Genomic DNA, 144179 nt, shown 5'->3' with positions numbered 1-144179 from the left:
TGTGCTTTGCAACTGTGTGGCAGACATGAAAAATTCCATGTCAGTCAGGAGAAATATGAATAAATGCCTTGTCATCATTGAAAGAAAAGCTCGATGAACTAAAATTCTTTTATAAGCACCAGGTTCATGTATAAATCAAGCTGAATAAAAGATTTATCACATCTCTATCTGCATTATACACACATCTTTCAGCAGAGTTATATTTCTTTAAACATATTTGTCACAGTATTTCTGACATATGCAGGATTTTTGTATCAGTAATAATGTCTGAGTGGCAGTAGAATATCACCGAATATTTTCAAACCTGAGGATCTTTATTAGACATTGCCAGGAATAACTTGGTTTTCGAAGACATTGAAAACATACGAGTTACTTTAAGTAGCTGAGTGGGCTTAGCCATCCTCAGAATCAAGCTCTGTGTGAATATAGATGTGGCACCTAGGCAGGGACATGCTGGGCTTGGCTTCTGTTCAGTCCCTGTGATGGGAACTTGCACAGACTCTTCAGATTGAATATACATATGCATTTACTGAGGAGCTGAATGGCCCCAGCTCCTCCAATTACTGTCACAGTTCAATGACTGTCAAATACAATCTGCATTTTCTGTACGCAGGCGGCAAATTTTTTCAGAGCTGCCAAGATCTGGAGGAGTGTTGATACTCCAAAGCAGTAGAACCAGTGCTCTGAGCATAGGACTAGAAGCCTAAGTCATGAACCAGTAGCCAACTGCATATGGTCTGTACAGAAACTTGAGGTCTGCATTTCATGTTTGTTCACAAACTGCTTTATTTCAACGTGTGGGGGGAAAAAGGGTCCTCTCAAAACAAAAGCTATGTCAGCAGTTCAGTAGCAATTCCAATGGGCATCCTTCAAGAGGCACTGATGATCTCTTCTAATCTTTGAAGTGGACTGTCATGGAGCTGAGCACCGAGCAGACCTGTGGGCCTCTGTTACTCAAAGTATGAAAATGGGTCTGTGAACAATTTTAGCATCCTCAAGAGCTCTGGAAGTCTCCAAATCTGTGACTTCGGAATATTTTAAATTGCTAGAGCAGTAACAACCTTAATTTTTCAGACCAAACAGCTGCTAGATGTTGTGTTTATACGTTTTTTCAAACGATTCTATGGACCACTTACTACACCACTGCCTCACAGTGTGGTGCTGAGAGCAGACTGTAATTCTGTCACTATAGCATCTCAGCCAACAGGTATCTCCATGCTACATTTCTATCACTTCAACATAGATGCACTTGTTGAATTGAAGTGCTCAGTGAGAAGCAGAAAACAAAGAGGATCATTGTGTTATCCACAGAGATGATTGCTTCCTTTCAGAGAATGACAATCCGACCTCCACTTATCCCTTGGAAGAGCTATGCTGGAAGGCCATCAATCTGTTTCAATAGCAATTTAACACTGACTTTGCATAGGTATAAATAACTTAAGAAGCTGTGAAAGTGCAATGGTGAAGAGGGATTGGAGATTTTCGTCACAAAATTAAAGATTCTCGTATAAGCAGAATTTAATCCAAAACTTCCAGACCTGCTTAAGAGACTCAGTATTTTTCTGTGCAGTTTGAAATGCTATTGTTACTTATTTGCATTGCTCACACAGGTGAAGATAGTACCCTGTGATACTGAACATAAAACAACTCCTGCCCAACAAGTTTAAAAGGACCTAAATACAAAATAAGATCCTTTCACAGAGACTGAAATTCTACAGCCCAAAGTAGGCAGCCTTTCTACAACTCTTGGTCCTCCTCTTGACAGAGGATGCCTTACCACATCAACCTCCCCCTCTCTAAAGAATTACTGTACTGCCAGGTCAGTTGGGTATTACTGGCAGAGTTAAAGGCACTTCTTGCTTCCTGCAGAAAATCCATCAGTAGTGCCCTGCACACAGTCAGTTTTAGAACTGATGCACTACTTCACTAAATAGGGCCAGATCCACCCTTACTAAAAATAGGCAAGGCTCACCAAAGTCTAGCTCTAGACTGACTTCCCACACAGACAAACATGAACTTGGTCACAGGTATTTTCTCACTGTCTGCAAGTAGCAGTAAACAGTCACACCCAGTCACTGCAGCTAGTTACACTGTAATCAGAGGCACAGAAAAGTGAGGTCATGCAAAAGGTCAAAAGCTGAGGTAGGACAAGGGCTGCTGTTTTGCAAATCTTAGTCCAGTGCTATTATTTACCACGTTCCACAACTAAACAGGTGAAAATGATTGTTGGGGAAACCCACCTGCTCTGAGAAGACATCTGCCTGGAGAGATTTTTTTGGAGCTAGGATGGCAAAATCATGACAAATTGAAAGGCTGGTAGTACACTACTTACAGACCCTTGTGAGTCTATTTGATTATGTTCCTGCCCTCCTTAATTCAGACTCAAACCTCAACCTTTTCATCCCATGGAAGCGCATGGATCTGTTTTGAGGCTGGTCTCTTACACACTCCCATGAGTTGCACTAGATGACATAGGAACGGATATTTAAACTTCAGACTTCACAGCGCAGCTTTAGTTTTTAGCACTACAAGCCACCAGTCCAAGCAGGTTTCATTTCATTTTGGGAAACTAGCATCAACAGAATTGCCAGTTAAGTCAGTAACCCTGCAAAGCATGCCAGTGCATGCTAATTGCCTCTTGTTGGATCAAGGGCTAAATTCTACCTGTAGAAAGACCTACATATCACCAGCACAGTGGTTTATCTTTTTTTTTTTTCCTTAAGAGACCTGACATTTGATATTAATATAGAAAGAGACAAGTACTTCAATAGCTGTGCTCCCTCCTGGAATTCTTGCATGCAAAATTCCAGCTTTCTTTAAAAAAAGCCACTCACCCTCTTCCTAGCACTTAAAGATGCAGAAAGAAGCTTGAAAATGACAGATCTTAAGGCTTAAAAAATAGCGAAAAGAGCTGCTGTTTTCTTTGCTGCTGTTAAAAAAAAAGCCCCCCAAAGCCCCATCATCTGATGTCTTCGCTAATTATTTTCAAAAGGCCAGACTGCGTGACTTCAGAACACTGGCAGTGCAGGAATACTATCCCCAGAACAGGGGAAACAGGAACACACCAACTCTTCTGAGAAACTACTCTTTAAGCACTGGTTACATGTGATTTTTTTTTCCCCCCGAGTACTGATAAGGATATCCTGAAATGGGTAAGGCAAATACTAGCTCAGTGACCACACCAACTATAAGCATCTTCTGTTATGATGTACTTGGATGCATGAGTCACCCAAAGCAACAGACACACCTTTATTACTCTTCAGCAATTGCTATGCATGGAAAAGTCTGCTTTGGAGGCGATATTGTTATGCATTAAGATACTATTTAACACACATGATGCCTTGTGCAGAGACACCTGCCTATACAGTGATCTATACATTGCTTTATTCTGTAGGGTAATACATTCCTTCTGATCCAATTTGTTCTGTGTCTCTTCCCCATGCTCAAAGACGGGTGACTATGTACATTACAGCTTTTTGGATTCTGACTAAACGTCATTTCCTCTTCTGAAAATATATTCATTACAGTCAATGCATGCTAACCAAACTGAGAAGAAACATTTGATTTTTAAAGCAGCTGGATTTTTCCCTTTGCATTTCAGTTTTGAAAAACCCAACCCGATTTTTTTGTTGTCACATCAGCCTACTACCTACTGCTACAATCCAGAATGAGCACATCAAACGGCGGCATCAGTTGAGATAAAGGCAGGAAGAATCTCTGGGGAAGGAATGTGATGACATTTCAGTATTTTATCACTTAAATGTTGATAGCTTCCCTAATTAAGGGCAGAGTATTTACAAAATAATTTTAAGCCTATGATGCTTTCCAGTGAAGGTCTGCACCATTTTTTCATTCATCAATTAAACTATCACTGCATTTCACAGCTTTTCCTTATGGAAAAATATAAAAGCAAAAAGCAGTTAGATGATTTGTCCACGATCAGATAGTGTATCAGAGATGGGACTGGAGATTCAGAGCTCCTTTGAGTAATATATTACTTTATGCTACCAGCTTTCAGCAGGGGAACAAATCAAATTCTCCATGTGGGTGCTTTTTTATTTTTATTTTTTTAAGCACACAATGGCTATCATATGGGGAATGAACTACTTTGATTTCTTTTTCCCTCAAAAGCAGGTGTTCTGGGTCAAAAGTCTGTTCTGAGGAACGAAAATCTGTCCTGCTTGCCTTGCCACTTGCTAACAATACCTGAAACAGGGCAGGAAGGATGCCAGAGGGGCAGCAGTAAGGCCAGGCAGCCGTTAGCAATGGCTCCTTACATCACCAGCAGGCGTTTTCGTGCAGCAAACGTCCGTTTGTCCAACTTCCCTGTGGGGGCATGACAATCCTCACTTCGCCCCCCCCCTCCCAATACCTGTTTAAATCCTACCCCCCAAAACCACACGGCTTGTTAGGTCTCAGCAAAGGACCAACTGTCCCAACGCAGGCTGAGCTGGGGTTGGATTTGAACCTGGCGGACTCATTCCCTAAAGGTCGGTCCAACGGCTCCAGCGGTCGCGGGCGGCTCTCCACACACCGGCTTGGCGGGAGGCGCCCTCGGCAAGTCGCCCCCTTTTCCTTTTCCTTTGTTCGGCGCGTTTACACCTGGAATAGAATTAAACGTCAGACCTGGCTTTTGCATTTTACCTGGATAACGTTTGCGGACGCTAGAGGTCACTCCTGCCCCGCAAAAAGGCTCTTTCCAGGCAGCTCGAGTTGAGAAAGCGGAAAGCGGCCCCGGGAAGCACGCGCCGCGCCGGCGAGGCCACGCGGGCGGGCTGGCGGGCAGCGGCCATTTTGGGTCCCGGCCCGAGGGCCGTTAGAGGAGCTAGCGGCGGGTCGCAAGATGGCGGGGGAGCGCGGGCACGGCGCAGTCCGGCCGAGGGCGAGGTGAGGCACCTTTGGAAAGCGCCTTTCCTCTTCGCCTGGGGAAGCAGGTGTCAATGCGGCTGCAGCAGCAGAGGAAGGGCCCCGGCGTCCTCCTCACCTACAGGGCAGCAGGCAGGCGGCAGGGGAAGGGACCTCCCTTGTAACCGTCGGGAGGGTACACTCACGCTATTTTTTTTGATTCATTACGACTCTTCAGTTACAAAAATAATCCTCATAAATAACAGAAATGAGCTATTTTGAAAAGGATATGCCAAGGAACCACTAGTAACAGGAATGCTTGTTTTGTGAGCTTACAAAAAATGAAGTTAAAGCAGTTATGGAAAATGGCTTCCAAGTTCAAAGCCCAGCTGCTTTGGAAATTCTCAAAATTTCTATCTTGATTTCTGTTGTTGTGTAAAATAAAGTGGAAGATTCGGCACATTTGCACAACACACTGTGCATGAGAAGGATGCCTTTGCTGGTTGAGCTGGCTTGGATTGCCTGAGGGAAACCAGCCTTTCAGCCTACCTCAAAGCACATGGCACTTTTCCAACAGCTTCTAGAAAACTTGCCCACACCTCTTGTGCTAACCAGAGGGGAATCGCAGAGGCAGCAGTAGGTTCAGTTGTCTTCACTGTAGATCCAGTCACAAAGCAGCATGCCAGTTCATATTTCTGTGGTGTCTGCAGTCTACCCCGCCTCTGCTTGAAGCCTCTCCATCAGTGCCTGTAAATGGAGTTAAAATGATGGCATGGTGTGGCAATGGTCTTAGACAAGAAGAACACTTGCCATCTCAAGTCCATGCAATATATTACCAGGTGTCTGGGTTTTGGACCTCATGAGGCACAGGAGGAGAGTTCAGAATAACTTTGTCTCTGCTCTGTAGCTGTAATGCATTTCATTATGGGCCTGATCATCAGTGTGGTGGGAATCACATCTAAGTAGCAGTTCTCCACCACAAATCAGTTAAGTTTCTTTGGGCTGCTGATACCTTCTCAGTGCTGAGCTGCAGCACTCAACTCAGGGCTGAGCTGATGAGTTAAAGGTGTCACTGTTCCTCTGTACAAGGGCTACTGCTGGCCTGAGACAATTCAGTGTATTTCTTGTGACTATCAGCAGCTTCCTTGTATCCCCCCCCCCCCCCACCAGTGGGAGAACCAGCACCTCATTGTCAGCTACTGCCTTTTGCATATCTGACAGCCACTTGTTTAGCAATGGATTGTAAAATGAAAGGAGGGTTGGGAACTAGATGCAAAAAATTGATGCAAAAAATAAAGACGAATCCTTTAATATTTCTTCTCGTTCACCAGGGAACTCTTTGGCAGAGTAGTCTGTTCAAGTACTCTTCAGCTGTCACTACATCTTGTCTTAATGTGATTAAGGTAAGATATAATATGCTTAGCATATGAGAGTAAAGTCACTAAACCAAGTGTCTTGCAGGTGTAGGTCAGGTGCAGGTGTCTTGCAGTTAGAGGTCAGATTTGGATCTTGTACATACCAGAATAGATCTGGAGTACCTGCAGCAGAGGACTGCAGACTTAATAGGTACAAGTGACAACAGAATTTGGCTGGGTTAATTTTAATCCCCCATCAAGAGCTGCTGAGAATCAACCAGCAAATCATTAACTCCTTAGGGAGTACCTTATGCTTGCTCACATTTTTCTTCTTCTCTCACTAGTAAGCCAATTCATTGAGCAGTGCTCAAATGGGGCCAAGGAAGGGAGAACTGTATTTGTGGCTGAGGGCTGCAAGGAAAGCACTTTTGAGATCTACCAGTATAAGTATCAGGAAGATGATTTCTGTTCTTAAAGAAAACGTCAATGCAACTTCATTTCTAAACAGAAAACATCTTGTTCCAAGCTTTCCAACTATGATGGATATTTTAGCATTACTCAAATAACTGTAGGCAAAATATTTCCAGATCTTTGTCTTCCTCCAACAGGCCAAAATAAAGATAGCCAATTGCAAGAAACAACTGCCACAGAACTCCAAACATTTTTTCCAGTTCAGTGTCTTCACCTTCCTCTGAGTGACTCATGATAAAGATTTGAAAATGGGAACAAAAAAGTTAGAAGGGCAGAACTGACTGTAATCCTGTTGTCATAAACATAGTAAGGATTCTCAGGTGACACAAAAGGTAGCAAGAATTGCTACTTATGGTTCCTTGGTTCTGTGTATGAAATCTGAGTGTATTCTGGATCAGTAGTGCTACTACAAATAAAGAGGCAAGACAAAAGGATGAAGTATGGAGACTACTGAGCATGAAAAACAAACAATAGAATAACCGAACTAGTTAAAGTAAAATTGCTCCTTCTCTTGTACTTGTTCTTTCAGAATATTAGCTGTTGCCATTAACTCAATCCATCAAAATGACATGGTGCTTCACATCAGCTTAAGCATCAGTCCAATCAAACAGCAAGACAGGAGGAGCCCAAAACATGCCTGGGGCTCAGAGGTGCTCTAGAAATGCAAATGATAAAACAGGTGCAGAAGCTATGCATTTTAAGTGGAGTTTGTCTACAAAAAACAGCAGAAAGAATGATTTAATAACATGGCAGATGAGTAATGAAACCTGTGTAGAGCTGTTAGCTGATTTGGTGTAGGCAATCTGGTAAGTTACTTGTCTGATGAGCAGATACTTTTTTTTTTGATTGCATTCTAGGAGCATTTTAGTATGTGTATTAGCATGTAACAAAAAGCGGATCTAAGTTTCTGAAGCTAGAAAGCTGCTTGGGGGAGTAAATAACAGAAAGGCCAGAGCTAGTCTACTGCGAGTTTCCAAGACCCTGTAGATGCCTCTCCCTTATCTGACATCTGCTGTAATCTTGGTTATTTCCAAAGACCAGGAGCCACCATCTTAAGCTGTGGGATGTTATGACTTGTGGGGCAGGATTTGAAGGGTGTGAAAGGGATTTTCTGCAGACCCTTCAGCATTAATAGGCAGTTGCACATTTGCCTGGGATGACAGAACGAGAGTCAGTGCTCAAGGTGGCTTCTCCTGATCCTTGTTGCTGGCAGTTATTCACACAGCCTATTCACCCTCCCACACTGTGTTAAGACTTTGAGCAGAAACTGGGAACTAAACTACTGTGATACTTTAAAGGAAAAAACAGGCTTGGAAAATGGAGATATTCAAAATTAGGGTTACACCTGTAAAGCAATGCACAAAACTTATTACGGTGAAGATCACTGCCCCAGGGAGTTTGCATTGCTGGCTCTGATGTTCACTCCAATTTCCTTAAGCTGAACACTGATACTGACACCAAGGGACAGTTGTATCAGTCTGGAAGTATCATGCAAATTTCAGAAGCATTTTCACACCTACTTTTTTAAATCAAGAGTTTGTATTTGAGTCTACAACCCAATGCAGTAATTTTGTTCTACAACATTATATTTCAGAGGAAAAACCTGAGTTCTGTGAGAGGAAATATAATCCTAGCATTTGCCTTTCAGTTATTTGGTGCAAATAAAGAACAGTTCTGTATTATCCACAGCAGTGTCTTATTATTAAATTCATTGAGTGTGTGGATATATTTTAAATCTGCAGATACTTGCATAATTAGCATACTTGATAAATAATTACCAAGTTATGCAGTTAATTGTCCAATTAATTATGACAAAATCAATTTAGAAATCTGAGAAGCCTTACAAGTTGCAATGAGAACACTGAAGAGCAGATGAAAAGGAAAAGAAGGTAAATTCAATTAAAACCTCATCTTTCTAAATCCAACTTCTTCATTTTTAAGCCATTTTTAAGAGGGGTGGACAACTTTTATCCTACTGCTGTTAGACACCACTCCTCTGCCATTCAGAATTCTGGTAATATTGGCCCTGATCCTCTAAACCTTTGCATCGTAGCTTAACCTATTAGATAGAGAGTTAGGTTCACTGAACTCTCTGGGACCACTTTCAGTGAGGAAAGCTACAGAGGTGCCTGAAAGCTTTGCTGTTTAACAAAACATTATCAGGAAATAGCTTTTTGTGAATTGAAATCTTTCTGTTGTTTTTTTGCAGGCTCAGCATAGGGCTCATAGCAAATATAGCTAGACAAACAGCACATATCCCATGCTGTCTGGAACACTGTTTCCAACTTGAATGACCTGTTGACACAAAGCTGTTAGCAACAAACTTTAGACTGGGACTTCTACAGGAAGCTAAAGTCTGGGCTGAACTGGGTGTTTAGGATAGTGCACTCAACCTGCATTACGCTATCTGCTTTGGGGGAAACTGGAAAACTCATTCAAGGTTTGCTTTTTAAAGGGAGGGGGAATAAAGGTGTTAGAACAGAAGAGCTGGAGACTAGAGTGTAAATCAACCTTTCTGTGAAACAGCATTTCAGTCACTGAAGAGCAAGACAGAAGGAAGAGAGAAGGCTAAGCACAGTAGGAGGGAGACAGCATCTTAGAAGAGATTGAGAAGTTCTCATGTTCAGTTTTTGACCTCTTTAAAGCACAGCCTCTACTCTTCACATATTGCTTTGCAGTACTCCCATGCCTTATGAGCTCTGTCTTTGAACAGGAGCAGGTTTACTTTTCCAACAGCTTTTGAAGTGAAAAGGAGAAAATAACTGCAATTTTAATAATGAATGCTTTCAGATGTATATTTTAGTGAACAGTCTGTTCCTCCCTTCTTGCCTTGCTTTCTCAGGTAATTGGGTACACGTGTCCTATTGAATTACCTTTCATTCTTTACCATTGTCTTCTGATGAACTTTTTTGTCACTCATTTTCTTAGTAAACAATGTTTGCCAGTATGCAACTTATTTTACTGTTTTATTATGCAAATAATGAAAGTCCCCCCATTGTCTTTCCAATTTTCCTGGACAACAGATTATATGACATGCAATTATGGACTCTTTACAACCTTGGCATAGTATTTTTTTCGCTAGTCATTTAGTTCTCAGAAGTGCAGTTGTCTATTGGACATAGATATTGTATTGCCACTTCTTCTCTTCCCCTGCTCTCCTCTCTTCCATCTCCAGATCCCTGTAAATGCAGATAACACTGAGGATACATCTCTTGGGTATTTCAGGATGTCAGTATTATGAATACCCCGAGTAACAAATGAGGGGCCCCCCCCCCATGCCCCTGTGACTTTTTTCCAGAGGTTGACTATGGCTGAGAACAGATACAGCCAGCTATTATGGCTCAGCTGACCAGAGGTAACTGTTAAAAGTCTTAAGTCTTTGAATTAGTGAAATAAAAATGTTTCCTAGTGCTTTGGACAGCAAGAATAAGCTGCTTAAGAACTCTGTTTAGTGAGATTTTTGGGACAAAGCATTGTGGTCCTGTTTCAAAACATTTGTGTTGCTAGCCACAAATTACTGATGCTCTCCAAACAATCATTCAGTCATGGCTCATTCTTTCCTTGACATTTTCCTAGTCTGTTATTTCAAATATCTGCTTCAACATGGCTGTTATCACCCAATAACCACACACAATTTGTCTTATGGAGTTGCACTCCACAGTTGCATTACCCTTTTTCATCAAGGGAAGCAGGCAGAGTTGACATGTTTGGCATCAGGCAATATCCAGGGAAAAATGTTTGAGTGAAGTTCAAGGTCACCATAACAGAAATTCAACCTGTGTTTGGAAGGTAACTTTGTCTCAATCATTTTAAAGAATCTCTACATGAGTGTTAGCCAAGCAATGTTTATTATTGTTACTCACAGTGCAGGGTTATACTAAGAATGCTGAATATTTGATCTTTCTTAGAGTTTTTTGTTTCATTCAGCAAATACTGGAAAGTTCTAATTAAGATGGAGGAAGAAAGAAATCAATGAACATTGTGACATGTTCATCTCAGCTGCATCAAGCAAATGCTGTAAAAATCTGGAACAAGTGTAATTGCCAGCAGAAATGGTTCTGCATAGAGTAAAACCTGCTGCTCTGCCAGAATTGAAAATGCAGTAGTAACGCCTAAGTGTCCTATATATAAGCTAAATGCCAATACACCAGCCTACCCTGAAAACTGTCAGACCCCCTTTATGGTGCTATTGGTCTCAGTCCACTAACCTAGTACTAGGGAAACCACGATTTCTTGCTCCGGTCCCAAGTTCTTGTATGCTCTTAGGCAGATCACCTACAACCATATTTCTAAGGATATTTAGGCACAGTCAATCTCCAGTGATTTTACTGCATGCAGGTGCTTTAATAGCTCTTAAAATATGACCTTTGCCTTGTATGTTCTCCACTTACCCACATGTAAAAGAGCAGTGGAACAGTTCCTCATAGTAACATATGGATTGATATATTAAAGTTGCTGAGAAACTCTGGTAGTTTGGTGATGGAAAGGTACAAGTTCCTGATCAATCACTGATGGGGATTCTGCATGTACCTAAATTAATCCCTTCATATCGCTCTCCCTAAACTGAGGCTTCTGGGCCTAACTCATCAGGTCCAGCAAGGCTGGAAGGAATGTGAGGAGGAACATAGAGGATCCTTGAACCTCCTTCCCTCCCCCCCCCCCCCAGTCTCCTGGTGGCCAAATATAGGTGCACAGCTCTTTGACAGACCAGACAGACTCGCAGCACCTACACTACCAGCAGGTTCTGAGCTGAACTGAGCTTCACTGAACTCAGCAGCCCCTGGCTGAACAAAAGCCTACAGCTAGTCAGTTCCTTCAAAGGGTCATTGAAGACCTGCCTTTTGTCATGTGGCACATACACCATGCTGTATAATAGTTTGAGACTTGGGCAGGCTTTAAAAAGACTTTATTTTCATGCCTTTTCTCCAAGCCTGTTGAATTAATAGAAGTTTTTCCACATGGCTATGGCCCAGTAACTCCAGCCATAGAGCTCTTATATGCCACAAAAACTATTTGTCACTTTAGTTATAAAAAAAGTGGCACTTAGAGACATTAAGTCTCCTGTATTTAATGGGCTTGAAACTGGAGGATCAGTTCTTTGCCAGGTTCTTCCTTGCTGTACCACTTGATGGCACACTTGTATTGGCACACTACAGGCTGAAGTCAGGACAAAATGAACAAATCCCATCCAAAGTTGTTCCACTAAATTTGTTTTGCATCATGAATGTACCTGTTTAATTGATTACAGGAATATAACACTATAGTACTGAGTGGGAATAAACAGGGCATACAAAATAATTACACCAAGAAAGCCATGTATTTTGCAAATTTAATCCCAGATATTGTCTGGATAATTCATTACTTATTCATTCCTACAGTAAGTTTGATAACAAACCTGCCTTTGCCTTACTGAGCCTTTTCCAAGGGTGGTAAATTGTCCTTGCCCAGCATTTTCTTCTTTCTCTTCATCAAAAGGTTTATAGCAGGTTTGTTCAGTGCATGTGTTCCTGTATGGTTTTGTGTTTTCTTTTGTCCTTTTTATTCAAAAGCAGCAAAGCAATAAATCGCTGCTGAAACTAAACAAAGATACCTTCCATTTGACTAGACAAAAAGAATTTAGTTCATGTCCTCTGAGAACATAAAATTTTGATTCAACTTTATATCAAAGGAACATTCTCCAGTGGCTTATGTGAAGTTAATAAATGAGTATGAGATGTTATCACATATGCCACTTATCTCTAGGTAGTTATAAATACATTGGTGAATGCTGCAGATGGTTACAGGCCATGGATAGAAGCAACTTGCTGGTCTGCTGGATTTTATGGCTTCATGAAGAATGTATTAAAACATTTATTAGCCCTTTTTACAGGGAATCTTAATGGAAAACATAACTGACTAGGATCTGAAGTTTGAATGTTTCAGGGACTGGGGTGAAATCTTCAGAGGGTGACTATCTTAAGAGCGTCTTCCATTCTTGGGCTTGGATCAAAGATCTGAATGACAAACTCAAAAATCTGAAAATGTGTCTCAGCATAAATGATTGAGTGCTGAATGACCCTTGAATTTACGGAGGCCTTAACTCCACAAATATGTTTTAACTTCACCTGGTCCAAAATGCAGTTGCTAAAATAATTTTTCCTCCTTATCACTGTTTCTTCCCCTCCTTTGATACTCCATCTGCTCCCCAGAGGATTAAACATTTAGTGATTGCAGACTTTTTTGCCCTTGCTTTGTAGTTACCTTTGACTTTTTTCCTCCAACACTCCTTCCCCAGTCCTTCAAGTGTGTGGATAAAAGATGGGCTAGTAGTTGAACAGTGGAAAGCTCGTGCTCTTCATCCTGCCTGGAACAATGGAAGGGCAGAGTAGGAGCCCCAGAAATAAGTCTGTCATAGGCAGCAGCTGAGAGTTTTTGAAGAATATACTTTCCTGACTTCCTCCATTACCCAGTGAATTTCATTGGTAGGGATAATTGCAGCTTTAGGAAAAATAACTGCTAAACAATGATAGCAGCCTTCCTCAGTTACATTAAATGGAAATTTAGTCCTTGAGTACTCCTTCCAAAACTGAAGGAGCAAAATAAAGCAAGTGCTCTGGATGGTAGGGAGATAGTCTGGGACAGGAGAACCAGGTTGTAAGCTTTGCTCTGACCAAACTTCTCTCCACGCCCCATCTGAGAAGCTGTAGCTACTTCTGCCCTATATCTAATACTGGCATGATAGTAAAAGCAATGCATTCCAAGTTGGATCTACTGTTACAGAGGCCACCAACTGGTGAATTTAGGAAAGGGTCATTGTTCTCTCCATAGCCATCATCTCTTCTGGTTTCTCATCATCAGCTTGTACTTTCGCCATTATTCATCTTTCTCAGCCTCAGCCTCTTGATCTTTGAGGCCTATTCTGGTATTGTTAGCCTTCCCTCTCTCTCCCTCATTTATTTCTACTTTTGGCTTGTCCTGATACTCCTGTTCTTTATCAGCATTGTCTGCAAACACCTTGTAATTAAAAATGGGCTTTAGTCTTACGGAAGTTCAACTTTTTTGTCTTTTTACATTTCTGTGCAAGGGGAAACTGAAGTCATTTTCAGTAACAAAGGAAATGTCCTTACAGTGATTTTATGTAAGCCACAAAGTGAAAGGATGAAGTGAACAAGAAACTAGGAAGTCATTGTCATAATGCTCAGTGAATTCAGGAGATGATTCTCTTCAAATGATATGTAAGAGAGCATTTACATCAGCCTTCATAAAGGGAAGGGAACACTGCCCTAGTGAACATTATATGGGGTAAAGATGGAATAGGAAGGACAGGGTTTTTTTTGGAAGAGAGCAGCCTGTAAATTAATGTAGCCTTTTAACCTTTCTGCAGTGCCAAGAAGCACTAATCTAAATGAGTAGAAAGGCTTTTAGCCAAGCTTTACAGAATAACTCTTTAAAAAGTTTTGTCTCAAAGTGGTGTTTTCACCTTAGTGCCTATTAAACAAAGACAATGCAAAAATAAACAAACAGGATTAGATGAATTTAATGCCTTTTCCATTGCCACTGAAGTGTGATTTCCTACAGCTAAGAGCAGGCAACTTGTCTGTAGCATGTGCAGGGTAATGTGGGTTTGCATTCAGAATATGAGGTGTCTTGTACCAATGCAAATGCCTTGGGGGAAATCTGCATTAACAGTTGCGTGTTAGCTGGTAGGATAAGCAGCCCTATAGGGACTTTTGGAAAGTCTGCTCAACATACTGGAGGCCAGACTGGTTCAGGTGGGACTCCAAGGGACATGGACTCCAGCTGGTGCTAGTGAGAGGAGGCTAAGTTCTTCCCTCCACTTCCTTGCTGTTTGCAGGTTCTTGCCCTTGGGCACACAGAGGCTCTGCTCCCAGTGGACAGTCAGGAATTTATCCTACTAACATTTGCCAGGGGATAGTATTACTTCCTTATGCCTCCAACTGCATAATTATGTGCTTCCTTGGAAGGAATCTCTCTGCTGCTCAGGGCAAAGGGAAAATGGGGACATGACCATACTTTCTCAAACCTCAGGACAGGCGATCCTCATGTAATACATGAGAGTTCTTATGTGAAGCATCTGGGCACAGATATTTCTGTATCCAAATTGTTTGCAGTGCTTGGAAAAGCTATATGAACCTTTGGAAAACAGGTAGGCACAGCACATAGCTGTAATCTACAAAAACTGGGTGCATGCACATTTGCCCACCATTCAAGGCTCATCCCCTGAGCTGAATTTGTGCAGTGTCCCCATAAGGTAACCAAACTCCTGCAGCACATGCATCTACCTCAAGTTTCCTTTCTCATTTTTGTGATCGTTTCTTCTGCCAATTGCTCATTACTTTTGGTTTATTTTGGGCAGCACTTAACCCCAGCAATCTGTGACAGGCACTTTATCTGTATAACATGGTATCTCTGGACTTGTGGGAAGCAGAAGTAGTCATCTGTCTGGAAGTGGCTAAGACTTACTACAGGTCACCTTGCAGAGTCAAAGGCTGGACAAAGCAAACCTGTCAGCTTTACCTTGATAAGCCCATAAGTGTGAAAGACACACCACATGCAATTTCCTTTAGAGATCACCAGGAATCCATGAGAAGCATGAATGAGTCCAAGGAGTCAGGCATACAGAAAATTACTCAGACCAGAAACCCTTGCACAGTTTCAGTTGCTATTCTAGCCGGGCCAATAAGAATTAAAGGGGTTCTCAGAATTGCATTACAAGGTTCAGAGAAAATAATCCACTACAACACACATCAAGATAGCAAGGTAACGTTTTCAGATTGCCCTCCCTATATTTCTTCAAGTCAAAAGAAGAAAATTACTCTCACAGTAGGAAAGCAGTTTTAATTTCACCCAGAAGTGTTTTATGGTCATAACCAAGTGGAAGAGCACTCTTTGTGGTGCACTTAAGAGCAGCGTACTACATTCTGCTTTTCTGTCCCCGAAGCTGGCAACTTTTATCCACACATAAAAGCATCCTCTCCCTTTGTGCTGGAGGCAGAGTATGGACAGTTGGTAGAGTTAGAGGTTGTTTCTAGGAATCCCAGCTATCCTCATGATGAAGGATCAGGAAGTTAACAGGATCTCATTTTGAAGCTGAGTGAGCAATCTCTGGGCAGAGGAGTTATCATATGCCACACTACTATACAGGAAGATCAACATATAGGAGCTGACAAACTCAGCAGTGAAGAGGACTGGCTGTCAGCCAGACACCTACCAGCCCTTTTCCTCCCTCTGAGCTAGAGCCATGAATCATGATTTGCCATAAATACTTATACTGTGACACCAGTGCCAAACAGTAGCAGATATCTATCCCTGCATTTTGGTTTTCTCTTGTATGAGAAACCAAGATGTGAGACATTGTGTATTCATACAGCAGACTAAGTCATGTTTGTACCAGGCCTACAGTGGAACAGGTCATGAAAGAAAACAGCTTGGGGGGGGGAAAAACACAGCAGTCAGCAGGCTAAAGCAGCTGTGGTCCCCTACATGCACTCTGCATATCCCCCATTGCTAGCCATAGGGTCTTGTAACTCAGCACCCTTTTTGCACCTGATGCAAGACCATCTAGGAGATTTAGGCTTATATTCCTAAAGTTGGCTTTGATGTCACCTGGGCCTTGTGGAGACAGAGGGTGTTGGGAGATGCAGGGAAGCTATGAAGTTTCAAGACACCTATCTGTGGATGAGCTGACCTAGCTAAGAGAAGGGGCTACCTTTGGCCTGTACTAAAAGGTAGGTCAGGCCAGCCCTGAGCTCAGGCTTTTCAGTGAGGCAAGTATAGGTGCCACTGTGGGTTTTGACCAGTACCTAAAGCCTACAACATAAGCATGCCCAAACGTGCTCTTTTGAAGAACCCTAGCTGGCTTTATCCAGAGTATGAGTGCTTGGTTTCCAAGCAGCAGCTTTGTTTTAAGAACTAACTGCAGTTATTAGAAGGCAGGGAAAACAAGTTCATGCAGTTTGCATTCACTCCCTCACAAGAGGCTTCTGCACCTGGAAGCTGATAACAGCACAACACCTTTGTGCAAATTAAAGAACTCTTTTGCTTAAGAAAAAATAATGTCCTTTTGAAAACTGCAATTAGTTGAAATAGTGATGCAATATTCATATAAGGTCTTTCAGCTCAATGTTACTCCCAGACAAAATGTTTGTTGATCAATATAACACTAAAATAACATCACTAGAAGAGTTCAGCAGCATAGTTTCAAGAATGGAAGTCAGATAATGGTTACTTTTGCAGGGCAAGTAGAAACAAAGTCTGCTTGTATCAATCAGTATGAAAAATGTAATTTTATTCAGGGTGACAGAAATCAATTTTTCTCCTAGGTCTAAGATAACTAAGTATCACACAGTCAGCTTAATTAGTTTCTGATATTTGTACAACTTCACCTTTAAACTCTAGAAAAAGCACAATTCATGTGTTTGTTCTTTATAATTCTTTTCTGTTTTGCTTTAGTGCTTAGAAGAACTAGGCTTAGAGAGCTTCATAGTCATGATAAAGTCTTACTCAAATTCAGACTTTCTTTTTGAGGCCAGGAGATGGAATCAATGCTCCATCAGATCCCTAAGCCATCTCATTAGCATCACTGAAACAAGCTAAACAGAAGGAAAAATAAGAACCTCTGGTTTTGTAAGCCTTTTAGAAAACCTTTTCCCATCAGTTGCCTTCCCAGGAGGAGTGATCAGCATATAACACAAATGAGACTTTCATTCTATCAGCCTTTAGTCCTCCACAGAGTCTATGGCTAGCCTAGTGCTTTTCACCATCACTGGCTTTTCGTATAACCACTGCTTGGCCACCTTCTAGTCCAAGGACATTCAGATCCCCAGGTTTGGGCTAGGCATTCTCAGAAAACAGCCCAAGTCTCTCTGCCGCTAACAAGTTATTCAGAAATCCTAAACAGGGTCCTGTACCTTGGTGTCACCCTACTCAGTACCTGCCCCAGGCACATTTCCTGGACTCTTACACCACATGTGGCCCTTCCGGGGGCATTAAGCCACACACAGAACAGATCTCACACTCATGGTAGAGCAAACACCCCAAGGAGTGCTTGGCTCTCTAATCAGTCATTAGAGCACAGGGTACTCACTGTGCAGATGGGAGGCCAGCAGCAGGGGGAAGAAAGAGCAGGGCTGCTCCACAAGGGAAGACAAATCAGGAAACAAGGTCAGCCTCACCACGGGCAGCGCAGCAGCCTCACCAATGAGGACACAGTCCCAAGCAGGATAAGCAGAGCAGGGATGGTAGGTAGCAGCAACAAGTCCCAGTCTTGCAAGCAAGTCAAGCTCAGCATGGGACAGGGAATGAGTAAGGGCCCCAGGCCTGAGCTTATACAGAGCTCCTGGGCCATGGGTGGAGGGTGTGTGCCTGGAGGCCCCAGGGGGGCAGATCAGGGCAATTAGCACCTATTAGCACCCTCAGGCCAGGCCACCTGGCTCTCACCTCTCCTCAGGCTGTTTAAATCAAAGATTTTACCATTGGTCCTCCACATACCCTAAGAGGCTGTAGATATTTTGATTTCTGAAATTGTCTGGATTTCCTCTATTAAAGTAGTTTTGTCATAAATGTATTAGTCAGACTCCTGCACTCATCCCTCATCCCAGAAGAAGTTTGTAGTGGTTGATCTAAACTGGCTCTTTCACTTGGATTTGGGCCTCTCAGCCCAAGAGAAGGCTTATTTCTGAGACTCCTCCATGGTCCCCTTTTCAGTTCATCCTGAAATACTATGCTTCATTCTTTTCCTCATGCTTCCATCTGGCTGTACCAGTGTCTCTGAAGCCCATTTTAAGGCTCATAATTTCGCAAGGAGTGAAAGAATAAAGTTGGACCTGTGAATTATTTTGCAGGTCTTCAGACTGGCCATGGTTCTGCTGTGCCTGTAACCCAACCTGAATTGCACCAGGTCACACAGAAAGCACAGGATGAAGCACAGATTTGAACCCCATATGATTACTGTTGTGTTCTCCAGACCAAAATAAGCGCCCTTATAAATCCATGCTTACTGAGATTCACAACGTCCTGCAGCTATCCAGAGCTTTCTTGGAGATTAGCAGCTGGGGAGAGAAGGGATGGTTGCTTTAGCAGAACTGTGCAGTGCTGTAAGTGCAAAGTCATGATGTGATAAAATGAAAGATGGAAATCTACACGGCTGTGCAACGTGCAGTGATAAAGATGATTATAACCTCCAGGTCTCTTTAACTTACCAAGGGCAATGGGGTGAGAGCTTAGTTAATCAATCCAGAGGAATCCTTTCGTGCTATCTTTTCCATCAGCAAAAGAATGGAAGCACGAATGATGAAGATGATTTATACCCAGCAAACAAAGGCATAAGAAGCTCAAAGTGCAGTTGGCTCAACACAGCTTAATTAAAATAGGCATTACAGGAGACCATTGATAATGCCCTCTGAAATCTCTTCATGCACCCTGAGTTCTTGGCTGGACTCTGACTGCTAGGTAGAGCCTCCTTTGTGCTGCTTGAAGGGGCTGAATTCCAGTCACAAATGCTGTGTGGATTTTTCCTTGGTTGGAAGGGCACACATAGGTCTCGCACACTTCTCAGCTTGAGAAAAATGAGGCTATCTGAGGACAGGAGAGGTTCAGGTCAAGAGTTAACAACAGCCTTTTTGGAGCTCTGTGACTGTCACCTCATTTGGCCTCGATCAGGGCCAGCCTCTTGGCAGCTCAGAGCAGAATTGACCTTGGAGATTATTCATGGGACAAATATTAGCACCCATTTGAGTATTAAAGCATCTAATAATGATGTAGAAAAAAATATGCAGCCTATATGGAAGAAGGGTACAGACCATATCTTTTTGGGGCCTGCTGATTTTCATCCCCTCATGCTGTCTGTATTAGGATCTTCATATGTATGATGTAGCTTAGAGCAGCCCCAGAACAACTTTAAGTGATAACATCGCTGGTTTTGATCTTGAGAATCATGGCGCTGGAAACAGTTTTCTAATATTCTGCACTCAAGAAGTTGTCAGCATTCAGTCCTCTGTATTTGAAAGTAAAGAATAGGATTTCCTAAAGCAGTCATGGTTAATGCTGGTTATTTAAAGAGACATGGCAAGGAATTGTTTAATTAGCAAAGATTGTCTGATAGTAATTGTCCAATACTGGACATCTGATCCCCTGCCTGATCTTCGGTGAGCATGAAGGGCTGTTTGTTACCAGTGCTCGTTTCTGCATTGTTGAGAAGTCAATTTTTATTCTGTTAACCTGCACACGGGTAATTCTCAGATCCCCATCCTGTTCTGCCTCTGCGGGGCATATAGCCTGTTCAGAAGGATGCCCCGCAAAAGGTGTTCACTTTTAGTGTGGAAGGGCTACAAGTAGACTACAGTCCTCGTTCTAGAAACTGGCAAAGTCAAGTCACCGGCCCTTATGTTGCTGCTCTGCGAAAATGGGTAGGATGTAATTCACTTCATCACACACAGAAACTACTTGGCCATGTTGACATTTGCAGCCCTCTGGGATAGCCCCAGCTACTGACCTGTTTGCTAAACACTAGTTCAGCTGTGTCAGTTCTGTCGAAAACTATTTCCCGGCATTTGTGTTCTGAGCACACTATTTTGCAGAACCTCAGCTGTGGTTGTTTTCTTTCTTGGAGTAAATAACCTCCTCTGCTTAGGCCATTGAAAAACCTGTGTGTTAAATGTCTTTCATGTCTTTTATCTGCACCGTGTCCCAGTGTTCTCTGTTGTGAGAAATCTCTGCTGTTCATAGCATGCCCATTTGTCATGCTTCAGGTCCACAGACTGTTAGTGGGGTTGTTTCTGAGACGCTGCATGGCACAGAACGACCCTCCTCCTTTAACCTTTATTCTCACTGCAGTGAACACACTCATCTATGCAACCGCATTTACGCTTAGAAGCAAAACTCAGAAGCACTGTTTCCCGTTCAGCAGAGACAGCAACATCTGCCTTGGTCTGGGAGGGAAGCTGAATCCTCGGAGGCACAGAAGCCTGAAGCCATTTCCTTCTGTCAGTTATTCAACTGAAGTCACTGGGAACTACTGTGGACAGTATGTTTAGAGAGATACAGTGCAGTTCACCACAACATGACAGCAGTATGCAGTATGCAAAGTCCTTCAGTAGCAAGCAATATAAGTTACGCACAGGAATGCCTGCAATGTTTTTGAACTTACGCTGCAAGCAGTGTAGGTGAGGACCAGCTTTTTATTTGTACGGCAGTTGTAGCACTGACTTTCTGGCCCATCAGTGTTATCCGGAGTTTAGATTTGCAATGCAAAGGACAGCACTTCCTTCTCCTGGCTCTGTACTGTAGACATCTGCACGCTTCACAAGTGATCCCCACATGTCTCCAGCTGAGCAGGTCTGAATATATAGTATGTCACTGCATTTCAGAAGCAGCTAATCCCTTCCACTTAACTAGCACACACTCCAATGAGATTGTTTTGGCGCTTATGTTTTATTCAATTATGTGAACCAACCTGAGATTCAACAGAAGAGACAAATTCATGAGATCAAGGAAAAGCTACGTAACTGTAGGCAGAAATAAGTTAAGTTGTATTAAACTGTGTTTTTTCCAATGATTTTATTGAAAACATATATATGTATATACAGCATGAGAGCAAAAACTTGAAGGAGATAAAAAGCTGATGGTAGACCTGGATTAGACATTTGTTAGTAACCCATTTAGAAAAAGCCAGTGGTATTGTGGGCTGCATGTACAGAAGAAGTATCCTGGTGCAGTCGTTTCTTGAATGCTGTGCTGAGTCTGGACATTGTGTTATCAGTAGAGAGGTCAGAGCTGAAACAGAAAAATTGATGATCAGATCAGTGACTTGGAATGAGCAACTTGTACAGTATGAGAAAGATTAAAACTATTAAACATACTGGAAGAGAATTTCAACTTGTCCAAGTTAGCGTAGTTTTGCTGAAACCAGTGGACCCGCAGTGATTTACAGCAGCTGAGGATCTGAGCTGGCTAGTTTAGTTTTGGCAACTAACCAACCTAAAGGATAAGAATGGAGCTTAGCAGTCTGCAAATTACTGAAGGTTGTTAAATACCAAGGAGGAAGCGAAATGATTTAATGAAGCACACAAAGGTATAACTAGAAGTAGCTGGACTTAATTAAGGAAGGGAAGATTGTAAATGAATATCCAGAACGCTTCCTGCTGATGAAATATGACAGTCTGCAGAATCGCCTTTGCTTGAAACTTTTAAAACAAGGTGTGATGGAATACAAATGTCCTGCAGGTCAAGAGAGACTGTTTATGTCGTATGCATTTACATCTTCTATGGGACTGAGCTAGCTGAAGGCTTTGCAGTTTTGGGCTCGTCATATCTTATACATCCCAATAGACAAGCCAAATAATGCAAGTATACAAGCTTCTTACCAGATACATGTTATCATGTATGTCTCAGAGTCATAAACATGTGCCTAATGTATGTTTTTGCTCCTTTTAACACATATCTGCTCCTCTCAGATCTGAAAAAAACCCAGCTTGTATGGCATGCTTTGCAGAGGACGTGTTTTATGGTGAAATGGAGAAAAGTGATGACCTGTTTTATGATTACATGGAGAAAAGTGATGATAAATATGTGGAAGGATAGCCAGTACAGCCTTTCCCGAAGTTCTCTGGTCAAACTACCTTCCCCGGTTTGTCTCACAATTCTTCAAAAATGTCCACCCTGCAGTGAAGGCACATGCAAAGTGCCTGTGCAGTCCCTGGCTAAACAGAAACTGGAGCTCAGCTGGAGCATTTAGGTTATGCCCACAATGCAAAGAAGAGCTCAGATATTAGAGAGATGGAGATTATCCTGAATTTACTAAAAGGGCCAAATCTGAATTTATTTCACAGCTCATTAGGGAGCTGTGTATAATAAATTACCCAGCATGTTATGTTCAGCTAACCTGCCAGCTCCCCGGTTTGTTTTATGCTCTGGGTTGTGGAATGTGAATAAGCAAACAGTGCTTATTCGACCACTGTTTCAGTGTGTGAATGACACAGATGGTGACTTCCTAGAGCTTTTCTTCTTTCCATCGAACCTAAAGTGGGCTTCTTGCAAATCTAGAGGTGATTTTCTGTGGTCTACATCGCTGAAGGCTGTTCCAGTTGATAAGAAAGGACACATTAGCAGAAAGATTGAGCTACCTAATAAAGGCAGGAGGGTCTTTTTTTTCTTTCCTAATTGGTGCCTACAAGGCCCGTTCCTCTCTGCCAAGTAAATCCCACCATCCAGTGGACAGACTTTCCAACCAGGCTTGAGATGCCTTGAGACCTTGAGGACATGATGGGCACAGGCCCAGCCTAGTTGTTACTGGGGGGACGGGGGTAGCGTTTGGTTTGCTATCCCAGTTTGCTTTGTGGTCCCACCTCATCATCTCTAGAGTTGTGGCAAGGCACAGTGGCTGATGGGGAGGAGAGCTGGCAAAGCAGGATTCTGTGTGTTTCTCTTTTTTTAATTAATTCAGCTTTTCGAAGAGGGCTTTTTAATTTTTTTTTCTAGAATTTAAACCCTCTTGGCATTTTTTTTTTATTGTCACTTCATCTTTTTTTCCTTTTCTGTTTTACAGTTATGACCTAGAATAGGTCTCCACAGAGTGTGAAAATGTTTCATTAATTTCTTTGGTCCTTCCTAGAAAAAATAATTCATTACTGGAACAGTAAAATATATGTATATGTATAATAGTAATGTATTTATTCTTTCTAATGGCAAAATCGTTTGATGAAGAACAAGGAGCTTTTGTGAGATGTTTCGCTAAGAAATATTTCCATTTTCTGTCAGTGCCGTTCATTGATGGAATTGATTTTTGTCACCGGCTGATTGTTACAGGTCGTAATTCTGGCTGCAGGAGGCTGTGTGGGGGCAATTTCTGTTTCCTGCTCTCTGGTATGTTTGCATTAAATCTGGGCTGAACACAAAAACTGAACTAATTTTCTGTGCGGATTTCTCTGTTGATTTCATTAAATCAGCAACACCTATGGCTTTCGCGCTTAAGCACTTATTTTGTATCGACTACACCCCATGCAGTTTTCTCTGAAAGAAAAATCAGACAAATATTGTGCATTCTTACCTCATATCAAGTGCCCTGTGAAAGAAATAGATGTGTCCTTACCAAATCAGATTTCAAACAGATGTGGGTAGGTTAGTGCTCACATTAACTCAGATTCTTCCGTAAAGTAAGTGACAATGTAGCCTTTAGTTTACAGGCCACTGTGAAGGGATCAGTAATATTTATAGGCACGTGAAAACACTATGCAGCTGTTAAGGCCACATCTAATGGCCACACTTTTAAAACCGACCACTGCCATCCGTTGCCAAGACTGTCACAGATGTGGCAGCTGGGATTTTGTCCACTTGTGTGGTTGTGTGGCTGAGCAGCTGTAGCGCTGGGCTGGCGGCTGGGGACCGTGGGCGCCTTGCAGCAGGCAGTAGCTGTGGCAGACTGTGCTTTGCCTCAGTTTCACTAACTCTAGCTTGGGAAAATAATACTCACTCCTTTATATGTGTGTTGGTGACAAGTGCTCCGTTACAGCTAGGCGATAGGGCTAAGAAAAAAAAAAAATCACCTGTCTATTCCCCTATGCAATTGCTAACGCTAGTAAACCCCCCCACCACAAACTTCTGACTAATGTTTTCTGATGCTGACGTAAATAGGGAATGGAAACAGCATGTTCTGTGCAACAGAAGAGAGGAATTTCCATTTTCTGCAGATCACACAGTCTAGCTTAATTGCTTTCCTGTAATAATATAGTGTTGGATTTGTATGAATAATTTAGGGAAGTGAAATGATAAAGTTATCAACAAAAGACGGTTTACAGTGATTATTTAATGCATTTCATAGATATTTCAAAGACAAAAAGATATATCTGCAGGTGGAATGTGAAATACTATGTTGAGAATGCATACAAATGTATTAACCCTATTACTGGGATAGAGGGAAAATAAGAGTCACCTGAAGATAGTGAATAAAACATTTTCATATTCCATGAATGTATGCTATCTTGTTCTATTAAATAATGAACAAAAGATCTTTGAAGAATTCAGGGATAATCTCTTCTGCTATAGGTACACTTTTTTAATGAAAAGGAATGGGAAAACTTGAAGAAGGTACAGGATTCTTCTCTAGTGGGCTAGGGAATAAGCGTGGCACTATGAATACAGCAGCAATATATAAGGGGCCAGATTTTATGTGTGGGCTACACAGATCGATGAGTGCTGGGGATTTACATTAGTAAATATCCCCCTGCATGCAAACGCTCTTCTTTCTTTGCACCTTTCTTCCCCCCCGCTGAACCAGTCTTTTGCAAGCTGCGTGATATGGGAATGGTCACCTGAAGTAGCAGCAGGTTAAAAACAAAACACGAAATGTCGCAGCTTTGAACTTTCAGGCTGCGGTAGAATTTTGCACTGCCCCTCTGGCTGACACTAGTGCTAGAACTGAAGGAACGTGGGAGTCTCCTCCCTTCAGAGCAAAATCCAGTGGCTACTGAAGTCTCACCTCCTGAGGGTTTCAGCCGTGGTGACAAAATGTGGATGATGTGGTGAGGAGCAGCCCACATTTCCACAGATGCCCGGTTCCTGGGACAGAGCCAGCCTGGGTGCTTTGCCTCCTGCTCTGAGCATGGGGAAGGTGGGGGTACCTTCTTGTGACACGAAGCAGGATGGCAATAGCATGTGCTGCTTTTGCAAGCCAGCCACCAGGAAAACAGACAAAACACGGTGCTTTATCTGGAGAAGCATCTTCCTGCATGCTGAATCCCCACTTCCCTTCGAGGAAGATATCTCTTCCTCTCACAGTCCTGAAATAAGCACTTGCAGGGGGACGGGGGGGGCCTTGAGAACAACCTGCCCAAAGACCACAGCTTGCCAGCTGCCGTGGAGAGCGAAAGCTGTAAAGGTGTAGGCTTTGAATTTTAGGGACAAGTCTCAGGTCACTCTTGAGTTTGGATGACTGATTGCTTTATGCAAATCATTTATCCATGCAGTAAAGTCCTCCATACCGCTTATCCTAGAGAAGTGCAAGCAGCACTAGAGACCTGTCCCTAAAATGCCTTGAAGATTTCTCCTGTATTAAATCACCTTGTTTAATAAGTCTCCCTGTGTTCTTCCCTATTGAAAGACAAGTGAAAGAGGAATTTTCACTCTTCAGTGTCAGAGCAAAAAAAAGAAAGAGAGATAAAATCTTGATTTAATTGTCTTGTCTTTTTTCCCCCCATTCTGTTACCCTTTATACGATTCATTTACCCTTTCACTATTAAAATAACTATCTGATAGTGGCATTACTTGGTGAAGTGATATAGATATGCTAAGTGGAGTGTGACAGATGAATTCCATAATTTGAAAAGCTACTAGCTATGAGGTAGCAAGCACTGCCTTTTCTGTCTTTATTGACTATTAAAGCTTTGTTTTGCAGCGCATACTGTTCCAATGACATGATTTTCAATGCAAAAAGTCTGATTTTTTTTCTGAAACCAAATAGCTTCACCTCTGCGTTCAGGCGGGCTGTGTCATTTTGGGGTCATTTATACAGCCCAAAGAAAATATTTCATTTAGTTAATAAAATGGCTTTTCATCTGCTTCCTGGAATGTAATTTTTAGTATAGGTAAATTAAAAGCTTGCTTATTAATTGCAGTGCATACAAGTGCCATTGGCTTTCTTTCAGTATATTCATGCCAAAGCAAGTGGCCAGGACGTGGGCAAGGCAAAGGGACAGATCCTGAGTTTGTGTGAATCCATCTGGTCCAAGTGATCTGACCACAAATCCCTCTTAATTCCTTTCCTCGCTTGCTTTCTGCTCTAATTGCTTTGTGAAAAGACAAAATGATCATCCTTTCTGATAAGCAGACCAACGTTTCAGACTGAAACCGGAAACTTCAGTTTTCCTTCAGTGGAGGGTTTTTCACTTTAATGGACTAGGAGTGCTTACAAATTCAGTTAACTCACCTCATTTTGGCTCAGTTCAGTTCAGCAACAAACAGCTGAGGAGTAACTTCATTAAACATGTGCTGTGTGGCAGGGGAACATTGCTTTGCCAAAATCTATACTTATGTGGGGCATGTTATTTTCAAGAGTGGAAGTGCTAGGATTTCATTATGCATTTATTGCCATAGTAAAGATAATTGTATTTATTTCTCTCATACAGCATATCTCATGGACTTTAATAAACCTGAATTAAACATAGCCTAACCACTTATTATGCAAACAAAATGATAAATATTCATCTTAAAAGAAATCAGCTCTTCAAACAGGCGTTTATTTTATATATGTGTTTATTGTTAATTGAAGTATGTGCTGAAAATAGAAGAGCAGATTTTGATCTTGGTTACCCACTAAGGAATGACACTAAATGTGCTGGGGCTGATGGAGATTTATGTGGGCGTTGTCATGATAAAAAACTTGTCTGAAAGTGTTAACTTTGGAATGGTGGCCTTGACCTTTGCTCCATGGTGGCAGATGTGCTCATGCACTCCTCTGAAAACCGGGTAGTAATGATAAAATTATCTAGTGGAAATTTCCTTAACAGTATTTCCCTTGTCTTATGGCTGGCGGGAATCCTGTGCTACTGGAAGGTTTTTCTTGGAGCTGAAATCTAAGATGCAGGTTCTGATTACCTACAGCTCTTCTTTTCTGAGAGACTGCTAATCCCAAAATTTAGAGCATGCAATGACTAAAGCATATCAGAAAGCAGATTTTTTTTATCCCTTGTGAATTCTGGATGTTGGACATTTAGAGGGATATTCACAGAGCATAACTTCAGGCAACCAACTCCAGCTGTCAGAAACAGAGAGTTTCTTTCCCAGGCTGATACAGAGAAGATGTCTGACTTAGATGCTTTGATTTGCCTTCTATCCCTTGACTATATAGGAAGGGCACAAAAACCAGTCTTCTGTGCTGGATTGTGTGAATGGCCATATTTTATTCATTCCAAGACTAAAAAATCTGAATGAGCCATTTAAAAATGACTGAATTGAAATCTCTCAAAACCTCTTATCCTGTAAAACATTACTATCTTTTCTAGGTTTCAAAAGATTTCTTCTTTAAATGTTTCATTCATATACTTTTAATCAAGGATGTGAATGTGCTGTTGTTGTTCAGCCAGAAAAGTTGTTTTCTTCTGGCTGCTGTGGAGAGTTTCCTTTTGGTTTGTGCTGTCTCTGAGCTCAGCCTCCAGGTTAAATGCTGCTGAACCCCGAGTGCTTCAGTTTTTGGTGAGCTCCCTCTGGCCAAACACCCAGCCTAGACCAAAGCACTTGCTGTGATTTTCAAAATTCTGCCCACATGGTCTTTCCCATTTTTCATTTTGCGATGCTCAATCTCCCATTTTCCTCGGGGAGAAATACGTAATTTAATTTGGGGCATTTAGTACTCTTACTAATTACTTTCCATTTGTTTTGTCGTTTTAAGTCGACACAGATGCTTCACTGCCAGTTTTATATTGTCCTGTATTGTTGCTATCAGTTGTTGTGTTTCAGGATGTAAACTGTACTTCGGCTTCTTTGAGGCAAAGCTTACAACGCTATTGAAAATGAGACACATGCTGCTGCTGAAGGTTTTGCCTTCATGGGTGGCATTTCCCAACAGATAGCTGGAAATCTACAGATATTTTTAGGTAAGAAACTATCAGTATTGGTATGCACATCTCATAAAGTCTAAAGAGCATCAAGGATGAAATGATCAACTTTTGGCTCAGAACTTGCTTTTTAGCAATATATGGAACATTATTAAAACAAGCTTTAAGTATTTTGCTGGTGAAGATGTCTACTTATCAGCATTTCAGCAGTGCTAAGTTAAGGCACGGGCCTGAGGAACCCAGCCAGCCTCCCTCCCGACCCGAGAGGTTCACAGGTCTGTGCTCCATCCCACTGGCGATGAATCCAGCCCGCATGTCACCTGTGGCAGGGGACATGCTGTGCTTGTGCATAGGATTCCTGGTGCCTTTAGTATTCTTAAGAGAACCCATCATTTCATTTAGGCGTGTTTTAAAAAGGTGTGCTGAGTAATTATCATTTAATAACAGAAGTGATCATTTCACCTTGCCTCCTTGTAAGCCATGCAAAAGCAAGGTGGAAGAATTTTGCTGCTTTCCTATTCTGCCACAGATTCTTTCATCCTTGGGCAAATCTCACATTACCTTGCTGCTACAGCTAGCTGAAAACAGGATTTTTGTTCTGTCAAAAACTGTGAGAGAGATCTTTTTTTGGACCTCTTCAAAGTTTTGTTTTTATTCTGGCTCAAGACCCAGGTATTTCATTTTAAATGTGTCTTAGTCTGCCGAGGAAATGCTGTGAAAGGAAATCATCTGAAGTGTGGAGCTTGTATTTCCCTGTATTTAGTAGACCTACGTTGTGCTTGCAACAAATTCATACACCAGTGGACAATCTGCTTTGCTCTAAGTGCCATGAATTCAGAGAAAGGCTGTGGATTCAGAGATTCATTAGAAACCTAGCACTTTGCAATATGTCCCTTTCTATTACTAAACTGTATACACTAACAGTCCACTTTGCAGCTTGACACTCTTTAATAGCTAAACCTGCATACAAATAACAACTGCAGTGGACAGTGATTGAGTCTCTTCACTAGTTATTTTCCCTGTCTGTTGTTGCTGTTCTGCTTTTGCAATGCAAAATCAGCTTTTTGAGGACAGAATGAAACTCCCAATTCCTTTGTATTGACAGCAGCGATAGCAAGGCAGGTTCTTTATCTGTAAAGAGACTTGCAACCACAGCCCGCTCCCCATGGGGCTGACATAACACCAAGAGCTCTCACACAAAGACTGCTAAACCAGACGGACTCAAACGCAGAGTCTGTGGTGCTTGCAAGTGGTTTGCTCTCGGTGGAAAGTCACAGCAGAAAGTAGATCAGAGCAGGGCCTCCTGTACGGCACAGCGATGGCCACGGTTGTCTGCAGTGCAGAGGAAAGAGGGAGAGGGAGAGAGAGACCATGAATGCACAGGCTGTCTCCATCGTGCGTGCACAGCGAGAAAGCCTGGTCAATTCGTCCCTCCCAATCCGCACAACAGGACAGCGCACATGGATTATTTCTGGTACACCTATGGCAGTACATGGTTTGCCAAATGCCTGACAGCTTGAGGTGCTGGGCATACGGAAAAATAGCTGATGGTCAGGAAGGAAAAAGCCAAGCTGTATCTCATTGCTTTTCAGGCAACACAGGACCGATTATTTAATAAGTTTCATATACAGGATGTCTGGCAACCTGGCTGACGGGGGAGCTTTTCAAGTGCAGGACGTCAGCCACAGACACTTTAGTCTCGTGCCACAAAATGGCACAGATATTGACAGGTAGGGACAGGGTTCTTGGAGAGTTTCCTTCTTTGTAAAAATACCCTGCTTTCAAATTCCTGTATCTCATTAGATTGTGGAACTAGCATTGGTTGCATCAGGTCCCACTAGGCAGCTGAGGATTTCCCCTTTCCACTGGTAAATTACTCTGATTTCTAGCCCTGAGAGATTGCAAACATGATGCCAAGTCTTTGGTCCACCCTTGCATATATGCGGCACCTTCAGCCTTTTAGAGGACTTCCTACACTTGGGTACAGGGCTCGGAGGACATTGTTCCTACCCAGGGTTGTGCTGTATAGCATTTTTGAAGCTGCTTGTGGATCTGAGTTGCTTTGCGCAATGGCAAGTTCTGGTGAGACATGCTAGTATCTTACCTGTAGCCTGCCCGTGATGCTTCCCAGACTGTGAAATGCTGTGGCTTTCCTTGTCCTGTCTATCTGTAAGACCCTGAGCCCAGGAAGGCTACAGAAACTGCAGGCATGCTTTAGAGAGACAGTTGTCAGCCTAAAAGCAGCTTCAGCTATTTTTTTAAAAAGTGAAGATAATTCTGGCAGCTGGATGTAAACACACGGTAGCTGTCCTGAAATTATTTGCAAGCTGCTCGTGGTCATTCCTGTCTAGAAGCCCTGAACTGAAACTCAGACTCCAGAGGTGTTGAGTGACACGCTGTTGTCCTAATGTGTCAACCAACAAGTGCTGTCTTTTGGCAGCCTGAGCTTACATATTGGCTCCTGTCAAGGTTTTAAGAGTCTGCTATGGCAACCGTCTGTTTTAGCTTTGCTCGTCCTCAGAGCCAAACTACTTACTGCTGAGATGTCACATGCTAACTAATCTAAGCAGCAAGCCTCTCTCCGTTCTGCTTTGCCACTGGAAAAGGGAAATCTGTGCATTGCAAACTTTACACAAATTAGTCCGCTATTCCCTGCCAACTTTGCTGTACAGCAAAGGAGCACGTTTTTTAAGCTTTAAAAATGCTTCTGTGCAAGTGCTGGTTGCGATAAAATAAAGCACAAATAAATTGGGATGTGACAGCAACAGAGAACCAGGTGCAAAATGCTTTCTTCACTAAGAATACAAGTGTGGCAGAAGAAGCCACCAAAGCATTTCTGGAGCTAACAGTATCCCTTTCTCCACAGAGCCCAAATTTAAAACCCTACTCTCTTCACCTTGTTCCAGGCTTGTGTGTGGTGTAAGAAAGACCATTATATAGATTAAATGCAGATTTCTGTGTCTCTGCATTTCTTTCTGGTCATTAACAACGGAAGTGAGGGGAAGCCTGGAGCTCGCACAGGGTCCATCTTTGTGTGTGCGCCAGGATGCCCTGGTGCTGGAGGGGGCTTCACCTGCTTTGAGGCTGTGGGCAACTGGGGTCAGTTCTGCCTTCTCCTCAGCATCCAGACTTGGCAGGGCCAAAATCCCAAAAGCCAAGTGGCTCCTGGAGAGGTATCTGGAGGACAGCGTTGAGCTACCAGGGTACCCTGTACTTGTGTATGGGAGGCAGGCGCCCCAGCATGGGGTACTTATGTGGATCTTGTCCTCTGAAGTTGCATAGGGACTCAAGAGCCTGGTTATCTGGGTCTTCTCTGAGAGCGGAGACGTAACCAGGAGGCAGGTCTTTCTGTGCCTGGTTTCTGAATCCTCACCTGTTTAGGCATGAGAGAAAGGGCCAGGGCCCTCTGGCTAGCTTGAGAGCCAGCTCTCTGTTCAGCATGGTGTCTCTGCAGGCCTTGCAGACAGGCCCTCAGTGCAGTTGCTCCTTCTGCCAATATCCTCCAGCCCGGCTGCCTTTCCTGACAAAGGGTGGGTTTTATTTGGGGGTTTGTGGTGGCTCCAGGAGCTGTGAAGATGGCAGGCTGCATGAGGTGAGGCAGGGCTGCCGAATTGCGGCTAATGAGTTAGTGACCTTCTCACCTAACCCTGCAGCAAGCAGAACAGCCCCTCTGAGCACACCTTTCCGTGTTGGGCCAGGCCCTACCACAAAAATGCTCTGAGCTCAAGTGAACCTCTTGCTGCAACTGAGTTACAAAGAACAAGTGGCTTCCTCCTAGTGCCTTAAATATCAAACATCTCCTACACTGCTTTAAATGAGACTAAAGAAGCGAGACCCCAGCCTCTGATGCAGCCTCATTAGAAATAATGGTCAAAACATAAAACAGAAGGCACTAACCCTTGGCGACAACAAAATTGGGATAGGGTCACTCCTTCATGAGGGTTCACACTGAGAGTGGTGCAGTTCTGGGAGCAGATGAGTTAACCGGATTGGCAGAGGAGACCAAGCAAGAAGGAGAAACAGTGTTTCAATTTCATGAGCATGCCTGGCTTTGTTTTTTAATTTTGCTACATGGAAACATTTTTCCAAACATTTCAAGCTTGAAGAAAACTGCCACGGAATGACAGTTCTCATGAAATACATAAACCTTCTTTTGTTCGCATGTCACATTCCAAGGTTTCAGGAATTTTGCTGTTTCTCAAAATCATCCTGCTTTGAGAGAAAAGCATCACCAGAATATTTTTCAGTCAGAACAATAATGTAGAAGTAAAGGACTGATGATCATTTATGTTTTGGTTCAAAATTAATTTTCAGGCTGAGACTGAATATTAGAAAGGTCATACTAAATGGTAACTTTTCTGAAAACTTGTAAGTTTATGAAAGAAGAAGGTTATGCTGACAGATGTTTCAGAAACCTAATTAATGGAGCCCTGAAGTGAAAAAGACTGAGAACAATTTGGCTTCTTGTATGAGAAGAAATAACACGTAACATTTCAAAAGCAATAGAAGACCAATCACCCCAAGAACTTCGGGCAGAAAGGATACATTATAAAATAGCAGGTTTCTTTTTGTCATTGTCAGCTTTCTAACATATCTCGATAGAACTGTCTGAAGGGGCACAGTTATGTTTTGTGGCAATTATTGATGTCTCAGGATTTTTATACATTCTGCATTGGAAAACAAAACCTTTTGAATATTTTTATATGGAAATAACTCCTTTAGGATGCTTCAGGTGTTCTAGTCAAGGTTTTCTTCTCTCTCCCTGGTCAGAAATGATTACAGAGAGATTAGATTGTTCTGAACCTCAATATCTTCCCATCCAAATGAATGAATCTTTAGAAGTGCTTCAACGTCAACAAAAACTGCATATTTGAACAACATTTTGTTTTCTTGAAACTATTCCAAGTAACTCCAACTTTGTCTTGCACCTAATGGTTTTGCAGAAAGAAAGCTGCATTTAATCTCAGCAATAAGAGCAGGGATTTGCCAGTTCTGTATTGCTGCCGCTTGTGGAAAATGGCTTTGTTTTACTGCATTTCTTTTCATCATCCTTATTTAGGGGCTGATCAGCTTCCAATAATGTGGTTATTTGATCTTACCCTGTGAAATTACAATTCATTATCTAGTCAGGATGTGCTCCAGGAGCAGGGATTAAAAAAGATGGTGTCAGTAATATACTCTATTGAAATTATGCGAGGACATGAAGTAAGCTTACACTGCCGCAAAGTACTGGGTATCAGCACCTGTCCTTCATTAATCCACTCAGCCCTCTCTCTTTCCTCTGTGAAGTGGCACGATAACATAAAGCCATGCTAAAATGCAGGGAAACTTGCTGTCCATGCTCTCGGGACTCTGACAAATGCCCCTGGAGGAGAGGCTTCCACCCCGGTGCTGCCTTGTTGCTTGCTTTGCTGCTAGGCATGAGTACAGGTGCTGAGACTGGTGGGGTTTCATCACGCACACCACGGAGCTACAGAAGTGCAGGCAGCGGCTTTCCTTAAGCGAGCGGCTGCACATCAGAATGCCGGGAGCCCGCTGCGAGGCCCTGAGATTAAGCCAAACAGTTGGAAGCAAGTTTCTGTCTCGGAGTTAACCTTTGTTAACTGAGGTGCCATTTTTCTAGACAGATTGACAATGCAATAAGGTGACAAAGCACCATTGCTAAGGCCAATCTAAAGAAACGCTCGCTATTAAAAGGGCAAAGGCTTAGGGAGCTGCTAAAGGGAAAAAGGGAAGATTCTGCAGGTAAAGGTCAATGGAAGGATTTGGAATTTTCCTTGAAAGTCATTCTTGGACAAGTTTGGGTGACATTTCTTTGTCTCCTAATACTGCTTTCTAATCTTTGCCTTAAAGAAACAGTAAGGTGCAAAGCATGCTGTCTGCAGAAGGATTCAAACATGGACAGCCTTGGCCTCCCTGTCTCTGACTGTCTGCAAAATGCCAAGGCTGTGTTAAAAATCGTAGATGTCTTTATTTTTCAAAAGTGTGTAAGTTTTTGGACCTTTAGAGGTCCAGTTTTCAAACATTTCTCCTTATTTCCAAGGGCTACATGGTTACCTAAGTAAAAACATGTATAACTAAAAAAAAAAATCAGGCCATTCCACATAATCACATAATTCCAAATGCTGTGGATTTAAGGAAAAAGACAAGCATATGCCTTGAATAATGAGAGTTAGCAACATCAGGAAGAGCACAATTTGCACAGATTTATTTCATTTAAATACAAACTGAAAATTCTCTGCATAGCTCTAAATATACCACTTGTCTTCAAGAACATTAAGAGATTTAGCAGATCACCTACAAAGATTCCTTTCAGCCTTCTCATCACCAGGAGCCATCTCCTCAGGCTTCCTCTAAGCCCCAGTCCCACAGTTGTCTTTTGCAATACATCTTGACTGTCATCAGATTTAGGCTTTGTATATTGATGTGCTTATTTTGGAAGGGAGGTAGGTGTGTGTTTGTGTGTGTCAGAGGCTGGAGGTGGGGGTTTCACTTTGTACTTCTTGCAGATAGAATTACTGTGCCGGCCTGTTGGTTTTGCTTATTTCTCTCATGTCTCTTTGGGTATCAACAGGGGATAGAATAAGTACTGGCTTTGGATTTGATTTGTACTATGAATTTGCTTGTAATCAGCACCACCCACATCCCCAGGCTACTAGAGTGGGATTTTAAACAGCTGGCAAAACTCTGTTGGTGCGATAGTAGTAAAAACTTCTGATAGTATCAGTGTAAGCAAGATTAAGTCAGTGTAGAATGGCTGAGTTCTTATATGGGATTCTTAAAAAGAAACATAATCCTCTAAACTCTTGAACCTTCAGAGGATGCAGGTGTAGCTGCAGGATGAACATCAGTTTCCTAGGAAGCCCTGTAGGCAAGGATTGAGTGGGGGTACACCTGAGGGGGGGGGGTACAAGGAAAGTTTCTAGTTCAGAGCTTGCTTGTGCCAGTAAACTTCAAAGGCAGATACAACTGTTACAAAATACTGTGCTGATCTACCCGCATGTCCAGTCATGGATTTAGCAGACAGACAAGCCTGAGTTCTGCTCGAAACTCTTGACAAAATGAAAGCCGCGTGTTGCCAAGTTTACAATGCACCGTGCTCATTGGGAGTGTAATTGAATTACCCATCCGTGTTTGTAAGGCAGATCTGGAGGAGGGTTTGGTTCTGGCTGCCTCTAAGACAAAGAGCATTATTTGGGAGGTGGTTTTCCTCCTTCTGACTCTTTCCTCTTTAGCAGATAATAAAACGGGCTGCAAAACTCCAGTTCCTGAGGGCACGGCCGTGTTTGACTGCTCCATAATAGCCATGCATAAACAAACTTGGAAATCAGTCAGTCTCCACATGTACCGGATACGAAGATACAGGGAGCATTATGTCATGATCTTAAGCCTCTCTCAACCTGCTGTACCTCAGAGATACTGCCTCTGCTAAGGCAAAAAGACTTTCTAGGCAGTCTGATAGTCATGATTATGATCTTCATTAATGTTAGAGCAGAGTAATACTAGAGACCTCAGACAAGCCTCCAGTCTCATTGTGCTAGGTCATGAAACAAGAAACAAATCCTAAGCATTCATAATCGAAATGGATAAAGGGCGGACAGGGATACAGCAGTGAAATGACATACTCCAGAATATGCAGAAACTGGATTTCCTTAGACACTTGACTATTACCTGTCCTCACCAGCTTGCTTCAGCTGTAGGTGTTTTATGCACCGTGTGTGTGCATAAACACAACCAGTCACTAACCTATTCCACTACTAACCTATTCCTTTTAGCAATTATAAAATGTTCTCTGAAGCAGGGGGTGGGGGGAAATCATCGTGTTACCATGAATGATAAGCAAAGTTGGAGCATGTTTTATCTCAGCCCCAGAAAACTGTGTACCCAGGGAGTTTGTGAGAAGATCACTTCTTTTGCATGCCATATATTTCAGCAACATGCAACGTACAGGCATTTCAGGGGTATTTCTGAACCAGTGGCAAAGACATCTCTACTGCAGTCTGAGACAAAGGGACAAAATGTATTTTGTTCACAAAGTGTCCACGCACCCAGAAGATCTACAGTGAGTGGAGCCAGGCACAGCAGACAGGCCATAAGCAACTTCATCCTGGCCCAGGGTCGAGGTCCTTCCCCACCAGCAGAAGGTGGCAGGTCCAGCTGCAAGCTGCCGAGGAGGTGGGGCTCTGCCGAAGGAAAAAGACGGCTATCCTCCAGGGATGCGAGGTGGCACATTTTCCATTCTTGGGAAACAAAATGCATCTAGTGCAACTTCAAAGCTTGGATATGCCCCCTTCCCATATTTCCGGATGCAGGCAAGGAGAATCCATAGCCTTGTATCCATACAATTTATTATCTGACAGAACGATTATGGCACAGCTCCCTTCCTTGTGAAGTGCCTTCTTTGCCAACACCATGATTACTCTCTTTACTGATGAGAAGTGTTATTTCACCCAAGAGATGTAAGTGTCCGTATGGAGTCAGTTTTGGGGCATGTATAAGATACAGAAAATATCCTAGATACTTGCTGAGAGTTTTTCAGGAAGTGGCTAGGCCCCTTAGGTTGCTCGTACATGTTTGTTACTGCGCCCAGTCCGCAGGGGGGTTGGATCATTCCCAGCTTGACTTTGGCAATAGCTTCTGCACTCTGACCTCATGAAGAATACTCTGGATGTCCTCAGTGGCTATGCTGTGGGTTATCAGTTCAATCACACGTTTTCCATACTCCCTAGTATCAGCACTGGTGGGTTTACGTGTCCGAAAGCAGTAGTGGGGGGGGGGGTTCAGATTCACACCCTCCAGTATGGTAAACTTTCAGTCATTACGGCTGACTTTTGGACACTGATCTTTTTTCACCTTGTCCCTCCCATCCGCTTTGTTTTTTGAAAGCCGTGGTGCACAGGCCATAACTCATGACAGTGAGTAATCCCAGCATCGGGAGCAGCCAGTGCTACTCCACTGCGGAATGGGCACACCGCATTGCAATGCTTTTCATTCAAGAGAAAGTGCCAAGCGCAACATGACCTGCTGCACATTGCTAAAGACTGACGCTGGTTGCCTTCAGCCGTAATTTAATGTCTAGCCACATTGCAGCTATCCTGCAGTTGTACAAAATCATGCAGGAAAATCACAGGAGAGGGAATAAAAACTTAGGGAGAGGATCTTTCTGCTTCTCTTTCTATCCTCTGTTTACAATTTGTCACAACTTTTCTCATCAGCTGAGGACTTTCTTGCATATTTTCTCCTAAGGCAAATAGCATTAGGAAAGCCACAACAGTAATACCACAATTTGAAGGTGATTAAAAAACTTACTTCCCACAATTCTTTGTTTTTCAACAGCCTGTGACAGCGTATGGGTTTGTGTGTACATGCACTGGTCTGACATGTCTTGGGGCACCTTAGCCGCCCAAGGAACTGTGTTAACTTAAACGGAGGCATTTGGGAAAGCCCCACTTGATTGCTTAGCTGAGGCAGGCGATCCCTGCTGAGCGCTGGCTTGCCTGGAGCTGGCAGCGAGGGTGCGCTGGGTGGGTGCTGCGGTGGCAGAGAGCTGCAAGTGGAGCCGGGGCAGCCTTTGCGGAGGAGCACTGACAGGGAGCAACACGGCTGTGTATCATCACTTTTGCAGCGCCCTAGCACTGCTGAGGTCTAGTTCAGTCTTCAGCATTATTTAAAATAGCCATAGGGTTGTTTTGTGTTACAGGGTCAGTGCACTCTCTGTGCCTTTCTTTCCTATCTATTACTTACTCGTTGAAAGATTTAGTTTCAAAAGAAAAAATTTAAGTTAAGTGCCAAGTGGTTTTAATAGTGACACTCCAGAGCTTATTCGAAGTGGCATTTTTGTTCTTCTGTGGATAGAACATTTTGAGTTGATGCTGAGACTGTTTTTACAAATGTTTTTACAAATGAGTACATTACATCAGATTCTTAAATCCATCCTTAGACAGCTCAGTAAGAAGAAACTAAAAGCATAGCCACAGTGTGCTACCTGGCTCCGAACTCACTAATTCCAACATGGAAAAGGGTGTGTGTGGTATCATACTATGGGGACGTGTTGATTCAGGTCTCCTTTAGCACGGGGATCTCACCACTTGTTTGCAACACAGCTGAGCTCTTGCTCCCAGCCCCTCTTCCCCCCCAGCAAAATGAATGGCAGAATCTCCAAAAACGAGGCACTGAAGCGAGTGTAGGAGACCTTGGATATCTGCCTTTCTTCAGGCTGCATGCACCTGCATGTACCGAACCCCACATACGTGGGCCTCTGGAATCTGTGTCTTGGGGCTTTGCTCGGGTGCTCTTTGGCATCACAAAGCTGGTGGGAAAGGAATAATCCTGCTTCCACTGAACGTTCGGAGCGCGCGCGCGCGATAAAAACGCGATGTGTGAGGGGCTGCCGACAAGCATCCGGAGTGACAGAGCTGCCCCTGTGCTGCTGACTTAACAGCTGACATTCTGCAGACTGAAAGGAGCTGAGCAGTCCTCTGCAGAAGGAGCACAAAGCATGGCCAGAGATGAAAAGGTGCTTCAGTAACGCCTTCAGGCCCCAGCTGAGGTCTTGTGAAGCCTCTTTGTGCCCAGCTGCCTGCCAATGCACGGTGAGAGGCAGCCTCACGCAGAGAGGGCGCACGGAGCGGGAAGGGAAAAGCAGGAGAACAGGCAATTCCCTAAGACCGCACGGGAGGTCAGTGTCATAACCAGAAGCTGAGTTCAGATCCTCGTCAGCCCCTGCCCGTACCTGCCACTGTCACCCCATTTATCGTGGCACGCGCTGGGCAGCGTTTGTTTAAGGCTTTGTATTAGAAAGCTGCAAAAAGGCAAATACGGCTGTCCCTTTTGTTGGGAAGACATCGACAGCTCAGTAAAATGGAAATGATGGCCCTGCTGCATGGCTTGGGGCAGGCACCCCCTCCCTCCCTCCCTCCCTCCCTCCCTCCCTCCCTCCCGGAGAAAGCTCCTTTCAGAGGCAGGGCTTAACAAAACGTCTGCCCATCTGCAACCAGCTCGTGTCAGCCAAGCGCCAAGGGAGGAGAGGAGGTAGAGCCACAGTTTGAGAAGCGTTATGCCCATCTGCATGGCCCCTTGAAAATATTGCCCCCATATATGGCAGGAAATTCAGTGCGAGCTGAAGCTGTCAGAGATGATTTAATTCTTGCTGAGTGCTCTTTGACTCCTCTCAGAGTCCCAGAACGAAGCTGAGGTCGGGGACTCGGGGACTGTTGGCTACCAGCCCTGCCACAGCTCTGGGAAGCTGCTCGACCACCAGCCCACACCCATGTAACGCGATGGATAAATCTCACCACAGGACTGATCACTTGTGCCCACTGTGCTGGGACTCCCCTCCGCCAGACCAAGACAAGGTACAGACACCGCACGAAAGCAAAGCTGTGTCTTTTGTCCAGTAATTAATGTTTCACTTCGTGCACTTTTACATAGAAAGGGCTGAATTATTTTACATCAAACCAGAAAAAAAAAAATCAGTGGTGACATTTTAAGCAAGTACAGCACTTGTCACATTAATGGTAAAATCTCCACTGCTTTTTTGCATCTCCGTTTTAGACATTAGGTTATCAGTAGTAACTCTATCCCTGATTATTTTTGGTAGCGTAGCTCTCACCCATCTCATATGCAAGTAATCTGTTTGCCTTCAGTCAGTCCCCACTCACTGTGTATACAAATGGTGCTACAGTCCAGCCCTAGATCCATAACTTAATACTATGAAGACAGGGACAGTTGCCTTCAAGGAAGCTATGCTAGTTTATGTCAGCTGGGGATTTGGCTCTGTAGAGATTATTTTTTATCAAAATACTGAAACTGCTTATCATTAGCTTAGATTGAAAAAACAAGAATACATTTCTGTAAGCATTTTACTGGAATAGATTCTGATCTTCAACTGTTCACTCGTCAGTAATTACATTCTGACCATTTAAATGTATGCAGTAAATCAAAAGCTTGTTTTCAGAAGCAGCAGCTCAGATGTTATCATTTTAAATGATGTTTTAAATATATCCATTTGTAATAATTGCACCACCAAGGCCTTATACGCACAGAAATTAGTTATGATTATCAATACTTTTCTTCATTGCATTTGAATTAAAATCAATTTAGAAATATATTAATATATATTACTGCAGCTCACCAATTCATAGATTTTAAGGCTGAAAGGGGATGTTACAACAGTTTGTCTCATCTCTTGTATATAGCTTGTATATAATAGTTTATACAGTTTCCTTATAATAGTCTGTACCAAACAAGCATATCTTACACATAGAATTGGGACCTGACTGTATGTTCTGTGATCTTCACGTAGCTGTTTTTATTAAGCCCTTTACAGTCACCCTATAATTTGTCACTGTCCCTGTTTTGACCTGTTTGTACCAAAATTTCTGCAAATTTATTCTGCTTGTATATTGCTGCCTCCAGGCTAGTGGTTCCTTTTGCACCTTTCATCTAAACTCAGAGAGACAGGTATAATTCTTTGATCATCAAATAATCTTGTCTAAGTATAAAGAAGATATTTTTTCTTTAGATGCTGGCTTGTTTTGCATCACTAGCAAGGCACTAATGGATTTCAGTATAGCCAAAAGTCCATCCTTCGTTTATATTAGGTGACCAGTGTTATTATATCTGTGCATTCCCACAATCAGGGCTTTCCCTGTAAATAAATAAATAAAGGAGACCGTATCTCTTGGTAGTGCAAGTACTTTGTCACTGAAAATGCCCATTGCTGTTCCACTGAACTCAAACCTGCTCGCAGGTTCAAGCCTACTAACTCCCTGTTTCCTTCTCATACGTCTTTCCTGTATGTCTGTAAGCAGCGCACAGATTTCATTATGCGGGTTTAATCCTGCCAGGACTTAAGCACATATCCAACTCGAAGTAGCATGGATTATTCCATCGATGACGACTAGATGACTCATACACAGGAAGATGAGCATATGTGTGCATTTTGTCAGGAGAGGAGCTTTGCTTTGGAAATTGCTTTTCCTGGGGGGTCCCTGTCACTCTTGCGTTATTCTCAACTTTTGCAGAACCTTTTCATTTGGTTTCTCAGTTATTTCATAGGGCTTCTTGTCATGTGCAGCTAGACATGATATGATGACCACTAAATTTTATGCAAGTAATAGCAGAGTCAAAGATAAGAGACGTATTCTGTTCTCTCCTCTTGCCCCACACCTCCCAGAGGAGATAAAATAGAGCTATCATGTCACTTTTATCTTGTTGAAGTTTTTTTCACTTAATTAAAATTCCTTAGTGAACCTGTATGGTTTTTATGATACTGATCGTACTTTAACTGAGGTTTTTAACAAACAGGAATATATCCAGAACTTGCTCTGTACCACCACTGAAAACAGCTTCCTGCACATCTGGATGAAGAAATCCATGGTGCCGTTCTAACTCTGTAATCCCAGGTAGCCCAAGGAAATTTGGGTAGAATCTCAGGATTGAAAAGTGCTGGTAGTTTATATTATACGAATTATATGAAAAGTCATACAAGGAAAAATGAAGTGTAAACAAGACTTGGAGAAGCCCTTTCAGAGAACACATGTTATTTTAAAGAAATCCTTATTTTTACAATTAAGTCTGCTTTTGTTGCAGGCTTTCATTGTGAGAAGTTAATTCTGCAGAGAAAATAAAAAAAAAAAACAATAAAAAGATCCAAGCCCTATTGTAGGTAGGTTCTGTACCTTATGCATGACTTCAAGATTACTAATAGTTCTGTTGGCTTGCACAGTACTAAACTTTTTGAAGTACCAAACTTTTACTTCAGTTGAGTTTCCCTGGCAGAGCTGAGAGGAAACCTCTGCCTCCATTAAATAACAGAGCGTTCCTAGTACTAAATACAAGCGGGTACAAAATCCTCTCCGCATTTGTAAGCAACCTCTAAATTTTGCCGATGAACTCGTGGCATTTTGCTATTTTAACTGCTTCTGTCCTCCATGTACATCAGTAAATATTTTGAGAGTACATGATATCTGATGTCTTTTTATAGATATATATTTTAAATGTAAATTTATTAAACATATATGTGTGTGTGTATGGACACTTTTAAACATCTAGCTCAGTAGATAACAGTGGAATTCACAGCATTCATTCCTGATTCCTTCTGGGCTCTGGGATTTCAGGGTCTGACTTGTTACATTGGGGAATCTAGATAAAGGGAGCAAGTGCGATGTGTTGTTTCAAATGCTGGTATAAATAAAAAAGAAAAAAAAAAGGAAGCAGCAATTCAGCACATCACAATAGCAAGTTAAATATAGACAAGGATTACAGAGCCATTGTTTTCACTCCTGCTAAATAAGACAGTGCTCTTAAAATGGAACGCCACTTGACCTTTCATGTCTCATCGGTCTGTGATTGTATTTAACTGATGCAGGGAGGCAACATTTCCCCCTTGGACCTGTCTCTGGTTGATATGACGATCGCTCTCGCTGGGTCACACAATGCACAGAAGGCATAAACCCAGCGCTTCAGAGCACAAGAGGGACTTTGCGGCTCATGGAGGAGCTCTGTCCGTGTCCCACAACGAGACGCGCTCTTTTTTCAACTTCTCACAGCTCGTGCTCTCTGCTGGCCATCTCAGATCACCACCAGTTCTCAAACATTCAAAAGTTACTTACTTTGAAGTGGAAATCCTTGACATGCAAAGCAAGAAGCAGATCTGCATTGTGGACAAGGTGAGTGTGTGTTATTTCCAGCTTACTGGGGATGTGCCCAGTTCACAAGGTGCCATATTCTGTTTTCTCTCTGCTGTGACCTTGTTCCATACAGAAAATCCTTTCAGTCTTCCCTCTGGGAGATACTCAAAACTTCTCATGCTCCTTGGCTGCTTTTCCAGGATTTTTACAGAATAAAACTCGCAGTGATTTCTTTTAGACCTCCTGGCTGCTCTGTGGACTCAAAGTACATCCTTTGCCTGTCTCTTGAGGCTTATGAGATTACAGTGTTTATTTCAGAGCATGATACTTAACCATCTACTTGAGAATGGGTATTCAATTTTTTAATACATTTGCAAAGCTTAGCGTCTCTGCAATGCTGTAGATTCTTGTTAGTATCTAAACATATTTGGCTGAACCCTACTTATAAGAAATGGGCAGGAACCTAGCAACCTGTTTCTTTTTCTCTCTTTTCTTTTTTTTGTTAAACAAAGGGGCGAGTTTTTTTAAAGTGAACCAAAAAAACATAAACTACAGTCAAATTTTATGCAAGTAGAATGAGAGAACTGGGTAGGAAGGATTTACAACATAGTAAGCAACAGCTGAAAAAATGCTTCATAAATATTTTCCTCACGGGTTTTGTGATTCACTGTGCCTCAGCAGAAGGGCTGGCCTCTTGCATGCCATGCCATGCAAATGAGCATCCCATTTTTTTTAAACCACAGGAAACTTCTGTAGCATAGTAGAGTCTTGAGACTTACTGTTTTGCTTAAAAAAAAAAAAAAAAAAAAAATCCCTTACCCTCCCTGGCCACAGCTGGAACTGGTGAATCAATTTGCTTCAAATGTTTAGTCTAATGTCTTCGAAATCTGCAAGGTGGACTGCTACCAGATTTCTCATGCTCCTCCTCTTTTAAAGGGTGGTTTTGTAATCTCTGTGCCTAGTTAATGATAAATGTATTCATTTGTTCATTCTTCATACAGCAAAATAGTATATGAGATTTTTGAATCAGCCAAAGGGGAAACATCTACAAAATGATCAAGCAAATATGAGGACTTTTACTACCAGTTCTAATGACAGAATTTGTATTATTGAATTTACTGAGAATTATTTATACAATGATTAAAAAGGGTTATCTAAATATTATCTGAGCATTTCCTGCACCTTTCCCAAACCAGGGCCTCTGCCTCCGTAGCAGTGGCAGGAGAGTTACGAGTGGCGATTGTGAAGTGCTCTGTAGAACAGAGGTAAAACACACGCAGAAGAGCAATAGCAACCGCGCGCTGAGAGCATCCGCTCAGAAAACCGCGTTCAGTTGTACCTGGCCACAGCCAGCCCTTCTGGGCAGGGACCTTTCTTAAAGAATTTGCATTTTGAGGGTTCATTCATCTGGGTGGGTAAATCCCTTAATTTGGGCTAAAAATCCCTTCCTAAGGCAAGCCCAAAAGCATAGAAGCTGAGTTCCTTACGTCTGTGAACACTGGTTAATACTGGTGGATCTTATTTCAATTGGTTATTAGAGTAAGCAAGGGACCTTTTTACTGGCTATCGCATAACTTTCTGCTTAATTATATAAAACATTGATACAGACCCAACATGACACTTCTAATGCCTGTTTTCTGTTTGTATGATAATTATGATTAGCTTCATTTCTCAGGGTTGCATGCAATTATTTCTTGTCAGAATTCATAATAGGAGAGAAAAGGAAGCATGTATTTTAAAATGTATGTATGTATTTATTCTCTCATTGCATATTATTAGCAGTTCAGACTGTATGATTTAGCAAATGCATTTGTAATTGTTTCAGATTAATAAATCTGAAGGGAAGAACTATATTATAATGGCAGAGAGAAGACCCCTTCCTTTCTCTACCTAATGGAAACTCAGGAGGAGTGATTAGATGATTAACGCTACGTGGTTAAATACCAGTCGCTGCTTCCAGAGGGTTAGTTTCTGTGAGACTCTTACAGCTGCCTATGAATCCCATTCAAATTCATAGAAACTCATCCAACTGCTTTTGGTAACAGAAAGAAAAGCTGGTCTTGGGCTCAGTGCAGTGTCAGAGATTTAGAAGGGGTGCGTGCCGCTGACTCTGTGCTCTTGCGCAATCAATTGACATCAGTGGGCTTTCGATCAGGCGTGAATAACTGTGTGAATTAATTCCCCATCTGTAAACTGAGAATGGCATTTTCTCCTTTGGTTTTCTTACCCTTCTTAAACTTTGAGGAAGGACCAGTCACTTAATATAAGCGAGCTGAGTGGTTAGTATAGGGTCCTGATCATCTTTAATTTCTCAGGGCTTAATAAATATGGGATATTTCTATACAGTTAGTTCTTTCTTGAAGGTATCCTTGCAGGAGAGGGCAGGATATACTGACCAAGGCATCATCACTCCGACTTGGGAAAGGAAGGGCTAGGGGCAGTTTAGTGTTGCCAACTCCAAGTGCCACAAGACCCACAGCCATGAGACTGGCTTGAAGGCACAAAAGAAATACATATTTGCCTTCTGGTTTTTAAGATTGTGAGGTACATTCACATCACATTCCAGGCCTTTCCACAGTCAGGAAAGTGAGAAAAAAAATGAAAGAAAGTAGTAAAAGAGGAAAACCCCAGACATATTATCACACTGCCATCTCCTCCAGGAGCTGGGGCTTGAAGAAAAATACCTAGTCTTGCAAAACTTGAATTAAATTCACAGGAGTCAGCAACACTGGCAGTTCTTTTTGCACATGTGTACTTTGGACATAAAATTCTTTATAAAAGTAACATTATTTAATACTGTCAACCTGCTCTCTGGGGACTTTCTTTCTCTGCTATGGATATGATGTTATACAAGCGGTTCGTTGCACACGAGCTTTTCCAATGTCTTATTTATAGAATTTAAAAGAGAAATAAAAACAACATGAGGCATTTTTCCCCAGATTTGCTCATGACAGAGAAACTAACTTTGAGGTGAGATATCCCAGAGAAGTGCCATCACATTTTGGGGATGGGGAGAGAAGGGAGGAAACACAAATCTGGCTCAGAGCTTTTTTCCAGTTATTCTTCAAAATATCCCCAAGCAACTTCCATCAGGAGAGCAGACACTGGCTGTTTTTCGGCGGAAGGGGCTACCTTTGAGAGGTGGGGGAAAGGCTTCCAAAAAGTTAGGATGGGAAGCTAATTTAAACCTAGGCTGTGGCCCCATCTGTCAGTCCTTTAAAGCAGCGTATGAATGCACAGAGGAGATGCCCTGTGGACCACTCTCCCGTGAGCAAAGGCATCCGCACTCATACGTGGTGGCATATATAAACTGGCACTGCATTTTTTTAAGATACTCTGTAGTTGAAACAGGACTCATATAGGTTTCTTGCTAAAGGAGTAAAAGAAGTATTAAAAAGGAATGAATTTCTTCTTTGGCCAGTGCAAAACAGCAGGTGAGCCTAGATCATCACAAATCCCTTTTTTCTCACAATTTATTAATGTTTATGGATGAAATTCCCATCTGTACAGAGGAGAGTGCGTGTAATTAGTGTTGATGAAAATTCTTGTTCGAAAGAGGAGAACACGCAAAATTCATCAAGTCTTAAAAATGAAAAGAAATAATTCCTTTCTGTGTTTTTTGACAAATAATCCACATTTTTCATCATCAGTGAGAACTTATGAAAGATACATAGCTACTCAAAAACTGTTTTACTTGTACATAATTCCAAAAGCCCAATGTAGGTTAGTTTTAAAGTTATCGATGCGTAGTGATTTGATTTATAAATGCTGTTAAGGCAACTCATAACTGTTTCTGTTTCTGTTAAAACATTCATTATGTAATCTTTTTTTCTTCAAATTAACTTGCAGTAAAATGTATTTTCCCACAAATGTAGCGCAGTGTGATTAATTTTGCATGAGTCGCTTTTAAGGCAGAGAGTGTTGCACAATATATTTTAACAGAATACATCACCTTTGGGGAAAGCAGCAGAGAAAGCTTTTTTTTTCCCATCGGAAGTGTCAGAGCTCAGTGGTTTGCGTTTCGCCGCTTAGTAGCTAAGCTGTAAGCAGAGGTGCATACCCTGAGCTTCTCCACTGCGCAGTAGAAGTCCTTTCAGAAGAGCTGCTCCAGGCCTGCAGGGGAGAGCTTGCTGCGGGAGCTGGGCAGGAATGAGCCTCTTTTCCCAGTGCGCTGCACCGTTAGGGTTAGGGAAGCCTCTTCCCCACTCATCCTTAAAGGAGCCCTTCCAAGCAGCCAGTGCTCTCTCCCACCAAAATCTCCATTCCACTGCCTCAGGCACTTGCATACTTGAGTACTTTATACTTTTCAAAGGCAGAACTGCCACCTCTTGCTGTTTTGCCACAACTTGCTCCCCCCCCCCCCCCCCCAAACTTCCCTTCATTTACCATCTCCGGGTATCATGCGACTGCTTGAAATTCCCAATGTACGTGATTTAACTTTTTAGGTACACTTCAGTTCCTTATTCTGACCCCTAGACGCTCAGAAAACTGAAGGCAAATCAAAAGAACTGATTTATTTCTAGTTTTGTATCTTATGATTCATAAGTTCCCAAGCCAGATTCCAGACTTTGGAAAACCCAATTACTGATCGTTCCATGCTTGAGGTTAATAACAATGTCTGTAGTTGTTAGCAGACGTATGCTGCATGTTCGTGGGTGTGCACACGCCGTGCGGTGCCTACAGTGAATGCAACTGTGATGTGAACAGGGTGGTTTTTCTTAAAGGATCTCTGGGTAGGACCTGTCCTTTCGTTACGCATTTTTGTCTCAGCCAGCATAACACAAGTCCATGCATCTGTCCAGCTACTTATATATGCAACTCTTCTTGCTGTTAAATATTACACAGTGTATGTTCTTCCACACCTTCAGCCACAAAGATAAGTTAGGAATCATTCCGATTGCTCTGAAAGTGTTGCGTGTCCCTGTCTGAGGGAGTTCACAATCATTTTTGCTTTGTTCGTAAAGCACTGAAAACAATAATGTCCTAGTATCTGCACCCTATGGCTTAAAAATTGCAATGGAGTTACTCCAGATTACACTTGCATGACAACAAAACCCAGATCCATGCGGAAATCGCATCGGCAGCGTACAGAAGTCTGCCTGTCTCTCTCCTGTGGAGTGTAGCACTGTCTCTGAAAGCGAGCGGCCAAGAAGAGCACGCATCACCGGCTCTCTTTTGCATAGACATTTCTAGCAAATAAAAATAACTTCTCCCATCATGACTCGGAGGTTATGTTTTAAATACCACATTCATTTTAAGTGAGCAAATGCAATCATTAATGTAGGCAATGGAACTCTTTAAGGATATTCCCCACAGTACCAGGACTTTGCCATTTATATCAGACTCTCCTGATTTGCTTCATTTGTAACAGTTGAGACATGCTAGGGACTTATGGTAAGGAAGCCCTTTTCCAGGAAAGAGATACAGATTTTCATTTTCACAGGCATTTTTCATTGCCTTGTAACTCCAGCACTTACTTATAGCCAAGCAAAATGCCTGTGAAGCGCTGCCCCTATTGATGTCCTGGTATTTTATATATGCTTTGCACAGCTCAAGATGACAGGACAGGATAGAGGTTTTAGAGAGTGAGACCCCATTTTTAGCTATTTAACTGATGTATCTTTATCTAAACACAGAAACTGGGGACCAAATTTGAAGTTCTCACACAGTCCTGTGTGTTTTCCTCTAGGACTATGCCCTCTCCTGTCAAGTCTGCCTTGTATAGTTTTTTGGTTTTTTTCACCTTGCAATTTAAATATTTAATTTTACAAGACTGTTCCCACTTGTGGAGAATGAGCAGAACCTCTGTGCTTCCCACAGCTGCCTCATTCATGCGCAGGGTTTTTGAGATCATCATCTTTCTCGTTTAAGCAGTCTGTCATTAGAGACATCCTGCCTCCATTCAGTGCCAGAGATGCCGGCAGGAATTGAATAACCAGCTGTGTCAAAGGAGGAGGCTTCCTTGGGGAGACCACATGTTGGTACTACGTCCCACAGTATAGGGATTCCCAGAGCAATGTGGATTAGGGAATGCAGACACTAAACTGGCCAAATGCAGACTCATTGCTGTGTAAGAAATCCTCTTTATTCCACAGAATCACAGAATGGTTGAGGTTGGAAAGGACCTTTAGAGATCATCCAGTCCAAACCCTTTGCTCAAGTAGGGTCACCCTGAGCAGGTTACCCAGGACCGTGTCCAGACAGCTTTTCAATATCTCCAAGGATGGAAACTCCACAACCTCTCTGGGCAAGCTGTTCCCTTTGGAACAGATTCTTTCTTCCCTTTCTTCCCTTTAGAAGGAAGATTTTGCACTGACAGTGTCTTTTACTGTATGTTTTCACAGCATCCAGCACAACAGGGATCTGGTCCCTGCTGGGAGGCATTGCAAGAAAATATAGTACACTTACAAACATATTATAAAGTCTATGCATTTTCTTGCCTATAAGAATTGAATCTTATGCCTACTGCCAGTGCTGGGGGTGATGACAATAGTATTTTCTTCCTCAGTTATTAGTTACACTTGGCAAAATATCTTGTAGATAAACATATTCAAATTGTACTTAAGCAATGCATTACACTCATTTCTTCCTGCTCCAGTAGACACTCACCTCCTTTTTATGTCAATATAGCCACAGACGGTTTCCGATGAAAAGAGGCAACTGGAGATACTAATTTTTGCTTGCTCTTTGCTGTTACCGTACAGATTTGCAGATGAAATACCTGGAGAAACAGCCTTTGATCTGTCTAGAAGAGAGAGACTGGTCAGGGAAGAAGCTGGTAACTTCAGGGCATTTAGCATTCATGAAGGGATAATTTAAAGAATTACAGAAGCCACTACAGAAGAGTAATGCTTCAGCTGATGTTGATTTTCAAAGCTTGGAAGTGCCTTTGAATGACACATTTTATACATCCCTTATTTTGGACAGAAAATTCTTAGCTGGGGGTCAGGGAGAGACTGAAATGTAACAGACAGTGCCCCGAACGATGGCTCGATTCAAAGTTCAGTGGAAACAACAGAGGGAATTCCTGAGACATCAGGGATGCTCCAGCTCTTCATGAACATATTCTGGCCAACAGTAAGCTTGTGTAGGTCTGTTAAAACCAGCCGTGCTACAACAAGAATGAGTATTGCCAAAAGTATATCTGTTGAGACAGATTCCCAGTTAGTGTGGAAATGTTCTATTTCCCAACAAACTTACGACATTTTACCCTGGCTACACATTTGCCTTACTGCATCAAAGATAATTCACAGATAATTGCAAATTATGAATGTACTGGAGCAGTATAAGACCATAGGGAGCTGTAGGTGTTTTATTAGCCTAATAGTTAATCTGCACAACCCATGATGGAAATTTAGTTGTATAATGATATCTCATATGTGCATTATTGTAGCATTAAAATACTCCTGGCTGTGATTTATCGGTCCATTAGAATATGCTCCAGGTTCTTTCTGAAATCTTAGTCCTGTGATTCATCACAAAATACCTGAGCCATGTAGTAATGGATCTATGAATACATAACAGTATATACGAATGCTATAATTATATCTGTCTACACTTACACAATTTTTATTTTTTAAAACTCCTTAAAACACAAGCTTTGCATTTTAATATATACCGCTCTTGTGCTGCAACAAATTGTGACAGTTAGAGAATCTGTAGCAGAGAGGCAGTAAACGTCCCTTCGTAGCACTCAGTACTGTGAAAAGTATTTAGTTTTCTAGACTTCCCCATGATGTCTTATTATTCTCATGTATCACCTTCATTTCCCGTTCTTTTCTGTTTCCCAACTTCTCGCATCCCCTCAAGGACCACGGGGGGCTGCTTGTCTCTCCATCTTTCTCTGTCTGCTCTCCCCAACATAACTTTGGACCCTTTGGTCAAATTTAAATAAACCTAAAAGAGGAAAAGAAGCCTCTGAGATGACTTAGTTCCACCTGTCTCAGAAAAGCGGGTAGCTGAGTGTTTTCAGGGCAGCAAGGACAGGCAGGACGCGGCCTTCACCCATGCATTTGCCAGTAGCCAGGTGGCAGCCCAGTGTGCCCATTTTGCCTGGGCAGTCGGCAAGCACAGGGCAGCAAACCAGCCGCTTTCGTGCCCAGTGGAGCCATTGCAGGAGCCATGGCAGGGATATGGGGTGACGGCAGCTGCTACTCATAGAACCACGTGTTCTGCCACTGCTATGTTCTCCTGTAAATTTTCCTTTGAGTTGGTTGATCTCTTTCTTGTTTTTGTTTTCGTACAGTTCCCCAAATAGTTCAGGGCCTTCTTGCGCTAAGTGTTGGGCGACTTGCTCAGGTGCAGTGCTTGATTTAAATGTTAGCGGTCTGCACAGACATAAGAAGTGAGCAAGCATAAACCTCTAGAGCCATCTAAGAGAAGAGGGAAGTCAAATACAGAGAGATTTCGTAGCTAAGTTGTATACTTCATTTGTGCTGGGACTGGCAATTCAAATGGAAACAAAACCCTACAAATCACTTTTCCCCCGAGAAGAATTGGTCAAATGGAGATGTTTTTTTGAAAAGTCTGTTTCCCAAATTTTGTTTTCCTTGCAGATTACCGTGGAAACAAATGAGGTTTGAATTTTCCATGGAATAGAATTTGGGAGAGAAGGATTGCATTACAAAATAATTTTGGAATATTTCAATCTGCTATGACACAATAAATATTTCATTTCAACTGCAATTTGTATTACAATTTAATAGTACATTTATTTGAATATTATTTCATATCAGGTTATTTCCCATCGCTTGAAAGGGTGTTATATTCTTATATGCTATCATGATTGATGTGTCAGAAAATAATGCAAAAGTAATGAAAGTTGCATGGAGATGAGAAATAAAAGAAATGAAAATATCACTGTGGGACGAATTTTCAGCATATTCCCGAAACAGGATTTCAAAATGAAGCCTTTTCTATTTCTTTTTTTTTTTAATTTGAAGTCAATACTAATTTACACATCCAAAGTTTTGTGAGAACAATCCTATTTTCCGGGTAGAAAAAAGTGTTCTGACAAAACCTTTCCGAGTGCTTCTGCTATTGAGCTCTCAAGGTGAATACAGAAACCTTAGTCAATTGTCTTCAACCAAGGGTTAGAAGGCAGAGAGACTTGTCAGTTCTAGTCAGATTTGCTCAGAAATAAGTGAACATGTTGAACACTGCAAAGTGTTCAATTGTAAATTGGGATGGCCGGCAAGCCTGCTATCTGTTAAAGAGTGTAAATTCTCTTTACTTCCACTCTCTTCTTTAGCAGAGGGAGAAAAAGTTCTTTCCAGTGTCTGTCTCTGTTTTTCAGGAAATTCCTTGTAAAGGAAGAGGATTTTTCTTTGTATAAAACACCCAGCTAGCAGTACAGAAAATTCTAACACAAATTCAGAGACAAATTTGGACAGTGTAAATCAACATGCCCATGTGGAACCCAGTAAAAGTATGGTTATGTGTATTCATAGATAATTCCACCCTGTAGTCACTGTGAATGTCAGTCAGATTATCTCATATGCCAAAGTTCATGTGACCACATAATAATCTCTAGGAGATTGTTAAGTGATACTGCTCTCTGCTCACGTTGTTTGGAACGGACTTCAGCTAAAACCTAATTCTGAATCTCTCCCACTTCTGGAAAGACTAGTTGGAGATCAGAACTAGCTCTTCAGTATGCTGGTTTCACTGCAATCCACTGATTAAAATATTAAACTTCATATAAAACCGTCTTGTAGTTCTGACAATACTTGTCTATATGTAGCTACTTACATGTCATTTCCAAGGTGGGGTCATCTATTTATATCTGTTTGGACATGACCAGCGTACTGGTTCACCAGGCTTCAAGAGATCATTGTGGGACACACTGAGGGAGGCTTTCACAGCACCCATTTTTAATACTGTCTTTCAAAATTAACAGTAAGTAAAAATAATCAGATCCAGAAGCCAAGTTCACAATAAATGGCATCACTTAGAATGGGAGTTTTCCTGATTAACCTGCTGTGAATTGCTGCTGATTCCTAATACTGCAACATTTTTCCCTAAGCAAGGACAGGATGTAAAAGCAGTAGCGACGAAGGATTTGTTGAATGCTGAATTTGAAAATTACCTGGCTTTCCCATTATCTGGTTATCTATTTTGGGATCCGATCCTCAGCTACAATAACCTGATGTCATCCCTTTGAACAAATACACCTTGGCCAAAGACGTGGCTATCTGTGGTTAATGAACAGGTGGAGTGGCAGAATTTCTGAATTGCTGCAATCATGGAAAATGACTGCCTGTTGGAAAGTGGGTGATTCGGCAGTGCAGTAATAGTGACATTTCACAAAGAGAGAAAAAAACATTCAAAGGGACATGTTGAAAGAAAGACCACTTATTCGCAAAAATTCTATTATTCAAATTCTTATTGATATTCTTCTAACCTCTAACCCCTAAAATAATTCTTCAGTGCAAGAACTGTGTGATGCACTTACATACAGATCACCAGATTTATTATAATTCCTTCACTTATAAATGTGAAAGAGGTATGAAAGTGGGTAACTATCTGATTAGCTTGTACTCACAAAAGGCAGTATCCAATTCCCATAATATCTTCCTTCCGCTTAGGGCTCTTCCTTGAATCATAGCCTAAGTTACTGATAAGGTATTTAAAATCTTATATAGAAATGTGATGCTTTGTGCATTGCTGCACAGGGGAAGGATAGAACTGGAATTGATGACCCAGAAGGGCCTTGCATTCTTGAATTCCTAAAAAATGAAAAGTTGCCTTGAATGGAAAAGTAAAATTATTTTTGCTAGGAAAATACATTTGAAAAATAGAATTAGAGGTTTTTAAATCATCCTTTTCTGAATGAGAAGTGTAATGAATGCAATGCATACCTACAAAATCAGCATTTTTTGCTATTATTTTGTGAAGAAAAAGTATTGTTGAACTTTACATATGACGACAACTTACTAGAAACTTAACTGTATATAAAATGTGGTGTTAGACTACCAGTTAAGGAGCTGGAGGGAAAACTGGCTTGACCATCAGACATAGAAGATACGTGCCAAACAAGAGGTGCTTCTACAACACAATTCAGCTTGTTCTAGATAAACCAAGGATGGTCTTTTGCTCTCTTTTCCCTTTGCGTATCTGAAAAATGCTGAACTAGAGGCAAAGGAAGGTTAGAACACTTTCAGAAATAATTTAAAAGAATAAAAGAATAATAATTACAGTGGCGTGTTTCAGGGTGTTTTATTCAGTTAGCACAATGGGTGGTGAGAGCAGGTGCTGTTCCAGTCCTTACATTTCTTTAGCTTGTATTGATGCACAATGAAGAGAACAAAAGATAATTAATGGAGTACGAAGAGGACACTCTTAGTAGGAAGCTGATGTCTCAGCATCATCTTCAAGTTGATCAATATTAGAATCTATAACTCTACTGGTTGTTTTATGAGGTCTTTAAAAAAAAGGACACAGAATTATCAAGGTCATAAAAAAATTATTTCATTCTTTTGTGGCTATAATCTCGTTACTGTGCCTGGGAAAGGACGCTGTGAGTCCTCTGTGGCACAGCCCGCTCTGAAGAGGAATGTATTTGCGTTGTTTATGCACTTTTGGGTCTGCCTAGCTTTTTTTCAAGGGAGGCGAATGGCCATCCTCTAAGCCAGCTGGCCCGTAAGACACATGCCTTCCCACCCTCCTGGCGGGGAGATCCTGACAGGCACCTCTTAACTGATAAGCACCTAAGGGACATGAATGATTTTGGAGGTAAATGTCTTGCCTCAAGACCTAGAACGGAAGCTAAGACTAATTTTTTGAGAGCGAAAGTTAGATGACATGAATCCCATGGCAGGCATGGTAGCATTTGGAGGGGGAAGCACTGAAAGTGTCAGGTTGAAAAATCGGAGAGAGACGTAAAGGTAGAGTTGCTAAGCAGGGCTGAACTAGAAATTTTACACTGCTTGAAAGCAGCACTGTCCTGAAGTTAATGCATGCTTAACTGGTGCGGGAAGCGGAAAACCTGAGCTCTGTTTCGCGCTCATCCTGCCCTGTGAGCGTAGGCAGGTTACAAGCCTTGCAGTTTCCCCAGCTTATTCAGATGGGCAGCTCTCCAGAGCACCAGTTAGCCCTGACTGCTCCTTACCAGAACCTAGCACAGTAAGATACTGATCTCCCACCGGGATGCAGGCACTGTGGTGATACAGCTCACTGTATTTAGAAAGCCAGAGGATCCGCCTTCACATCAGAGAAAGCCAGTTCCTTGCCTCGAGATGGCAATGTCAGCTCTGAAATCCTGCCCCCACCTGCCCTGTGACAGGACATATCAGGTTTTGGTCTGCAGTCTTACGTGCTGTATGTTTGTTACCAGCTAAACAGCACTTGCATCCATCTCTGACAGATTCTGGGCTCTGGACCTTGCAGGTGTAAAATTATTACATATGAGAAAGCAATCTGAGGTATTTTTAGAGGTTTCTAAAATGTTAAAAAAAAAAAAAAAACTGTTTCCCCAGTTCAAGTCCACAGCAGCCGTACAACTTATAAAAATAAGGCATATGCAGAGTATGCGAGGACGTGATGTTCTGCTGGAAGCTGTGGAACGACTTAAGTGTAGTGAGTGCAGATGAAATGCTTTTCTTTTGTTTTTGCACTAACAGAGAAAGATAAGCCTGCTTCTTGTATTGTCCCCTGTGGCATGCAGCCATCAGGAATTCCAGGGGGAACATCCCTCTCCTGGCCCAGCACGGTTCCACATGGTTTGGGTACGGCTCGGACCTTACTGATGCCAGGGTGAAATCTGTCCTTGGTTTGAAGGATTCCAGCCCCTGATTTGGGTGCAGTTATTATTGCTTAACAGGTACATCAGAGAGGCAAGTCAGGCTTTAAGTAGAGATTCACTTAACAGCAGTTTCTGCAAATAAGGACTTTGGAGTGACCAGTAAATCCCTCTAAAACTAAGGAAACGAAAACGAGCAGGAAAAACCTGAACTTTATGTACCAACCATTCACTGGGCACCATTTAGCACAGGTATCATCATAAAGCTTTACATTATTGAAATCTGTATTGTGTTATCTGCCTGTTTATATTATTACTGGAAAAAAGTTGACTTACTCCTAGCACTAGACATATGTATTGCATATTTGTGTTGGGTGTCAACTTACATAAAAGCAAAACTCTTTTTTTTCTATATTGATTTGTAGCTTTTGAGTCAGCAAATTTATTTCCTTGCACCAGTATTTCTCCAGACTCGCAATCTTTTCAGGAAAACAACCTATCTTAAGGTGCTGACTGATCTCTATCAGCAGAATGGCCTACTGTTCCTCTCTATGCTTTATGTACGGTTACTATCACAATTCCCTTTTATATCACTAAGCACATTTTGAAGAAGTGGGGCTAAGGGCTGAAGATGATGCCAAGAAGAAAGGATCAGTAGGTCAATTTATGCGTGAGTGCATAAATTCTAGGTGATGCAATGAAACAGGGACTGGGGTTGCCCAGCAAAACTCATTAAGTCTTTAGTTTGAAGGTGAGAAGAGACAGAGCAGCTTTACAGAGCAGAAGGGTTAGGTTCCTATGTAACTGCCGAAGAAGCGAAGTGGAGAAACTCTGCCAGGTTTTGCTTAGACTGGGAAGATCATGTTCAGCTGGAGATGGGGGTGAACCCAGACTGACCAGTGACAAGTGCCCAGGCAGGGAAAATGGTGTGCCATGGCTGTTTCTCCACCTCTGCCAAAAGAAATCCTGCTGCTCTTCAAGGTTCTGTTACATCTCACCGCCACTTCATACTGGTATTAGCCTATGCCACACAGGTGCCTAATGTCTCCAGTGAAGGAAGTTTGCTGAATTGGCTCTTCTAGTGAGGTCTCTCGCTACAGCCAAAGCAGTTCCCCACAGTTAAGACTCAGTTCTTGCTCAGTCTCTGTGCTTAAATGAACAGATATGGACTATTAAATCAGCGCCATCTGCAAGGGTATGGTCTCATTAAGACTAGACCCTTGCCTCTGCCACCTAGATCTCAAACTTGACATGCTATTTCCATAAGTGTTCCGTTCACCTTCCTTATAAATTCAAGGTACTTTAAGTTTTTCACTCTAGCAAATTCTTACTGTGTTTCTCAGACACTTCGTACAAAGTATATTAAGAAATCAATATACATAATAAAATAGAGTCTAAAAGGCCTCAGGATTGCCATCCAACACCGCGACACCTGAATTGCTTCAGTGCATGTGAATGACAGCATGCAAAGGCAAGCTGATTTCAAGCAGAAAGGACAGACCCTGACCCCTTTCCTACTGGCCCTTTAGGAAAACCCCTTCATATCTCTAAGACCCAGGTCCTAGCATGCTTGAACCTGATTTTTAAGCTCACCCTTCAAGTTGTCCCATTGACTTGATCCTGGGGGCAGTCACTGCCTCTGCAGGGCCAGCAGGTTTCCCTCTCGCCTGTTGGGATTTTACCCTTCTATTGGCCAAGCAGGGCTGGCCCAGGTAGTATGTGAATCAAATGGGACCAGTCTTTAATAATAACATACCAACATGCAAACGCAATTGATATTTGCATCATCATTGCCTAAAGAACTTGGAGACAAACTGAATCATCTCTTCATTAAACAGAAGGAGGGGAAAAGGGATCCCAGAACGAAGAAGGAAGAAAAATTAATCTGCTTGCATTTTGTTCTCTTTTTCAGGTGCCTCCATCATATACCCTTCTTGATGTGAAACACAAATTTCACAAAGCATGTAAGTACTACAGCTAGCAGGCTGGAGGCATGGTTAGAGGCCTTTCAGCTTGGAAAAAGTGTCAAATTTATTTTTCATGAGCTCTTGCATGAAAGCTGAGACTGGCTTGACACCTCCAGTGCTAAATTAGACCAAGGTGCTACTGTAGCTATCACAGACTTGAGAGGCTGGAAGGAGAGGACTGCGTAATTTATCACTGCCAACCTATGAGCAGCAATGCTTTTCTATCCTCTGCTTTTAACATTACAGTGTCAATTCAACACCACAACTGTGTTTGCCCTCCCAGTGTTATATTAGATAAGCTTCAATAACACTATAGTGCTTCAAGATGCCTATAAATAGACTGTGTGGACCGTGTAGTTGGGAACTCAAGCACAGAGTGATTAAATGACTTATCTGAGATCATGCAGGCAATCTGGCAGGGTTCTCAGCTGACTCAGCACTGCCCAGTTCCCTAACAGTCAGGGCGACCTCGCTTGCTTTTAGCAGTGCTCTTTTCTCTTTCACATCCCGTGAGGAAGGGAGAAAATAGTGGGGGGAGAGATAATTTTCAGTAACCTTGAGTGTCACTCGCATTTGAGATATGCAGGTCTATGCAATGTTTGTTAACTTGAATTGGACTTCTTAGAAATGCAGGGGTACTTACTTGGGCAGAAGAAGATGCAACAAGAACTAAGGGCTGGAAATGAAGGCCAGACAAACTCAAATTAGGAATGAAGCAATTGTTTTCCAACAGGCAGGATGGTTGACTGTTGGAGTAAGCATCTGAAATGATGGGCTTTCATTATTTTTACAAAATAAGGTGTCTTCAAGTAAAGACTAGATGCCTTTTTGAAAGAAACGCTTTAGTCGGACACAAATATTCAGTTCAGAGCAGGGTAAGTGGATGAAATATTAGGCTTCTCCTCTGTCTTTAGAATTTTATAAAGCACTGAAGTTCAAGGCTGCTGTGATTGCACAAAGGTTCCATTGATGAAGCGAAAGGCTGTTGACACAACTGCTCCAAAACTACTTGTTTTCACTCCCTGTAAGGATTTGTAAAATGCAGAACAGGAAAAGTCTGAAAGCTCAGCAGCTGAATATGAAGAGTGCATAAGATTTAATATTTCAGTAAGAGTAATTCTTCCCCTCAGTTTGTGAAAATGCAGTGCATTTCTGCATAGACTCAAATCAATTGAAACTGGATTTATATTGATCCAGCTTAAATCAGTTGAAGATCACTGGCACAGAAATTTATGCCAATTTAACTATAATCAGGTTTTCAATGGATTTGGGTTAAAATGGTGCAAGCTTGTGTATAAGCCCATTTAATGGTACCTGTGTTCATATTTAGAGGTACCTTACTCCTCAGATATTCCCAGTGATGTAAGCAGAACTGAGTATGAGGAAAGACAATAAGCATACAAAAAAGCATGATCATAAATGGAAACTCTGACAATGTGGCCCTTTACAACACATGTAAGGGCCAGCATATTCCTTCAACGTTTTTTTCAGTCCTCTGTTTCTCAGTTCAATTCCCCCCGTGCTGCGGAGCACACCGTGTCAGTGTCCTGTGTCCTTTCTTCCCGTTCAGCTCATTGCTTTGACCTGTCTCTTCCAACTGTGCCTAGACGTTGTTGTCTCAACAAGGTTCCCCTCCCTCTTCCTTTTCCATTTGCAAAGAACAAACTTTTTCTTTTTGCATCGTTCGAAGGATGACAGCTTACAGAATACGGTTCTTTTAGGCAAGAGCTGAGAAGGGACTGAACTGATCTGAGGATGTCTTTGTTTTGCTTGCTATTTCCAACTAGCTCATGCATTCATTGCTGTCATTTCACGTGTGTCAGACTCACGTGTTCCTTATAATCTCTTGCTAAAATACATTCCTACACACACACAAGCTTACAGTCTACCTCCCATCATACATTTTCCTTTGATCACCCATGCAATTAAGCTTTCTGCTCAGCTGGTATCTTGTCAGTGAGTGAGAGGAAGCCCTGTGCAGCACTTTCACAAGCAGCATCTCTTATCACTGATCAGTTTTTGCTGCTGGATTTAAGAAAGGAGGAAAAAGACAGAATTATGAATTGTGGCAGAGACTGTTAAATCATTAAAATGAAAGAAATGGGATGCAAATGACACACAGCATGTTACTGCTCAGGAGTTTCTAAGTGCGGCAAACGTTAGGTTGGGTCTGTGCTTATATGACAGGCAGGATGTGGACTCAGAAGGCCAGGAAGAAATACTGAAATTTTCCTCAGGCCTCACTTGAGCAAAACCATCACTGACTGAAACAATCCTGGCAAAGCCTAACATGTGGTTTCTGTTGTACAGAGGTCAGTGGAGCAATCCCAGTTGTATTGCTGGAGATTCTGGGATCTCTGTATTTTTAGTGGAGAAGAATCATTGAAGATAAACTGCCATTCCCATGGGAATTCAAAGCTTTTCTCCAGATGGAAGAGCACTATTTTGGGTCAGCCTGTGGTCACTCTAGCCACTGACCCCGGCAGGGACCAGCAGCGCCAGGGTCAGCGCAGAACAGCAGCTTGCCCTTGCGGCCTTCCAGCCATCAGCTGCACAGACGCTTCCTGTAGCAGATGTTAGACCCAGGTCGCCATCCTTAATAGCAAACATCGCACCTGCCCACCATGAATCTGTCTAAATCCTTTTTAAACCTGTTTATAGTTTTGACCTCAGCAAAATCCTCTGGGAAGGAGTTCCACAATGTAACTATGTGTTGTGGACAAAAATACATCTTTTACACTCACATGTTACAAACCTCGACACTTGTGTTGCTTGATGCTTTCTGCCAAAAATGGGTGGCAGCCGAGTGCCTGCGTGTTACTGGTCTTCACCCTGTACCATCTAAGGCATGTTCAGAGAAGCTTCAGTCAAACTGGTGCTGTGCCCTAGGTGACTTTACTGCTGTTTTCTTCGTTCCCTTTGCTAGTTGGCAGAGATGAAACCAAGCCAATAAATTTACTTATGAGAAGGAAGCCTCTTGCTCCATTTCCTCAATTGCTTATAAGGAGTTAGGCACCTAAGGTTTTCTTTATCTGTAAGGATGATGATTTTAATTGAGAAAGAAGTACCATGTAGACTAAACTTTGCAAGCTCTTGTCCCTGGCAATAGCTCTTCACTTATTACTTCACTTAATAACTCTCAACTTATTTTTATCTTTGCAAAATGCATTGGGCTGGCGTGGGGGAATCTTGCAGATAGAAAAAGAAAAACTATAATAATGATGCTAGTTCAAGTACCACATAACTAAAAATACCTCTAGAACAGGTAATATGTGGAGCCAGTGATTAGTTCATTAAATATTTTCAAGGTTACTGCACAAAAGTTGCTGAAAAAGCTCTTGAAAGTGGAGGAAGAACAGAAAGATGTGGGAGGGGTACATGCTCTCAGCAATACTGTAACAAACTGATGGATACAACCTGCTCCTGCAGGAGGGAACTACAGCTACTTCAAGCTGCAAGAGTGGGCTTAGGGAGACCAGAAATTGCCCTCTACGCAGAAGGAGCAGGCAGAGAAGGAAGGCCAGGTGGGAGGAAGCCTGGTGATGGGTGGAAGGAAAAGGGGAAGCTGAAGGAGAAACTGAAAACATCAAGTCCAGAGAGTACTGGCCTACAGATGGGAATGGGGCTCAAGGATAAGGAACATGCAGAGCTGCCAGCTATCCAAATAAAACATAAATTCCTACTCCTTCAGCTCAAAAATTGCAGGCCTCTCCATCTGAGCTAACAAATGTTACACAGAGTATTTAAAATAAGCAATATCAAGGAAGGTAAATCATTAAGAAGGAGACTGTCAGTAAGTGGCACTCAAGAATAAACAGCATCATTTCTGGACACTATGAAACTTATGAGGTTTGCTGTACAGTCTTAAGACCTCTTCTTGCAAGCATTCATACAGAGACCATAAGATCAATGATCCCTAGAAGACAAGTGAAATATGTCCTGTTGCTTTCTACTAGAGAGAGGACAAGGAGAAAAACAATGCAATTCCTTCTTCATGTTGGGGACCAGTTTCTCTTTCAGCCTTCTCCTAACAGACTGCGGGGCAGCATGCATCTCTCTGGAAGTCATAGTGCAACAGGAGGCCCCTTAGATGTCATCACCCTCCAGACCACCTGGTCAGGGCATACCCAGTCTGTCTCCCTGCACAAAAGCCAGATCAGATGCTCCTTTGCAGTCCCTTCCAGTGTGACATTTCAGTGAGTCTACCAAAGTCTCCCATTGACTTCTAAGTGACTTGAATAAGGTCTTTATTGCCTAATACGAGGACATGCCATATCACCTCAGAGGACAGAGGACAACCAATTCCAGCTTCACAGGAGGCCTATGCACAGCCTCCCTCTTTTCCTTCCTGCAACTGCTGCCAGCTCTGTTCTCCCTCCAGTTGTTTCTCCATAGTGCTCAGCTCACAAGGCCTGACCAGATGAAAGGAGAGCAAAATTCTAAAACCAGCAGGTTCTTGTTTACCCCAAACCCTGAAGGATCGCTTCAGGACATGGAGCCATGGAAGCCAGGCTGGCTTGGTGAAGAGCAAGGAGAAAAATCTCTCATTGATTAGAAATCACAAGGCACGGCTTGTGAGAGGAGCTGAAAGCACATGAGGTATTAAAACTTGTCCTTTGGGGAGGGGGGGTCTTTAGTTTTTTCCTTTCCAAAATGTCTGCTAGGGATTTTCAAGCTTTATGGCTGCAACTTTCCTGTTTTTAATGACCTGAGAGTTCACATAATAGCATGACTCCAAGAGCAGGAGCTTAAGGAAAAACTCCACATTTTGCCAGTCCTGTGCTAAAATGCAAGAGCTGAACCCAGTGCTGCAGCTGGAAAGGACGACTGTTCTTACAGCATCACGTAATTCCCTTCTAGAGGCTGGCCATGATGTTAAACAGCAATGCTCAGAGATGAGAAAGGATGCTGTAGGGTTTAGTCATTAAGAGTAGCACCAACGAGAACAGCGACTGCTAAGCCAGTGCCTTGCCTACCGGCTCTGTATAATCAGCACTGGTTGATAACACAGTCCTGCTGAGAACCTGCAGTTCCTCTGATTTCTCCACACTGGCTATTACTGCTGGATTCTCAGGTTGAAGAAACTTAATGAAATCTGTCAATTTTGATGCCTGGAGAGACTCATGTGCCTGATGAATGCACCTGCTGGGGACTCTAAGAAGCTGAATTATGCTATTTATGGCTCTCCCAAGCTGGCTTCCTAGTACTGGCTTGTCAATCAACCAGGAGCCCTTCATGTATCTCACAAGATGAAGAGACCCAAATAAGCTATATCTAGGGCACAGAGGCTTGCAGAGGGATCTTTCTTCTGCTCCGTATTAGGAGATCAGGCTCTGAAAAAAGAGGTCCATGATCTGATCCTGCCATAAGTGGCCTTCAGCTGGATGCTCTCCATGGATAGATAGGCAGCCGCAAAACATACGGTTCTTAAATCTCAAACTCCTTCCTCCCTGTTTTTACCCTAAGTAGTTCATGCTAGCCCAGAGTCACAGCTGTAATCCATATGTGAATGAGTTTTCAAAGGGACAGGCAACATCCCCCCGTGCAGGCTGTCTGACCGCAGAGCGCACAGCCCCCGCGCTGCGTCCCCAGCACGGATTCGCAGAGCGCACTGGGTTGGCACTCACATCGGGCCATGGTTTGCAATAAATTTTCCACTCTCTGCATTCGTAACAACTCAACTGGAAATTAACAATGAAGGCGAATCGCTAGGGACGGGCAGTTACTGCAAATGGGCGCTAAGAAGTACCGTGATTTCATCTGGATAAATTGCTCATTCATCTGTGTTGGCTTTGTAAATGTAAATGACTAGATTAGGAGGAAATATGATGAAATTTATTTCATATCATATTTTTAAATTATTTTTCTTTTGTCTTAGCTGCACAACAGCTAGCAGTAGAAGACTAGTTTACGATGGATTTCAGTATCTCTCAAATGAGACAATTCCAAGCTCCTTTTCCCACATTATGCCTGTCGACACAATTCAGTTTACTAGGAGCTGCTTGAATTTCTTGTTATTGCCACAGTGAGGCTTGTATGTACTTAAACTCTTTACTTTTTGTTTTGCAAGGCTCAGCACAAAGTAAGCAACAGCTCCCACCACAAAAATCAGTCGCTGCCATCTTCCTCCCCAGCTCCCAATCTGAGATCTAATCCTTGAGTAAATTGCTTCCTGCCCCTGCAGAATGTGCCTGCCAGAACAGAGACCTGAATCCTTGCCTTGGCTTGCAGCTTTAGCCATGAAGCCAGACTGTCCCTTACGCTTCATTTTTGATCTACGCGAGAAGCAGTAGCAGGAGGATGACCTGTCCCCTTATTTCTGGCACATCTGAGCAAACCTCTCCATACAAAATACAAGAGTTTGTCTGCTAGTATAGATTTGTGTGATTTGAATTTATGGCTTATCTGCCAAAATAATTGAAGCACACCTATGAGAGCTTGGAATACGTTCACTTCTTTTGTAATAGCTAGCCAGGAAATGAGAATGGCTTTGCTGACCTAACATAGTTAAAAGAAAGCAGAAGCCAAACTGAGTTAGCATCACAATATTCATCTTCAAAGCAACTACAAATTTAGCTTATGCTTACTCCCCAATTTTTCAGTCTCTCCTTTATCATGAATTCCATGTTGGATTTACAGAAAACTAATTCTGGCCCATTTTGAAAAGGGAAAGGCCACTGCAGGGAGTGCCCTAGCTGCAGTCACAGTGGTGTAGCTGCTGGGTGGCCCTCCAGAAGGTGCCGTGTGCTTCACAGACACTTTGTTTTGCACCCTTAGCTCTGGTCAAAGCCTTCCATCCAAGCCCTGACCCATGTGTCTCTTGCTCATGTTGCTAAAACCCAGAACTTGCATTTCGGCATTTCTAGCTGGGGTGCTGAATTCTAACTTCTTGCTCCTGGCTGACAGGCTGGCAAGAAGAGCAAGCACCAGACTAGGCACCTTTGGTTCACTTTGACTGAGCACTTGAATTTCATTTGAAGGGTTGTGAAGGAAGAGATATTAAATCAGTCTGAGAATCATCTGATCAGATATCCCTGGAGTTTTGCTTTCAGAAATGTACATGTGGCTATAAGGAATATTTTCGGTGTGCATTGAGTTAAGAAATTATGGCTGAGGTCTAGCTTACCCAGCTTGTTTAGGTGCAGTACACTTAGTCACCTGTTACCTTAAGCAAGACTCTGAGGGTCAGATCTTTAAGGCTCTTTTCGTCTTCTAAAGATATCACTAAAGGTCTGAGGGCTGACTGGGATTTTTAAGTCTGATGATTCCCATTGAAGGGAATGTGATGTTTAGGATTTGGGTCTTTAAGGCTTAATTCAAAATGGGTGGGAGTCATGCTATTGACTTGGGTGAGTTTTGTGTCAAGCACTTTCCCAAAAGGGAGCTTCATTTTCCCATCTATAAAATAAGAATAATTTATCTACCTTTCACCCACCTTGGGCTCTTTTGTCTGTTTTGGCTGGAATCCTGTAAGAAACATTCAGAACTAAGACAGACTTAAATGTATGCCTAATGACCTATTGAACTGGAGGGAGGAAGGTATCTAAAACACAAAACATAGGCTATCCATTAAATGCTTGTAAAAATAAGCTGGCCTTCAGAAAAAACAGAGATGTTTCAACTGGCAATAGAAAAAGTGAAGATCAATTCAGAAACTTTAATGGAAATTCACATTATTTCTCTTTTTTGGCAGCTGCTGCGTCTGATGTTATTGCATTTCATTAGCAGGATTACAGATATCATTTCAGATGAGTAATATAATAAAAGAAAAGGCAGTGAATCTATTGAGACATAGCTTGAAGCAGAACTGGTCCTGTCTGCTCTCTGGGATATTGTTCCCAGCTGAGATTTACAGGGCTCTAACAATGCATCACAAATGACAGTCTATGTAAACAATTGGAGAACAAATGTGAGATGCTATTTAAATGCCTCATTAAGAAAAGGATATTTCGTAGCTAGATTCTTTGCTTTTCACGCTTTTGCAGTAGATTTAATTGACAGATCTCGATGAGAAACAACAAAATGTGTTTATCAGAATTGCTTATTATTACTCACAGTGGGTCTTATTGTAGTGCCTGGGGCTCATCTGAGAAAAGGACAGTGCAAGGCACTGTACAAGTAATTCAGGCCTGAGCGAATGTGCAGTCTCAGGCACAAAGAAGAGTTAAAGCCTACCAAACTGTTAAAAGAAAATGCCAAAGTCATTTTGATTATTAAGCAGCTCCTAGATCAATTTAAGCGCAGGTATTCCTAGATCGGTTTAAACTCAGATATTCCATTTTTGTCTGAATAACAGTCTATTGACTTCCAGCCTTACCCTGATGTTCACCAGTAGATTTATGTGGGCTAAATGTTTACTGAAGGAATTCAAGAAAATAAAAACCCCGGTGGGTGCTCATGGCTTGTGAAAAAAATTTCGTGTCTGTTAATGAGATGGATGCCTGTTGATTATAGCAAGGTCAAGATCACTTGAGGTCTTTAAAAGTGCTCTGCAGCTACCGCAAGTTTTTGATAGGAGTTCCTCTCGCTTTGGACACCAGAGTTGGGCAGATGGCTTTACAGAACGATCCAGCGGCTTCTCTTAGGGGGGGTTGTATGAACTGGGTCTGCATGAAATTCCCCAGCGACTTCTTGTGAAAGAGAGTCCAATAGGGGCTGGCATAACAGAAGAGGAAGCAAATCCCCCCTGCTAGAATGAGAGGAACTTAGCTCCTTCCTGGACATCTCCAGGAGTGTGTGAGAGAAAACTGCAAGGCCCCTGGTGTCACCTCTGCTACACAGGTCAGAGCAGAGGCAGCACTTTCGGCTGCTAAATTCAAACCTTCCCCAGCTTCAGCAGGGCTGAGAGAAGGTGCGAGATAACAAGGAGCTGCAGTTCAGGAGGTAGGGTCAGGTGAGCAGGCTGAGACAAGGGGAGACTGTCCTGACCTCTGTGTAAAGGGTGTCACTCTCTGATGGAGATTTTTCATGCATTTGTTTGCTCTCTCTCTTGTTCACAGCCTTTGTGTTTGTTTATTTTTTTGTCCTGTTTGGGGGTTGGGGGAAAGAAACCCTAAGAACAACCAAAATAAGAAGCCTTTGATATTTGCTACTATTTCAAGTTAATGAAACCAATGCATCAAGGACAGAAGTTGAACAAATTATTTACAATAAAAATAATGTAGTGGAGGGGAACTCTGCCTCTTTCTAAATTGTCCCCAAGTTGCAATGATCTTTAATTTTTTGCTGTTGGAAATGATTCTTCATTCAAATAGTTGATGCATGAGCTATTCTGGATCTGCAGCTCATTCACAAGCTGTGCTGATGTGAAATGTGGGCTGGCCTCGCTCAGGGTCTCTCATTGCTACTAACGGATGCAACGTGCCTATTTCTAATTGCTTTTTGCACATCTACCTCTGTGTCCCCATCTTGCATTTGCTTACATTTTACTTACATTTTTTTATTACATACTTACATTACATTTTACTTAAATTCCCCAGCGATACTGTGCCAATCAGCAGACTGTAACTAATTCCTATCCCTACCAATTAGTCTCAAGTGTTTGATGAAGGAGCCAAGCACCTTCATCCTTACCTCTTCTCTGGGGAAACAGAAGCACAGGCATCCCTGGATCACTCAGAAGACTCCGGGAAGAAAAGCCAGTCTCTGAGCCCAAGTCTACTGTTTCACCCACTACTTCCCCTTTCAAAATATTTTCATTTCTTCTTTAGGTGTTTAAAACAAGCAAACACAAACAGGTGAACTGATGGGGCTTCTGAAAGTGCTCAAAGCCTGACTGTGTCTAGCTGAGAATTACCAGGTGGGGAGTTCTCTGGAATATGTTCATCTTTAGGAGTGCAATCCAGTTGCTCCTGGAGATAACCCCAGTATCCATTAGATCAGAGCAGTGGTTGCTATATTCCCCTGTAGAAAGCTGACACCATGTCTTTTAGTTTGACCATTGACAAGGTCTGTCTTAATGTTCACTGAGATGATTGCAGGCACCTTTATTGAAGGAACATTTCTGATCCCTAAAAAAATGACATTGTTCTTGAGGCTTTAAAGATCTGCTGTAAACTTTCCATTATAAACCGAGTGCCTGTGTGAGTCCAAACACAACATACTGGCTAGCAGCCTTGATATGAGGTAAGTTCTGGACGTGGCAGAATATAGCAACGTTTTCTGTATCATCAGGACAAAATTTACTATGGACAGATAGATCTAGGCAGCAGAGGTTTTCAGAGGCCATTCAGCATTCGCTGTACCGGCTGAGAGGAAGCGCCCATCCCTCAAAAACCTGAGAGCCAGAGGCTGGGTAGGAACAGTTATATTGCCCAGTTACCTCCATAATCAAACGCCTCCCGGGCCGTGTCCGTACGACTGTGGAAATGCAGTTTGCTGAGCAAATTTAAGTACATTATGCTTCTTTCCACATGGCTGCCTTGTGGCTGATGTGCAGACAGCCTGCCCGGGCTAATCACCGGCTGCGAGCGGACTGGGGATGGCGGGTGCCGCGCTCTTCGTGGGTGCTAGCGGCAGCTTGCAGCGCGCACGGGGGGGCGAACCTGGCTTCAGCTGCGTTTACTGCTCCTGCTCACAGCGTCTCTGCGTGCTGGCGAGGCACCGCTAGAGCCTCGGTCCCCAGCGGGGCGCCTGCGGTACGCGCGGGGTGAACGGTTCGTCCTCTGTCACAGAGCTGGGGCAGGAAGAGCCGTCCGGCAACCGCGCTGCAGTGCCTCTGAGGCACTGATGCCTCCTCTCAGCCTCGCTGCGGCGGGGGCATGGGGGAATTCAGCTGGCCCAAATAAACTTTTCCCAACAGGACACAGCAAAACGACAGCGTTTCTGACTCGCGTGCTAGTGTCTGACCTGCCACCAAAGCTGGGCAGCTCTGGGCTGCCTTTTCCTTGCGGCTCAAGGAGAAGCTGCAGTTTAGCGCTCTTATTAGTGGGGAATAATTTTCAGTGTGGTGAACTAACAAGTGAATTTATCAGAATTTAATTTGCATTAAGGAAGAAATAACACCCGTTCAAATGCGCTCAGTTAATTGTTGACAGCACTGGTGTGGCCGTTTGATTAAAAAAAAAAAAAAGTGCTGCTATTAGTGGTTAGTGAGGGAATGCATCCTGATTAGATTAGAGGCTGCAGAGAGCGTTATCCCCTAGACAGTCAAATATTGAAAGAAAATTATACTTCATTAGCATATTTTATTAGCTAATTGACTAAGGAATGCTTTTAAGGAAATGTGGCTAGAGCCCGGGAAAAAAAGGGGGGGAGGGGGTAGAAAAGTGCTCTGTTCCTCAACAAGTTCAGGTATTCATCGCAGACAGTTGTTTTCGGTGAAAATGCAATGAGGTGAATTTGTGCTAAGCTTGCTCCAAGGTGAGACCCTTGGCCAAGGAACAGCAGATTAATTGCTGCCAGGAATCAATATGGGGCTATCGTTTGCTGGATCGTGGGCAATAAAAGTAGAGTTCTGACACTCTGTTGAAGGAAAATAGCTGCAGGTATGGTATCTTATGTAGTGCTCTTTGCTATAGAGACGTGTTAGATGTGCTTTGAAACCCTTTCTGGATCAGGCCCTTGAAGGAGGAATACGCCTTGTAAAGGAGGTGCTGAGCTGCTCAGCTGTGCGGAGGGGATGGCAGCTCTGAGCATGAGCAAATGTCGGAGACACACAACTTTATGCATAAAAAACGGGTGCTTGCAGATTTTAAGCATCGAAAAATCAATGGGAGTGATCAGATGGACAGCTAACGGGAAGCGTGTGGCCAGGCACCTTGTTGGGTTGGGACTTACTTGCTTAGCAGCCTGTGGGAAACGCATGCATGTCTGTCTGCCCCTGGGCCAGATCTGGCCATAAGCTGTCCTTAAGCCTGCTTGTCTCAGCGAATGTCCGGAGGCATCAAATTAGCCTGCCCACGGCTTGCTCTCCCTGCGCAAGCAGCGTGTTTGTAGCTAGCTGCATTTATATGCAATAAAAACTAGAAGGAAGAAGTGAATGTTTATGACCAAAATGCTCCGTTTTCAAATTCCACATGTCATTAAGAAAGTGGTTATTTGTGTCCCCATAGCAACTAGAGGCCAAGGTGCCTCCGTAAATACACATAGCTAGATATCTGCCTTGGAAAGCTCACAAATGAAATGGATAAGAGGAAATAGAAGCTGAGAAAGAAAAGAGATTTATCTCTGGGTACAGAGCCATTTAAAACATTTACTTTAGTACCCTACTGAGATATTACTTAACAGGACACTCTGGATCTGCTCTTTCCACTGACTTCCCATATAAACATGGATGTAGTTCGAGATGCTGGTCTTTAAATATTCTGATAGAGCCAAAGGTCCTTCCACAATGAAAAATGCAGCCTCGCTCAAAGATTGCCGATCAGAAGGCGGATCCAGTGAATGCCTCCCCGGGACCAGCCCTGCACCCCAAAGCCGTAGCGGTGGCTGGAAGCAGTGCACAGGTGCCAGCCGGGCGCCGGGGAGCCCGCTGGGCTCACAGAGCTGCACTGCATCCGCAGCGGGGCCGGCTGCAACTGCTCTCTCCCAGCCCTGAAGGAAAGACCCAGAAAAGCCTTCTGAGTGGGACCAGATGAAGGGACGCTGGGATCTTTGTGCCGCGGTTTTCCGAGTGGGCTGGTCCTTCAGATGGCAGTACCCGGGGGCTGCCATTTATTACAGTGCAGGCAAGCACGGGAGTAACTTCAGATACTTTGGCTCTCGTGCCCCAGCTTAGCTTTACTGTGGTTTCTTGGGTGTGCTCTGCTTACTGCTGTCATGCTCAGGAAGCACTGAAGTGCAGTGTTAGCCCAGTAAATCCCACAGCATTTTTTTTTTCCCAAATGAAAGCAGTAGCTTCAAGTCATTTCAGCATGCTGCTCTCCTGCTGTCAGCTCAGCGAAGCAGGGATATGCAAACTCAGTCCAGCAAAGGATGCCACTGTCAGCATGGTGATATCTCTATCTGCTCCTGGTTTCTCAAAAGTGTTCCTGAGAACACATCTGCTAACACCAAGAAAAGCAACATTTATGACCGTTGCTGTTTAAGGTCACGGACACGGAATAACGGTATTTGTTCTGCATGTACTTGTCAAGGAAAGACCTTGGCAAGTTAGTTTTCAGATAATCTATGTGTCAAAGTAATGTCTGTCTCTCTATATATAATAAACCAGGAAACACCTTCCCTACACACACAATCAGGTGAATCTTTCTTAGCTACCTCTTTTTATTGCTGCATATCAAGTATCAAATCTGTAATCTGGTTTAAGGTGGCAGAATGTAGTTCAGCCAGGCTCAGTTCACATAAGCAAGTGCTGTTACATTTCCCAGCTAATGTGTAGCTTTTTGTGATCATATAAGGGATGTTGGTGCCACAATGTTACCCAGAATTTCCTATATTTCTGCAGATTTTAACAACATGCTGCTGATGATTAATTATAGTAATTTTGTTGTTCATATCATCCTATTAATATCACAGCAGGTATTGCTTGTAATTATTAAGCCTATTTGTTATTAGAGATGCATGAGTGGTGAAATACAATGAGAAGCAAACAATTTAACTGATAATAAAATTAGCTGTTCATGGAAAGTCAATCAGCTAATTATCTCCGAACACTGTCCGTCAGCTCCATTTTGCATTTCTTAGACTCCTCATTCCCTGGAGGAATAGTTTTTGCAGGGCCGCATCCTGAGGAACACACCTAATTTCCCCGCAGAAGAGGTCTTCGTTATGTTTTACCTTTGTTCTCATACCAGTTAGCTCAGCTTCATAAATACTTTGTAACAAATGGGCATTTGATCATATAATTTGCTACAAAACAGGCAGTGCCCTAAAGAACTTTCATAAAAGGATCTTTATGAAACACAATAAAAATTAGAGGGACCCCTTCAATTCCATAATTATTGGAAAATACCTAGTACTTAGATTTCTTATCTGTTAAATTTTCAAAACCTCCTGTGGTATTTAAGCTGTGGAGCATGCATTAAGGTCAATTTGAATCATGTGGATAAAAAGTACCCTTGGGAGCTTTTAAAACTGCATATGGGCTTTTAAAACTGTCCTTAGTTCCTGTGATTGTCAGCTGATTCACTTACTGAGATTTTAGTGTAAATGCAGAGAAATAACAAACTGTGTGAGCAACAGGACCAATAGTGCTTGGTTTTCTGTGCGTTTCAAGGGTGCAGGTCAGGGTGGATTTGCTGACGTCTCATCGGTAGCACATCATGCTACAGCTTTTCTCTCAGTGGATGCAGTAAGTGTTTTTTTTTTTTTTTTGCTCACTCTACTCACCTGCCTATGTTTACAAACCAGTAAGAACTTCATGTATTAGAGACCTCTCTCCCTCTGTCAAATTTGACCAACTCATCCTAAACTTAGAAGCAGAGGACCATGTAACGTATCTGTCAGCTGAAAACAAAGACTAAAGACTATATAACAGGATATGCTGGATGCAGATGACCATCTTTGCGTAGCAGTATTGGCAACTGGGCACAGAGCTGAGACTGTCATTTTAGAAGTGTTTGGATGTTTTTTTAATACCACTACCTCTCCTTTTCACACCCAGTATTATCAGGTGGTTTCGTTAGTTGGATATGGTCAAATTAAAGGCGGCTGTCGTTTTTTTATACATCCTTCTCTCTCTAACATGTCAGCTTGCTTATGTTATAATTTTTGTTCTAAATACTGGCAGGTACAACAAATAACTTGTCTAATCCAAAATGACATATTTCTCCTCATTTTTTTAAAATAGAATATTAAAAATAAACATTGCATCACTTTCCAAGAAAATATCATCTTGTGTTGAAAATTCATATGCTTTAAGGTTATAGCATTAAAATATTTTCACTATTTTTCTATAATGAATGGCCTTTTCTGTTTTGGACTGAAATATTTCACAAAGCTGTAACAATTTCCTGGCTGAGAAGATGCAATAAGGTAAAAGGCTTAAGACTCATCATGAATTGCTTGCACTTCCAGAATTAGGGGACCTTGTGCACGTAGGAGAATGAAGATGGTGACACTTAAAATGGAGGCATTTGTGAGTGCGCCTTTCAGCTGAGGGATGGGGAAAGCTCTCAGGTGCATATGTGCATGCAGTTGGGGTTGATGGATTTAAAGACATGGAAGCGAACATTCTGTATCCTCAAGTGACAGATAAGTCAAAAGGAAGGAAATAATCAAATAGGAGATGGAAAACCAGGAAGCCATTTTGATAGCTATTTAAACAGGCTGCTGAGAAAGAAACCAAAGCTGTTCTACACGAATGCTAGAAATCTAAGAAATATGATGGAGGAGCCACAACATCTGTCTCTAAATGAAGACACTGCTGTATTAGGCATTATCAGAAACTTGGCCACTGTTGAAGTGTGAAACGCGTATACAAAACCATGACCCTCTGCATAAGGGATCTAAACAACTCACAAGGGACTATCTAGAAAAATATGATCTACCGACCACCATGCAGAGCTCATGGCTGAGCTCTGATGCACTTTCATAATACTAGTAAATAAATAATAAGTATAGATACTTGCCTGAGGACCAGGGACGAACAGTGGTGCAGTACCTTGCCCAAGGTCACCTCAGATGAGCAGCGGCAAAGGCGCAGATTTCCATCTCTCTAAATCTTTGAGTACATTCGAAAATAACGGTGTACTGAGGCTAAAGCACTGAAAACGTGGGATGACGTGCCTAAACGCACGGCCTCTGGTTGCCCTTGTGAAGATTATGAGCCATACCTAAAAGCACACTGCCACAGGATCAGGTAAATTGGCTTTTATTGAAACATACTATCATATGGGGGGTGGGGGGGAAGATTCCAATTTAATGCAAGTACATTGCATTTTAGGCTCCCAAATAACTATTGATATCTGCTGTCCTGGAGCAAATCACATCTTCTGTGACAAGTCAGACAGCTGCTCTTTCTCTATTTTCTTTTTGTTATCTTTAATAGCCATGCATTGTTGTGGTGCCTTGAAAAAATATTTGTGACTTGATGGATGGGTCCCCTCCCCTCCTGCTATAAGCCCTGGTTCAGGGGTTCATCCAGGGCCTGGTCTTGCCTACAGAACTCACCCTGGCCCTGAGTGCTTTTGCAATGAGAGTGTGCTGGGTCCCACTTGGATACGTTAGTGGCAGCTAGGGTGGGGAGCAAGCTTTCGTGATGATCATGGAACAATTTAGGTTGGAAGCAACCTCTGGAGTTCGTGTGGTCCAGGCTCCTGCTCTGAGCAGGGCCAACTTTAAAGTTATACAAGATTATTCGGGGTCTTCTCCAGTTGAGTTATGACTGTCTCCAAGAATGATGATCCTACAGCTTCTCTAGGCAACCTGTTCTCATTGTGAAGAATTTTTTCCATTTGTTTAAGGTATGGGAATGCAGGTATCTTAAATACAGGAATACTAACAATTGTAACGCAGGTCTAGAGAAAACCATGGCTGTATTCAATCAATTTGACCCAGATTTGGAATTTAAAAGACAACGCAAATCTCTTTCAGGCAGTCTGCTGTCTTAAGGCCTGTCAAAGGAAATAAAGACAGATGCTATAGAAATGGCTGCGGGGCTGCGGGGGGTGAGGCTGTAGCTGCTTCTTCACTTCTCTCTGTCAGGCTTTGCTGTCCCCAAAGCTCAGTCAACACTGGGGGCTGTGTAAAGTCTCCCCAGTCTGCTCCCGTGCCAAGTCTGCCAGGTCAGCCCAAACAACCTCCAGCAGCAATTTGGGGGTGGGGTGGAGGGGTGGTTAAGCTAAGCTACATGTCTTTCCAATGCAAAGGACGGGTGCTTACCTTGTCCATCTTGCCAGCACAGCTGTAGGGGCGCAGCCCCCTGCGTAGGGGCACAACAAACAGCTGGACGAGTTAATGGCTTGAGCGGCCATGGCCATTTCTGCAGGGCTGCTCCGGCACCTGCGGTGACACGGAGAGCCCCAGGAGCAGCTAGGGAGCTGCCCCTCTTCGGACACACTGATGGGTCTCCATCCCCCATCAGGAAGGGACACCTAGCAGCAACTGCCAGCTGCTGTCCAGTATTTAGAAACAACCTTTACACTAGACCACATAAAAGGCTACTTCTAGGAAACATCCTTAAGTTGGTGGGTACCAGAGAAATCAGATGTACCCTCATGCAGTATTAGCTAGCCGAAGCCTCTGCTCTTTGTGTTGCTGTTGGTCTGTCTTGTGGGATTATTGACAGAGCATCCCCGATTAAGGACTAGTGTTAGCTGTGTGTCCCTAGTCAGGCTTTATATTCCTAAATGGGAGCTGTACCTTTGCAGCTTTCCTGACAGGCTGCCAGTTGACTGTTTGCAGTCTAAATTATTTTTCTATATATTTGTTAGGAAGTATTGGCCAGAGCAGCATTTGAAGAGGGAGTTCCAACCTCTTCAAGTATTTGGGTGCAAAGAGCTATTGGGACATATCCAGATATAGACACATTTTCTGGATGAATATTTTTTCACTAACCTTACAGAGAATCATTGCAGTGACCTCAGGGAAAATCCAAATCGGGGAAATTTGTTTGGGTGCAAGAAGGCGGGTGCATTCTCAGAATTCAAGCTGAAGTGATTCTGTACTGTAATTCACAGGGGAAAAAAAATGCTGTCCTTGGCAGCACTGCTTTTGTTCCTCCTTCCAATGGAAAACTGGGTTTTCCAGACAGGGAAAATGAGCACAAAAACAGTATTTTAATGATAAACATGAAAAGATTTGACCAATCAACCAAGAGCTGAAAATGAGAAGGCTTTTGTTTTATAGGAGGAGAAATGCATCCATCTTCTCTTCCCTGTAAATTTCACTGAAAAAGGAGGAGTTTGTTCTTGTTCCTTGATGGAAAAAAACAAACCCTTCGGCCCGGACTGTAGAAAAAGCATCTCGGGGCAGGGGGACTGACCACGTTTAACATGGAGTTTTCGCAAATACAGAAATAAACAGGGTCCTCTCTTTATGTATTCCCTAGTGGCAATTATCCCATGAAAGCTGGGCATTTGCACAGCACACTGCATTTTTCATGTGCTGATGGAGCAGTCGGCATTGAGATTGGCCCATTCAACACTCGAGAATGGGGAAAAGGGATTTCTGCTCCAACTGTACATACTGTGTGTTCCTCCTAGTTCTCTTGTGTTCGTCCTGTGTGGCTGAGGCCCACAGAAAGGATTTTTCACCTCACATTTGTAGCTATCAGCTAAGAAAAAAGATAAATTTAGATCCTCCACCATGAAATTAACTGTAATTCTTTATGAACTGAACAGGTCCCCAGTGGTACCCTTCCCGTGTTGGCCTGCAACTGGAACGCAGTAAGTATTCATGTGCACATCAAACAGCCACCTAACATATTACTAGCCTTGTGTTAAGGTTTCCTAATGATATTACTCTCTATGTATGTGTTATTGGGTGAACTATTAGCACTTTTTCATTAATTGATATCCATGATCAACTTACTAGCATCCCCATCAATAAAGGAATCTGATGATTTTCATATCCACTGCTTATAAAAATGTTTCAGCATACAGCATCTGATCAAATAACAAAGACAGGGCAGTTTTTTAATGTAAAACCAGTTGTGGAAAAACCCAAGCACTGCAGTGTCAGTTGTAATCCTTGTTCAGAAAGGCTCGTCAGAAGACACAAGTGGCTGCAGGCAACAGCCTCTTTTTTGTGCCAGTTCATCAGCTCTTGGCAGACATGGAAATGGGAGATGGAGCTACCAGGGACCCTGTGGCATTTGGTCTATGGACAAACAGCTTTGTAGAGCCCTAGAAAATGAGGACTCAGCACTTGGTGCAGTTTAGCACCCTCGCTGACGTAAGCAGCGAACAGACGTATATCAAAAGGGAGACACACTATGTGAAGTGGAAAAGAGAAAGAAGTGTTATGGCCATGGCAATACCCCATGCCAGTGGCTGTCAAGGTTTCCTAATACCCAGCTCCCTGCCCGTCTGCAAAAAGAGAACTAGACGCTGGTATTTTATGCTCTTCCTTGTACACTTTGGGTTCAACAGAACTGGAAGCAGGTGGCTCAGAATACTGCAGAAAGGGCTCTGCAACGCTCAGGCACACATGACCTGCCTAGGTCAGACAGCTGACTTCAAAATCTTGGGCTGTGAGCCTTTGCCCAGGAAAAGGTTGCCTTCATCACGGTGGTGCCACCTATCGTAAAATAGCCTGGGAATGAAAATGCTCAGGCAAAAACTAGCAGAAGATGCCAATGACGGAGACACTGCGTAACAACTGCTTTCCCATTAGTCTTGCACAACAGAAGCGCTCTATGAAATTGTCTGTGTCTTGCATGCCATGTCTCGAATGGTCTAGATTAACAGAGACAGCATCACAACCATTGCTGTGTGTTGCTGCCCAGAGTCATGGCATCCTAATGCTTTTGTTAAAGTGAGGAGAGAATAACTCTCGTGCAAATGCTCTAAGCCACAAACCTGGAGCATAAGAGGCAAGTTACCTAAATGAATCAGAGTGCAAGTTGTCTCTTTTACATTTAAGGCACAGCCACTAGAGTGCAATGCAAATTGAAAAAAATGCTTTAACTCCTTGACCATTAATTGTGCAGCCTACACTTTAGCTGAGTCACTGAAAGGATGTGTGTTGCTCATGCCACTTCCTTTTGCCTCTTTATCATTACAGATGGGCCCTATTTGAAGGATTCCATTAGCATTCAAAGCCTTGCAGTTTCTTCCATCATCACACTGTATTTTACAGACCTGGGGCAGCAGGTCAGTTGGACCACAGTAAGTACATCCTTGTAACAATCAACACAATACATCTTAATGTACAATATGTTTTAGGATCAAATTACTTTGACTTCCTCGGCCTGTCCTTCCCCATGTCAAATGGTGTAATTACTTTATCAGCAGTCAAAACAGAATTAAATTGATAGTGAGCCAAGTTATCAATGTGCTAACTCAGACATCCAATTAAAGATTAGAAGGTGGACATAACAATATTGCCTGAGGGAAAAAAATCAATTTTTAAAAACAATTTTAGCTTATCTTGGGTTTATATGCCTATGCAGGATCCGTAGCCAAACACATTCATTTACTGCATTGCTCTTCAGCTTTTAAAGTGGAAGGATATTAAAAAGAAAAAATGAATTTCTGGTAATCCTTTTACTAAAACAGGAAAATTATTAGATGGGAACGTCTGACTCCTTTCTTCACCCACAGACAGGGCCAAGGATGCCCAGCCAGGCTCAGGAGTCACAAAACTTTTTAATCTCTCTGTCAAACCTCTTTTGTCAAACAAAAACATCTGCTGTGAGCGGTAACACCTGTATCATGCTGTGGGTAGAATCATAGTCTGCTTTGCCTTTGGACTGCAGTTATTTCCTATAAGCACCTGTTGGAAGGTCGGGGTGGCAGGGGAGAGGCAACATGTTCCACATGAACCAGGCTGGGGGGAAGCCGAACCTTGAGGGCTCCTCTGTGCTGGATGCTATAGACTCAATTCTTTCACAGTCCAAAGACAAAAGACACTAGAAAAGCTTGAGAGGACAGTGAAGGAGTGGGATGTACAGCGAGCTTTCCTACAGCGCACATTGGTGTTAGAGCTCAGAGTAGCCTCGCTACTGGACTGACCTAGCATGTTTTTGTGCGCTGTGCTAGCCGGGATAACAAGCTACAATTGTAAGGGGCAACACAGCCCGCATATGTACATTAGGCAATGGGATTCCTGATTTCTGCAGTGAGAAACATGAGTAAGAACCACACAGCTTGGAAAGCCATAAAAGCCATGATATGATTATTCATAGCAATTAAAAGAAATGGTCAGTTGGTTACAATTCTTTTAATGAAGCAACTGAATAATTTTTAACTGTTGTCATGGCTGTGGGCCAAATTAATAGACTCTTAGAGCAGGCAGCTCACAGATCCCATCCTGTTCACCTGGGGTGACCACATGGCCCACTGACAGGCCGCTGAGTGCCAGCTCTTTAAGCAGTTTGCAGGTGATACACCGGTTCCTTTCAGCAGTGGGTGTACAACAGTTTCTGCCAACCTCCTCTGCAAACCTTGTATTTCCCAGCAGAGAGGGCAAAGCACTGAATAACTTTTCTCTAGTCCAGCCCTCCAAAATCTAGACAGCCCAAACCTACTCCAGACTTCCTGTATAGCCCAAGCACGGGGCTGGTGCACAAGAAAGGAGCATCTTATTGCCCTTTCCGGTATTGTGCTTCTAAGCAAGGAAGAAACCTCTGTGCTCAGAGGATAGGGACAGGGTGCTTTGTAGATCCTTACTTCCTCCATTGCTGAAGGGGTAATAGAGCAGGGTATGATCTGATCTTCACACTGTCCCAGCGGGGTAGCAGTCACTAAGGCTTAGTAAGCACTCCTACAAGTCTCTTAAAGAATGGACATGCTATTCTACAGCTCCTTATCAATTAACCAGTGCGTTTGAGGTGGATGTTACAGCTAGAAGCTGTCCTGACCTTGGGATATTACAGCTTCTGGACCAGCACTATAAGGCGACCTACCCACCTGTCCAGCTCCAGGTCACATGCATTTCTCACTCTCCACGTAGCCCCTAGCAGCACAAACTCTGGGGAGTTTTAGCCCTATGAATAAAAACACAACCTGTATCTAGCCTTCCCAGTTCTAACACAGGGCCTAAACCCCCAGGTGGCGTCAGGCAGTTTACTTCAGTAGAGTTAGGCCAGTTCGCATTGCGAGACCTACCTGTTTCAGCAGAGATCTGTCAGGTTACTAAGGCTGAGGTTTTGCTGCATGGGGCCATACTGATTAATGCTAGTCGGTGTCCTGTTTCCCCCCAACCCATCCCATGACCTCTCCAGCATTTTAACGTCATCCCCTGTAGACCTACAAATGGGGAATTTCCTCGCGGAGCAGAAAGCGTGAGTAATGCTGCCTCACGTTTGCTACAACTAAGTAATCTGCAAGATCCTTATTTATTCTTTCCTTTCGTGGTGGTTTATGTAGCCTGAGACAGTAACATAACTAAAGCTTAATATCCCATTATAAATAGTACAGTTATGACTAGGCATTGATACTGCAGGTGGTGGCATTTTTTTATGATTTAATCTGTGCAGAAAGTTGGCTTCATGAGTTTCTGAATATTCATCTTATCCCATTCTGTTCCATATCCTAAATTATCTCAGTTCTCAGTGAGAGAAATCTTTTTCTTAGCCACATCATTTAGTTTGAATACTCAGAGATTTTATAGCTAGTCTATAGCAATAGAGAAAAAGTGCATGGAAAATTGTATTTTAACAATAGCAATTAAAAATGTATTTTTACACAGGATGTACAGTTTTACTGCTATTTTTACTTTGCTTAGAGTTCCTGTTCAAACCCCCTTGCTGTTCTATAATATTTACGCACACAGTGAAAGACACTTCTGATTTAAAGGATTGACATTTAAATAAACAAGGCGCAGGATAAAAATATTCTTATCTCTTGTCAGCAAAATGATAGCTGAAGTATAAAGGGCCAGATTCAGAATGCCACATTCAGGTCTGTAGTCCAAAAATAGACACAGAAGCCCATGGAGATTTGTTGGTGCTCCAAAGGACGATGCAGTGAGCATGGATCTGGCTGGGGGAAAAGCTAAGCACAGAGGTGGATCCGAACTCCTAGCATCCTGGGGCTTTTCATCTGAGTTGGGATCTCACGTGAGATGCTCACTTGAGGAGCAAGAAGACTAAGTCTTCTCCTGGGGATTTATACTAAAGGCAGCTTATGGGGTTTTTTTTAAATGTAGGAGGAGAAGGTGGTACCCACCTCAGGGGGAGCAGTACCCTCTCCAGACATGTTGTAAAAGAAAAGATCAAAACTGTTGTCTGTTCCCAAAGCAACAGTTTGGGTCCCTAACTCTAGGAGCACATTTTGAGTTACGGAATCTCAGCTTCCCTTTTGGAGCATGCCCAGTCTCTGATTTACAGTCCTTGCCAGATGGTGACTGGTGACTCAAGAGTTTGTTGTCTCCTACTGTCTACTCTGCCTCTCCATTGGAAGTTGCTGCTTCAGAGGAAGGATATTTCCTTTGCAGCCTCTGCCTTTTTAAAACATGGTTGCACGGTGACCAAAATCTGTTTGGTGTGTTGTGGTGTGACAGGCCAGACATCTGCTGGGGCTCAGACTGCACCACAGCTCCAAAATCAGCTCACCAGGTTTTCACTAGTTCTAGAGGTTGGGTTGCTCCAAAGGAGGACAAAAAGGGGTGAAGAATTTGCAGGTGTCCTCTACTGGAGCTATTAGAAGTCAATCACTTTTGACAACAAGGCCTTTTCCTGGGATGACATAGGTGCAAGCCCAAATGCAGTTGGTTCTTACAGAAGAATTCAGGCCCACATGGCTCATCTCCAGAAGGTATTTTAGGGTGAAAAACAGTTTCTTCCCATCATGGCTTCTGTTAGATCCCTCTCTGTTCTGCCTTCTTTTTTATAAAACAAATATTAGCCGAAACACATAATTTAATTCTGTGCAAGCTTTATCAATTCCTTTACCCTACCTGGCAGGGGTTACTTTAGGTTTGCTGACTGATGCCGCAGAGATACTAATGGGAGCTGAATTTACAGATCTTTCTGTCTCCTGCAAAAATTGTACCCCCAGGGGGTTTGATATTCCCACTGCTGGATGATGAGTTTTTATTTAATCTCTGTCCAATTTTGGGTCTAAGCTTGTTTGACAGAGACCCCTTCTTATACACTGCAATGTAACATGCAACTTTTTGAAATGTGGTTGGCATTTTACTCCTAAGAATACACACTATGGCTGTTGTCAAAAGGAAAAAGAAAGCCATTCTTCCTGTTCAGATTCAGACTTCTGTCAAAGCTTTCCTCATCTGAGCAGTGATTGCACTTCCTGATTTATCAGCTTCTGTCGTCTAGTTGCCACCAGGGCAAGCTACCAGAAGGATCAAAATAGAACTGAGAAAATAGCATAAAAGTGTGAAAAATATATTTTACCCCCAAGTCTCTGAATTTCATAAGAAGGATTAACCCTGAAACACACTACTTTAGTAAATATTTTTTGTAACTGTAACTTAAAATTAGGGATTACTTAAATACTTTGACTTCTGGGAGCCTTAAAATACTGAGGCTGGCAGCAGAGCTGCTTCATTTGCTTAGATTATAGTTACTTTGGCTGTAAATTCTTTTTGCGTTCTTACACTCCCCACACACACATGCACACACACTCACTCTGTGACTGAGTCCACACAGCTCTGATACAAACAATAAATAATCACAGAGAAAACCTTTGATCTGAGCTACCACTTCAACAGACTTCTGCGAGTGTGTATCGGAGAGCTAGCTGAAAAATTGAACTGTTTTTAATAGGTTTGAAATTATATTTTACATCATTTTCCTGGAATAATCTCAATTTTTTCAATGATTTAAGACTTTGCTCAATTTAGAAATGTAGAGGCTACTACTTCTTTAAATCTTAGAAATCTGAAAATTCATGTTTTCACTAATTGGTCTGTTCCCTTCTGGTTGGCAAGCAATATTATCACCAAGTTAGAGACTGTGGAAAATGCACAAGAAGGCAAGAGATCCATATTTGAAACTTTGCTTTTTCTACTGCTTGTGATTCCGTAAAGCAGATATACACAGTGGGGAAACACGTGTTGTATTGAATAATTAGGTGTGCCTGGTCTCTTGGTGGGAGGAGAGTGCTTGGATCAAAGTGCCTCTCAGGAACAGCTTAGGACACTTTCCTTACTTTGGCAACGGGAGAAGAGATTTTGATAAAGGTTTATAACCTCCTGATGGGATGTAGTAAGAAGCACAGACAATATAATAAATAAACAAAGAACCTAAATAAATAAAATAATAAATAAAAGAAGAAAGACCGGATCTGAGGAATTTGGAGGAAGGGGAGGGCTGGGAGTCCCCTCAAACTCTGTGGTCAGTATGAAGAAGACAGATGTAAGAAAATTTGTTTAGTCATTGCTTAGGAAGGAATTTGAGGTCAAGGTAACAGAGATGGCTGAGGCTCTGTAGGATGCATCGGTGAGGAATGTCAGTAAATATGTTTTTCAGTGGATACATATCAGAGCTTGCATATTTTGTGGCCAATTCAAATACAGTTGTGGGACAGAATCTTCCAAACTGATAACACGTGATTATGGAAATGTAGTTACACAGAAAGCTTTGCAGCACTGCCAGAGAAAAAAGAACGTGTCATTTTGTGTAAATCTGTGGGCAGCTTAAGAATGACTACAACACAAAGTTCCAAAGAGAAGGAATTCCCCAAAAGTTTCTTCAACTCTAAACCACTTGGACTGATAGAGAATTTGATCCTAGAAGAAGATCTCCAGGTAAAAAAAAGTCACTATTTCCTCTACAGCCACTTTTCCGACTAGAATTATTTGTAACGCAAGGCACCTCTCCTTTCTACAGCTGACAGTTGGTACTTGGCAGAGATTTCTGCTTGAACACATAATATTACACACAATAAATGTTGCTCTACCTTGGTGCAGCTGGCCAAGTCCTCAGCTGATCGGAGTCAAATGCTGTGAACTTTCAAAACATTGTAACCTTTCACAAAGGCAAACTACACACACAAGATCAGTTTTATTTTTCTTTTAATTAAGTCTAATAGTTTCCAGCCTCCAAGGTTATCAGGAGAAAACAGCTTGCTTTTGCCTGATTTCTGGCCATGGTTTTATATTGTTTGAGCCCTTCCTTGGGCCACATACAGTTTTGGCTCTTTCTTACTGCCCAGTGGCAGCATGAAATCAACTGATAAGGGCAGAGGAGCCCTTTCTCTTGCTGAAGCTGCCCAACTGACTGATTGGGATTCCTCAGATGCTGCTTCTAATAAGGCCAAGAAGAGCGTTACAATTATTTCTCCTGGTCTCAGCAACAAATGCCACAAGCTCATGATGAACCATGCCAGCGTGACAATTCTTCAGGCGCCAAAGGGAGTTAGGGAACTACTTATAAAATTAATTCTAAGAAAGGTGAATGTTTAGTTGCTGTTGAGCACGGTATAGGCTGCAGAACCTATGCTTAAGTCTTTATATTGATACCTTTGAGGTTTTGCTGCTTCAGGCGCACAGACAAGATAGAGGGAATTCAATTAGCCTAAACAGAGCAAGCTGGGTTTTTTCAGTTAGATAAAGCCTTCTGCTGAAACCAGTCCTGCTACTAAAGGAACAAGAGGCCACTCTATGTACGGTGCGGATGAGAGCAGTCTCTGCCCTATCTGTATTCAGAGGAACTGCAGAGGTAGACAACTGGTCAAACTCTCCCCAAATTTGTGAGTAGTTTCAGTCCCTCTAACATGTCTGTGTTTGGCAAAATTATGATGTGTGGAGAAGTTTTGTCCAGCCATTCTGGGGGTAAGGAGAGCACAAAAGAGGTCAGTGAACCAGTGTTTGGGAGAGTGAGCTGCTTTGCCCACGCTGTCTGATGACCTTGATAAGTCACTGAATTTATATCTCAGTTTCCAGATCTGTGGCAAGAAAATAACAGTATTTTCCTCTTTTGCAAAGTGCTTTGAGGCTTCTAGATGAAAAGCACTGTGGAAGAGCTAGCTGGGGTTATTAGTGTTTAAAAGGTGTTTAAAAGTGCTGTTACATTTAGGTGTCTACATAGCAGATGATGGCTGCACATTTTAAAATGATACTCATTATAGGCCAGATTTCAAAATGCTGTCAAAGCCCTGTAAAGATTTGGCAGCAAATCTGAATTCACATCGGTGTTTGGTTACAAACAGAGCTTCAGTGCTTTGCTGAGAGTATATATATAGATAGATAGATACATATATATATATATGTGTATATATACACACACACACACACACAAATGTATATGCAAGTTATAAGAAAAGCATTTGTAATTATCAGTGGTTTTCCATTTTGAGCAAGGAATATGCAAAGCATGTGCTCTCAGGGAGGAATCTTGCCCAGAGGATGAGGTGGTCTGATGCCACACCAGTGGTTTCAGACAGCTCAGGCTTAGGAGAAGAGACAGGATGGAGCTGTGATTTCTCCTCCTTTTCCCCCCAGAGGAAGCATAGGACTGGCTCAGGGAGAAGCCGCATGTGTCGCTGTTCACCCCCCAGCTCCTGCAGCTGTCCTCCCTAAGGCAGCCCCAATTTGCCTATGAAATCCTACAGCGAATCCATCCCTACTGCTGGTATTTGCAAGCAATACTGAGATGCAGCCTTGAATATGCCTAAATACTCAGTCATCACCAAGTCTGTCCAGGCAATGGAAGTTTTAGATGTCCCTGCTTGCACTATTTTAAGTTTTGTAGAACAGATCTGGTAGATACTACATGAGAATTGGAACAAAAATCATTGAATATTCAAGTAGCCCTGAAGAATTTTCCTACCTGATACAAAACTACTATTAAGGATTTTTGCAGCAGATGAAAATACAAAAATTTTAAAAAGGTGAAGATTTAAAGGTGACGCTAAAATGGTGCAATTATCATCCCCAGCTAACTATAGGGTCTTTAATGAGGTACCAAAGCATATGAAGCAGAAATTGATCCACAAATTAATAATGTTTCTTAATGATCATTATCTCAAGAATACTTAGGGTTGGGATTGAAAAAGATGTCTAAGGGAGTTAGATGCTAAATTTAATGTGATTTGAGGATTTGAGGAATTCAGCTGTCTCAGTTTCCTGGGTTTCTCTGAAATTGTAGTTGCTCCCTGTATACTCGCATATAATAATGGTCTGTCTGTCTGTCTGACATGAGCAGATCCTCCTCCTTATGCAGTTCATGCTGTCTCTTCTGACCCTGACTCAGACCTGCAACTGGTGTCTTTGTCTCACATTTATCGAAGAAACTAGGCTCTGTTAGATAATTTATATCCTGCAGCTGTTTTTCCATCAAACAGCTACCCAGCACACGCTTAAGCTATTTTATGTCTTTGGCTGTGCCGAGAGCTGCAGGCAGCAGCCCAAAGCCGTTGTCCCAGCTGCAGGTATGCTCCCAGCGCACCCACCCCTTCCCGGCTTGAACCCAAACACCCCGTTGGCGCTAGAAAGGGAAGCATCGTGCCCAGCACTGATGCAGTGGGAAACTGCCCCTACATGGCGTGGAAAGAGCTGCAGGAAGGGATCAGCACGGAAAAGGTTGTATTCTGCAACTTGTCATCAATGCAATAATGTGAGACGATGCCAAAAGGCAACACGATACAAGCTAGGGTGCGTTGAGCAGTATTACAGAAAGGGCACATCATAAGCATTACAGAGAGGAATTAGCTGATGCCCTCGGACAAAGATTGCTAATCTGTGGGCTTTTAGTTTATAAAGGTTCTTGGGGACTTTTTTCAGGTTCCCTCCCCTATTTATAACTTCCTTTTGTGCTTTTCTGCCTTTTCCCAACCAGTACGCACAGTACTATTAATTCACGTTAGAATCTTCCCATTCCCTTCAGTGGTCCCGTTGGGATGGTGTCAGGCACTAATGCAGCTGCCCCTACCAGCTGGAAAATTCACCTCACGTTCCCTCTGCATTACAAACAACAAAGAACTTTAAAGAGCTTCTTTCGCCTCTTTTGCATTCAAATCTCCCTAAATGCACCCTCTGCCTGATGAGGGCTGGGATTATAATCCCTGTCCTGGTCGTTATTCAGTTCAGTGAGGTGCTATTGGCACAATAATCGGAGAAAAGCATAAAAAAAGAGGCCTCTGAAAACTCTGGGGAAGCTGGTCCAATCTAGTTCATGCAGGATGAAATGCCTTGCTGTCTTAAGAATTTTATATCCTGTACTGTTTTTTCATTTGTCTTTAGCTGAATGAGGGAAATAAACACGTTGGAGGCTCCTATATGAGCTTTCTTTCGAGATATTTCAGGTCGCTGTTTTGCTCGTTATTTAGCAGATGCATCCAGCTTAGGTGTTGCTGAATCCCAGGGTCCCCAGGGACCTGATAATGCAGATGCTCGGAGACGCTCCAGCTAAGCACCTTGTATAAGGAGCTCTCGGCTGCGAGAGGTTTGCCCCAACAGCAAAGCTCTCCCCAGGCTGCTTAGAGGTAGCTAGAGGGTATCATGCCAGACACTGGAGAGGGGGGACAGTAAGAGAACTGGACACTGCAAGATCTAAAACATGCAATTGAATGTACAGATGCGGGAGAAAAAGGGGCAATCTCCTAATTTGTTTCTCCAGGAAGTTAATGATACTTCTGTTGAGCTATGCGGATTTTAATGGAGATGTAATTCAATATTCTCCTCCAGGAAAAGATCTTTGTTTTTATTATGGCCCACCATATTTTGCTACACCAAATATATCAAAATAATCTAGGCAAGCCCACAAGATTGTAAAGAAGTAATTTGCATCTGAATATTGGATGTTTTTTGACATTTCTGCAGAACAGAAATGCTCAGTGTTTTCAATGATCACTTTTTTGGCTTTTATCAAAATTATATTTCTTTTTTTGCAGAAGCTACAAACAAGTTACAATGTCTTTATTTTCAGTTTTCTTGTTTAAAATTTCATTATTATTGTTTTTGAAAGAAATGTCAACAAAAGCTAGTATCTTAGTAATTTCCTCATATTTTTGAGCATCTGTAAAAATAAGAGGTTGACTGATCTTTAACACACAGCTAATACCTCTCCAAGCACAGCAATTTGGTCTGATTGTATTAGTCAACTATAGGATGTGTATGAAGATACTAGCTAGGTTTAATTGTGTATATTCATTGGGAATCAATAGTAAAAAAAAAGAAAGAAAAAAGAAAAGCTTGCCTTTGGTTGCCAGTGTTTAAAACTGATGATAATTTTGTATTAATTTAGGGCTACCTTCCCCTTCACCCACCTCAGCTCATGGGATTTGTAGCAATGTTGCTCTGCCTTTCTCCTTGGGACTCACTTGTCATTCCTGGTCAATTTAAAATTCCTGGTTCAGAAAAGAAGAGCAGATGTCGTGGTGTGGGAGAAGCAAGAGAGGGAGACACAGACTGAAGCTGACCCACAGTGTCCAAAAAAAAAACCACCACAAAAAATTGGACCTTATCTTCTAAAATTGAATGCTACCAACCTCTTAGCTATGTTCCAGCAACGTGATGCAGTCATGACAAAGGCAAACACAGGCTTGCCTGCCAGACAGTTCCTACTTTGCCTGCCAGACTCCGGCCCGGACGGCATTCCTCCGTGCGGGTGATTAATGCTTTGTGCTGGATGTGCCCGACGCCCAGCCCCAGCCCGCAGTGCCTTGAGCATGGTAGTGCTGTTCCCGCTGCATGCCATCAGCAGCTTCTCTAAATTGCTCTGCGTAGCCTAGGGGAGTCCCTGCGTCCCCTCCGTCCCGCCAGCGCACGGGTCCAGTTATCATGCGGCCTGTATTTTCGGCTGTCAGAGAGAGGCTGGATTTTCTACTCATCCCGTGCCTTTCCTTCTCCTTTCAGCAGCTGAAATTAGCCAAAGGGTGAGGAGGGAACACTTGGTACAGTGAAAAGTAGCCACAACTTGCTGCCAAGTCCTGCCAGTCTTTCCCTGGCAGCTTTGTAATACATTCATGCCAAGCAGAGGATAAAAGCTGGCAGTTACGGGTGTATTTTGTGGTGCAAGTCTTCGCTGAGAGAAAAAACTTCTTTGGAGAAAGCAGCTCACTCCAAGGTCTCACACTGACCTGCCCAGACCATACTGCCTGTGCTCGTGTTTCCTACACCAACATTTTCTGTGTTTAGTGTATTAGGTAAAGATCACAGCGACTGTCTCTTGCAGTGTGTTTGCAGCCCGCCTAACATGGTTGGCTCCCACGAATAGACCAAAAAACAATTACACCAAAAATCTAATAATCTTTCGGTCCTGATGTGCTCCACAACAAATGCGTCTTCTCAAACATTCCCTGATCAAATGTGTCCATACACACACACACACACACACACACACACACACACACACGCACAGGCGGCTGCTCTTGGGATCAGGCAGAATCTAAATGGAGCACGAAAGCCACAGTGTCATGTTGAGCAAAATAAAATTTTTACATTTTTCTTCTAAAGAGGACTCAAGTCTCCTACTTCTGGAGTCTGAGTTCTGCTATTACAGACTGAGATTTCTGAAGCCCCCTGCCTCAACACAGGGGAAAAAATGGTGCTGGAGGGCCCCAAGCAAGGAAACCTAATTGTAGACTGTTTCTGCAGGAAAACCTCTCGGTTGTTTCAAAGCTCTTCTGAAGAGAGTTTGGAGGAACACTGCATTGTGGGTCTAGGTGCCTGCCAAATCCTACTTTTGAGAAGGGTAGTCTAAATTAAATGTTACTCCTTAAACCGCAGATATTTATTCATTATGATTCTATAGCAGTGCAAACAGCCACCTTGAAGCTGAACAGTCCATTAGTTATGAATCTTTATCCCTTAAGCAACGTTATGCACTTGAGTTATGATTTGCCAGTTACTGTCCCTTGTAAACATGTTGGGCTACACCACTTTAATCCAAGATTTCATTCCAGTGGGGACAGATAATCAAATCCAGACCTCGTATCATTCTAACCACATTATACTTCCTCCAGCTGTTAAATTCTTTAAAGCGCTCATCGATAAAGATGGATAGCTTCCCGTGAGCTGTCTGTAGCTCAGCGGTCTGCCCTGACAAAAGGCGATACCCGGCTGTACAAAAGCAAAGCCAGAACGTCGAACTGAGGGCGACTCCTTGCGACCCTGGGACTGCCCCTTCTCTCCCGCTCCGAGGCCACTGGGGTGGCTGCGCCCGGGGCTTCTTCTGCTGACGCCTGCACGGGGCGGAGGCCCCCTCCGGCGCTGGGCCCACGTTCCAGTCGCCACACCAGGCGAGCGGGCCCGGTTCTGCCACTGCCCCCTGATTTCAAGCCACGATCCCTCCCTTCCAGCTGACCTCGGATGCTAGCAACCGGCATCCAAAGTTACGTTACGCTTGCTCCTCTCCTATGCAGTTGGCTTTGGATTGATACATCACTTGCTTAATTGCGAAAAACACTGGCATGAAGCAAGTTGCCTTCTGCTTTTGGGGCCTGCATTTTCAGTGCTATTAAGATTCAAATAGGCATCTGATGGCACAGCTGAAAGTATAAAGAGCAGATAACTGTCATTTTGAGCTTCTTCCACAAAACCTTCCTGACTGGGTTAACGTTCCACACAGAAACCTCTCCCTTTTTTGCTAGATGGATTTTACTCCCTTGCTAAAGAGACAGCAGGAAAAAAAAAAGTCTACATGTCATTTAAGTCCTCAAATGCAGCTAAAATGACATTTGAAGGATGAATAGGTGTTGTGGATAGGGTTATTCTTTTTCTCATGCCTTTATTGGTACAATTTCATAGCCTGATACAGCTATTTTCTTTTTCATTTCTAGTTTTTTCTAACAGAATACACCGGGCCTCTTCTAATATACCTGCTCTTTTACATTCGCCTCTCAACTATTTACGATCAAGTGGAAAGCACGAAGAACTTCCGCCACCCAGTGGTTCAGTAAGTGACACGCGTGAACTGTTTGGTGGAGGACAGGGAGCCAGGGGGCTCCTGAGAGGGATGATGCTGAGTGTCCAGCACAGAGGAGGGAGGTTACAGAGGGTATGAGCCAGCTTTCCCACCCCACCCAAACTGCTCTTCAGAGTCAGTGGGAGTTTTAGATTGTTCTTACAACATGTCGGTATTTCAGTAACACTCATTAACCTGATCAAAAATAGGATACCAGTTGCAACAGTCACTGCATCTGCTCGCAATGGGATGTAGTACTTGCCGCAGACAGAGTGCACTCTAGACATAAAAGCTGGACAGAAGGTGAAATACTAAACAGAGAGGGTAGTAAGCCAAAGTCATGCTTGACAGAGAGGAGAGGACAAAACTTCAGGTGTTCCACGTCCCGGTCTCTTCACAGTGCCTTCCAGCTCCAAAGGGCACGTGAAAAGATGGGTAGCATCAGCATTCAGAACAGAAGGTAACTACCTCCATGCCAGCTCTCACCTAGATAACAACAAGGAAGTATTTCAAGAGGTCTGTGTGTCATGAGTCAGGTCAAGAACAATTGATTAATGGAGAAACTTAAGCAACATAGGAATTCAGAACTGGTCATTTGCCTTTGGAAACTAAACTCTTCACAGGGTAATCGCCATGGCCACATGCAACATATTTGAGTTCTGAAGGAGTTTTAAGAAACAAAAATCTTCAGTGACAAACAAAAATAAGAGCTCATCCACTGTTACAGAAGAGTAGAGAGCACATGTTGTATGTACGTGTACACACACATACACACACACACAAATACAGAGAAGCTCATACATAAGTATACATCAGCTAGCCTTTCTTCTGTCCCTCACTCGAACAGTAATGCTAACAAGAATGAGGAAACACTTCAGGTATGACGCCATAGGAGCTGACCACAAGGAAACACATTCTGGTACTGGTTCATCTGCTAGAAGTCAAGAGTATGCGAAAAAGCAGTGAAGAGAGGACAACCAATTGATGTGACTTTTTAGGAAAAACCCCTGCCCATCCCAAGCCCATTTGAAGGACTCTTGGAGAAATAAAGCAGACCTGATTCATGGGAGGGGTAAAGAATGGCTACAGATGAGAAAGTAGCTAGCAGCTATGCCTGCTGACTGCCGGGGGGGTTCAAGGCACTGCTATCAGCAGCTGTGCCCCTCTGCAGGATGGTGGCTAGCGTGCCAGGCTGGGAACTTTCATATCTAAGGAACTGGCTTCTCTTCAGTCCAGTTTCCCCTGCTGTGGGGGCATTTGCATCTGGCAGAGGGGTGGGACATGATCAGAGAAAGCCCATCTGTCAGCTGTACGCGTCAGAGCATCAGAGCTGGAACGGCACACAGGGAACCAAGAGACTCCAGAACAGTACGGCTTCCCCATAGCACTCGGACCCGCTACATAGCAAAGAAACGCAGTAAGTAAGATTGCCGTTTATAGATGGAGGAACAGAGACTTGGAGAGAGAGTAAGGGAGTTAGTGGAGCTGGGAATGGGAACACAGAATTGCTGAATTCAAACCCAGAGCTACAAGATTCTTGCCTTCCTCCTCTTGCTCATACACTTAAAAGGAGAGAGCTTTTAGTACCACAGATGAGCCAGAAATACCTTTACCTTCTTTCAAGTGGGCAAGGAGCACACAGAAACCGTCCAGTGATCACTCTCAAAGGGTTCATTCGAGGTCCCCATCCTAAGCTGAGTTAAATTTAAAATTCCCGGCAAAGCTGAAAGTTTGCTCTGGCCTTTAGTTTAGTCATTAATTGTTTGAAATTTTCATAGCTCAAATCTCTCTGGTTTAATTATTTTGAAATTGTTTAATCTTTGACTCTGGCTACTATACAAGATGTGTAATAAAAGTATTTGAGATTTCACATGCTGAAAACCACTTTTCTTTTATGTCTTATAATTGGCATGCAGTGAGACAGGCTCTGGTGGTATGGTAAATGTAACCAAGATAAAATGCCACCAGGAATCACTCTTGACATTTGTTTTTGAAATTCAATCTTTATGAGCTGCAACTCATTCTCTGAAGCAAATCAGCAGCGCCTGTTATTGTTTCATAACCTTCCTCAAAAGAGAATCAGTATCATAATTTCTAGAACAATTACCACATTCCTTTGTAACTGGGTACAAAAAAGCCATCACAATGGATTAACTTCGCAACAAAATCTCATTTTGAGTCCACGAGGAAATGAAATACAAACTGCCTCCATGCAGCTACTTGAGTTGGCAAAGGACAAGGAAACCATTCAGAAGCTATTCAGAATGTTTGCAAATGTCAGACACATCCTACAGGAGCATTAAGGTAGCCTTAAAATGTGGGAGACGTCTTTTGGAAAAGCACGGCAGACGTCTGCTTGTGTACACAGCTGTCCCGTTTTAATGTCCTGTCAGGGCCATGTATCACATTCAGAGCTTGAGGAGCTCTTTGTAATTCAAGGCTGGTAAAAATAAGTTGCTTCCCTGTAAAATGGAAGCAACTTTGTATAACACTGAAAATGATTCCATTAATCTTTGGCTCCAGATGCTTCAATTAAGACAAAACCTTAAATCCTAAGATTTCAGTACAACTTTGCAGTTTTGGAATATTAGTCCTTATTCTTTTTGTGACAATAAACTGTGAAGAAATAAAAAGCAATCTTTCACTTACCTTCATTTCCCTTCTTGTTTTTTCCAGCTTGGCCTGCTTCTGCCATTGTTTACACTATACCAGACATCTTCTGGAGACGTTATTTGTTCACAAGTTTTCCGGAGGGCACACTCCTCTGAAAAATATGATAAAGGTAACAATATATTTATCATTTTATGTAAGGCAGAGAAGATACTCATATTAAAGCAGTCCTTTGAAGAAGATAGGAAAATTAAAAATAATCTACTTTCCAGCTCCAGCAATTATGATTAGTCAAAATATAACTATAGGAAGAGTCTCAGGGCCATGTCCCCAAGGACATGAATAAGAATCAATGTCCATTTTTGCTGCTGCATATCAATGTTCACTTTGACTCATCCACCCAGTGAACTGATTGTCATGTCCAGGATATTTTTCAGACTGACTGCTACTTTTTTTTTTTTTTTTTTTAATGAGATATGCTGCTGCAAAAACTAGAAATGATGACAGAAATCACACTCTACTTCCTTGGTGCAATAAAAATATGGAGTAAGAGACAGCTCTTGCATTAGGAAATTAAAACCAAATTACAAATAGAAAAAAATATGTTCTCATTCTATAGATGGAGGCCTCAGGGAGGAAGATACTGGGCTGCCTAAAGTCATCTGGCTCTTTAGTAGACCTTGAATTTCAACCATTTGTCATCATCTCATAGGCTCTCCTTCCTCTTACTTTACACCCTCAATCATTTTGTATCCCCTCCATCTCATTCAGTGTGAGGGAAAGATCCTCCCTTTTAAAGATTTGCAGAACATTTACAGTTTTAGTGAAGGAGATAAACATATGTCCATGGTAGGTGGCTTGGCTCCATTCCAGTCAGAAAGGAGCTAGTGAAATATGCACAGCTAAGGATGCTGTCTTATGATGCATGATGTTTGAAAATAAAGAGGAATATAAGCTAGAGCACCTACATGGCTTTGGAGCCAGAGTGCCACATCTGAAATGATTCACGCAGGGCGTTACAGACCCACCGTGACTGCTGTTCCCTAGTGTCTGTGGTAGACCTGCCACAGCAGCACTGTGTAAAAACACGAGAAAGAGGAAGCCTGACTTGCTGCCCTTGCACAGGGGACAGAGCTGCAGCCAGCCCCAGCGCACTGCTCTTCCTGAGACCGTACGGAGTGCAAGGAGGTCCTTAAGCTAGACATGTAGAAAGGCTTTATCCAGTAACCTGCGGTAGTTCCAGTTGGTCGGTTCGGTTGGTCATCTGGTGGGTTTCGTTTTTTTCTCGTAGAAGGGATGGGAGCAGTGACCCTTAAGCCAGATTATCTCCAGTCAGAGATATTCAGTCTCTGCTTGGGCTTTCCCTTATCTCTGTGGTTTCAGGAGGTGGAGGTTTCATTTGTGGATGAGGTGGTCCTGAATCCGTAGGTGCAGGTGCAGCATGTGACTCAACTGCATGAAGCTCACATGATTTTAATGGAAACTGTGTGCCTTTTCTGCCTATTCATTTTTGTTCTTTAACATCTCAGCTGGTTTACCGTACTGTTTGGCTAGCTCTGTCTTGGAAATGATGAGTTTAAGATATAATCACAGCTCAGCTGCTTGAACCAGCCCTTGATTTTTAATAGCTCAACTCAGAGAAATGTCCCCTTCAGTGGTAGAGTTCCCTCACTCCAGAGAAGAAAACAAATGCCAATTTCTGCAACAGACATCAAACTCATTCAGCACACTCTGAAAAACCTAAACTTACTTTCTTTTGTGCGTGTGGCCATAGAGCATTTTAAAAAATCTATATTATTGTTCCTTAACTCAAGAAGCCACTGCAAAGTTGATCAGTGATCATCTGGGTTTAACATGTTACTAGAATATATATATATAAATTTACAGTTCGTAGTTTCTTATGGCCCTTTCTAACAAAAGAAGTATCTTCTGTCCATTCCAGGGCTGTGCCTTTTACTGGGGATTCACTTCCTGGATTGCATACTACATCAACCATCCACGGTATACACCACCATGTATGTACACGTAGAGCACAAAATTGATTTTGGTTTTAAAAAGGTTTTGGTGTGCAACTTTAAGTTCTCCAAAATCAGTAGAGGTTTTGGCCTAGACTTCAAATCCTATGACTAATCTACCCAGAGATAAGGCTCTTAGAAGGAAGATTATGGCAAGGGTGGCGCTCCTGCTTTGTCACTAAACATATGTTCTTGTTCAGCAGTGGGTACTTGCTGTACAGTTTTACAAACAGGAGGCGTGAGCCATGCGGAGGAAACAGAAAGTGAATCAGTGTATTTTGCTCATCTTCACAATATGTTTGTTAAGAATACATGAGAGAACTAGAGCTAGCTCTGTTTTCTTGGAGAAGAAGAGAGATTTATTTGCTGAAGAAATGGCCTTTTTTTGTGAAACCAGTAAAAGTCAATCAGATATTGTTGAAAAAAATGAAAAAAAAAATTCCCTTCTTTTTTACTTCCAGATTTCATTCATCATTTTGTACCTTTTCATTATATTTTATTGCTATATTGTTATTGCTTTCTGATTTTTTCTTCTTGCCTGCTCTTTGAACTTTTATTTTATTTTATCATAATTGTCATAACTTTTGTTTCCTGCTACTTTTTTGGGGTGGCATTTTATCATTGCCTTTGTCTTCCTTTTCCTTTGCAACTGATACATATCTATGAGCTTTGGGGAATGTATGATTTGCTTTGTCAGTTTTAATTACACATCTTTGTATTCACAGTGAAATATCTCATTTTTTTCAATCCAAAAGTTCTCTCAAGTGGCATTTGCTTCCATTTCAAAATAATACAAAAATTCAGTTTAAAAATGATGTGATTCATTGAAAGACATTTGAATTTGGTGTGGCTTTGACAGTAGTGCTGCAAACAAGGTGGAAACCTGAGACAGAGCTCTTAGCGGTCCAGGCCATCAGATTAGTAGGTGCAGCTTCTTTACTCATTTATAGAGAAAAGTATTTGCTCAAGATGCAGTCTGAAGCCAGAAACCTTGTTCACTCCTCCAACTTTTTCAACAGAGAAAGCCTTCAGAAGAAATACTTCTAATTCCTTGCCACTGCTTTAAAATGACATTTGCAGGTAAATGGAGCAAAGCTCTCTGGCATAGTTAGATGGATCAGTAAAAGGCAGATGAGTTATTTTGGATGCAGGTGACCTCCACAGTCATACCCAGAGGTGATTATTTTGGGGACAGGTAAGGAGAGGCAAGCAGGTAATTGTGGAGTGGCAAATTAAACCAGGCTGACAGGGACCCATGACAAGCATCTGGTTAGCAGCTACATACTCGGCTGTTGACATGTGCTGGCCGTTCTTGGGGCGAAGTTTTAGTGTATGCCCTTGGCATCACAGAGGAGTCGTGCACCAGCCAGAGAAAAAGGGCTCTCGAAAGTAGAGGTTCGATGAGACTGGGTCAGTGAAGTGAGGTACGTGCGATTTGTGTCGCTCAGCCGTGAACAAGGCTTACAGGAGAACTGCAACCCTATGGAGATGCACATGATACAGCACTATGGGGACAACAGCAGAAAGGAGATGCAAGCAAAGGGCAGTTAAAAACTGCAAAGGTTAAATGCATCGCTTGCATGGTCAGACTGTGAAGCACACACTGGATATATAGAACAGCCTCACTGCTAAAAGCATAGTAATGGATAGGTTATGTCTTGGATTCTCTGCTCATGGAGGTAAAAGGGCCTATCCAAAACACACGGCTGAAGTGGAAATCACATGCAAAAGATGTAATTCCTGGCCTCGTTCTGGCACTGACCTTCACATATCCCTCTCCTTGCCTTTCCAAGCAATATAGCAACTGCGACTGCTTTGACAAAGCACTTGGAGTTGTGAGGCTGACAAATGTTAGCTAGGAAACGTTCGGTGAAAACTGCCTTGAGATGAGTGGTGAGGACACTGGCATTTCCTAGAGTGCTGCTACTATTTGCTTTGTCTTCATATTGTGTGATAATACTCACTCTTTCTGCAGAGCCTGTCAAGAAAGAACTATTTCTGCTCCTCAGCACCAGATTAATTTCACCCATAGCAAACCATGTGCACACTGTAAAATGCAATTTATAATTTCATTCTATTTTCTAGCATTTGGCCACAGACAAGTTTCTTTTGCTGCCCTTGCTTTTCTGGTATGTACAAAAATAAAGTGTTATTAATGATTGTGGAATAGGAACAACTCACGATTTAGCAAAATGCAGTAATGCTGCTATGCAGCTGTGTTTATATATGTCCACTCCTGCAGCCCTATGTCATTTGATTGGATGTAGTGATACATATAATCAATTAAGGTTTCTGGGCCGGAAAGTCTCCTAGTATTATTTGCCTATATACAGCTTAATGTAATGGTGGTACGTGTGCTGTGCCTGAGCACCATGAGAACATCTTCTGCATTATTGCTACTCATAATTGTGCAGAACATTAATATTTAGACAGATACAAACTTGCAATTTCTAAAACACTAAAGAATTATATCCTAATCAGACTTTTCAATAGCACTGTGTTCCTTAAATAACTTAATTTCTACCCTCAGCAGCTATTAAAAACAATAAAAGATCCCTGCCAAAATGGGTGAAGCCAAGGGAAAGCGCGGTTGAGGAAGGACAGCCAGCATTTGTTTGTCAGCCTCGTGTTTAACCCTGCCTTTATGTAGCTATGCTTACAGATACCACTTCTCCAGTGCTGGGATTAAACTTTTCACCAAATCAGGAGGAAGGGGCTCTGCACGGGACCACAGAGAGATGAGGGCACTGCTGGCATTTGCACAGCTTTCTCTAACGGGGGTCCCACGAGGGGCAGAAGTTCTGAATTACAGCATTTTGGTCTCGTCTGTGCGCAAAGCAATGCCACGGACAATCGGGATGGCTTTAAAAGGCTGATGCCCCTTGAGGGGGAATTTGTAAGAAATAGTTCACATGGATCATTTTGGAGAATGTTATTGTAAGGCATCGACATTCAGGCTATTCAGTACAAGTTAAAAGAAACTGTTTCCTAACAGAATTTAACACCTGTCAAGTAGATGGCAGGTCAACATAATCTTAGCTGGGAAGGGAGAGGAAAACATACAGGTTCACCCGCAGGTGACTGTGAGTGCAGAACCTGAGAATGCCGAACCTGATGTTTCAAAGAACGCAACTGTAAAGAGAGACAGAGGCTCAGTAAGAAATTATCCCATGCAAACGTATATTCTCTTCCATTCGGTATTGGTGTTGTACTTGGAAATGCTGAGTATTAACTCACCCAAACAGTCACGGGTAACTAAAATGATCAGCGCCTTTGAAAATCAAATACAGACCAATTTCCAGAAATATGAGAGGAAAAGAGGACAGTAACACATCTTGGCTCCTCCAGGCAAACGCTATTCAGAAAAGCACTCCAACAAGTCCTTAGCCATATTCAAATGCTTTCGTACATCAGGACCCTTTAAAGATCACAGTTTTGGCAGTGTTTGTCTCTGGGGTTGGCTGTGCAGTCCTCTGCTTTTCCTGCCTAAATAAGGTATAGCACAGACATGCAAAACACTCGCATGAAGAAGTCCAAGCGCTCGGTGAGGCTCGGCAGCCGAGAGCCGTCACCCCTCACTGCACACCAGGAGGCCGTGGCGGTGGCGGTGGCGGTGGCGGCGGCCTTCCAGAGCTCAGGGATTACTTGAAACCAGGGAAACCGGGTGCCTGAGTATTCACTGCTACCGGTAAAACTAGTCCTTGTCAGAGACCCTGCTTTGGAAAAGCCGTCCTTTTCAAATGACACATACTCGCTCTCCTCAGCGAACACCCCATGCTATAGCTTTTTATGGAAAAGCTGCCATCGAGCAAAAGAACGGGTCCTCGCGGGGTGTTTTCTGTGAGATGTGGCAATCCCCTTCCTATCTGCCTCGGCAGCTGCTCTGTGGTCTGAATTCTTACAGCTCTTTGGAGAACTTTATACCTATGGAAACGCAAACTCTTCCCATTCAGACCTTGTTCTGGCAGGTTCCCAGACACTGAATTTTAAACAGCAACACACAAAATATGATTTGAAGCTGTTTTTATAGGGTTCTAAAACATATGAATAAAATATTTGGAAGATGTCTTTTTTTCTCTTTTTAAGGCTTGTCTTCATCACATATCCCTGATTTAAGCATATACATCTGCACTTGCTGTAAACAACAGTAACGAGTAATTTGTCAGCAGACCCTTCTGAAAGATTCTCATATTCAGAGGAATTACTCGAAGCTTAGCAGGGACATTTTTCTCATAGGGTGCACATGGAATATAAGGAGGGGGAATGGTATGTAGACCTCAATATTGCAACAGCATAAATAGCGCCAGGCTTTGTCCCCCGGTTCCCCACAGCCCCACATTTCAGCTTGCTGAGACACTGACTACAGGGCGGGCTTACATTTAGCGGTACTTCTCCATTTAGAGCATCATCAGCCACATTTCTAAAGAGGAACATAAGAGCTAATTACACTTGCATGCAGCTGCAGACTCAAAGGTATGCCAAAAAAATATCCCTGCAGAAATGCCCTTTGCTTGTTTTACTTATAATTGATAACAGAATTAGTAGGTGCTAACTGCAGTGTGTAAACCTCTTTGGGCCACAGTAGCATGTGCATCGCACATTGGAATAGGTATAGTGTTTCATGAAAACGCTTTTAACTTTGAAGCCTTTTTCTTTAAAATCATACTGAAAAGAAATAATACTGTTCATAGCCCATAATAAAAAATATGTACATTAAAATTACTTCTAATGCTGTGGCTACAATTACAGCTTCTGGTATAATATTTTATAGTAGAATTTCCTCATCTGCTTATTTAATTTTTTACATCTGTTGTTTAGGATAGATGACAGCCAGTTAGCTGTAATTAAAAAAGAATAAAAGGACTGCAGGATTTGACCCGTGACTACATATTCATGCAGAATAACAGCTTTGCTAATAGAACTGATTTAAACTTGCCTAAAAAAAACAAAAAAAACCCCCCCAAACACCACGGAAATCTCACTGCCAAAAACGGAGAAAATCTTCAGCAATGCTTTCAACAATTTTCTTTCTGATAATGGCACACTTCAATACAAAATGAAGTTACATATTCCTTTCAATTAGTTTTATCTGAAGTTTGTTATGGTTGACTTTTTGAAAATTGGCTCTCAAGAATGACAATCATGTTTCCCCTTTTTTCGCTATTAATTTTATAATTTTACACTTTTAATTTCTCTGTTTTTTAGCACTTCCTTTTTTATTCTGATTTCTTAATCTTTCCAGCTTTGCAGAATTTTAGAATGATAAATTAAATAAGAAAACGTAACTTTTTAACACTGCCTTTTTTCAGTCTGAGGGGAGAAATCAAGTCTTCAAACCCAGGAATGAATAAAACTCAAGTCAGTCTGAGACTGAAATGTATACTGCATTTCGATCTTCATCATAAAAAAAGGTGAAAAATGAAAACCATAAAATTAGATTGTTATACTGGTAGGTTTTCTGTCTCAGGTATTGAAACTGGTTTTCTCACCAGTTCCCACCTCACGTATGGGGAACGCTTTGCTTTTGATTACAGTAGTTGTAATCAATAGTGAAAGCTATAGAAGCATCGCTAAACCGGTGCTCAACTTTTCACCTCCGTCTTTGTAGGCTCGAGTGAAGGCGAACCCGGACGCCGCCGCTCAGTCAGACTAAGCGGTAGTGGGGGGTATGCATGTAATGCACTTCCCACAGCGTCTTAGGCATATAACTGAACTATTTTTTTAATGTTTTGCAGATATGTGAAGCTGGAAATCACTTTATCAATGTAGCTTTAGCTCAGCAAAATCATTCAGGTTTGTCTTTTCTCAGTTTCCTCTTTGTCTGTTTAAGACTGAAGTGTGCTTAACCTATCCATCTTCTGCTGATGCGCAGTAATTTATATGTCTACATCCACAGAATAAAGAAAGATGAAATAGGTACTATGTCATCAGTAAGAAACATTAGAGACACTATTGTTGTTCCATACTTGCAGCAAATTTATCTTAATTACGAACAACTGCAATTTAAATATGTATTTAAGCATTGAAGTTCTCTAAAGCATATTGCTGATTGACAATAAAGGATTCAATTTTAAATAAGTTTCAAACCCTTTAAACTAATTTGCATAGTTTTGAGATACATATGTATCTCTCATGCCCAGTACACACACACATACGTACAAATACACAAACATAAACTCATGAATACCTCCACAGTAGGTAGGAAAATACTTCATCATGGTACCGTCACCTTCACAGAGAGAAGCCAGTTTCTATTCCAGGAAGCATTTCATGTGCTGTAGGTAGGCAGGTGCTTACCTTCTTAGTCACAACGGGTCTAATGCAGTTTAAAAGCAGCAAAAGCCAAATAAATTTATTAACGCGCTCAGTGTCTGTAAGTATTAAGCACAGTATTGTTGCCAGAACCCAAAAAGAAAGTGTTGCCTATGTTACCCTCCGTAGGAGCAATATCAGTGATAAAGTTGTGTTCCCCTCCTGCCATAATAAAACCATGGTTTTGTGGGTTTTCTGTTCTCTTTCGTAAAGGAAGTAAAGCCTGTTTTCCAAGTCCTACCTACAACCCTTTCACGTGGCTCTTCTTCCTGGTGTCCTGTCCCAACTACACGTATGAGGTGCGTAACTGTCTGGGGATCGCGTGCAGGGGGTAGGTCGCTGTGTTGCCGCTGCACATCGACCCATCTTTGCTGTTTCAGAGCCTTCTCACTCCACAAGCGCTTACAGGCTTCTCACTGATCCAAGCACTTGCCACCTGTCTCTTCACCCCATCCAGCACACTGCGCCGTCTCTTTCTAGCTAATTTTCCTCTTTCCCTTTTCCTGTGTGACTTCCCCCTCTGGTGGGAGCTCTGAACTACAATTAACATCGCTTTTTTTCTTTGCAACAGGTCGGGTCCTGGATTAGTTTCACAGTGATGACCCAAACGCTGCCAGGTAAGTTTGAAGCTGCATGAAGATAGACTCTTAAGTTGTTGTTTGTGGAAGTGAATTCTGTAAATCTCAAATTTGCCCCAAATTTACAACATATGAAACATTGCCATCAAATCCCGTGTGACTGTATGAAGCTTCAAAGTGCCACCTTCAGAAAGCTGCCGAGAGCACGAACCCTACTGCACCATTTCCAGCCAGCTTCTTTTGATCAAAAACTGCTCTCTGCTGTTTGTGAAATATTGTTGTTTCTTCAGTTTTCACAGTGCAAACAGCCTTTGAAATGTAATAAAAAACTGTATTTTCACTTATAATTGATCATTTCTGATATAGGGAACTTTCTTTTCATTGTAAACCTGGGAGAGTACTTCTGAAAGGGTGAGGAAAACAGATGTACCGAGTACTTGTGATGAGTAAAGACACAGGTTTCTGAGGGCATTTCCCCTGTTGCGTACATCAGGAATCCATAACAACCGGCTGCTTAGTAGTGTTTGCAAATCTTGCTTGAGATTTGCTTGCTTGCTACCTAACCTGCATCTTTAGGGACCTAAGTACCCCTGCAAATGTTGTCTATGGGACCACGCTGACCAAAACATTCACTTTTTAATTATTTCTCCATTAAAAATGGAAACCAATAAATACTACTTACAAAAAGTTGCCGCAAATGCTTTACAAGTGGGAGAAGACGGGAATTTCAAAACTGCACTCAACTGCATCATGCAAAAACTAAATTAAAACTTTCATTTGGGAGGGAGGGGGAAGAAGCATTAGGCCCTGGTATGGGAATGACCTGAAAGTTTGTTGTTGCAGGGCTGCATTCAGGGGGCAGAGGGCAACACCGGTACCCCCATTCTTGCTGTGATTGTCCCAAACCTACAGTTTGCCCGGATGCCAAGTTAATGTTTCTGATCCCCCAGCACATTTTAAGGAGGAAAGGGAAATGAACTTGCAGAAAGCACCCTCAGAGGCATTCTGCACTCGCTGCCACTTAGCCTGAAGGGAGAGCTACCTGAGACACCTCATCCTGAGGCCCGAAAACCACTGCAGGCGCCCGGGCAGCTAAAGTCCGGCTTTGTGAGACCTAGCTGCCAGGTACCTAAACCCATCACGGCACCTACTCTCTACGTGCTCCAGGGACCCGCTGTGCCTCTCTGCAGTAGGACATTATAGCACGGCTCCTTGCTATGGTTGGGTGCCAAAGGTAAGAATGAAGAAGCATTATAGACCAAAAGTAAACCAGAAAAATAGTTAAGAAAGCCCATGGAAAGGCCTGTGTTGAGACTGCATCACACCAAAGGGGGCCTTATGATTTACAGGGAACCCATAGGGGATATACAGTGGGTGCAGAAGATGTAAATAGCTTCTGCGTGAATTCTGCAGTGGCACCTGTGAGCCTCAGGATATGCTAACGCAGCCACAGCAAGGCTGAGAGCAAGGACAGCATTAGCCTGTCTCCATCTACAGAAGAGACGGTAGACCTTTTCCATAAATCCTCTTGTATCCACAGAAATGGACAGCCAAAGAAAACACATGTTCCTTTTTTTTTTCTTTTTTCTTACTAGTTGGCATTTTTGCTTTCCTGATGGTCATCCAGATGTCTCTCTGGGCCAGGAAGAAACACAAGCTGTATCTGAAGAGATTTTATCCAGCGGTGCGCAGAAAAGCGGCTATGATTCCTATCATCTTCTAAGCTCTTCACAAGAGTTGAAGCCTAAATGTATAGTTCAATAACTGACTCTGAACATAAATGAGCCATTTCATTCAGTAATCAAAGTCGGTCTGAGGAAGAGCTACTGCGTATCTTTTTCAGCAAATTAACAGATCAAAACGAAGAGCTTTTAATTAAGTGAAAAGAATGTGGCTCTTGAATTCTTGGTTCCTGCTAAAAGATATGATTTAATTAGATTTTGTGTAATGGAGCTAATTGGGAAGGGACAAGAAAATTGCTCATGCTGGATGTTAGAATAGATATTTAGCTGGTGTAAGTAGGCACAGATTCTGTTAAAATTAACAGAATACGGCTCACCTGCATGCATTCAGGTCTGGTGATTTTAAGGTTCAATGTTAGATGTTGACCAGATTCTCTGTCTTTTGCATCAGAAGATGTTTCACAGCCTTATTTTTATTAAGCTGCACAGAAACAGCACGTTCTGCTTCAGCTCCTCTAAAGCATCACATCAAAGAATGACTGGTGTGCTGTTAATACAGTTTAGTACAGCTTTACAAGGTTTTCCTTCCCCCCTCCTTTTTTTTTAATTGAATCTGATAGCAAATTGTTCAATACAAATTTGCTTAAAGTGATCACCGCAGAGAGGTTTATTTTCAAGTAGGCAGATCAGCCTCGTCGTCGCAGGAGAGGCCTGTGTGTGAGGTGCTTCCCATCTTGCCACTAATTTTCTGAGTGGCCTGGGGTACATCATTTACGTCCAAAATGAGCCCTCCATCCCCCATTCCCACACTGAACAGTTCTGGAGGCAGCAGGTGGCTTTCTGAAGCAAGCAGCGAGTTATGATCCTCTGGTTCAGTGCCCCACCGCGCCTGGGCATCATTCACCTTAGTCGTGCCACCCCTGGGCACAAGGTGACCTGAGCGGAGGTTGCTCTCAAAAGGGAAGGGGGTCCTGACAAAACCGCATGTCAGTCCCTGTCTGAACGGCCTCAGATGGACATTGCTGAACAGCTTTGGCTCCCCTTCGATTTGATCACTCAGTTCTCTCTGCTGTTTTGCTTTCCAGGGCATTATTTTTTAAGGTAGTCACTGGGCTTGTTATTCGAGCCCCTGAAAATTCTGTTTAGCTCCATTTGCAAATCAGTGGCACCTTTGTGCAGAAGCACAATTTTTAGCCATTTCAGTTACAGAGAGCAAAAGGACCCAAATTGCTTTAGCAAGTATTTATGCCTTAACTCCCCATATCTTAAGTCCAGTTTTCATGCTATTTCTGTTGCACGTCTTTCTTTCCTCTCCCTTAGGCCAGTGAAAAAGCTGGCCTGAAGAACTTCAGTCATTAGAGAAATACCAAAGTACAGAAGCAAAGCAGGGCAGGTCCTGCCTCCTAAAGGCACTGTTACCCTAGCGCCAGCTCAAGCACTCTGCCAAAGTTAATTTGCTCAATAAATGGGGTTCATATCCCTCTTCTAGTGCCTAATCTAGAGGTCCGCAACACTCATCCTATTAGCCACAGCAGCAGTGAGCTACGTTTGTTGATGGTGGCAGCTACTAGAAATGTGCAAGTGAAACAGTAGCCAAGACGCAAGGAATGCTTCACGATTTTTCCTGCCCAAACAGGCAGATAAAACGTGCCTGTAATGAACAAATTCGGAAAGACGCTGTTAGCAGCACCCAAGAACGGCCCTGCACCTTGGCCTTACTTTCAGGGCCATCGTCAGGAACCAGGCAGAGCTGTACAGCGTGACGGGGTTTAGCGAGTAACTCCTGTGTACTTGCAATAGCTACGTTTCATCTTGGTAATGTAAATAAATCACCTTCCATATTTTTTAACTTCTAACCTGTGAACACCTGGATTTTTTTTCTTTCTCTCAATGGAAAACCACTATAAGCATCCAGTTCCCCGACCCTGACTGTTAATAAAGATCTATTTTAGAAAAACAGCATTTTCTGTACTCTTTAGTCACCGATAGCTAATAACAATAACCTAATAACAATATTCATCTGTGCTACATAGATGAGTCATGAAAATCTTTTCTTTTTTTCCCCCCTTTTAATTTCAGGTGTATTACATGTCTCATTCCTAGCAACGTTCAAGTTTAAAATACTTCCTGTGGGAGGGGTAGCATATAAAAAGCTAAAATTACATATTTATCTGGTAATCTCTTGATTACAGTCGTTCGGCTTAAAGTCTGTTCAAGGCATATCTGTACAAGGCGCATTTCCAGAGTAATTCCAGTTGCCGGGAATGTGGGTCCTATTCAGCAATTTCCTTAGGCAGAATAAGTACTTTGGGAAATGTTTTCTTCCCTGCTTGTCGCTTGGTCATTCAGCACCTGGGGTGGGAGGGAGGGTTATGTAGCAAAGGACTGAAGTTTTAAAATCAGCATAAGAGCAAACACTGGGCAAGATCAAATGAAGATAGTTTACCGCAGTCTGTCCGTGGTAAATATGGCAGATGTTTTGGGTTTCACAGATATGGTCTTGAATAGCTGGAATTGCTCTGAAGCATGTTAAATGGCTTCATAAATAGCAGTAAATCCAACTTGCTGCACGTTCGCAAATCCCTCCGTATCACCCTGCCTCCTCTGATTTCCAGAGCAAGGGGTACGTGATGAGAACAGGTAACCTGTCTTCCTGGTAGCGGGGACAAGCTTGGCTTTAAAATGAGAAGTATATAAAAACCATCAGTCTTTGCTTTGTCCTAAGGACAGCCCTAAGCTTTTCTCAGCCCTCAGCAGAAGGCAGACGGGGCAGGGTCACACCGCTACTAGAGCTTCACCGTGTTTTGGGGTCAACGGGAAGGAGCCAACGCGTGGCATGGCCCAGCGTGTGCAGCTCGGCCCCCCACTGGCCACCCCAACGCGGAGCTGCCTCCCCAGCGCAGCTGAGGACCTCGCCATCGTGGCGGGTGTGGGCTGCCTTAGCCCTCCTGCCGGCCCAGCCCCTCACTCCGGAGCTGTGGGAACGCCGCTGCTCAGCTGAGAGCAGATCCCAAAATACCTGCTTCCCGGCCCGTCTGCTTGCATCCGGGAGCCTCCGTGCTGACCCTGCAGCTTGCAACCGCTTTTCTGCTGCGATCCTTCACATGGGTAAGTCTCATCTTTCCCAATGGCCAAGTCTGAGACTTGCAAATTCAGGGAGCCCGAAGTTAAACCTTTAAATTCCCATCTCTGCATTTCTGTGGCCTGCTCTTGCCACGAACTGCCCGGCCTTGGAAACAACGGGCAGCGCGCAGGCGCTCCGAGCGTTGCGACGGGGAACCGAACACTGCCAGATGCTGCCACGCGCAACCTTGCAGCCTATCTTTGGATCCCCAGTTTAAAAAAGCTCTTAAGAGACCCAGCCATGTGCTCGTCTTAGGAGACAGCTACGACATCTTCTCAGCTGACAGCACTGAAAAGATCTCGGCGAGTTCATCTTCCCACAGTGAAAGTGAGCTTGAAAGGACACTGAAAGCGGGAGAAGTAAATAAAGGCAGATGGCCATCCTTTTTTAAAGCTGCTATTATCATCAAAATATCTTGTACTTTCCATTGTTTTGTATAAAGAAAGTGACTCTAAATTGGCTTTTATCACACTAGGAACTGAGATAAAGCAGCCTGATATCAAAGTAGTCCTCTGAAAGAGAGCCTGCAGTGACAGCTAAATATAATAAAACAAAAATCATGGAATGTGAAGACTTCTAAAGCGCACTGTAAGAGGAAGAAAGCTACAGGAAAGCAAGAGACTATTCATCTATTTATAGTTTTAACAAGTCCTGCTGAACTAAAAATTAATTTGAACCATAAAGAGTTTTCCAGCAAGCTAATATTTTCCACCTGATGCTTTACTGGCTTCCCTTTCCTATATTTTCTTGGGCACAAGCTTTGTCTTCAAGCTATACTCCCTGTCATTAACATTCATGAAAGCTTTTAGAGGAGCGCGCTGTATGCCAGTTCCTGCGTTTCCACCGATAAACGTAAATGAAGTGTTTTGCTGTCACCGCGCACAAATGAATATCTACATGAGTAATATGTTATTATGAAAAGCCTGGTTTATCACAGGTGAGCGTATAAATGCTGCTGGATAGCTCCAATTAAAGGCGATTTTAACATCGCACGGTTTCAGCATCATACAAAAAGATTTATTTTCATGGGCTCTGCCTATGTAGCGTTCAGCCGTATGTGACTCAAAGCTACGACTAGTCTTTTTTTCAGGTAGCAGAACCAGGGTAGATGAGGCCCGGAGCGTGTCGGCCCCTCGGCAGTCACCCAGCACCCCTGGCCACCCTGAGTGGCCCCGGGAGCCCCGGCATTACAGGTAACAGCCTCTGCCGAGAGAGCGCTCCCGTAGCATCGCACACGCGCTCTGCTTTCATAACCTCTCACAAAAAAATCCGCCCTGGATTTCCTTGCCATGTAACGGTCAATCTAACTCCTTAACGTGTCCTAAAGTATGTGTGTTTGGGTCAAAAAAATCCCACAGTTATTAACACCTCTCCACAATACCTAGGCTTCTAACGCCTATCTGCTTTTATCTTATCTTCTAAAGCTTTTGAAGACTGCGGAACCGAGTGAGAGAAATTCATTTATAATTAAAAGAAATGTGATACGAGTATTCAATAACACTAATGAATTCCTTATTTAAAAAAGCAAACTTCACATCTTTTGTCAAAAAAAAATCTGATTGTTAGCCAGCTTCCTGCTGAACACAAAGTATTATCCCTGTGAAAAAGTAATATTGCCCTACCAGCGATTCCTTGTGACTTCCAAGTACCCCGGCACGCTCAGTAAGGACGGCTTTTGTTTTAAAATCACGGCTTTCACCATGGGGCGACTCCTCCTTTGGAATCAGTAGAGGAAAGGCTCCAGAGAAAACAGACCACATCACACCTTCTCTCTCTCTTATTCACACTGAAAAGTTGATGAATTTTCAGTTGACCGGTGAAACGCAATAGCACAAACTTACAAAACAAACAGGAATACTTAAAAAAAGCTTCCTCTCCTCAAGACTTCTTTTTTTTTTTAATAATGTGAAGCCATTTCCTAGGTTGAAGGGCATCCTTCCAGCAGAGAACATTGAGTGGAGAGCGGGAGGACCCGAATGTGGTCACAGTGTGCTTTTAGCAATTAGCAGCTATGTCTTTTCGCAAAGAAATTTCACTCTTTCTGACAACTGAGCTTGACAGAAATGGATTAAAGATGACACATCTCCAATATTGTATCTAATGAAAAACAAAGCACCCGTTCTTAAATCAACAGGGAGTTTTTGTCGCAGACGAGAACAGTGTCTTCTTCCACCCTCCTGTTTACATCGTATCGCTGCAGAATGTGCTTTGCATTTGGACTGGCCGTTCTAACTGTTATTTTGCTTATTTATCTGTTGGAGCTTGATTCAGTAGCCAGTGACGTAAAGGAAAAACCAGCTGTTGATTTCAAAACCCTCATGATGAAGAATCTACTTGTACCCGGGTATCAGTTCTGCCCTATTGCCCCACTCATACCTCATTATTTTTCTGCCATTTTTAGGTATTGCCATATGAAGCATTACGCCATATTTATAGGGGGGGGGGAAGGAGATGCGGTGACTTGCCAAATAGCACACCTGACTTCAGCCGCGCAGCACAGAGCTAAATCTTGAAGCAGTGGACCGCAATCCTCTGCGCTACCAGAGCCCTAACTTCACCGAGACTCTCCCGTCTGTTCCTGTCGCTCCTGGACTCTCCAGGGCCGAAGGGATTCACAGACCTCTCTGCAAAAATACAGCCCTACTTCGTCCACACGTGTGCAACAGTATCTTATTATCAAACCTTCCATCGGTAGCCACAGGCGCTTCAGCATATTCTCATACGCGTTTTTGCCATTGTGGAGGGCGCTAGCAGGTAAAAGAAAGCCGGGATATTGTGTCCATGTGGATAAAGGGCTGTAATAACCCGAGAGCTGTGGTCTCCCCAGAGACACAGCACTCAGCTGCCTTAGGTACCCGCTGCAGTGGAAGGTAGCGTGAGACACGGGAAAGATTTATTGACATCAAGGAATGTCAATGCCAGACCTTGATTAGTGATCTGAAATTAACTTTATAAGATATAGTGCCTTGAGAACAGTTAACTAATCGGGTAATCCATGTTGATCACATGCAAACATTTACTGGAAACTGTACCTCAAACATTCTTGCACATGGTTTGGAAATACCAATTTTTAGAATAATTTTTACTCACAGGCTATGAGCGCACTCAATCCCAAGGACTCACACAGAGTAATACAAGTTATACAGGGAATTATTCCTGGTGACTAAGTGAAAGCATGCTGTTTTATTATCTGCAGTTATTTGTCTTCAGTTTTTTCAGGGAAATTAAGTGCTCCTCCTACCAGAGAAGGGGTGGCCAAGTTTCCTGCCCTTATGAATTGCAATACCAAGCCATCAGGAGACACGAGACTCATATTTGGTGTCTCAGAGAGCACGAGCTTGGAAGAGGGAGGTCAGGAGCCAGGCACCAACGGGCGATAACAACAGTCCTCCATGGACTGCCCTGATCCAGCGGGCCTGGGGCCTCCCTTGACGGAGCGAAACCCGTTTCAGCCACTGCTTCTGCCTTCTTGTCATTCGCAGCAAACACTTAGAAAAATGACTATTTTTATCGCTTGGCAAACAGTTTATACAAGCGCACTAAATCTGGACCAGTGCAACAGGCAACGGGGGGCATTCCTGCCTACTGCAGCGCTGGAGTCTTGGGACTGCAGCTGCACATATCATCCAAAGGGAGTATCTAAGGAGGCCGAAGGAAATACCTTGTGTAATCACATTGCCGTGCTGCAATTATATGTGAATAAAGCATTATAAAACATGCTGAGAAGATCCCCACTTCTCAGCAGCCCCTAGAGCAGTCATTTTTTTTCAGATATCATTGAGCAAACAGAAATAAAATCAAATCCTTCAGCGCCCGCAGACGTACAGTTGACATACACAATCAATAGGCTGCTACAAAGAGAGGAACAGCAGGAGTTTTCCTATTGGAGATAAGGAGAGGGGGAACGAAAGGGAAGGAAAAGTGCTAGCACTTTTTTTTTTTTTTTTTTTTGCTCCTTTTGGCAGAGAAAATAAAATTGATTCATCGGTTACAGTGCAAGGAGATGAGCATCTCTAGCAGAGATTAAGGACACAAGCAAGGTCACGACACAAAAATTTCAAGCACCAGCAGACAGGACTGCTTAAACTGACTTCTGTTTTCACTGCAATTGCCGATAAAATGGTCACATTAAGAGACAGGCTGGAGGATGGTCAAAAGGTTAAATCAGGCAGGCTGGTAGGGAAAATGGACAGAATCATCCTTTTCCACACAGGGTTTCTGGAGAGAGGGTTTCTCCTGCTGCTGCCCTGACAGGCACAAAGATGGAAAACTCTGAGTGAGCCTGAACAGAAATGCCCCGTTCCTCTCTTCCTCTTCACAGGTGCATTTTCCCCTAAGCAGCGCTCAGTCCGTGCTCCATCACCCTCACCAGACCTTCTCATCTAGAGCTTTCCCCAGGACAACTTGTCGTTTCTCGGCACTTTGGTTACCTGCCCGTATTTCAGTGACGTGCTGATGGGAGATGAAAGCCGACAAAGGTTCGTGGCACCAAAGATCCGGCCTGGTATTTCTATTACCCATCTGGAGTTTCCAGTGAATTTCCTGGCAATGTTTTTTCTCCATTTCAATTTCCCGCTTCCCCCAAGGAGATGCTGTGTGCCTTTACGTTGTAGCAAAATCCTCCCCAGGCACAAGACGTGAAAGCCATCTGTTCTTTGAAAGTAATGTGTCTCAGCCAGGATTTTTTTCTTTTTGACTATTTTTTTCTAATTAATATAGCTAATTTATCAGCCTGCTTGCATTTCACACAGAACTGAAACGTTAGGCATTTCAGCACAACTTAGGAAACACATATTTCAATCCAGCCAAAATGGCTGGTTTTTTTCCTTCCAATTTTTGCTTTACAGAACATATTGAATATCTGTATAGTCACCAGGAACCAAAACGTACTGTTTCGCACCAGGAACCCCCCTGGCCAAAAGCCCTTTTCTGGGAGCCGGTTGCACACAGCGCTTCCTGCCCTCAAACCCAGCATCACTTCAGCGTTAATGACCGCCGAGGACGACGGCGAGCGCCAGCCTTCCCTTGCATTCGGCGAGAGACACAGATGGGCCGAGTGCTTCAAAGTAGAAAGCGTACTGCTTGCTTTCCTTTGCAGAGAAGCCCTCGGCCCGCTCCGTACACGGGAGCCTCTGGCACGGCTGGAACTGCCCCGGAACCAAACTCGATGCTTCCGACCCTGCAGGAGTCTCAAAAGCGGCAGAAAGAGGCAGCACGCCGCCAAAGCCACCTCCGAGCAAGGGTCAGCAGAGAGACCAAGGCCTCCCTTTGCCGGGCTCTTCGCAAGCCTTTTGCTCCACGGGAGCTACTACCCTTGAAGCCCTGCCCTGTCCCCTGCCCTCGTCCCGGGCATGGCGCGTTCCCGGAAAGCAGAGGGCTGCCCACAGCTGCAGATGGCTACTGTCACCTCCTCGGCCACCATAAATAAGAGAGATGGACGCCAGCAAACTAGCAGCCTGCTCTAGGACGCAGCGTTGCGATGCCTTGAAAAGAACAGCTGGCTGTCAGCAACATATTTACCAGGAATTTAAAAGACAACAGCAGCCGTATAATCCAGAGGATTTAATGACAGAGTGGAATGAATGCTGAATAAATGCTGCTTTTGATAAACTCGCAAACATTTGGGGGATGCAACAGCAATTTACATTCTTCTGGGAGAAATAAACAAATTAAGGATTTCACAGCCTCGTGGAGAACAGATTTTGTAAATGTGACTTTCAGTGTACTTTCAGTCTGGAGGAAACATGCTGTTTAACCTTTTCTCCCTTAGTACTAGAGGGAAACAAAACGTGCCATTTTAAACCTCCAAGAAGTTCCAGATTTTTGAGGTGCAGTTGACTTGTTATTCTCTCCTCCCCACATTAGCTTAGAAGAATCAGTTGCACGCACAAAATGTTTAGCAGAATGGAAATTCAAAGCTGGTCTATTGTGAAACCATAAAATGATCACACCGAAATTGTAATTTTGATGGTGTCAAAATGTTTGAGTAAAATATTTAATTTTTATAATGTTAAAATCTTCCCTTGCAACATGGTGAAATCGCTGCAAATTACAGTGCTGAGTATAATAGTTACATTTAAAAAGGACATTTATCATCCAAAGTAATACAAATAGACAAAACCATTGATGGGTGAAGTGAAACTGTTCCAAACAAAACACTCTCTGTCTGAAATCAGCTTTTGGATACCTTCCTGTAAAACATCCAGATGCCAACAAAAGAGCATTCCTTCCCCTCTCCCCCTCCCAAAAAAATCACTCCTGAAAGTGGCTTTGGCAGCTCCATGGATGTGGCGAATAACCAAACATATGGAGAGATAAGTAACACAACACATCAGACCCTGCTGCAATGACGGCGGGACCCTCAGGGATGACCAAGAGGTAGAAGATCCCGTTATTTACTGACAAAAATCTTTCCCCACCTCTTAGCACAAGAAAAACTTGCCGTTTTTTTTGTGGAAGTCCTTCCTGAAGCTCAGCTCCTTTCATTCTGCCTCAGCACCTGATGCAAGCCTTTGGCTGTAAACCTGCCACTGGATTTACATTGCTACCAGTTTCTCCGCTGATTCGTGTTCTTCTGTATCCATCCTGACTACTACCAGCACTGTTATTAATCTGCACTACGTGAATGTCTCCAGCCACTATCTGGAGCCAAGAAACGGGCACATACTTAACCCCGAGTAGACTGAGAGCCTCATACAAATCAATAGGCCACGGCTTCAGCAGACCTCAGGACCTGATGTTTAACACTGAAAACAGCATTAAAACTGTTCCACTGCCCACTGTATTCAGCTTTGCAATAAAGCCATTCTTTTTGCATTAGCAAACAGAAGCTCAGTAGATGAACATTGTGGCAACCTCATGGGGTTGCCTATTGCTTTTGCTTTCTGTCAGCTGCTGAAGGAAGCAACCATCCCTATCTCCCACCCCGTGCTCCACTGCCCCGGACAGTTCACAGGCTCCCCACCGTTTCCATGCTTGGACTCCTTGTTCCCGAGTAGTTGTTACTTCAACGTCTAAAGCAAAGAAGGCAGCCTTGTGCTGTACACAGATGTACCAAGGAAGACAACCCCTAGGCCCATCTGAGCGTGGTGAGAGGCAACAGACAAGTAGAGCAAGGTATGAGGGAGAGAAGTCCTGAGTTTTGTAGTACCATGTGGAAAGAAAATCCTTCTAGAGTTTCATTACCAAACTCACCTGAGATAAACTGGAAAAAACAGTAATTTCTTGAGGCGGAAGCAAACTTTGTACAGTTAAGTCCGTGCTACAGAAAGCAAAAGATAAGAATGACCTGTGCTTTTAATGTTTTCATCTTTTCATATCCATTCACAGTCAACCCAGTCTATTAGTACCATTGGTCTAACACGAGAAGTCAATTTGATCTAACTGTACTTGCTGGGGTTACAAACTGCCTGCATGTCATCCAGTTAGAAAAGCGACATTAGCTCAGGTGTTGTCCAGAATCTAGCTGCTCTGTTGGCTTTATAAGGTACCTGGGATTCTGCTTTAATTCAATGTTCTCTAATCATTTGGATTTAAATCAATTCAGGATTGTCAAAAGCGTATGGGATCAAATGAAAATACTACATTGAAAATGCAAGTAACCATTGAAGGTAGAGTTTTAACTGCTAAGACTATATCATTGAGGCAAAGTTGATGTCATTTACAGCGACATTAAAGCAAGTGTTATTAAGAGAAAATGAGGCATTTGTCAATAAGCATTTTTAGTGCTATTGAAAGTCTCAGAATTAACATACTTGCAATATTTTGACTAAAACAAGCTCATTCAAAGGCTCTTTCTAGCACATTAGCATCTCATTAGACTTTGAGGATGTTTCAGATCTTCCTTTCTTCACTAGCAAAGAGAGAAAGCAAATCCCAATAAGAATGATATCAAGCTGTGGCAGTATATATATTTGCTATTGCATATATACTTTGTAATAAAATGGTCAGAGTAGAAAGATCAGCTATTTTGCCAGAAAATATAAAGCAATTTCCATAATCCCAAAAGGAAATATGAGCCGAATTCTGCTATCCCCACCCACTACTGATGAATTTTTGTTGCATCCAGAAGGGATGAAAAAGCAAGAGCACGAGGACAAAGCAATCGATCACGTATGCCCTGGGACTGTAACTCGGTGGGTGTATCTGCATGGACAGAAGCAGACAGGCCGAGCGTACAATCCAAAGGGCCAAAGAAAACTATTCCGTGTCAGAAAACATACAACAAGAATAGTTGTTGCATAATATGTGCCCAAGCGAATATACCCTGCTTGAAATGCTTTCATCTGACCAACTCGGAGCACAGCAAGAGAGAAGCAGAGACAAACTATGTGGTCTTCTGTTCGGGGTCTTACGCTTACCTGCCCTGGTGTTAAGCGCTATACCACCTTCAGCACTTTATGCATTCATCCAGATACAAATCTCTCCTTGTACTAGGCTGAAGCGTGCAAACAGCAACAACAGTTTTCCTCCCAAAATGCTTCGCACTCACGCAAAGTTGTATTTACGGGTCCTAAATGGCCTGTGCCAACCAGAGAGGACTGACACCCTCGTTCAGTGAAGGCTGCCCATGATGAGATACAGAGACACCCTGAGAGTGCCCTTCCAGCCAGCTTACATACCAGGGGAGATAAAAGAAAAAGGTCTGAGGTAATAAGAACAGATGCTTTAAGTTAGAACAAACTGGGATATAAATGTAATTGTGCTGAAACGTGTGTTGAGCAGGCTCTACCCTGCCACCCCTTTCAGATGAGTAAGGTCTCTCTCTCTGGCTTATAACTCAATTATAATGTTAATCAAAGAACTAATTGAGCTTGGTCAGCTTGGTCTTTGGAGCTTTTTCTTCTGGATTAACTTTTATTAGAGCTAACACAGACGACACGAGGAAGGCTGTAAAGGGCAGAGAGATGATAAGCCCAGTATGTGAGAGGAATGATAGTTGCCTGACAGGTTTCTGAAGACAAAATTGGGTTCTGGGAGGGAATATGACAGAGCTCTGTACCTTTCAAAGCCCAATAAGCCACACGGCATTAGGAGTCTTTCTTCTGTTTTGCCATCTCTGCTGTTTATTTCTCTAACTGTGCTTCTAGCCTTTCCAGCCTGTTTGCAACCAGCCTGTGAGATCCAGATGTGACCATTCCCCAGGGGAATGCGACACTGTTGTATCTGTCTGTCCCTGAAACCAGAGACTCTACCTCTCCTCCCAGAACAAAGTGATCTGAAGGAGAAATCATAGCTATCCACAGGATATTAAATATGTGTGTATATAACAATATTTGCATGAAGCAAAAAATATGACAGAAAGGGCCCAGCAATAATAAAGGCTGTACAGGGGAAGGATGATTTATTAAAGATGCTGGCAAAGTGAACTTGCATTATTGGATATGGGCTTCAAAATTAAGGCATATGATTAAGCCATGTGGAAGAACAACAGTGAATTACAGTCCCTGACACTTTCCTGCTATTTTTCTCTGTGAGACTAATACGGAGAAAAAATTGTTCTATACTTCAGGGCAATTACAGTATTTTATCTTTTAAACTTGTTTTGAGAGGACACATTCTGCAAATGTCTTATCTCATACTGGGAAATGATGAGCAAGCTAAACAATTTCATGTCTCCTAAAATTTAAATATAAGGAGGCATTTTTTTTTCTCTTTCCCATGATGATCCTATGCTAGAATTACCTTCCTTTTGGCTATCTAAACGATATTCTCTTGATGTTAAGGAAAAAGAGCTCATGGGAACTCCCATCACATAGTGACAGAGGAAGAAGGAAGAAGCTATTTATTTTATTTAATGCACAATAGCCAAGATTAAATGGGAAAATATCAAAATTGAAGGTTCTCCCTGGCTGTACAAGTTTTGCTCATCCCTTTCATATAAGACAAGACCTGCTGGCCGGGAAAATACATGGCTAGCGTAAAGCTCAGCATCAGGTGTTTAGACACATGCGTTCGCTTCTGAAGGCTGATGCAGGGTGGGTCACTTCAGTGACGCTGATTCCTATTCCCAGGACAGAGGAGCATTAACTTTGGTGTGAGACCACCTGGGGAGACCTTGACTGAAGCTCAGGGGATGGCTCTTGCCAGCTCCGAGTGAGAAGATAAACCCAGCGGGGCACAGGCGCAGGATGGTCAGAGAAACGAAGTTTGTCTCTTGAGAGTGAACCAGGAGCGCTCGTCTTGTTTCGCTTCGCAAAATGGAGGCCGAGAGAGATCTGGCTGGGCTCTATAAATACATCGGGGGTAAGCATCAGGGAGCCATAAGAGCAATTTAAGCTAAAGAACAATGTTGGCATGAGAACAAATGAGCATTAATTGGCATGACTACATTTTGGCTGGAAAGCTGAGGGTGATTTCTGGCCATTAAAGGAGTGATTTCCTGGAATAGCCTTCCAGTGGGAGTAGCAAGAGCAAAAATAAACAAAAAAGCAACAAAAAGCAAACACCAAGGAGATTCAAGGTGGACGCTGATGCATGCCTGACTGGGATGTTGATGCATGGCCATCTGCAACAGCAGTAGACAGAATTTAAGTGGTCCTTTCCTGCCTTATTTTTTGCCCTGTTAGCTTTCACAGTGGAATTACAGTTTACAGAAACTGCTATGTTTTGCAGTCTGGTGCCTTCCTGACAATTTTAAAGAAATACAAACATGTCCTATGAGTGCAGGTGCTTTCCTGGTGACACAAAGCCTCCAGATTTGGGACCAGATCATGCTCCTGCACAGTATGAGAATATACCTACCACACAGGTAGTAACCTCCTACAACCCATACTATTCACATAAACAAAGTTAAATCTCTGCATAGCAAAAAATAGCCCCCTTAAGATCACGAACAGAAATAATGCAGCGGAAGGGACAGTCTTTTATTCTTTAATTAACTCCTACATTTCTTCAGCCGTATCGTACATCAAGCCTGGCCATAAAAGTGGCAATTTTATAGTGTGCAGAAACGAAGAAAATGATTCAGAGAGATTGAAGATCCATTTACAGCAAATGTATATGCCTTTCATACATAGCACAACAGATTCCAAACAGATACTTTACTGTCACCCTTAAATCTACTTAGATAACTTATTTACTGCAACTTCGGATGACATTGTCACAGCTGAATGGCTTTGTAAAGTCCAGAGGTGCAGCAAGTCACCACAGTGCGCTTAAAGGGATCTTTCCCTTAGATGCGAGATGCTGGTACATGGTGAATGGCCACTGAAATGGCTTGATGTCCATTATTTTGCCCACATAGCATTAGGATATAAAACGGGTGGATGAACATCAGAATAATCTGAGCACTTGAAGGCAAATCTAATTAGAATATGTAACTTCTCACCTAAACTTTTTACTCCAAAACTCAAAAGATGAGATTTAAATGCAACTTAAATGTGACCGGTTTAAAAAAAAAAAAGAGGGGATAAAATTTAAAATGAAGATAGGAGTAAGAATTTAAATGCTGTAATCTCCAAAGAGAACCAGCAATCAAAGTCTAATATCCTCATATTGTGCCAGATAATGAAACATTAAGCTGAAGATAATAAGATTTCTTTCCACTGGATAGTCTTCAGCACAGTTAAACCTATGAATGAAGTGTTTTATATAAGCAAAGGGTTATGTGTCAAGGATTCTGAGGGGTGAAAAAAATCCCAGCCCAAACTAGGTAGAACTCTTAGTTCACTCACTCTCTTTTAAATTTGAGCCATAGCTAAATGCCTTTTAAAAAAGACTGCTTCACCATTACACACGGATGGTGTCTCTGGATGCAGGAGACTTTTTTATCAGCTTCCCTAAGGAAATGAAGCTTAAGCAATTGTGCTGTATGTATGACCATATACATCTCCCCCTCTTGCCGTCCTCAATAAATTAAAAGATTAACTAATTTCAATCAGATTTGACAGAAAGGCAGAGATGTCAATGGCAGTAAATTCCTAAAAATTTTCACAGAACTGAGAAACATGGGAGAGAGAGATCTTAGCAGCCTCCAGCTCAAGGAACAGATGAGGACAAGTCACCCCATATCAGCCCCTGGAGAAGCCAACACTGGCACACGAAGTCATAGGAGACCAGGCTAAATTCATCGCATTGCTGGCGGAGCTGCCAGCCCCTTAACAGGCCAGTGAGGTGCAATAACGCTGGCCAAATAACTACTACGCGGGCTGCCTGCAGTACTCGATTTCCGTGGCTGTTCACCTCTGAGGGGTTTTCTCTTTAGAGCTGCAAGGGGGCAGATGTGTCCCCTGTGCTGGCTACAGAGCAGTAAGAGGAAACTAAGCTTTATACTGCAAAGAGAAGTGCACAAGTGAAATGAATATTTTCACCTTTCTTATTATTATTATTATTTTTTTAATAATTTGCAATTTCCACTTTAGCTAGGATCTCACAAAACCTGATGGGACTGAGACACCCCCATCTCGGTGAAGCACAGTGCCCTACCTCCTTGAACTTCACTTGGCAATCTAGACTTAATCGTCTCTGGGAGAAGTACAAAATGCAGCACAGGAACCACATTCGTGGCCCTTGTGGCTCAGCTCAAGCGCCCACGTGGCGAGTTTGTAGCTGGGAGCCCGACGGGAACGGGCCCTTACCGAAGGGCACGGAGGAGGGCAGGTGCAGCGCAGCCATCCATCCCTCTGGGTCGCCGCTCCTCCGCTGGCCCATTCTTGCTTTTACTCCTTACATACCATTTCTTTCCTTCACTTGCCTTTTTTCCATGATCCCTGCTGTGGGGAAGCTGTGGCGAGGCAGAGGCATGGTCATACGGGCAGCAAAGCCAGGGACGACGGGAGCCAGGTGGATTTTTTATTTACTTATTTATTTATTTTGAAGACGGCTGGAGAGGATACAGGTTAGGGAGGAAGGCATCACCGCAGTAACCCGCAAGATCAGACATGAAGCACCACAGCACTGAATGCCACATTAAAATGAAAGCATGGGACTGCCAACATACGCGCCATCATATCATGGACAAATAATAAGCTATTCACAGATTTCTGGGTGGATTAGCATAAAAAGTAGGGTTTCTTTTTTTTCTTTTCTTTTCTTTTCTTTTTTTTTTTTTACTTCTGCTAAACTTCTTGTTAAGTAGAATCTCACAGAAGTAATATTCCTTGCCACATTAGCAAAATTGCTGTGGAAAATGTGCACGGAGAACGGGAATTTAGACTGACAACAAATACCTTTCCAGCAAAGGCAAAGCCAGGTTCTCTCGGGAGCGTGTTTGGCCTTAGTAAAACAGCGAATTTGCTAGGGTTTTTTCTTTCCTTTTTAAAATAAACCACACTAACGCACAAAGAAGGTGGCAGATGGTTGCTTCCTCATCTGCACATGAAATATCTCTCAGTTAGAGAATTTGTCGCTTAATGGCTCAAAGTCCGTATTAATTATACATACTAACAGAGGGGCAGTACTGAAAAGCGCTGGATGCGGTTGTGAAGCTGAAGAGTCTTCAATGGGGAGTTTAATTCTTGTTCTTCATAAAGCAGGTGAAGAGCTCAGACAAAGAGATTTTGCCAGACAGCAGCTGAGAACACAACGTGTTGTGCTGCTTTTTCTGCTGCAAACTTCCAGGGAAAAAGCATTCCACAAAACTACCCGTGGATTTGCGGATTTGGGATATTTTTAAGCATAGGACAGAATTAGTGCCAGCTTTTGAGGTGACAACGTAATCTACCAAGAACCTTGTGAGACTTCAAAAATAAGCTATGGGTATTATTTAAATGCCATACAGGCCTCGTGCTGATCTTCTGCTGGGGTTAACCACTCACTAGCTGCCTACCAAACTCTGAGACCGCAAGGAAATGTATTTGCAATGCACACAATTAAGGAGTCAGTTTAATTACACACCCACACCCTTGTGAAGCTGCAAACCTGCAGTAGAGAAGGCAGCTATTTTATGATGCTGAAAAGAAGAAAAATACCATGGCAACTTTTCTGTGCTAGTTAATCACATTTACTGAAATTTTATTAGGTGCCTTTGAAGTAAAATGGCAGGAAATAATCTATATAAATAAAGTGCTTTTAAATACAAAGGCCTTGAATTTGAGTATAAAAAGGAAACCAAATCTCTAATTCAGTGGAACCAGTACGATTAAAAATAATTACATTTGTAAAGTGAACATTTGGAGGAAAAAAAATGATTAATGTGCTTAGTAATAACATCCATCTAATTTGTATAATGAGCATTTTCATTTAAGGCCATGTTTCCATTCAAGACATGAGGAGATTAAAAAGAAATAACTCAGAGTCGTTAGCATCATCTACCCATATTTACATCAACATGCGGATTCTGAGTACAACATGGCTTTATGGCTCTGTTTGCCACTCAGTCTTTACAAAAAACAAAAGCGACAACTTTTAATTAAATTTTTTAATTTATTAACTCACATACATGCCATGAAAAATTAATTGTGGCAAATCAAAAGAAATACTAGACATTTAAATACTGATTGCTCGCCATGTCAGCAAAAGCAGAGAAGTTAGTAATCTAGCTGGATATAAATTATTATTCATTAGAGTTCCATTAACTTTCTCTAATAACAACCTTGGAAAATAATATTTTGCCTTTCTGCGCGTGGTTATAACTTTAGATTGGCAGCTTGTTTTCACTCCGTGCCAGACTGTCCCTTCTTTCTTTTTCTAGGAAGGGCTTGGCCGTTATTTTCGCTATAAGCAATGGATGATACTGGATCACGAATGAAACACTATTGCTCCTTGAGTTAGACTCCTAAGAGGTGCCAAAACTAAAAGTCACTTAAACTGAAAAACAGAAACGTCGTTGCTTGGAACATGGCCCCAAAGCGCTGCAGTGCCCAAGACCTGCTCCTTCAGACACCTCCTGCTCCCCAGCATGGCTGGAGCATCTGCCCCTCTCCAGGGCTCCATCCCTGGGCCACTGCAAGGAGATGGACATGTCTTGGCCAGGGGCCAGGACAGCAACAGAGCCCTGGGGCAGGAGAGAGGCCACCAGCAGTGTAAGAGACCCTACAAGCCCCTTCGGTTGTTGGGAAAGACGTTGCCTGGCCCAGGGACTACAGAGGCTCTTGGAGCCTCCTCGCCTTCCTGCTGCCTCTGCAGACCCACCGCACGTGGCTCCTGAGCCTCAGAAATGCATCGCTGAGCTTTGCCCTGACAGCTCAGTCGGGCTCACAGCCACCACGTTGTCCCACTCTCCCTGCTGTGAGCAGGAGGAAGTTGCTGAAGAACTTCCCTAGGGAAGATGCCGCTTAAATGCATTCAAGTTTGCCCTTACGGGTTCTTAGCTAAGGGTTATGGGTTCCTAAGTTCTCAGGAACCGCTTCAGCAAATAATTGATAACATCCACTACACACAGGCTCCATGCGCAACCCCAAATGTACCCAAGGCTGGTGGGTAGGGAGGGAGGTTGATCCGGGGAACAAGCACAGGCGAGCTCAACCACGATCTTTAGTTTGGTGTTCCTGCCCATCCCCTGTACCTTAGCTCTTCTGACGGCTGTGAGTCTCTGCGCGATGCAGTTCAGCGCGTTTCCATTCAAACGCGAGGGAGGTTCCACTGGAAAACTGAATCTGCACTATATTACCTCTCTCCTGCAGTGGTCAGATTGATTATATTCCCCAAGCACTCCCTAAAGATTTTTGAGCAAAATATGTTTTCCATTTGCTAGTTAAGTGAATGGAGAAGAAAAGAAAACGGTTCAAATTCAATCCAGATTACTATAAGGCACCAAGAAAAAAAGAGAATTCTCTTCATTTTTCAAGGAGACTTGAACAGGAATTTAAAAAAAAGGAAAAGGTAAATCACTTTCTGTAAGTGTGTTATGTTCTGTTTTCTGAATGTTTAATGACACTTTCAGGCTTGCAAAATTATTAAACAAGACAAGGGCATTTGAATTTCTCCTGTGTCTCTAGCCTTCTCCGTACCAGAAAAATTTAAGTGGTTTTTATGTTCGCTCACTGAGCTGGTGATAACTAACTGTCTGCGCTCCCAGTGCTGAAAGACTGAGTGCTTACAGGAGAGTTGCAAAAACACAGTCTGCTGGTTTATGGGTTAGGTGCCCAAGGTCAAGGGGGCCAACCCCTTAGTCTGAGCGGCGCATCAACTGGAAATTAATGGGGCTGTTAAATGTTAAGCGGAGCTTTAGTCACGTTGCTGCGCTCAGTGCATGGGCACAGGGGTGAGATGCGACGGAGGGCAGAGCGGATGATCTAATGTGTCTTCCCGGCCTTAAAATTTATGAAAATGAATAAAGCCTGAACTTAAACTCTCATTTGGGTATAAAAGTGCCTTTTCCAGTTTGAATCAAGTTGGGTGGAAATATTGCTAAACTCTTCTGAAATTAGAAGGCCCAAATTCAGCTCTACAGCCATTTAACCATGCCTTAGTAAAACAGCCTCAGGGATTTCCTCGCTTAGGCAAACCCCTTTCAACAGCAGCTCTTGCAGCTAGGTGTCCCTCTACCAGAGATCCTTCTCAGGTGTACGAGACCTGGCTTAACCAGATGACACCAGTTTAACCAGTTCAGTGATCTGGCAGATGAGCTAGGGTGAGCTTGCTGCAGCCCTGAGAGCTGTCACAGCCTACTATCCCCTCTGGGGACATTGCCACCAGCATCCTGCTTCCTATGGGATGAGGACACGTGTCTGCTGATCCTTCCTCCAGGGAGGTAATCTCCAGCGAAGGCGGGAGGAGCAGCATCTCCAGCCACCCCATTCCCATGAGGCCCCGCGAGGCCGAGAGGGCCGATCCGCTGCTGCTGCCGGCAGAGCTGATGGTGCCGCTGCCCTCCCCATCCTGCCATCCTCCGCTCCTCCAGCATGAGAGCGTTGCCTCCAGCTCAGACCGTTTCACCGCTCCTTTTCACAGCACAACCCTGTGAGGTGCTCGCCCACCTCATCTGAGGGGCAACACTCTGCCACGGCTGCAGGGGGGGAATTGCTTCCACCAGCTCGGTTGCCCGAGAAAGGAAATCCTTTAAGCACACCCCAAGATACATAGGGGTGTTTATTGCTGCTGGACCCCTAAACTTGCTTCTTTTCCTTCCAAAGTTTCCCAAGGAGTGAGGAACCTCACCGCACATAGACCTGAGCTTCTGGAGCTGTTTTACCAGTATTGGTCCTTTTAAGAAGAAAAGGCCAGGCAGGATAGGAAACCAGACTGCCATTTCTACGGTAAAACAACGAAGAAGCTGTCACAACCATTATTCAGCTAATCAGGGATAACGTCAGTGACCTCATTCTGTCAGAAAATCTGTACGCCGGCGACCTCGTCCTTTATCAGGAGCAACGGGAGGCGCCAGCACGGCCACCAGTGCCGCGGAGATGAGGAAGCAGCCCCATCGCCCCGAGCGGCGATGCACGCCTGCAGCTTCTGCTGACGCCTCCCATTTCTCACATCTGGCATCTTTTGATGCCAATATTAATAATTTATTTGAATATCCCTGGAGGAGTTGACAAGCATACCTTGCTAACGCGAATTAAGTGATGATGGTGGGATACGGCGTTAATTTGGGGGGGCACCGGTGGCCCGGCTAGCTAGGAAAGGAGAGACAGCGCGCGTGGCCTCACTGCAGCTTGCCTGGCAAACCTGCACGCAAGGTAACCTAACCTCCCCGTCGTACAAGCTCCGCGGATAATTGGTAGTGCCTTAGAGCTTTATTATTCTAGTTCAGAGTCCCTGACCTGTGTTTCCAAAACGATTAATAGGTTTTTTTTTAAGCCATTTTAATAAATTTGTGAGGACCGTTGTAATTTTACAGACTTATGATCTGCATAAAGCCGGGCCGAAGATCAATATCGAATAATCTCTGCATCGACCCCATAATTCCTAAATGAGCCCTAGCAGCTGCTTTAGAGAGATGTCACGGAAAGAGATGGATCATTCACCCCAACTTGAGGTTAGTTGTTCCTTCACTGTTAAGCTTTCCCACATTATTTATAGACTGAGTTTGGCCAGCTTCATTTTCCAGCCAATTATTTTCATGATGCCTTTTTATCTAGAGATTTCTAGTATCAAAAATCCCTACTGCATTTTCCTAACTGTGAAGTCTTTCTGTGGTTCCTGTTGGTGAGAAGCTGAGTGGCAAAGCCGTGATGGGAAATCACTGAAGCCCAGAATTTGGGAAAATGAACCCCCAAATTGCTTTCTTATCTTTAGTGGACAGGAAAAGAACTGGAAGGCTGAGAAGCCAGAGGCATGTGCAAGGCAACCTTTTGCAGTTTTCAAATTGAATTCCTTAATGGCATTCTCATTAAAAGGTTTTTGCTGCCAAACGCTGTTTGCTTATGCCTTCAAACTGCCTGCATTAATGATGAGCAACTCCACTGCAAGGTATTTATGTGCTGTTGTCTCGACACTGCCACAGACAGCAGTTTTATTAAGGGTGAGAGAAAGACAGAGATAAAACTTTGGGAGCGAATTCACAGATTAGGCCTCTGCACTACTCTGCAAACAACCACGCAATATCCCGGGAGAAATACTCTCAGCGCACGGACTGCTAAAGCGCCCTGCGAGCCTATTATAACGATTTGATGCAGGTAGGTTTTTTGCAGGGGCGATATTCAAACTATGCAAGCATAGGCATGCCCTAAAGAGCAGGTTTCCAGACAGTGGATCATTCTTGCCGCTCTTCTCTGTACCTCTAATTCCCCAGTGTTCATGGATGCAGCATTCGTGTAACAGCTTCCCTAATTCTGCATGCAAAAATAACGCAAGTTCTTTCATCCTCTGATGACGCCCCACTTGGAAAGTGGGTGATGCCCGCTTTCCCATGTTAAAAGTCGCGCGTAGTTCAAATGAAGCCTTGTCACCACGCAATCCCACTTGTGCTGTACAACTTGATTGTCCCCATTGCTGTTTTTCACTCTACCAATTCTGTCATTTGCTAATTTTCCCAGCAAAGGCTGGACAGTTTCTTCCAGCCCACAGAAACAGATAATGTAGAGTAATTGATCCAAACGGATTCCTGGGGGACCCAGTAGGTATGTCACCAGTTTTTTGCTGACTCCCTCTTTAATAATGCTTTTGAGCAACTATTGATAAACACACTTGCAATTGGTTCGATAAGAGAGAGATGCGAGATGAATGAGATGAATGTCAGCATTTTGCAGAAACCTGCGGACATGCTGACACCATCGGTATCACCATGCTCAAGCTCACCATCAAGGACAGACTCGCTCTTCTTCCAAATGCTTGGAGTTCATTTCAGCCCAAGCTCCAAAGCACTCTCAAGCAGGAGAGCCCAGCACTGAGTTGGACATGGCCAAGTAAAGAGCAGCTCAGCCACTGTACTTTGAACTAAAACCATGCTCAAAACAGCAGTGTGAACAGCAGCGCAAGCTGTGGGACCTCATGCGCTTATGCCCCCTTGGACGCTTGCAGCCCCCCAGGCACGCAGCAATGCACCGCTCCGAGTGTGCTCCTGCCTCCCTGAGCTCTTGCCTCCCTCTAGCACAGCCAGGACCCAGGCATTTGGCTTTCTTTCTACTTCTGAGAGGCCGTATACACCACAAACACCCACAAAGCTCATCTACTGATTTTCCGAACTGGCACAAAAAAGCCTGCCGGGAAAGAGGATGAACTGGTGAGGCTGCTGTGCCCTTCCAGCCTGCTGTTCTGACAGTCACCTGTGAAATGAAAAATCCAGGTTCAATCTCATCCACCCCGACTGTTGCTGTAACTTATATGAAGCGTCGACTGAAGAAACTACACAAACCAAAGCAAGCACTGCTTAAAAGACCGTGTGCAACCAGGAAAAAGCAAAGTTACTATGAAAGCCGAAAGCAGAGTTACTTTCATGCGGATTATAAAACCCCATGCCACTGTGCAGTAACAACAGGTTGCCAATTATTCATATTTAAATACTAAGCAGGAACCGAGGATATGTATTTTAAAAGGCTAGAGGTAAAAAAGGAGCGGAGAATACACAGGCTGTGCGTGTTGCTGGCACAATTGGAGTAGTTCTTGAAATAGAAAATCTGTAAACTGAGGCAAGATTTCCAGAAGTTTTTATCAACACCATTAAGCTTTAATGCTTTTTCTACCACTTTATGTAAATATGATCCTAGAACAAGTGAAGCAGAACCGGTTAAAATAGGACTGAAGTGTGTTCACTTCAGCTACAGGCAGAAGACAGGCCTGGGGAAAGAGGAGAGGGAGCCGCAGCGCTGTTTGTAGCTACCGAAGAATGCCAGAAGGAAAGTCATGGAGAGTGAAAACGACTAGGGTAAATCTGGGAAAAAACAGAAAAGTTCAGAAGAAACGAGACAAATCTGGACACCAAAACAGCAGAGCTGTATCCACTGCATAGCAGGACTTAAAAGTTTCCAGTCGGTATTGCAGTAGCCAAACAACATGCTTTTCAAGAGGAAAGAGCTATCCCTGTTGGTGCTGCAGAGTCGTACAAGCACACTTGGAGCTTCGGCAAGTTTTGCAATCATCTGCTCTGCTGAGTACGCGCACGTTCCGAGTCGACGCAGCCCCTCTCCAAGGAAAAGCTAGGGCTAGATGGAGAGCTAGATGGGCACGCAGGCAAGAAACCTGGCTGGAGAGCGAGTACACATTTGTGCAATATATGTTTGCATGGGTAATGTTATTAATTTTTCTGCTATGCTTAAAACTGAGAAGTTGCATAGTGCATTTGGAATACCAGTTATGTTACCACCAGAAGCCATATGGAGCAAATTCTAAAGATATGAATTAAAAATGCACTTAATATTTCCATGTTGTAGAGCTAGATTTTACTTGCCATACAGATTCCCAAGGTGACTCATTGGAGAGAACTAATGAAACATTAATGCTTGCAAAAGATTTTAGGAGTGGTACTTTAGGAACTATTTGGCTTTGATAAAAGGTTTGACTGCCTGATAACCCTGGAGCCTCTAGTTATAGCACAATATTTATAAATGGAAGAGACATTTACAGCCTCATAAAAGCTTCTGTTTATGGTTATCAAATTGCAGCGTTGCACTGAAACATTAATATGTAGGTTAGCCTGTTTCTTGTAGCTTCGTTACGACACCAGACTAAGTAGCTGAACGGGCGTAATGAGCAAAAAACCCCAAACCTCAAATGACATGGATAACGCACGACAAGGAGAGAGGACGACAGCCCAGACGCTGTGGCCAAGCGGGTAGCCTGCTGATGGCTCCTGGGGCAGCCGGCTCAAGAGGACGGACGGGGCGATGCCAGCGCAACGTCTCCTGCCAACAAGCAGCTGCTTTACGTTGCGTGAAACCTTTGAGGCCCTAGGACACGGCACAGACCACAGAGCTGACTAAAACAGGTCAGGCTGGAGTACTGTGTGGCACCTGGGCAACCATCTACCTCCTGCTCGGTGGCCGTCCATCCGTTTGTCCCCCGTCACCAGCACCCCAGTTCAGACACGTGACACCGGCACCCTGCTCTGGTTCTGCTCTGACAAGCATGACTTCAGGGGCTGCCTACATCTACGAGAAACAGCATCTCTCTTCCGACTGGACAGGCTCACGTCTAGACCCACATATGGGGCAGGATTTGGAGCGGAAGCCGGGCAACAAGCTGTCCTTTATGTCTGTGAACATTTCCATCAATCAGACAAGTTCTGGCTCTGAATCCCGTGATCCTTGGAAATGCAGCAAACAGCAAGACAACACAAGGTGGATGGGGCTGTGAAAACTTTTGTTTCCCCTGTTCCACCTGATTAAGTAGCATATTTGACACAGCCCAGCAGCCTCTGATGCTCTGTACAAGTGCTGGTGAAGCAGAAATAGCGTGATACTTTATTTTCCTCTCTGATGGATGCATACCCATGGCAGTCTCTGAACAAATGTACTTCAATTTAAAGCATTATGAGTTCATAAAGAAATGCAGCACTGGCATTGAACGCTTTTATTGTCAAATCAGCTCAGAATATAACCTCTCTCCTTTGAGCAAAGTCTTGAGCAAACAGACCTCGCAATGTGATGTGAAGGTTAACGAGCGCAGCCACTGTCTGGCTAAGACTGGCTCCAGAAAAAAGCTCCACAGGCTGCTTCCTTCTTTGAGATCCCCAAAGTGGCTTGTGAAAGCCATAGTTCCTTGCCCTGGTTGTGGCCCAAGCTCCTGGTTTCAACTACATCATCCGTGATGCACCTGTGGCTATGCTGGTGGCAGGTTGCGCTGTACAGCTCTATTATACATACATAAATACACATATATATATATATGTGTGTGTGTGTGTGACATATACCTCACATATATTTTTGCACATTCTCTCTTTGGAAATACCAGCTCTTCAGGGAGTTCTATCCAGAGGCAAGGGTAAGGGCTGGAAATACTGGATGCCAGAAAGACGCACACTTTTAACCTTTAATGAATCTGTATAAATCCCTAAAATTTCAAACATTAAAAGAGACCTAAATGGACTATTCAGTTTTTCCACTAGAAATGAAATGTCTCTAACAACGTAGCAGGAATCATATTTTCTGCTGAAATATCTGTTGGATGCCAATTTCCTGGCCAGCACTACGAATTTCTAATGAATTCCAGCCAAACCAGTCTTCCTAAATCACGCATCTGTTTTGAAAAGCCTCCTTTTGGATTTTTCTACCCACTGAGAATGAAAATCTGGTGCTTCATCCTACAGTCATCTTTTTTGATACAACCTGTTAAGCAGAACATGAGTGAGACGCGATACAGATCCTCCAAGGCTTTTCAGCACATACACCCTGTGGCCCTTTCTGCAGCGAGCACGCAGGCTGTTGATGGCTTTCTGTCCCAAGTTCAGCACTTTGGGTTACAAGAAGCAAGTCCTACAGACAACTACACAGTCCAGAGGTGCAACATGCTGCAGAAGTGCTCCTCGTGTATATCTGTAAAGAGCTGGGCGACGTAATCATATCTGTATGTCTAGAAATCTCTCACAAGCTAATGGCAAGAAAATAACGAACCGGGAAAGTCATTAAAAAATACAATCTCAGCTGAAATACTCATTTTTCTTTATAGAAGGACAGAGGCTCTAGGAACACCCTGAATACAGACGGACGTACCAAGCTAATTGCTGAGCTGCTCTGTTACAGCGTGGGTTAAACCTAGCTGAAAGAGAAGGGCTCAGTCACTAGTCTTCACTTACATTAAGGAAGGCAGCAATCCTCAAGTCACGTCCGTGCACAAAAACTGCTGGATCCTGCTCAGGAGTTTCCCGCAGCTGCAGGGCCCTGCTGGGCATGGCTTACGCAGGGCCACGTGGGGAAGGCAAGACGGAAAGCCTACCTCGGTCTACACAAAGAGCTACCTTGAACAAGCAGCAAGCAAGAAACAGCGTCCAGTTGTTTCAGTCTATTCGTGCTCAGGAAAACAGCATATACAAACTTGTCTTCAACGCTGCTAATCTGCTGGAGCACCTCCACTAGGTATGGATGGTCAGAGCGAGCCCTCAGGATTACACGACAGTACTTATTTCCATAAGGGTGGCAGAAACTCCAGGTGATTGCCTAGCCACCTTCCTTCCCATCCATCTTATGATCCTCCTTACTTATGATATGTTTATATCTCAACCTTGTCTTCATACTTAAGGCTTAGCGACTTTCCTCCCCTTTCTTAGGAATTTAAAGACTTGATATGAGTCATTAAAAAAAAAAAATAGTGCAAGATTATTCTGATAATGGTACTACAGACACATAAATTGTAACTGCTTTTTCAATTCGCATACTGCATTCCTTCAGCCGTGCACCCTGCTGAAAGCAGCGTGATAACTGCAAATTTAAGATTGGTTCTTAATTTGAAGACCTTTGAGTTTTGAGACTGTAAACTCACATTTTCAAACTGCACAACATTTATTCAAAGGCACCAGGGTTATCTGAATTTATTTTTTATTATTGGTGAAAAACCCTTCAATATATTATGTCCTGATTAATTTGAACACTAATCCCTGGAATAAAAGATAAGTGAGAACGCTCACGCACTGAAGTTCCAGCACAAGCAGGTTTTTGCAAGGGAAACACATCCTACCTTGTCAACAGCTTGCTTGAGAATTTAAGGAAGATGCAGATGAAGCTTTTAATGTCTTTGTCTATTTAAAAGGTCCTCTGATCATCTCTAACAAACCACTAAAGGCTCGGTTCTGATTAGCTTGAGGTCAAAACACTACAGAAGCACAGACTGTACTCATGGCGCGCTGCTATCATTTCAGTGCCAGGATGTCGCTTTGCGCAGAACAGTTTGCAACAGAGACCAAACATGGAAAGCTTTACTGCTTCTAGCCCTAAGCACAGCTTCCGTACAGTTCAGACCAGCGTGTGCCCAGAGACGCTTGCTCCCGTTTCTGGCTGTTAGTTCGACGGCGGCCCTGCTGCGCACGCGAGCCGTGCTGGCACGAGGCGTAGCTGCGCTTGCCAGCTGTGCCAGCTCCGCGGCACTCGGCCGTTTCCTCGCTCGCAGCTCCGGGGACATCCCTCCTGCCGGCAGACAGCTGTTTCCCCCGCAGGGACGCTCCAGCCTCGCCAGCTCCCGCGCTTCGGGAGCCCTGCTCCCGCTGGGAGCTTCTCAGCCCACAACCTGAAACTCACTGATTCCCCCGCAAATAAGCTCAAGTTTTAGGCAGGCTGGGTCGCCCCCTTCTCCAGCATCTGCTATGCCGTGAAAGAGCTTAGCTTACCTTCGGGTTAGAAAGCCTGACATGGCAAAGCCCTTCCCAGCAGGGCTCACCAGCCTGGAGGAGATGACTGTACTCTGAACACGTGTCCCACCGTCGCTGTGCAGCTGAGGGATGCTTCTTGTGCTTAGCATCAGGGCAGCGCAGCCCTTCAACACAAACAGGCTCCCCGTGTTTCAGCCTGGTTTTTCTTTAAAGGGAAGGGTGAGGATATACAGGTATTTCGAACAAACAAACCTTTCCTAGCCGCAGGGTGAGTTGAGGCCGTGCCTGGGCCTCGGAGACAAAAAATAAAGATGAAAATGTGATGGGACTGTAACAGGCTCCAGCCTGCAAATTCCTCCAGCAGGAGCCAGCACACCATTACTGCAATTTACAGCTGCCAGCCCCAAACACAATTAACGTGCAGTCGCAGCCAGAAGACCATCTTTGGGGAGAATGTGGGCTACTTAGCTCACTTACCCACAGTAAAAAGGACTTTATTTTTAGGGATCACTGCTAACTGCAGGCAGTTTCTAGGGGGCCGTCAGGACTCCAGCAGATGTGGGAGCAGATGGCAGGACAATAATGCTTTTTTGGATGATTGACTAATACCTTTTGCCAAATGCCACTGGTAATAAAGTTATTTTGCCCATCTTGGACCAAGCAGCAAGGAATTTTGATCCCAAGAGGTGGCAGGAGTTGGGTTTTGCTTTTCTGTATGTGTTTGTAAGCACCGAGAAGCACCCGTGAACTGTACTCTACTTAAGAAGGTTTTTGCATTCTTTCCCTTCACCCAAGAAATTGCAGTCCTCTCTGTATTTCGAAAAGGTAATACAAATGTTTAATCAGTTTTGTTGTGTCTTGACTCTGTTGAAAGCAGGATGACGTATATACCAAAGCGAGGGAGTAAAATCTGTCCGGCAGAAGGGAAAATTTATGGCTGCAATTTTACAGAAGGGTCCCTACGATGCAGTAAACTGCAAGAACGAAGCATGAAGAGTTTATTAAAGCCATAAGAATCCTGAGATGAGATTACAGCCTTTATACCATGCCATGCTTCAGGTTTGATAACGCACGTCTCCCACCTGCCCCCTCCCCCTGCCAGCTCTCCTGTAAGAGAGGGGGGGGAAATCCACCGTAGATTGATTTTGATTTCACATGTAGCATTCTCATTCATTTTCAAGGCATCAACCGATGTGGATCAAAGTTACAAAAGATGCTGACATCAGCTTTCACATCGGAGAGCTTATCGCTGCCTGATGATAAAATTGCAGGATTATCAAGGAGTGCGTCTGCAAGTCTCTGGCTACTGTAAAAAGCCTGGTGACACATAAATGCACAATGTGACACCGTTACTGTATCATCTTTACTGGAACACTTAGCAAAACATTTTCAGTGTCACCAACGGCCAGTCATGCCTGTGACTGTATTTCTCCATTTTGTAGCCTTGGAAATCAGAATTTTGTGGGCAGCACTTTTCCTTTGTCCCAGATGCCCCCAGCTCTGCAACGGAAAACGTGCCAGGAAAGCTCTGGAGCGCCATTGCCAAGGAATCCTTTGCCTTTTTCAGACCTGCTGATGGAGACAGTGTCACCATGACAGTAAATGATCCCTTCGCACTGCCATTAGAAATGCTTAGTTTATCATTCTAGTTTTTTTTAAGCTTGGTTTTGCTCCTGCACAGAACCTCAGGGGTCAAAGACACCGTGTTCCCTGGAGTTCACGCACGCCATGTCTTTTTGTTTGCTTGTCTGTTAGCAGAGGGGACGCGCCATAGAAAGCCCTACCTTTGTTTAGTCTTCCTCTTTAACATGGAGGAAGGGTACAGCCCTAACTGCTCCTCACCTAGGACTTAAAATAAATTGGAAAACAATTTCCCAGCAACCATGAGGCTTACGTGCCAGGGACCCAGCCTTTGACAGCAGAGAGGGGTAGCAATTCCCCTGTTTTGCTAGCAGCTACATGCCCCTCTTCTTCCCTCTTGCATGCCCTGCCACAGGAATTCAGGGAAAGGGCCATCTTAAGGAGCTTGGACGTCTAGCTAGACATCTTACTAAAAGCCGGGATGGTTGTGTTACTCTTTGAGTAAGTTTTGGAGAAAACAAACCTGTGCCATTTCTAGGCCCCTCTTCTCATTCTTTTGGGAATAATACAGGAGGGTAGATCCATCCTTTCTGCATAATTCCAGCACTGCCAAAATGTGTCTCACCCAAAGCCAAAATGTCCTTACAGATTACAAAGATGGAAAATTAGACCTCACATGTAGGCTTGCTTCTCACCAATCATAAGTGGGAAAAAAAAGGCCATGTTCTTATTTACCACAAACCCAAATCACTACAGAAACCTTTAGTGAGAAATACTCTATGAAGACTTAACTGCAAAATACAATACTGTATAAAGCATCAAGCTGTTCTGAAGCTGTTAAGACAGTCCCAGTCCAAAAGTCCCAGTATAAGTCCCCTGGATAAGTAGTCCAGTGAATTTTGTATGGCACTAGCCTCAGTCATGCCAGTCCTTGCAGCATGCCAGCTCAGACGCTCGGTGCGTATCTGCCTCCTGCAGCTGCCTCCACGCGGAGGCATCACGGCGAGCGGTGTATCTCTACCCTACCTCAGTGTCTTCCTGATTATCTTTGATTTGAGAGGGTATAGAAACAAGCTACTGGTATGGGTCAAGACGCAGATGAGCTGCCTCACAGTCAGAAACTAAAGACATTTGCTTAGGTTTATCCAGGAGAAGGTTATGTCAAAGGCATGATTCCAAAAGGCAAGAGATTTGCAATAGGAGCAAACGAGGATTAAGAGTCATATCCTCCGGGACAGGACATATCTCACCTGCAAATGAAGGTCACATGCCACGCTGAATAATACAGTCCAGGATAAATTAGAGACCAGAAATAATACAATCACACAGTAGTCCATCCTGACCTTATAATGACATATGACATTTGGGGTATAGGTAAAATCAAGCTCACCGTAAAGAAACTCCGTGGGCTGCTTATACTAGTGCAACTAGGAAGGCACAGAGCTCACTACAGGTTGCAAAACGCACTCCAAGTAGGGTAGGTGCCCTGGGCATTAAGCCCAGGCTGAACTCTACCGCCGGGGCCACGCTGGCTAAACTGGCTTTTGGCTAGCCCCACCATCGTATCCACCCCAAATATTCTAAGGCACCAGTTTGATGAATAGCATCAAAAAAAAGGCCCTTTCCGAGGAAAGGGACTATAGTCGGCAGTAAGAAAGAAACAGAAAGCCCAACTGGCTGATTAATGGGAATAGCAGTTTGTTCTTTGATGAGAAATAATCATCTGACACCCGGGAAAAGCAGCCATGAGCGCTACAGTAAGAAAACCTGGGCAGGAGTTGCAAAAAATGTCTTTTCTGGAAAGGCGCAGACCATCTCCCTTATATATGGCGTGAGCTCACGGTCACTGAAGCACTGAGTGATGAATACCTCTCTTCACATTTGAAAAAACAAGTCTGTGATACAAACCCAATATCAAGACTACTTAAAAGCATTCTAAGACAGAACTCAGACTGAGGACATACGAAGAAGCGCCACCCGGCAGTAGTAATCATACGTCCTAGCAGTACGTGTAACAGTCCAAAAGCAATTTTTCCCCTAGAACTAGTTAGAAAACACTTCCACTCACTGGGATCTGCTGACATTTTACAATGAATTTGTATTGCAAACTAGCATAAAAGTTGAAATTTCTCGTGAAACTGAAAAACTGGGAAATGCCAAACAGCTATGATTTGATAATGTTGAATAATTTTGTTTAAAGAGAGAGGAGGATATTTTAGATCAACATTGAAGCAGCATAAAAGGAAATATAAAGCACCTCTTTGCATAAAATGAATGTTATAATACAAAAGTCTCAATGGAATTAAATGAAAATTAAATGCTTTAACTCATTGAAACAAAGCAATTCAGCATTATTTAAATGACACGAGCAAGCTGTTTGCTTCCACACCTTTCCATTGAAAATGGCATCGAAATGTAAATGTGCCCATGAACTTTCGGTTTTGCTTAAATTGCACTATTCCAGCAGAAATTCTGGTTCCGTCACATTTTTCTTAGCTCTTATTTCTGCACTTAGGATATGGAACCTGCTGTGAAAAAAGCCCCACTTCTCTGTTCATGGGTAAGCAAATCAACTATGTTATTATTTTCACAACTCTCATCGGAACAGTGGAAGCTAGTAGAGGCCAAGGTCTGTTGAAAATCCCTTGAAAATGAGCTCTTGACAAGTCAGGTGCGGCTTTTTACAGCTATAAGCTGATAAAACCAAACAAATAAATCCAAATACCTCACCGCTATTCTCAAGCTGCTTTACCCTGCAGCGCTTCTGGCCACTTTGACATGTGCAGTGTCCTCTCACTTGGCAAAATGATATTGTCCAGGCCAGCGAGGACCATTTGCTACAGGGGAGGATTTGCTAAGCTGCAGGAAAAGCCAGGCTGCTGCCGAAGACACCACTGGGAATTTAAAATCTAGATCTTCCCAAGTCTCTTCTACCTACCAAAAGGTTATCATTGGATCTGCAAAATGGCGTGTGATTAAAGGTCAAGCTGTTAAAACAGTGCACGTTTTAACGCTATCAGCTGTGAACCTGTTGAGTTAACGCCCATACTAGTATTCTGGCTGGATTTAAAAAAAAAAGAAAAAAAAGGCTAGATAATGTTTTATGCCTGCTAATAATATTTATGGCTAAGCAAGCTCAATCACTGCAGATACCTAGCACCAGTCTGGAGCATCACTTGTGTACGTGCCCGATGCACAGGCGAGGGCATAGAGCACGACTTCCACTTTACCAAAGGGAAAACTGAGGCACAGAGGGCCTTGCTGCCACGCACCATTTTCAGATCTTTTTTTACACTGAATTTTGACCCAGAAAAGCTGTGTCTTTTAAAAGTCATTAGCAATACCTGAAGTTTGGGTTCTGGTTAAGAGCTTCTGATCTGTTAAAAGTAAAACAGGTTCATTCTGACAGAGACAAAAGTGACCTGAACTAGACATTTCAAACTCCATGTTACAATTTTTGTGCCCTGTTGGCAACTCATTCTTATTCTTTCTGATCTCCTCTCCTGTTGGGTTTATTTTTATAAAATCTTTCAGGTTGAAAATTGGATTAATGATTAAAGAACCTTTTCATTTTTTCTTTGTGTGAGATTTTTCCAGTCCAAGATGTTTGGTGGCTTTAATTACTTTTGACAGGATTCGTTACAGATATCTATTCAGATAGTTCAGTCATATTGTTTAAGTACTTTATCTTAGTATCACTCCTTACAATTACTTCTGAAGTCATAAATCTCTTGTAACTTGACTTTTGTGTTCCTTTTGTTGCCTGCTTGAAAGCCATTCACACTGAAATGATCTCATCACAATCTTTGCAATTGAGACACAAAATACTGTTAAATATATATTTCATCTTCTTCTTGATCAAAAACATGCATTTCTAAATATGTTATATATTTTTATGTTTTCCCTTTGCACAAGTGTCCTATGAGCATCTGTGTTCTGGCAAAACTCTGGAACCACAGCCAATTTACATGGAGTCCCAACTCATATTTCTTAAAACGTGGCCCTAAAACGTTTTCCTCAGAATACGGTGCAAATACATTACACCACAATTTTAGCAATCCCCGTGGACGAGATTTTGTAGCGACTGGCCTCGGAGTCGGTCACAAAGAATTATTCTACCCCCTTGAAGAGTGCACAGCAGCAGGTGCAACACAGAGCAATAAACTGATTTTGCACAAAAGCAGGGCTATCACACGGCCACCGACAAAACCTGCCTTCAGACGTATGTAACGGGAAGGGAAAAGGAGCACCCTCGCACTGGTCTGGCACCAGCCGCGGCGGCAAACGGACCAGGAAGGGACAGTGCAGAACTGCTCCACCTCCCCTTCTCATTTATCTTCGCACTCATAGCCTCAGTGGTACCACGGCTCCGATGCAGGATAAAACAGTGGGGGGAATTTATGGAGGAGAGACAGCCAGGAGATCATGGTACATCTCCAGACCCCGTTATCAGTGCATGCAACAGTTCCCTACACAAAACCTCAGACCTTTCCTTATCCAGGCAAGCCTGCCGTAACCATTATACAGAATCACAAGCGTAGACTGGAGGCCTGCTGTATTTCACACACCAGAAAGCATGTGTGCACTCACTCATTCACTCCGGTCTGGGAACTGACCCTCGAGCACACGTCACAATCTAGTTTTTCCCATGTAGTTCATATCTGCGCAGCCGCCCCTGCAAAAAGCAGGTCTCAACCAGGAGTAGTAAAATTTTGCAGCAGCTTCTGCTTCGTTTATACTATTTGCACCGAGGAAAACCCCAAGCAGAAACTGAACCCAACAAGAACTTCAAATATTGGGACGACATGAGGCAGCAAACAAAACAGTCACGCAGCAAAGCAGCTAGAGAATTCACATGTGCTCACAGCCCCTTCTCAGGCAAACCTGCTCCAACTGTTCTTCTCGGCATAAATTATGAACTACCTGAAGTGCCAGAGAGTGGCAGGCCCTCTCTGGCCCAGGGAATATTTAATGATGCATTCCAAGTGCAACAGCTGCAATCAGAGGGATGAGGGAATAAGCAACTCAGTCTAAAAGTTAGTAGGTCAAGCGCTCTGCAAGGATGCTATGAATGCAGGCTGACTCGCGGCGGCGACATGAACGTGGCTTTCTAGATCCCCTGAATACCCCAAACCTGACCACAAAGAGAGCCGTAATTCAAGAGCTGGGCGTTTGCGTGCACACGCACGTGCAGACACAAACACATTCTTTCTCTCTTATTTGTTGTTTTCCCTTTTTAATTCCACTGTGGAAGAAATGCATGTTCTTCAACTCGGCTTCTCCCTCCACAACAGGGTCCTACACCAATAGTTCCCTGTGCCATCTGCTCAGTTTTGCTACACGTAACTACTCACACAGCTTCTCTCGGTTAATGGCCAAGTTTATGCTTTAAAGCTCTTAATTCACAACAACATCCGTATTTGGGAAAGTGCTTGAGTACATGTGTAAATCCGCTGCCCCACTGTGGCTCAGATACAGCATTCATGTCATCAGTGTCTTCTTCAGGAGTTGGTCTCACCATCTTTTCCTGGAGTAGGTATTTGTAAAGTTGCAGGTTGCTAGCCAAGCAGTCACCCACTGGGGATGTATGCTACTTCCCATTACTTTAGTCATGTAAACATCTGAAATGAGTTTATATTGGGCTCCTGAAACCAAAGTAGACAACAGGTGAGATAAGTGTATGGGTATCTGCCAGCCAAGACGAGACAAGCCCAGGGCTCAAATTTTGTTCGCTGGGCTAGACCATCTTCTGCGCTCCAGCTGACATCCACCACAGTCCTGCAGCAGCTACTGACTCAGGCTAACAGTCCAGGCAACCACTTCACAACAGCATCGTGGGGAAATCACAGCTGCTCAAAGAAAATTCATCAGAAAGGGTTTGAAAGAAATGACACTCAACTAACCGGAAGTGCTAATACGGTTTTGTTCCAATTTTCATTAAACGCGTTCAAGTTTGCAGTGCAAATCTGAAGATTCAAAACTCTCTGGCTTTCCAACCAAAGGCAGACATATATGCAGGAAGACTAATGTGTTTTGGTTGTCAGTTTGTCAATGAAAACCAAAACATTTAATAGAAAAACAAATCAGTGAAAATGGAAATTATTTCGAGAACTAAATTTCTTAACCACCTCTCATAAAAATACGTTGAAACTATACCAGTCCAAAAGCAATGAGTATCACTCTTAGCAGGAAGAATTCAAGCCTTGAAGCCAATGGGTTTGCTTGTGGGAGTAATTCTTTATCGGTATGATCATAGCTTTCAAAATAATCTCAGAAAGGAAGCACGCCTAAGAGCAGACATCTACTGTAATCATCTTTTGTCTGTAATTAGTATGCCATCCTCTCAGGGAGAAAAAATCACTCTCTCTCAAAGACGACGTAAAATACACCTGCAGTAGATGTGCGATATGCTATTTGAGCAATTGTGCTGTTAAAAAATAACATTTCAGCTACCATGGACAACATGGCTCAGCTGAAGGCACTGAAATCATGTACTATGAAAGCAAATAGACTCAGAATACCCCAGCCTGTTTCAGCCATTGTAGGCTATAACAAAAAGACGCTAGTAGAATCAAAGTCAAATGGAAAGGGGGCAACGTGGCACATAATTAACTGTCTCTGCTAAAACTCGCCTTTTCACTCCTACAGGCAGAGCACTGTTAGGGTCATTGTGCCCAAAACACATAAACAGTATGTAGCCAGGAAGCTTTTCCCTTGCCACATGTTTGTGTGTGGCTTCATTACAGTATCCTCTCCCAACGTGACAGACAGCACCTAACACATTTTCCTGTCCTACAGAACTGGTAGAAGAGTAAGTGACTTGAAAATTCTTGACACGCACAGATACTTCAATAAAGATAGCCATACAAAAAGGTAGAAAAAGGAGGTCAGGATGCTGAAATTGCCTGTTCTTATCCAGTGTTACCTACCATTACAGCTACCAGAACTTTATTACAATTATTAATCAATACAAATATTTTCTCTCTTGGTTAGCAAGCCTGATACCCCTCTGCTGATTTGCTTGTCTCTAAACCATTTTGAGAAAAGTCTTCACTATAAGCATTGATCCTCAGCTCCTCCCATCAGATATCTACTGCTGCCTATCCACGTGGCTGGTTATCTGAACTACTGGGCATTGCTACTGACAGACTGGGCAACCATCACATACATTTTAAATAGGAAACAATAATAAAGACTCCTTACAAGATGCTGCTTTTTGACGTACTGGAAGAGAGTTCAAGAAACCTTAGCTCTACACTTAGTCTACTTAGCACTTAGAGCAGTGGAGTCTCCAGGTTTTATAGAAAAACAATAAAGAGCAAGCGAGTGCCGAAGGTGCAGGTAATTCATGCTGAATTTGTCTGTACTTTCAAGATCTGCAAACATTTCCAAGGCTTTCAGGTAGACACTTCAATATTTGCGACTATTTAGTAACACGTCCTCACCCAAGCCATGTGTTTATTCAAAAGAAAAAAAACCCTTACATATCTAGTTGGTTCTGTTTTTCTGAAGGCATCTGATTATCCACAGGCTATGGCTTAAGTGCTGTGGATGACCTGCCATTGCCCATCTGCCTGTTATGTAGTCATGGACCTACCAGGCTTTTTAGTCCTCTGCACTATCACATGCTCTTCTTCATCACGTGACAGGAGTGGTTCCATGAGTTTGCCGGTTCCTTTCCTCTTTCCATTTAGGAGAACAGAGCTTTCTGATCTGCTTCTAGAAAGAAAAAAGAAATTAGTTCACTAAATGAGAAAACATCCTTCAGAAATGAGGTTTTTTTGCTCAATCACCCTTTGATCTGTGAATAAGGATGGGATACAGCAATAAACAGGTGATGACTTCCAGTAGGTACTGGAAGATGATCAGAAGCGGGTGCCTGGGTATATAACCCTTGCAGTCTGTACTAAAGATGGAGAAAGAAAGGTCCAGAAGGAAAACACTTTCAAATGATTTACCAGACTTTATGAAACATTCCTTGTGCATCCTTTCCATAGGATATACCTCACAACAACGAATACAGATCTGCCCACAGCCAAGACTCCTCCCAACCACAGCCCTTGCTGCAGCTCCCCCACTCTATTTTTGGTTTGTTTGTTTGTTTTCCTGGGAAGTTATTCATGAATAATTCTCCACCTAAATGACTAATCTATAACCTGTAAAAATCCATTAATCTCCATGCCATTAAATAGAACAAACAGCACCAACCCTCTGGACCAGCCACCTTTTTAACCCTTTAACATTTTAACCTTGCATCCATATGAAGTTTCTCTAGTCAGGTCAGACTGAAAAGACTTATTTAAATGGACACATGTTAAAACAGTCTACTAGAACACAAAATCTGCTACAGCATTGCAAGATCTGTTTTATCACAAGGTTTGACACCACCGAATGATCTCCAGTCCACTGGTCCCCTCTCTTTCAGTGTCTGCCCTTCTCACCACCACAAAGGGTCTTCCACCCAGGCTGCGAAGTCGAGGCTTCACAGCACTAAAAGGTCCCACCTCCTCTACCAGCTATTCTGGTTCCCACCTGGAAGCAGCATAAGCAGAGGGGTAGGTCCCCAAAAAACACGGTCCCTGCCCTAGATCCCATATTGTCTGGGAAAAAGATAAAATGCTGCATGCTGAGGAGGGCAGCAACTTGTACCAAATGATGAAGCCAGCAAAACGCATCATATGCCCAGTGAAAGGAGTTACACTGCAGTCCCTAATCACACGCCAATGGAGAAAAGAGCTGATTGCTGGGGCTTTCTCCATGCAGCCAGCAACAGTACCGTGGGATTCCCCAGCAGGAAGGTGAGCTGGATGCATACGGAACAGAACTGCACACTGTTATTTAGCAGGGAAGATAATTAACCACCACAGCTTAACAAGGGACAAGGTGGATTATTTGTCATTTGAAATCAGGATCCGGCGTCTCCTTTTAAGAGAGGCAGTGTCTCTGCCAGAAACTACAGGGTCCAGGCAGGATTTACCAGCAAAGTGCTCTGATCTGTGAGTAATACTGAAGGTCAGACCAGAACGATCTTGGTTGGTTTTGAACCCTTGAATCTGGGAATAAACAACAGTCCCAGGTCACCATGTCCATTCTGGGTTAACCTCTGTTGTTTTCCTCACACATGGTAGCCTGGTGCCCATTCCTCCTTCACTGGCACACCGGAAGGACCAGAGGATTAGGAGAGTCGGTCTTGCTGTTCCTGCAGTACAGAGCCAAATCTACTGACAATTTTTCCATTTATTGGAAATCACTTGCAAATTTTTGAGTATTAGCTAACATCACATCAAAAGAGAGAGAAAAGTAGCCCCAGCCATGTAAAGTTTATAGTTTGTCAGGAAAAGAAAGATAAAGTCTGGGAGACTAGGACCACTTCTCTCCAGAGAGGCAGCTGAGGCACAAGGAGAGGAAAAGGCTGCCCTGTGCTCACCCAGGAGGAGTCACTGACGGACCCAGAATCTGAACTACAGTGGTACGTTCAGGATATCGCACCTGTCTGGCTACAAGCCTGGAACATAAGTAGCCTCTTCCTGCCGAGGAATCAAGAGGTCCGGGCCCCTCCTGTGCCAAGGCGTAAGATACAGGGATGCCTTAGTCACTGGCCCTATTCCTTTGCTCATCAGATAAAGTTTTCATTGCAAGGGCTGAGTAGAAATGAAGAACAAAATGCCTTCAGCAGTCATTGCAAAAAGAAAAGAAAAAAACTTTTGCCTTTAAGTCTTAGCTAAAGGTACTTTTAAAACACGTTTCACCTCAGAACAATAAAAATGAAGAAATTTATAGGTATTGATTATATGTCCTGGGCAGGAAAGAAAAGCAAGCAAAAGGAACAAAAAGACGACGACTTTATTCCTGGAAATAATGCTGATCCACAGGATACAAATCAAAAGAAAAGAACTTGACATGTACTTCAAAGAGTAATTGATCAACAGATTAATCCATTAATTCTATCACAGCCTTTTCTATCTCCCTCAGCTATTAGGTCTTCTTCTTTCTCACTAGCTCTCATTTTGCAAAATTATTTTCTAGTTGATTGAAGAGTTATCTCACTGGTTACTAATACATGAGATGCTACATGACAGATGGACTGTAGGACACAGTGAAGTACTTCTGCAGTCAACGAATGGCCACCAAGGTTCACAGGAAAGCTGTATGTGTAAAATCCGCAGAAACTTGTGTGTATACAGGACTATCAGCATTTCAGATTTGCACCCATAAACCTCACTGAAAACATATGCGGCCTCCTTTGCAAAAATGCTGGGGACACACAGGACGAACTCGATCAGGCTTCCTGGAAAGCCAACCATGGAAAGAGGCCTGTCCTGGGGGAGCTATGCTTGACAGTGCTCATGATGTGTCTGCAGCTATGTGGCACGTGTTTAGATCCCCAAAGAGTGTGGTTTTAACATGTTTTGTAGGGACAAAATGGAAGCAAAAAGTCATGTTTCAGGATAGAAGCCAGAATACTTGCCACAAATATCACTCAAGGCAATTAGCTCTGTAAGTTCAACTTCCCATCAAAGATTGGAGTTACCTCTATCTCCTTGGGCTCTTGGAGAACCTTGTAGCTACCAAGTACAAATTCTGGGCACACATACAAGGCTTAAATAGACAGCACATGAGATCTAACCCTTCATTAATGATATCATAGTTGGTACTTCTTGCCTACCAGTAGCACTATTGCCTCAAATGGAAATCTATACCATGAATCTCATTAATATCACACTATTGACCATCTTTCTCTGCTCACAGTAGTTCATAGCACCCTCTTCCTGCTTTATTACTCTGCAGGTTCAAATGACATATTGCAAACAGTGACCGTATTACAGCCTCTACCACTGAGAAACCTCCCCCCTGAAAAGCTTTCCAACATATGATGCTCCTAGCTGGTAATGAGGACATCTGCTGATCATTACATACTCAGGAGCAAAGTTTGCTCCCCACTAACCGGCTGGAAATGTTGCTGCTTTCAGGGGGAACTGCAGCTAGTAAAACTGAAGGCCCCACTCTACCCAGGCTATATATGGATATAAAATAACATATGTAACTTAGATGAGCGAGGATGCTTTAAAGCACAGCTTTCAGCTTTTATTAGAGAAATGGTATTAACAAAGACTGCTGGGGATGAAATGCCTTCACTCAGAAGTAAAGCCTACAAACCTTAAGCTGGAATTTGAATATCAAATAATTCAGTGCCCTCAGCTGCTGCGAATGTGCAGGAGTAACATGCACGTTTCAGAAGGATGCATTCTGAGAGGTGATGGTGGTGTTTAAAAAAAACCCAAACACACAGACACAAATCAGCATTTCTGGAGTTATCTGGACAGACAAACACCTCACAAACTAATAAGTAAAAGTATATTGAAAATAAAAACATTTGACATGCTGCGCACTGCGTGATCGAGGGCATTCCCTCTGGAGGCATTCCCCTCTCCAAGGTTTATTGCATTTCAAAATAAATCAAGTTTGTTTAATCTGTTGTTAGCATCTGCACTTCATGCATCTTTTTTTCCTAAACAAAGATAAAATGCCATGTACAAGGAACTAATGGTTTAGAAATAGCTTTCACATTAATCACCCAAGAACCAAAATGGTGCCAAACCATTTATCTTGCCCGTGTTACTTTCAGACCGATAGATGTGTAAACAGCCACAAAATACGGAGGTCCTTAGCTAGAGCAGAATAATCTCCAGTGTTGGTGAAAAGGAAAATATGAAAGAGGCCATTAAACACATGCTCACACTAATTTATTTACATTTAAAGAATAAGGGGACCATTTGCTGTAACTAAATCAAGATAATTAAAAG

At 43.0% G+C, this 144179-nt stretch overlaps 1 protein-coding gene across 1 annotated transcript; it reads left to right on the top strand.

Moving 5' to 3' along the window:
• The first annotated feature begins 42654 nt into the window (after positions 1 to 42654).
• Positions 42655 to 103149, top strand: TECRL (trans-2,3-enoyl-CoA reductase like). Its single transcript, XM_013939746.2, has 12 exons — positions 42655 to 42888; positions 57501 to 57552; positions 75780 to 75824; positions 77164 to 77267; positions 89787 to 89902; positions 92588 to 92693; positions 94464 to 94536; positions 96622 to 96665; positions 100272 to 100329; positions 101062 to 101147; positions 101420 to 101465; positions 103022 to 103149. Exons 1-12 carry the CDS (start codon positions 42655 to 42657, stop codon positions 103147 to 103149), a joined length of 1092 nt encoding a protein of 363 aa, XP_013795200.1.
• The last annotated feature ends 41030 nt before the right edge of the window (positions 103150 to 144179 follow it).

The sequence above is a fragment of the Apteryx mantelli genome, chromosome 5 (assembly GCF_036417845.1).
Source record: "Apteryx mantelli isolate bAptMan1 chromosome 5, bAptMan1.hap1, whole genome shotgun sequence".
In the NCBI taxonomy this organism is placed as follows: domain Eukaryota; kingdom Metazoa; phylum Chordata; class Aves; order Apterygiformes; family Apterygidae; genus Apteryx; species Apteryx mantelli.
This window is presented reverse-complemented; position numbering and strand designations above follow the sequence as displayed.

Bases quoted from the DNA above. Each gene is read 5' to 3' on its own strand.
- TECRL (XM_013939746.2), top strand. From the start codon at position 42,655: ATGCACAGAAGGCATAAACCCAGCGCTTCAGAGCACAAGAGGGACTTT. The intron at 42,889-57,500 runs GTGAGTGTGTGT...TCTCTTTTTCAG, and splicing joins AGATCTGCATTGTGGACAAG to GTGCCTCCATCATATACCCT. The intron at 92,694-94,463 runs GTAACAATATAT...TGTCCATTCCAG, and splicing joins CTCTGAAAAATATGATAAAG to GGCTGTGCCTTTTACTGGGG.